The sequence below is a fragment of the Dipodomys spectabilis genome, unplaced genomic scaffold (assembly GCF_019054845.1).
Source record: "Dipodomys spectabilis isolate Male_0828 unplaced genomic scaffold, ASM1905484v1 ptg000069l, whole genome shotgun sequence".
In the NCBI taxonomy this organism is placed as follows: domain Eukaryota; kingdom Metazoa; phylum Chordata; class Mammalia; order Rodentia; family Heteromyidae; genus Dipodomys; species Dipodomys spectabilis.
The window spans coordinates 10,396,102-10,540,280 of NW_024870746.1; the positions used below are offsets into that span (position 1 = coordinate 10,396,102).

Below are 144,179 nucleotides of genomic sequence, written 5' to 3' on the forward strand. Positions count from 1 at the left end.
GTGCTGTGGCTCAAGTAGTAGAGCGCTAGCCTTGAGCTGAAGAGCTGAGGGATAGTGTCCAGGCCCAGAGTTCAGGCCCCACGACCAGACCAAAAAAAAACAAGAAACAAGAGTCTCATGGACTTTCCTGTCTGGGCTGGCTTTGAATGGTGATCCTCAGATCTCAGCCTCCTGAGTAGCTAGGATTACAGGTGTGAGCCACCCACACCCAGCACTATGTTTCAAATGTGTGTGTGTGTGTGTGTGTGTGTGTGTGTGTGTGTGTGTGTGGTGTGTGTGTATGTGTGTGTGTGTTGCCAGTCTTGGAGCCTGAATTCAGGACCTGAGCACCATCCCTGAACTTCTTCTTGCTCAAGGCTAGTACTCTACCCCTTGAGTCACAGAGCCACTTCTGGCTTTTTCTGTATATGTGATGCTGAGGAATCAAACCCAGGGCTTTGTGCATGCTAGGCAAGCCCTCAACCACTGAGCCTGTGCTTCAATTTTTTTTTTTTTTGGGTCTGGTCATGGGCCTGAACTCTGGGCCTGGGCGCTGTCCCTCAGCTCTTCAACTCAAGGCTAGCGCTCTACCACTTGGGCCACAGCGCCACTTCCAGCTTTTTTTTTTTTTTTTAAATTTAATTTTATTTTATTTGAGAACATACTGTACAGAGGGGTTACAATTACATGGGCAGGATAATGCATACATTTCTTACCAAGCATTGTTTTTTTTTTTTTTTGCTTATGTGGTGCTGAGGAATCGAACCCAGGGCCTCAGGCATGCAAGGCAAGTGCTCTACCACTGAGCCACCTTCCCAGCCCCTGCTTCAAATTTTCTTTTTTTTGGGGGGGTCCGGTCGTGGGGCCTGAACTCTGGGCCTGGACGCTGTCCCTCAGCTCTTCAGCTCAAGGCCAGCACTCTACCACTTGAGCCACAGCGCCACTTCTGGCCTTTTTTCTTTTTGCTTATGTGGTGCTGAGGAATCGAACCCAGGGCCTCAGGCATGCAAGGCAAGCACTCTACCACTGAGCCACCTTCCCAGCCCCCTGCTTCAAATTTTTTATCCCTAATTTTCTTAACAGAAAGTAGAAATGAGAAAATTGGAATCTAAATAAATAATATATTTATAAGGCCATATTAACAATGAGAACTGTTGAAAACTGTAAAGGAACATCAAAATATTTGAATGATAGTTGTTTCATTATGTTATTACAATAGAACTAATGATAGGGATGAATGTGGTTAGAGGGATAGGTTCTTAGACAAGACTTTATCCAATCATTCATTACACAAACAATTATTGGATTTATATTGTGTGCAGGCATTTGGGAGGTAACAGGAAAAAAAAGTCAGGACCCTGAGTATATTCTACTCAGGGAGAAAGTTAATAAAAACGCAAATGAGACCTGGGTGCTGTTGGCTCATGCCTGTAATCCTAGCTACTGAGATCTGAGAGGATTGCAGTTCAAAGCCAGCCTGGGCAGGAAAGTCCATGAGATGCTTATCTCCAATAAGCCACCAAAAAACCCCCAAAAACAAAAAACCGTAAGTGGCACCATGGCTCAAGTGGTAGAGCACTAGCCTTGAGCTGAAGAGCTGATAAACAATGCCCAGGCTCAGAGTTAAGCCCCACAACTGACAAATAAATAAATAAATAAAACAGGAGGGTTATAGTCATATGTCAGGTAAAGAGTACATTTCTTTTTTTCTTTACTACTTTTCACTTCTAAATTTTTTGAGACAGAATCTTGTTATGTTTCCCATGCTAGGCTTAATATTCTGGTCTTGAGGGATCCTCCCTCAGCCTCCTGAGTAGCTGGGATAATATGCACACATCAAATGCACTGGCTGACCAACAGAATTGATATTGTTGCAAGTCCATTGGAAGGGGTGCTTCTTGAGATATGGTAGCCAGAGAAAGGGTCTCCGAGAAGCTGATATTCAAAAATTCTTGAGGAGGAGAAAAAAGAATGTTTGAAAGGGTAATGAGTATGAGATGATGAAGTACCTATGTGGCAGCAAAAGGATTTGGGTTTTTATTAAGAGCAATGTCAAGCTTGGATGGTTTTAAGGAGGATCTGGCTCGATTCACTTTACATAAGATATTCCAGCTGCTGACTGGGAGGAGGAGGCAGTGGCAGATGTCAATAGACCAGTTACTAGTTGAGGGCTGGGAGAGATGAGGAAGTGAAATGGTCAGATTCTAAAAATGATTTTAAGGTAGAACCTCAAAAAGCTTGCTAATGGGTTAGATGCTGAGGATAGGGGAAGTAAGAGGTAGAAAGCTCTGCTAGCAGAGTCTCTGGGAAGCAGATACAGAGGCATTAGGACAGAGCTGTATGAAGTAGGCGACACCTATACAGGAAAAGGGGGAGGAAGTAGAGTCAGGCAGCAGGACCTTCAGACTGAAATGTAGACAAAACCTTGGGAGACCCATTGGGGGAACTTCAGTGTAAAGGTGTCTCTTAGAATCTGAGTTTCCTTATTGGACTGAAACGTTGAGTGAGGCCCTAGTAACTACCCTCTTTGCTCAGACATTGGCTGGGAGCTGCCTGGAAGGAATTTGCTTTGTTTAGAAAATCAAGACAGAGCCAGAAGGTGCTAACAGCTAGAGGCTGGCAGCTCACTGTACCCCTTACAGCTGAAGAGCAAGGTCTTTCTTGAAGACAGATCCAAGTGAGGCATCTCCATGGCTACTAGAGTCTTACTTTTGTTCCATATGGGATCTACTTTTCCACACACACATCCGAGGAGGTTCTTTCAGGATTCCAGTGGGCTCTTCTGAAAGACCTGGGCTGTTACAGGTAGCTTAACTCCTTTCTCCATTATCCATTCTTATTTTTTTGGGGGGCGGGGGGGGGGAGGTTGGTACTGGAATTTGAACTCAGGCCTTTGTATTCGCTAAGCCAACATCTCCAGCCCTCTTTTGCAGTGGTTATTTCCCAGCCCTCTTTTGCAGTGGTTATTTCCCAGCCCTCTTTTGCAGTGGTTATTTCTAGATAGGGTCTTGCTTTTTTTTTTTTTTTTTGCCAGGCCCACACCTGGAGTGTAATCCTCATATTTTATGCTTCCTGGAGTAGCTTGGATAACAGATATGCGCCAACATACTTAGCTTCTTACTGTTGAAAAGGTGTTTTTTTTTTTTTTGTTTTTTTTTTTTTAGCCCGGGTTGGCCTAGAACTTGAGATCTTCCTGATTTCAGTCTTCTCAATAGCTGGGCTGACAAGTACACATCACTGTGCCCAGCTATGGGTTGAGATGGGGTCTTATAAACTTTTTACCTGGGCTGACCTAGAATTGCATCCTCGTCATCAAAGCTTCTCAAGTAGCTAGGATCACTTGTATGAGCCACCATGCCCAGCTTCCTTATCCATTCTAATCCTACTCTCATTCCCTGATAAAGATGATAGTAGTAGTATCATCGTTGTGTGGCTTGAAGGCTTACCTGGTGGTGTAACACAAACTCTTGTTCTCTAGGGAGTCAGATTCTCCAATATCCCCACCCTTCACTGGGCTGTGCTTATTGAGCTAGAGTCCGGTGTGAGGAGGGAGTCTAAAGGCAACAACTCTTCCTATTGTGCTGTGTAATAGCAGTTCTGTCTCTCTTTCTGTTCAGGCTCAGTATCCCTGTCCACTCCAAGTCTCTACTTTGCATGGTGGCTTTAGTGTGGCTCAAGTGGGAGAGTGATAGCCTAACAAGTGAAAGTCTCTGAGTTCAAAACCCGAGTACCATCAAAGAGAAAGACAAAAAGAGTCCACACCTCTAAAATAAATAAATAAGCAAGCAGGCTTGATGTGGGTGGCTCAATCTTAGCTATTGAGGAGGCTGAGAGCTGAGGCTTAAGCCAGCCCAGGTAGGAAAGTCCATGAGACTCTTATCTCCAATTAACCACCAAAAAGCCAGAAATAGAGTTGTGGTTAAAGTGGTAAAAAAAAAAAAAAAAGGTCAAGGACAGTTCCCAGGCCCTGAGTTCAAGCCCCAGGACTGACACACATACACAGGCACATAAAACATAAAATAATAAACAAATAAAAGCTTTTTATTATGCTAACTCTAGATACTCCCCAACTTGCCTATTTTTTATTCTTTTTTTTTTTTTTTTTTTTAGCATTTAAACTGTTATTAAGAAGTTGTATGAAGTGGTTACGATTATATAAATCAGGCTATGATACAATGCTTCTTGAGGGCTGGGAAGGTGGCTCAGTAGTAGAGCGCTTGCCTTGCATGCCTGAGGCCCTGGGTTCGATTCCTCAGCACCACATAAGCAAAAAGAAAAAGCCGGAAGTGGCGCTGTGGCTCAAGTGGTAGAGCTCTAGCCTTGAGCTGAAGAGCTGAGGGACAGCGCCCAGGCCCAGAGTTCAGGCCCCACAACCGGACCCCCCCCCAAAAAAAAACCCCACAAAAACATATATCACTTTTCACATGGAATACAATTAATTGCATTTGTTCACCTTTCCTCCCTTCATTCCTGTGTCCCTCCTCTGCCCCTGCCCCAAACAAAACAAAACAAAGCATGTTTCTACTTCCTGGCATTCATTTTGATAAACAGTATTTTAGTTATTTTTTCTTTTCTTTTTTTAAATATGGCAGCGCTCATGTTCACTGCCCATCTATTTCCCCCCTAGGGACATAGTATGTTTGTTAACCAAATTAGTTCTCTGTGTCAAGCCCCCTTCTATATCCTTTTAATTTTATTGCTTAAGAAGATGATTGTGACCCTTTTCCATCTATTTCTGCTACCTGGCCTTTCTTGCTTAGCAGTGGGGCTGGGGTCAAGTCCATCACTATCAAGAATCACAACTCTGTAACTCCCTTCATCCTTGGCCTACAGAGGAAGGTTACAGCCAAGTATAGAGGTGTGAGTGCTCCTCTAATAGCTCCATGCTGACACTGTAGTGAGTAGTGTCTTCTATGAACCAGAATTCCAGAGTGAGTCTTAAATAATAGATGGATTCCAGCATATCCACTTCCCTAAAGCTGGTCCCTTTTTTTTTTCCCCCAGTGCTGGGGATGGAACGCAGAGCTGTGTGCAGGCTAGGAAAGCTCTCTGTCACTGAACTATGCTCCTAACCCTTGCTGAGCTTTAAAACACTTTTCTCCTCTGCTCATGTGACAATTAGAAGTTCTCAACTTTGCTTGGTGTGAGCCATCACTTATTACATTTGTTTTTATTTTTATTTTTTATTTTATTTTTGCCAGTCCTGGGGCTTGAACTCAGGGCCTGGGCACTGTCCCTGAGCTGCTTTTGTTCAAGGCTAGCGCTCTACCACTTGAGCCACAGAATCACTTCTGGCTTTTTCTGTTTATGTGGCATTGAGGAATTGAACCCAGGGCTTCATGCATGCTAGTCAAACACTCTACCACTAAGCTACATTCCCAGCCCTGTTTTTATTTATTTATTAATTGTCTTTAAAGCCAGCCACTGGTGGCTCTCACCTGTGATCCTAGCTATCAGGAGGCTGAATTTTGAGAATCCAAGTTTGAAGCTGGCCTGGGTAGAAAGTCTGTGAGACTCTTATCTCCAATAAACTACTCAGAAAAGACCTAAAATGGCACTGTGTCTCAAGTGATAGAGCGCTATCCTGGAGCAAAAAAAGAAGTTCAGGGACAGTGCCCAGGCTCAGTGTTCAAGTCCCAGGACTGAGAAAAAAAATTGTCTTTAAATAGATATACTTCGGGGCTTCCATCCAACATGTAATTCATGTGTACAGTGCATCTCCTTCCACTATTATCTCCCTAGTCTATCCCAACTTCACCCATCCCCCAAGTTTCCTAGATCTATTTTCACATATGTACATTTGCCCATCATTCCTCTCTCCATCTTCCCCTGACCCCTTAAATTGTATCCCACTCCCCCTCAGACAAGATAGGTCTCAGCTTCCTGGTATTCATTTTGTTAAATTGTTAAATATTCAAAGGGGTTATACCATGTGACTCCACCCCTGCATATACCATACTCAATCAGTTTGCTTGGTATGTGTGTGTCCCTGAATATATGTTTTCATATAGGTTTGTATTTTAGATCTAACTTCCATATGAGAAAAAACATGTACCTTTTGTCTCTCTGAGCCTGACTTATGTCACTCAGCATACTTTTTTCCAGGTCCATCCGTTGGGCTTTCACTTTTTGTGGAGCACCGTGCCCTCTGCGCAGTCAGAGCTGATAAGGATAGAGGAGAGAAGCATCCTGTTTGGAGCTGGCTTTAAGTCTATTCTGCTTCCACTGGCCCTCTTCTTCCCCCACAGAGCTGCTAGTATTAGAGATGGAGGTGAGGACACTGGCAGGCAGGCCAAGGACAGGAAAGGAAGCTAGCCTATTGTGTTGTTTTGCTGCCTAAGGAGCCTGGGGAAGAAGGGTTTGTTTGCGCTCATAGTTTTGCTATCTGGAGGCAGGAGAAGCAAGCATGAGGTTCAGGCTAGTATTTCTGAAGGCAAGGGATGTTTTCTCAGCTATAGCTCTGGCATAGCAGGCAGGACAGGAGTGATAGCTCCAGCTGTCCAAGGCTGGAAGCAAGGAAGGAGGAGGAGATTAGTATTAAGGCCATGATGCAGATCCAGAGTTCCAGTCCTTGCTTTGTTATGAGTTAGTGTTCTTAAGCCTTTAATTTAAAAAAATGTTATTATAAAGGTGATGTACAGAGGGGTTACAATTATATAAGCCTATTAAGTCTTTTTGAAAACCATGTCATGGGCATGGTTCTGTTAGCTGCACCGTTTATGTTGAAGATCATGTAGAAGTTGGTAATCTGTCATTCTCCAACTGCTCTCCACGTTAATGCGCTCCTCCCCTACTTGTTAATCCTCCAAGATCCTAATTTTCAAGTGATTGCTAATTTTTGCATTTTCTCAACCCCAAGGTTGTGGTGAGGTTGGGTTGTGGCATGTACACGACTTTCTGTCTCCATCTCTCATTTCCCGAGTGGAGCTGGACTGCACTAATTGACCTCGAGGGTCTCAGCTGTGCTAAGTTGGGTGTTTGTTAGATCTCGTTAGGCTTGTAATTAGTGCAGGGAATCTAGGTCAGAGGCAAACCATAGGAGCGATGATCTCCTGGGGCATGAATAAAGGTGAAGAATAGCAAACAGGTTCCTCATTCTGGTGATGGGGTGAGCCAGGGACAGGGGAGGATGGAGTGTGGTATACACAGACAGACACAAGGTCACAAGTAGAAAGGCACTCAAACTCTGTGTGTGTGAGTGTGTGTGTGTGTGTGTGTGTGTGTGTGTGTGTGCACACGCCTCCCGTTTTACTCCGGTTTCCTTCCAACCTCTCCATATATGGTGTGGCTCTAGAGCAGGCTGGGGATTGGCTGCTGTTGTTGGGAGACTGGGAGCTAGGAGGAAAGCAGAAAAAGAAATGAACTAAGCTTAGGGGAGGGTGTGAGAATGGGGGTGGGGGGTAGCCAGGCTCTAAGGGTTGCAGAGAGAGTGGGGCTAGGTCTGCTTGCCAGAGAGATTTAGTGGATGGAGGAGGAAATTTCCTGTTGGCAGAGGGGTTGGGAGAGTGGCTGGGGAAGGAGGCATGAGCTATTTCCCAGGGGTCCCAGCTCTAGGCTTAGTGCAGGTTGGTTTAGCAGAGGTGGAGTAGGGGTTAGATAAACCTGTGCCTTTTTTTACTTTCTTCTTTTATTTTCTTGTGTTGTTCCTCCTTTCTCTTCACCCTAGACAACCTACAGCTATGCTGTGAAAATTGCATGCAAATCAGCTCATCAGCTTTCCAGGCCGGCTCCTCAGACATTCTTTCTAATGGAGGAAGATCAGGACTGTATTTTTTTTTTTTTAAATCAGCTCTCCCAACCCCTTCCAAACAATTTAATGGGGGAGAAAAAGAGGAGGAAAATGCCATTGAAATATGAATGAAGCATCTGGTTCTTTATCTGTGTCTACCCCTCACCCATTTCAACCCTGTTCTGGGTTTCCCCCTCCCCATATTAGGACTTTCTCTCTTCCAGTTCAGTTGTGTAAGAAAAAAATGATAGCAAAAGTTGTTGGGAGGGAAGGAGGAAGGAAGGTAGGAATAGAAACATTCTGAAAACTGTCCCTCTGCAGCTGTGCAGGAAGAAAGTTGCCCTGTGTAGGCTCAGAGCTCTTCTCTTCCCTACCCAACCCATCATCCATTTACCACAAAACAGCGACTGGGCAGAAGGAAGGGCAGTTTTGCAGGAAGAGATTAGAATGGTAGAGGGAGGGAGGGAAACACTGGTGGAATGGAAACAAGAGTCTGAGTACCATCCTGTCTCTAGCTCCTAGACTAAAGGCACATATTTTCACTAAAAGAAATTTTGCTGGTTTCCCACCACAACCATGCACTTTAAGCTGCTTTTATAGTGGAAAGCCTGGCTTTGTATTCAGTTCTGAAATTCTTTTTTTTTTTTTTTTTTTGTTCTTTTGGGTTGGTTGTGGGATTGGAACTCTGGGCCTGGGCACTGTTTCTGGGCTCTTCAGCTCAAGGCTAGCACTCTACCATTTGAGCCCCAGCGCCACTTCCGGTTTTCTGGTGGTTAATTGGAGATGAGAGTCTAACAGACTTTTCTACCTGGGCTGGCTTTGAACCATGATCCTCGGATCTCAGCCTCCTGAGTAGCTAGGATTACAGGCCACTGTAATCCACTGGTGCCTGGCTTTTTTTTTGTTTTTGTTTTTTTGTGCTAATCATGGGGCTTGAACTTGGGGTCTAGGCACTGTCCCTGAGCTGCTGCTGCTGCTTCTTTTTTTTTTGCTCAAGGCTAGCCATAGTGCCACTTTTGGCTTTTTCTGTTTATGTAGTGCTGAGGAATTGAACCCAGGGCTTTGTGCATGCTAGGCAAGCACTCTACCACTGAGCATTCTCAGCCAGCTCTGAAATTGTTGAAACCCAGGAATCAGGCCTCTCTCTTTTTCAACAGTCTTTAGCTTTATGCCTGCTAAACTCTCCTTTGACCAGAGGTACGGGCACAGCCTGTGGTGTGATCAAGTGTGTGGGCTAGAACAGTGACCATGATTAACCCTTCTTCACTGTGCTCTGGCCACCTGAGCTGACTGCTTGTTGCTTACTGAGCCAAACTAATAATAGCAACCCCAGCAGCCATTTATTGACAGGCATTTTCCATATGTTGCCTTTGCCTATTCAACAGCAACTGCAATTTGCAGACAAGAAAATTGACACTCGGAGTGTGTTTGCCCAGGGTCAGAACTTGAGTCCAGACCTCCTTTCCAAACTGGGCTCATTTCATCACATTACGGCTTGGTGTTGGAGCAATGGCTGGCAAACTGAAAGTTGTTGGTTTTGGTATCTGAAGATCCCAGCACTGAGTGACCAGCTCTTCTCAGTCCCCTGGGAGTCCCTGATCTTTCTTCTGCTTCTTGTCACTGTCACTCTCCCCAGTGTCTTCCTCACTTTCTGGCTCTCCTTGGTGTCACAGATGATTGGCATGTTGGGACACATATGCCATTCTTGCTTTTGTCTTTTTCTTCATTATGTAGGAGTGAGAAGAAAAAGAAAGGGAAAACACTGGCTTAAAAAAAAATCCTGAGATAGTGATTTATAGAAAGTGTAATTTTAACTCAGACGTGTAGAATTTGTGGCAATGAGTGGCTCTGATAATCATGCTTGTTTTAGAGATTGGAGCTTATTTGAATGACTGAAGCTCTGATTCCTTCAACTCAGCACCCAGGAGAACCTGAGAGGGACAAATGAAATGGCATCCTTGTGCCTTGTGCCTGTTTCCTTGGTTCAAGTAGATAACCAACTACAGGCTAGATGTAGAAGAACGCATGAAATGGAGTGTGGAGCCTTGATATGGTTCAATGTGGGCATTTGACATTGCCTCCATGGCTGTGGGAGTACATCTGAAGAATGGGAAGGACTTTCTCCCAAAGGGGTTTCTTTTCTCTTACTTGCCTCCTTTTCCTGACATTAGAAGACCCTCACTGTTAGAATCTATGAGCAGTTCTTCTCCCCCCCTCCTCCCACCACTGAAGCTCTTGGACTTAGCCACTGGGAGTGAGGTAGATACTTGATTCAGGAGGCATTATGTCCTTTTCTTTCAAAAACATCATCCCTACGTGGCCTGCTCTTCTCTGGACCTTTATCACTGTGGCTGGACCTGACCTTAGAACCTTTAGAGAAAAGCAGCACAATGCGCTGCAAGGAAGCCTGGCAGCACCACAGCAGTCAGGCGGGGGTGGTGGTGTGGGCAGAGCTGTTTTTCTAAAGCTGGGCTGGTCAGTGTTAGGAGAGGTTTAAGGAAGGAGGGGGAGAGGCTACAGGAAACCCTCTCTTAATCGAAAGAGGAACCGGGTCATAGGTTTGGTTTTCCCCTGCATCCTACAAAAACTGCATCACAAGTCAGTTTCACTCTTAGTTCAATTCTTCCATGGAGTCAGCTCTCTCCAGTTCCCATGCTAGTCACCCCTACCCCCCAGTCAGATGACTGAACTAGTCCCATCCATCCCAGTTGGGGTCTTTGAATTTATGCTGGGAAGGGCCTGGAAGAACAAAGGAGGAAGCACCTCAAATAAGAAAGTCTAGATGGTTCAATCCTTTTTTTCCTGTCCCGGGGATTGAACCCAGGGCCTCATGCATGTTACGCAATAGGTTGCTTGAGCTATAAGCCAAGCCCCAGGCAGCTTGATGTCAGTCAGACTGTTATAAGTGAGAAGCCAGGGTTAGAGGCTGGGGAGAGTTTAATTCCACATATGCTCCTCAGAGCTGGAATACATTGCACTTCTCCTATGGCATGGACAGGTGGCCCTGGCCTCCACATCCCTAGAACTAGAATTGCACAGCTGAAATTTCACCCTCAAACTGAAAGCCTGGAATGGGACATACGAGAAAACCTCTTGTTCCCCAGACCTCTCTAAAGCTAGATCCCTGAGCACGTACTTGTCCGCTCCCTACTAGGTCTAGAGGCAGGTGGTGTGTGTAAAGTGAGCAGACTGTGTCGTTATCACCCATTCTGTTTAGGTGAAAGCTCCTTTTTTTTTTTGGGTCCGGTTGTGGGGCCTGAACTCTGTGCCTGGGTGCTGTCCCTCAGCTCTTCAGCTCAAGGCTAGCGCTCTACCACTTGAGCCACAGCGCCACTTCCGGCTTTTTCTGCTTATGTGGTGCTGAGGAATGGAACCCAGGGCCTCATGCATGCAAGGCAAGAGTTCTACTACTGAGCCACCTTCCCAGCCCGAAAGCTCCTTATTATTGCTACAGTGTCACCCCCATCTCAGTAAGGTAGGTAAGGAAAGAAGGGTCATGAGGGCATCACACATCAGCAAAAACAATGAGTTTGATTTTTTTTTTTTGATCGAGGTAAATAAAAAAGCTCATCCTGCAACACTTGGAGATAAGTCTGTTTGTCCCCCATGAGTTCCAGACCCCTCCTTTCACATCAGGCTCTTCCGGTATTGAGTGTGCTGGGTGGTCTGTCTGAGGTGGGTGTCAGGGCTCTGCAGGTCCATCTGTCTGTACAGGTCCCTTAGCTCCCTGACTTCCTGCAGCACCTTTTTTGCCTGGCTCCAGTTCGATGACGCTTCTCCCAGCAGCCGCTCTGTCTCCAGCAGCAGCTGCTCTGACTCAGAATCAGGTGGAGAGTGTGGAGGGTCCTTGGCCTTTCGCTTGCCATCTCCCAGTCCCTGAACCTCTGCCAGCAGCTCTTGAGTCTTCTCCAGTTTCCTTGCTACCAGGTCCTGGATCCGGGACAGCTGTCCTGGGTGGGGTGGGCTAGGAGTTGGGGATTCCTCAGCTTGCAGGTGGAGGGTTCGGGCTGGGCCAGTGTCCCGCTGAGACAGGATCTCCTCAAGGGAGGCACAGCGGCTTTTCTCTGAGGGGGTCAACTTCTTCGGTGCCTGGGGAGTATAGGTGGCCCCCTTGTCTGGCTTTTCCCAAGGTCGAGGAAGGCTACTTGCCCTGTACGAGGAGGGCTGGATCCGGTCCGAGTCAGCTCTCCGCCGACTGCTGGCTAGCTGGGCCACTGTCTTGTCCAGGTCCACCCGAAAGCTCTCAGCACAAGAGGTTGGCTCCTCAGGGGAAGGATCTTCCTCTTGGATCAGGTCCAAGGTCAGCATCCCATCTGAGGTAGAGGTGGAAGCCTGGGGAGGGAGAGGGTGGGAAAAGGAAAAGAAAAGGATAAATCATCTTCAGAAGGGCTTCCAGGAATGATGCCTGAAAGATGGATGGTGTGCTATCATTTCCTTCCTCAAGGAGCCTTCCCTGGATGAGAGACAGCCTTCTGCTCTTTGCCATTTCGTTTGCCTTTGATGGTGATTTGAGCTTTCTTTTACTTTTCTGTGACAATGTAATTTTGCCTGCTCTTTTCCTGCTTTCCACTATGCTGTAAGTTTCCAGAGGCATCTACTCCCTCTGGATTGTAGACCCAAACATTACAGTGGACTTGACACAGACGCTCCAAACAGCACAGGAACTGTTCTTGTCCATCTGCATCTCCTCACACACCTCAGCCTGCTCTGCTATTTGAAAATTATGAACCCTTTATCATGTAATAAAGCTTGCTCTTTTATTTTCAGCATACTGTAATTTAAAAAAGCTGTATTCGTTATTTCATATGTAGTTATACATATTTGTTTTGTTTATTCTTCACTTAACCCTGTAAGGTAGACGTCATCACTGCCCTACTAGACAGACATGAATGGACTGCAAAGCCAGGTTCCAACTCAGGGTCTACTAACACCAAGGCCTCTGTTTCTCCTACTATACCTGACTGCTTCTCTACAAGAAACTGCCACTTTATTTGTTTCACTGGCACTTGCTCCGAGTACATGTAGTACTTAATGTTGTTGCCATTCAGCAGAGCTTGGGACTTGAACTCAGGGCCTCTCAATCTCATTTGGCTTTTTTACTCAAGGTGCCATGGCATTCTACCACTTGAGCTGCAACTCTCCTTCTGGCTTTTTGCTAGTTAACTGAATATATGAGTCTCACAGACTTTTTATTTCCAGGTTGGCTTTGAACCTTGATACTCAGCTCTCAGTCTCCTGAATACTTTGCATTACAGGAGTGAGCCACCAGTGCCTGGTATGACTTGTACCTTCTGCACAGCATTTATCTCTTTGATTTTTTGCTTTAGAAGTATGTATCTTTCTTACTTTCCCCAAAAGACAATAAATTGATTTTTTTTGGGGGGGGGTCCGGTTGTGGGGCCTGAACTCTAGGCTTGGGTGCTGTCCCTCAGCTCTTCAGGTCAAGGCTAGCGCTCTACCACTTGAGCCACAGCGCCACTTCTGGCTTTTTTCTTTTTGCTTATGTGGTGCTGAGAAATCGAACCCAGGGCCTCAGGCATGCAAGGCAAGCGCTCTACCACTGAGCCACCTTCCCAGCCCCAAGACAATAAATTGAGAACAGAAATATTTGAACATATAATAGGTACTGAAGAAATATATATTACATTATTTACATTTTAATTTGTGTATGTGTGCGCATGGTAGTACTAGGGCTTGAACTCATGGCTCATATTCTTGCTTAGCTTTTCTGCTCAATGCTTGGCACTCTACCACTTTAGCCACACTCCACTTCTGGCTTTTTGCTGATTAGAGATAAAAGTCTCATGGATTTGTCTGCCTAGGCTAGTTTTGAATCTTAATCCTTAGATCTTTCAGCCTCCCAAGTAGCTAGAATTATAGGCATAATCCACTGGTGCCTGGCTAAGCAACATTTCTGATTTAGGGAATCACACAGGGACACAAAATGAAGGACCTTGTTGGCCTTTGGTGCTGGTATTGGAGGCCTTTCATGCATGCCTCTGGTGGTATACAGTCCTGAGATGCACTGACACAGAACGAGCCCTTTGGAAATGTTTACTTTCTTATAGTCCTACATACCACAGCCATGAGGTGTCCCCGAGTTGGGGGGCGGCGCGAGTGTTGGATTTTTGCTCGGTCTCGAGTGGGGTGGGCGAGATAGCTGTCCTCCTCAACGGTGACCTGAAGAGATGCACTGTGAGTCTCAGGTGCTCTTCAGGACTCTCTGTCCCAACCCAGAATCCCCCCAAACCTGAATATTCCTGGATTGGGAAATGAGCCTATCCCATTAACTATGTTGAGCAAGTACCAAGGTCAGGAAGGGGCGCCTTAAAGCTGGCCCGAGGCTGGCTCATGCATCATGAATGGGGGAAGAGGAACTGGGAGAAAAGATTCTGAGAAGGTAGAAGAACAAGAAGGCTTCCAAAAGGGAGAGGAAGAAGCTGATGGGGGAACAATTAAATGGGGCCCTAACAATAATCTCACTTTAGTGAGCCACAGCTGCTCCCTCTGCCCCAGTATCCCTCTCCCCATAATAAGCCCCCTGACCTCATCCAAGATGCGGTTCTTAGCTCTTGTGATAGCTGAGTTGAGGGCGTTGATCCATGACTCCTTCTCTTCGGGACTCACAGCCAGGAAGATCAGGTTGGGTGCCTATGAGGGGAAGATTCTTGTTTCAGCCAGGGTTTTAGAGTTGGTGCCTCACCTTGACAGTGAAGAAATAAGAAATTATAATCTCATTCTCTTAGACTCAGCTCCTGGAAGGAGTATGATTCTGCTTCCAGAGTTTTCTATAACTCAGGAAACCCATTCCCCATTCCTGCCAAATAGTATAGTTGGAAGGTGGTTTAGGAAACAACAAAGAGGAGCTAAGAAGAGCACTGGAGCTGGGCGCCGGTGGCTCACGCCTGTAATAATCCTGGCTATTCAGGAAGCTAATATCTGAGGATTGAGGTTCAAAGCCAGTCTGGACCATTTGGGGAACCTTATCCCCAAACAGCAAAACTGGAAGTGGAGCTGTGGCTCAAGCGGTGGAGCCACCAGCTTTGAGTGAAGAAAGCTAAGGGTAAGCGCCCAGGCCCTAAGTTCAAGCCCTAGCACTGACATTGACGAGAAAGAGAGACAAGAGAGAGGGGGAGGAGGGTGCATGCACTGGATATTAATGTGGCACTGGAGATAATTAGATGAGATTTGATAAAAGACAGGTATTAAAGATCTTTGAATGTTTTCAAAAACAGAATATGAAAGAAACACTTTCCTTGGATTTCCTCAACCACTTATCAGGGCACAAAGACCAGTCATTTTCTTTTTCTTTCTTTTTTTTTTTTTGGGGGGGGGGTCCAGTCATGGGGCCTGAACTCTGGGCCTGGGCGCTGTCCCTCAGCTCTTCAGCTCAAGGCTAGCTCTCTACCACTTGAGCCACAGCACCACTTCCGGCTTTTTTCTTTTTGCTTATGTGGTGCTGAGGAATCGAACTCAGGGCCTCAGGCATGCAAGGTAAGCACTCTATCGCTAAGCCACCAGACCAGTCGTTTTCTCTCAAGAGATATGTGCACATGCAGCAGTATGTATGTGAGGTGTGGGAGAGACAGATACGATCTTTGTGGCTAAAGGCTGGCATGCCTGGAGGGAAGGGAATAGCCACAGTATATTGCAAGTGATATAATAAAAGTCAGTAGGAAAGCAATCCAGGGCCTCTGAGGAAGGGGCTGGGAAGGTGGTTCAGTGGTAGAGTGCTTGCTTGCAAGCATGAGGCCCTGGGCTCCATTCCTCAGCACCACATAAGCAGAAAAGACTGGAAGTGGCACTGTGGCTCAAGCGGTAGAGCCCTAGCATTGAGCTGAAGAGCTGAGGGACAGTGCCCAGGCCCAGAGTTCAGGCCCCACGATGGGGAAAAAAAACCAAACCAAACCAAAACAAAAAAGAATGTGAAGAGGAAGGAGCTCTCCCTTTCCCACCTCCCACCTCCTCCAGAGCTCCAGTGGCCACAGTAGCCAGAGAAACCTACCGTGTTACCAGGCTGTTTGGAGTGGGCAAGAGTAAATTTGCTATGATTTTTCTTGCTCCTGCTCTTGGATTTCCGGAGTTCTTCACACTTCTCATAGTCACTCAGGTCAAACACCTCTTGAATATTTTTCTCATCTTTTACCTAGGGGACATTTGGAGGTGAGGTGAGGAGGATAAAATTACTTAGCTGCCTCCCCTGACCCCCTCCCTCCCATTGGTTTAGATCAGTCTGGGGAGTGAGAAGAAGCCTGAGGAGGGGGAAGGATGGCAGGCTAGGAAAAGGCTATCCAGCAAAGGTGTATAAAGGCCTGTTTTTAGGGGATGAGACTGGGGCAGACTCCGAGTCCCGAGTCCTCATAAGGATTTCTGTTGACCTCTCCTCAGCCAACCCCACCATTTCCAAAGCCTTTCTTCACCCACAAGCCCCACCCTGTTCTAGAGGACACAGTTTACAAGACCTAAAGGGCTCATGTCTTTACAGGGACATGGTGTGCAGGCTGCCCAGATATCCCCAAGTAAGGAAGACCCAGTTGGCCTCTGCCAGAGAAAGGAGACAAAGGCAGCACCAGTATCAGGGATAGCTGAGGACTGAAGGTCTGCTTTTGGCCTCCTGGGTCTTATGGTTTACATGGTAGTTCCTGCTCCTTCCTCTAATATATCTACTATAAAGACACTCATCCCAATGAACAACCTTCCACTTGGTTTGGAACACCCAGGAACTGGTCATGATTCCTAGGAGAAAAATGCAAAACTGGCCTGATGTCTCAAGCCCATAATCATAGCTACTAGAGACAGAGATAATGAGGATCATGGTTCTAGGCCAGCCCAGGGCAAAGTAGTTAGCAAGACACCCCATTTCAACCAATAAGCTTGGAATGGTGGTGTACACCTGTATGTCAGCCTCACAAGAAGATATAAATTGAAGAATCACAGACCAGGTTGGCCTAGGCAAAAACATGAGAACTTATCTGAAAAACAACTAAAACCAAAGAGGGCCCAAGTTGTAGAGCATTCACCCTTAGTTAGAACCCCCCAATACCACCACCAAAAGTTAAAACCACTAGTATCCATTTTGATAGAAGTAAAAGTAGGCTCACATCTTCCTTGGAAGGTATTTACTCTCCTCAACTGGAAGTGTTTCCAAAAGAGCTGCCATTTCCCAAGCTCTAGAATAGGAATTGTGTACATGACCAAGTGTATATAACTTTGAGGTGGGAAAAGTGTCTCTATGACATTCCCCACTCCATCTGAGTCTTGTCTCTAACTGCCCTTCTGATTTGCTGCTGGACCTAGAGGGCTGAAGGCAGGAGTACAGACGATGATCACAGAGGAACAGCTCGTCTGTCCCTCTCTTCATTTGCTACCGCATGGCTTGGCTCTGGGGCTCTCCCCCTGTCCAAGCTCCCTGGCTTTGGGCTGGAAAGTGATCAGAAGCCTTGAAGGACTATGGGTGGAGGGTGACAAGGAGCTGCAAAGGGCATTCAAGAACAATTCCCAGAAACATAGGGCCAGGATGCAGGATGATGCATCACCTCTCCTCTCCCCTTCCTTCCCTATAGTGAGACTATCAGCAGAGCCAGAGAACTTGGAGAGGAAGGTGCTGGGCGTGTGTGCACGGCTAGGGGAAGAGAGTCACTTGTTCTGTTTTCCTTGGGGACAGGGAAGAGAAGGTTTCTATTCTGGCTTGGATGAGGCTGATAAGGAGCTCTGGGAACAAGGGACATGGGCAAAGTCAGCCCTTCATAGGGCAGGGCTAGGAGGCAGGGTGAAGTGAGCAAGCATATTCCAGTGCCAAGAAAAGACAAACATTCCTCACCCACCAGCCTTGTTCTCCACTGTGTTGTTTTTTCCCCCCATATCTAATTCTTGAAGCCTCACTTACAATAACTCATCTCCTATATTAGCCCCCCTTCCCTCTGATCCTTTATCTGAGGCTCACAGACATGGATTTTCCGCTACATTTGCCAAGAGTTGCTCCAACACAACCTCCTCTCCCACAAGGTCTTCCTAAGGTCCAGCGTCTGTTCCTACACATTAGTCCACGATCAGAAGGTGCCCTGCTCTCTGTGATAAAGAGTATCCTTTCCTGAGAGCAAGCACAAAGATTCACAGCAGACGCAAGGACTCTATGGCTTGAGGTAGTTATGGGAATCCTTGTCTTTTTGATAAGAAGTTAAAAAAAAGAAGAAAGATTTGTGAAAACTGGGAAAGAGGGTTAGGATTACTGTTTTGCATTACACATAAATTACAAATATCATACTATGATTTTTTATTATTTTATTAATTTATTTTTGGTGCTAGTTCTGGGGTTTGAACTCAGGGCCTGGGCACTGTCCCTGAGGCTCTTGTTTTCAAGGCTCATTCTACCACTTGAACCACAGCACCACTTCTGGCTTTTTCTACACATGTGGCACTGGGGAATGAAACTCAGGGCTTCATGCATGCTAGGCGAGCACTCTACCACTGAGCTACCTTCCCAGCCCATACTATGATTTTTAAAAATCTTGAATCCATTGATTCTGAGAAGTAGTCAGACTAGAGTCTTCTGGTAGTTTCTCCCCTAACCTAGGCCCACTGTAGCATGAAAACTGGCTCTGAAGAAGAGCAGCATCAATATGCTGTTCCCTCTTTTCCAATGCCCTTCTCAGCAGGAACAGTTGGCCCTGGGTTAGTCAGGTGCTCCTGACTCATAGGACGACAAGCAGTCCAGGCTGAGGTCATTCCATCCTTCTCTGGCTCTTTCTACCTTCCTTCACACACAAGGTACCCATTCTTTCACCTCCAGACTGTGCTTTGGACAAAAATTAACAAGAAAACACAATTGTTTTTGTTTCTTCTACATTTAACTGTCCTCTAGCTTCCCGGGAGCTTGGTGGAATGAAGTTCTGTCTGCTTGTTTCAGTGTCTTGCCATTATGAAGTTCAGAGAATACACTTTGACACTTGCTTATCTTTTTTTTTAACCGGAAAGCCAGAAACTTGTGGAGAAAACTTTCAGTAGGATCTGCCTGTCTTCTTTCACTTGGAGTCCTAAGACTCCATCAGCAAATTTCTAGCTTAGTGGCAGCTAGGATGAAATACTTTCCACAGGGTCTTTTCAGTGGCTTAGTCCTTCCCTCAATGTATTAGTAGCCGCTCTTTACAGATGACTACTTGCTCTTGGGCTGCAAGTATATCTATTTCAATACCATAAAAGGATTTATTTACCTAAATACAATCTACTGACTGTGTCGACTTCTGAAAGCAGAAGGGGTTAGAACTCGGGGAGCACTTCCCAGTCAGTTCTGGGTGAGGGAACCCAGAATCAGGGAAAGAAGGGACACCGGAAGGAGAACATGGGACAGTCTACCAGGCTAGGCAAACACAGAGGAGCATTCCAGGAACTATTAAGAGTTACTGATCCCAAGAGTTAGGGACAAAAGGGAAAAGAGTCTGGGTCAGTGATCTGGTCTCAGATTCTGCTCCAATGTGGGCTGTGGCTTTCCTGTTTAACTACAGAGGTAAAGCAATGCAGAGACAGGTTCCCATGTCCATTTCTCTCTCCTTTGATACAAATTAGGCTGGCCAGGAAGGGACGGAAGTGGGATGAGGGACAGCACTATCGGACACTGGCCCCAACAAAAACTAGCTGGCCCTCAGCTATTTTTCTGGGGTCACCAAGATCGACCACGGGTTGTGTGATTTTGATTCAGGGTGGCTGTGCATCTGATAGGACCTGCCTACACCTCTGCTTCAGGCAGGAAAGGAAAGGCCAGTGGGCTGGGGTAGGGGGACAGGAAGGAGTGATCGGCTGGAGTTCAACAACAACAGCAAACCAACCCCCTATTTCATGAGGTCAGGATAGGGTAGGAGATGGGGAGGGGGGTGCACTTAGAACTTCTTCTAGGGCGTGTTGAGAGGGGGCTGTTTTTGCAAGGAAAAAACAAACAAACTCAACTTGGAATTCTTAGGTCTTCTCAGTAAAAGGTGACCTTTCTCTGCAGAAGAGAAGGGTACAGAGTAATGCGACCACTGAACTTGCTTCTGGAACAAATCGAGAGGGGGTAGTGTGTGTGTGGCGGGGTAGGGGTGCTAAAGGCAGCCAAGCCTCATGGGGAGCCAAAGTGGGGACGGGGAGAAAACAGGGATAGTTGGAGGCAAAGGGCACCTACCTCCTTCTCCGAGATGTAGAGCTGGTCCCCTTTCAGCACCACATAGCGGTTTTTCCAAATCTCCCTGAAAATCCCTTTCCCGCAGAATTTCCGGACCCAGCCGACCTTCTCGGGCGGTGCAGATTGATGGTTTCCATCCTGGGGGCCCTGCCCGGGGCAAGAGAAGCCGCGGCCGGTGAACGATCACGGAGCTCGCCCCCGTCCCTCGGGCCTCCTCCACGGCTCCCCGAGCTCCCCGGTCGCCTCCAAAGCTGGAGCCGGGGACCCCTCGAGGTCTGCTCCTCACTGGGGGGAACAGGTTTTCACTCGAGGAACTCTCTTACCCGCCGCCCCCTCCCCCAAATCAGCAGCCGGACTGCGCGGGGAGGGGCCCGGGAGAGAGGGGGCTCCCCGCGGTCCCCGCGTCCGGCCCCCTCCCCCAGCCCCTCGCCACGACTAACGGCATCTTATTTTATTTCTCATTGTCTGTTCGCCGCGCGCGGCTCGAGGCACGCGGCGGCCGGTCAGCGGGGGAGGACGGGGTGCGGGTCGGGCAGGGCACAAACTAAGCCAAGTTAAAGCCCCCCGAGGCAGGTAAACAAAAGCCCCCTCTGGAGCCTCGGCGCGGGGCCGCGGGCGGAGGTCCCGGGGCCCGGCGGGCGGCCGGGGCGGGGCGCGGGCGCGGCCGGGGCTGGGGGCTCGCGCGGGGCGCCCCGCCGCGCGCCGCCCGGACCGGGCCGGGGTCGCGGGAGCACGAAGTCGGCGGCGGCGGCGCGGGCCGCCGGGCGGGCGCACTCACCCTCTTGGTGGAATTGTTCTTCTTCATTATTCCCGGCGGGGCGCGGGGTCGAGGGGCCGAGGGGCGGCCCCGCGTGGGGGTCTCGGCCGCTCCGAGGGGGGCTGCTTCCCAGCGGGAGGGTGGCGAAGGTGCCCGGGCGCCACCACGCTCCTCCCCGGCTCCCGCCCGCCGCCCGCCCGCCCTCCCTCCCGCTCCGGGACTCTCCCCCTCTTTGTAGCTCTGGTTACACTAAAGGCCGGCCTCCCGCGCACTCCCTCGCCCTCGCACACTCACGCACGGCCGCTCCCCGCCCCTCGGCGCCCTCCATCCCGGCGCCCACGCGGCCCGGGCCCCGAGCGCGCCCCCCGCCGCCCACCCGCCCGGCCCGGCCCGCGCCCCGCCGCTCCATCCGCGGGCCCGCTGACGTTGCGAGTTCAGAATAAAGGGCGAATCGCGGAGCCGCAGCCAGTGCGCTCCCCCGCTCCCCCCACCCCCCGTCTTTGTTTCTGACTCATCCGGGGGGAGGCTGGCGGACCTGATCCCCGAGGAGACCCGCTCCCAGATCCCAGCCCAGCCGGAGGTGGGGTGAGATGGGCAAACGCGGACCTGCCCAGTCGCCCAGCCCCGCAGACCCGGTGGATCATAGAGACTTGCGGATTTGGGAAGAGCCTGGATAACCGAGGTGGAGATCATCTGCCTCCCAAACCCAAACAAAAACAGAAGCGCCACCCAGACGCCTTCTGGGTGGTAGAGAATGGTCTGAGCAGGTCAGGTGTTAGAGAAAAGTTTTATGCTTCCGAGGCTATGCTGTTGGAATAGATTGGGAGAAAAGTTGTTGTTATTAATACATATCGCTTCCAGTTTACAAAGCCTTATTTGAGCCTCAGGAGAATAAGTCCCCAGTATAAGGAACATCTTATGACGGTCTCCATGTCATGGGCAGACAAGCGAGGTACAGGAAGGCTGAGAGATCTGCCGATGCGTAAGTGCTGGCAAGAGAACTCTTGTCTTCAGAGCCAGGACCCTTTATACCAGGGATATATATGTATGTACACATACATATGTACACATGTGTACACATAATACGTGTGTACACATAATATGTGTACACAGCATGAGGCTCCAAGTATGGCTCACTTCTTGGCTATCTCCCTGATGCTCTGCCATGACCATTCCCTTCGTCTGTATGTTGGAGTCCAGTGGATGGATGGGCTCCCTATCTAGAGAGGGTACTCTTAACTGGAGACCTCTGTTGACCCTTCCCGCCCAAAACTGCCTCAGAGCCTGCGGGGTGTGGCTTCGTAACTTCATGTTTCAGTACGTGTTTGATGGCAAGACAGGTGGAGGAAAGCCTGTCTGTGTGGCCGTGTCTTTACGCCTCTGGCCTTTGGTCAAGTCATTGAAGATTTTTAAGTCCCTGTTCATCCACTTGTGGATACTGAGAGACAAACATTCTATCAACAAGGGAAGTTAGGTGGCCATGTAAGATGCCCAGGGAAAGACCTTAGAAAACAAAATTATTGTCCTTTAGGGCTAAGTATGATAATAAACTGATACAAACATCATCTTACATGCATACTCTGTGTATGTAGGTACATAATTACTAGAAAATGAGTAAGAATATTTGGTACAGAGCAGGAGAAAGAGGGCAAACATTCTGGAGACATCTCAAGATTTAAAAAGAGTGGTTAAATTTATGATGTGAGAGGTAGAGGGTTCTTTGGCTTTTTCTGGCATCCGTTGAATTAGGCATCCTCTGTGTTCTTAGATCCACCTTTCCTCCTAATCCAGTAATATGCTGTCTCCTTCCCTTAGTCATAGGAATTAATTCTCCTGTTTAAGATGAGTTGTAGAACTTTATCCTTTCAAAATATTTTTCTATGTCATGTAAAGGCTTTAGTGCCACCTTGTGAAGCATATAGAGTGAGTATGAATATTCTCCTGGGAAATGAGGAAACGGTGTAATGAATCCACTGACATGCTCAAATTTATACAAGTTACTGGCTAAATTCAGCCTTTCTGACTCAAGCCTGCAGGGAGACACAGATGCATGTGTATGTGTGCAAAGCACCAACACATACATACAGCACACATTTTCTAAACCGTCCCTTCCCTATCCCAAAAAGCGCTGGGGAGCATGGCTCAAGTAGTAAACTTCTTGTCTAGCAAATTAGAGGTCTTAGGTCCAATCCCCAGTATGGTAAATAAATAAGGTGGGACACATTAAAAAAAGTCCAGGATATTTTATATATGAGGAAGCAGAATAATGTAAGGAAAGTATACTGCATGACTTTTTGAGGGCATGTTGATCAGACAAATAGGCATAACTTGGATCTATAGTTTAATAGGGGTTGGAATTAACTCAGTAGAGGAACACTTGTCTAGCATGCAGGAGGTCCTGGACCCAATTATGAGCACCACAAAGAAAAAAAAAAGTCTACATTATTTAGATGACTTTTGGCTTATGGGGGAAGAAGTGATTCATGACTTCCCCCATCTTCCTTTTTTCCAGTAGGTTTCATTTAGTCAGTAATGCTTGAGGACCTCCTAGATGTAAGGCCCTGTGCTCCTCGCGCTCTCTATCAGATAGGATCTGGGCCCTGTAAACATCAGGCAGAGGGACCCATAAAAAATAACCCTCCAAAGTAATTTTCAGATTCTAGAGCAGATGCATGTGGGCTGAAGAACCTTCTCTGCCTGTCTGCTCCTTAAGATGTTACATAAATCTCTGGCTTTCTCCCTCCTATTAACTGGCAGTACTGCACAGCTCCATCCTCTAGTCCTCTCCCTACCTTCTCTTACCTGCCCCTCTGGCCACTCACCCCTCTTCCCACATGCTATAGTCTTCCTCTGACTGGTTCATCATGCTGACTTCTCTCTTACCAGGTGAACCTTATGGCACATAAATTTGGCTCTATGTAGGACAGTTTTCCAAAGTTCAGTGCTTAAGTGAGAAATGTGAATGAGGCACATCTAGGTTCCTTTACACATTTTTATAACACTGTCTCCTCAGTGAGCTTGACACCACCATACGCACAAATCTCAGAAATAGTTCAAGCCACTTTTCTCTTTGAGGGAGATAAGACACCGGGAGGAATCATGGTAGGGTTACCTCCTAAATACGTTCATGCATAAGACATCCCTGCCAGTGGCTTTGTGCTTCAATTGAGTATTTCATAAGTAACTCCACTTAGGAAAAGGACATGATTACAGGTAAAATCTTGTGAATTGCTGACTACAAGTTTCCTGAGTAGAAACTGTTATTGAAACAGTTGTTTCAAAACATCCTCTTGGCTTTTGTAAACAGGAGTGAGGTTTTGGTCAGGGCATTTCAATCTGTGGGGGAGAGGGGTTATTAAAAACATACAAAACCTTAATTAAAATGTTTTTAGAGGGGAAAAAATAGAGGGCCAGTAATAATGGAATCAGCCTTGTAAATATTAGTGTACTGCCTCATCTCTTGCAATCCCATGAGAAAAGTATTATTACTCCTGTTCTATGGATGAGGAAGCTGAGGCACAAACATTCCCAATGCCGTGTAAATATGACATAAACTTGATCACAGAATGTCCCATGCCAGAGAATATTTGTTAACATTTAAACTCATACACACCTTATAGAGAATTGGAAGAGGATTGAGCTCTGCTATTTTTGCTATGATTATACCATTGCTTTTTACTGCTTTCAAGAGAAGCAAAATTGAGACCAGCATTTATTATCTGCCTTGGTATACTTTAAATATCTTCCAGGTAGAGGCAATGCCTTCATTGCGTTTGGCATACAGCCATCTCAAACCTTACTTCCTGAATTCCCATAAATGAATCCCAAGAAAGAAAATCACTCATATTTCCACAAAATGAAGTTTTATTGTAGTCATTCATAGTTTCTCAGTGCCACAGAAAATTGCAACATGGGGACAAATACCTTTTTCATGGTTCTCTCAAGAAACACGGTGAGGTCTCTGAAATGAGTTATATAGGAATGTGGTGAACAGAAAGAAGAAAGGGCCAAGGAAAGAGAGGAAATTGAAGAGGGAGGTATGTACCTCATCTGGCTCTTTTGCAGGCCTCTCGGCTCTGATAATCCTTTTCCCAAATAGGATCTCAACAAAATCTATCAGACAGGAGCGTGATTGTGCTATCAAATATACAAAGAAACATTTATTTGATAAGGAAACTGAGAGAAAGTGGGTTGGGGTGGGTTTCAACTTCTCAGCTTATCCCCAGTCTTGATGCCCGCCAGCCGTTCAGGAACCAGCAGGCTAGCTGGCCATCAGGGAAGGCCTGTGGAGCAAGCAGGAGGGGAACCTGTGCCATGGTACCCACTCTCTGTCACCATTTCATCTTCTGCTTGCTGACCTCGAGGTGACTTGAGAGCTCTCCCTGCCTCTGCTGTGTAGTCCAGAAGACAGAACTTCCTCTAGGAAACTGACAAGGAGATATGAGATTACTTAAAGGAAAAACAAAACCATCACTAAAAATAGAGTATCTTATTCATGCCACTGAAGTACATAAAAAGAGCCTCATGACTAGCATGCAGGAAGTACTGACTGGTCTGATATTTGGGTCTAGAATGAACTGTCAGCAGCACACTACATCATCCTGAGGAGGAGAGCCCCTGCAGGGATTCCTCAGGTGATCTTTGCTTCACTTTCAACTTTTCTAAAAAGGAGGGGAAAAAAAGAAACAAAACAAAACACCTTTGCTAAAATTATACTTGAAGATCCTCCTCTGTATTTCAATAAGTCTCCATATTCTTGATTGCAGAGGGAAAACATTTTATTTGCCAAACCTAATTTTGTTTCCTAAGGCCATTGTGACTTTTCAAAAAGTATCTATTTAGGTACTTTGATGAGTCATTGCGCAGAATGCTTTAAAAATATGGGCAATGAACATATTGGAAGCTGAACTCTAAATTTAGACTATGTTTAAAAACAAACAAAAAAGTGAATTTTCTTTTTTAGATGTTTTATATAAAGCTTACTTTAAAAAAGAAAACTAAAAAATCCCTGATACTAGAACCCAATTCACTTCAGTTAAATTCACATTTAACAAATGATTACTGAGTGTCCTTGTGAGTCTGCACTGGACTGGGTGTATGGATGAATACCTCTTATGGTTCCCACCTTAAGGCAATCTCAGTGAGAGACCCGTAAATAACTGAGGTATAAATAGAGAAGTATGGGAGACTAATGGTGGATAAACACTATGGCTTCTCTTAGTTTGTACTGTTCTCAGGGGTGCTTTCTCTGTTCTACAAAGAGGAAGTAAAGTGGTTGGAGAAAATCACCCCTAGTTTTACAAAGTAAACCTCAAAGTTCCTCCAGGGCTTACTTAGCAAAGGTACTCAAGAAGGTATGCTGAAATGTACTATACATACATACATATCTATCTATCTATCTATATATCTATATATATCTTATTTTGGTAGTACTGGAGATTGAACTCAGGGACTTGCTAGCTAGGGAAATACTTTAGCCCTTGGGCCAAGCTCCATGCCTTTATCTCCACCTTCCAAGTACATGGAATTACTGGTACGTGTTACCAACTCTTCTTAAAAAAAAAAAGCTAGGGCTGGGAAGGTGGCTCAGTGGTAGAGCGCTTGTCTTGCATGCCTGAGGCCCTGGGTTCGATTCCTCAGCGCCACATAAGCAAAAAGAAAAAAGCTGGAAGTGGCGCTGTGGCTCAAGTGGTAGCGTGCTAGCCTTGAGCTGAAGAGTTGAGGGACAGTGCCCAGGCCCAGAGTTCAGGCCCCACAACCAGACCCCTCCCCCCCCCCCCCCCAAAAAAAGCTAGATGAGCTGGTAGCTCACACCTATAATCCTAGCTACTAGGAAGCCGAAATCTGAGGATTGTAGTTCAAAGCCAGCTTGGCCAAGTGCATACACATACACGTACACACACACACACACACACACACACACACACACACACACACAGGAAAGGATTTTGAATCTTTTTTTTTTTTTTTTTTGTCGGCCTTGGGGCTTGAACTCTGGGCCTGGGCGCTGTCCCTCAGCTCTTCAGCTCAAGGCGAGCGCTCTACCACTTGAGCTACAGCGCCACTTCCGGTTTTCTGGTGGTTTATTGGAGATCGGAGTCTCACGGTCTCTCCTGCCCGGGCTGGCTTTGAACTGCGATCCTCAGATCTCAGCCTCCTGAGTAGCTAGGATTACAGGCGTCAGCCACCAGCGCCTGGCTAGGATTTTGAATCTTTTTACCACTGAGAAATACGAAATGGATGGCTCATACCTATAATCCTAGCTACTCAGGAGGCTGAGATCTGAGGATCTTGGGGTGAAGCCAGACTGGGCAAAAAAGTCTGTGAGACTCTGATCTCCAATAAATTATTCAGAAAAGACTGGAAGTGGCGCAGTGGCTCAAGTGGTAGAGCGCTAGCTTTGAGCACAAAGAGGCTCAGGGACATTGCCCAGGCCCTGAGTTCAAGCCACAGGACTGGCACAAAAAAAGAAAAAAAGAGGGGCTGGGAAGGTGGCTCAGTGGTAGAGCGCTTGCCTTGCATGCATGAAGCCCTGGGTTTGATTCCTCAGCACCACATAAGCAAAAAGAAAAAAGCTGGAAGTGGTGCTGTGGCTCAAGTGGTAGAGCACTCACCTTGAGCTGAAGAGCTGAGGGACAGTGCCCAGGCCCAGAGTTCAAGTCCCACAACCAAAAAAAAAAAAAAAAAGAAGAAAGGAGAAAGAAGGGAGAAGGGAGAAGAAGGAGAAGAGGGGAGAAGAAGATGACGACAATGAAGAAGAAGAAGAAAAATCAGGGCACTCAGGATTGTAATCTTAGCTACTTAGGAGGTTGAGATATGAAGACAAGTTCAGAGCTAGTGTAGGCAGACAAATCTTTGAGACTCTTATTTCTAATTAACCAATAAAAAGCTAGAGGTAGATCTGTGGCTCAAGTGATAGAGCACTAGTCTTGAGTGAAAACAATCAGGGACAGTGCCAGACCCTGAGTTTAAGTCCCCAGGACTGGTATATGCACATACACAGAGAGAGAAAGAGAAGGAAGGAAGGAAGGAAAGGAGGGTGGGAGGGAAGGAGGGAGGGAGGGAGGGAGGGAGGGAGGGAGAAGGAAAGGCAAGGCAAGGCAGGGCAGGCAGGCAAAATTCCATGTGAATTTCTTACATCAAAAACACCAAAGGATGGGCTGGGAAGGTGGCTCAGTGGTAGAGCGCTTGCCTTGCATGCCTGAGGCCCTGGGTTCGATTCCTCAGCACCACATAAGAAAAAAGAAAAAAGCCGGATGTGGCGTTGTGGCTCAAGTGGTAGAGCACTAGCCTTGAGCTGAAGAGCTGAGGGACAGCGCCCAGGCCCAGAGTTTAGGCCCCAAGACCGGACCCCCCCCCCAAAAAAAAAACACCAAAGGAATCCAAAATCTGAATAGAATAATGAAATACATAAGGATTTGGGGAAGTGGAACTGTGGCTCAAAGTGGCCGAGCACTAGCTTTGAGCAAAAGCACTCAGGGACAGTGCCTAGGCCCCACAACCCTCGAAGTAGAGCTCTGACTCAAGTGGTAGAGTGCTAGCCTTGAGCTAACTGAAGAAGCTAAAGGACAGCACTCAGGCCCTGAGTTCAAGCCCCCAAACTGACACACACACACACACACACACACACACACACACACACACACACACACACACACACACACACACACACACACACACTTTCTACCAAGTGTTTGGCTGTAATTAGAAGCTTGTTACGGCTTTAAAGCAAATTCTTTGAGTTCTCAAGAATTCAAATAGAGAATTTTTGCCCAGTTTTGTTGTTTTCCAGTTCTTGGGCTTGAACTCTGGACCTAGGCGCTATTCCTGTGCTTCTTTTGCTCAAGGCAAGCACTCTACCACTTGAGCCACAGCTCTACTTCCAGTTTTTTTTTTTGTAGTTTATTGGGGCTGAGAGTCTCATGGACTTTCTTGCCCAGATCTCAGTCTCCTGAGTAGCTAGAATTACAGGGATAAGCCACCTCACCTGGCTGAACTATGCATCTTTTAAAACCCATTTTTCTTTTTAAAATTTCTGTACTCTATCTTGTATATAAGTTTATCAGATTTGGGGAAAGGGAGGGGGAATCACGGAAACAGTGGGACAAAGTGTGAACCAATTCAACAGTGACATTCACTAGATACTCTGTTGGAAATGAACTTTGCAACATGGGGGGAGGGGAGGTCTGGGGTAACAGGGTGGGGAGAAGTGAGAGAAAATGAAGGAGGGAGCAACACTGTTCAAAAAGAAATGTACTTATTACTTTACTTTTAAAAGTGTAACCCTTCTGTACATCACCTTTACAATAAAACAAAAACAAAATGCATCTCTCACAGAACTGCTCTTCTAAGGAGCTGTCTTCCCCTTAAGCTGCCGACTAGGATCTCAGTATCATACTGTGTTGTAACTTATCTATATGTATATTTTCCATGTAAATCTAGGAAGTTTTTGAGAGCACAAAGTAATACACAATACATCCTCCTTGTAAACAGCATATACAAACCTCAAGTCTCCCTGAACTCTTCTCCCCATTCCTCTTTCCAGAGATAACAACTTGATCAACAAATATTTATTGAGTGCCTACTTTGTGCTAGAAGCTGCAAACAGGGCATTAAGCAAGTAAACAGAGGGCTGGGAATATGGCTTAGTGGTAGGGAGCTTGCCTAGCATGCATGAAGCCCAGGGTTCGATTCCTCAATACTACATCAACAGAAAAAGCCAGAAGTGGTGCTATGGCTCAAGTGGTAGAGCGCTAGCCTTGAGCAATGCCCAGGGTAGCTGGGCATTGGTGGCTCATACCTGTAATCTTAGCTACTCAGGAGGCTGAGATCTGAGGATCGTGGTTCATAGCTAGCCCGGGCAGGAAAAGCATTGAAAGTCTTATCTCCAATAAACAACCAGAAAACCTGCAGTGGTGCTGTGGCTCAAGTGGTAGAGTGCTAGTCTTGAGCTGAAGAACTGAGGGACAGCGCTCAGGCTCAGAGTTCAAGACCATGACTGACAAAAAAAAAAAAAAAAAAAAAAAGCCCAGGGACAGTGCCCAGGCCTTGAGTTCAAGCCCCAGGACTAGCAAAAAAAGAAAAAAGTAAACAGACTCTTATGGAATTTATATTCCAATGGGGAGTGAACAAGATAAAATTAATTAGTAGGTAAGTGTTAATAAGGTAGAAGCTTTTTCACTTTACAAAGAAATTAAAGCACATAGAAGTCTTCCTGTTTGGAAATGATAGTGTTGGGATAAAAGGCCAGGTATCATGTTTTCTTAACTACAATGTTATACTGCCCAGAAAAATAAAACATTTAAAGAACTGGAGATGTTGGTATAAGATTTTTAAATCCAGTTTTCCAGAAAAAGCCTCACTGAGAAATAACATTTGAGATAAGACCTGAATGAGGTATCAGAGTTTTATCTTAGGACAAAGGCACTGAGGACCACAGGGCTCAAGGAATGGAAAAGAGGCAGCTACTGCTGAAGGGAGAAAGGTATTGGCCATAAGAGATAAGATCAGAGAGATGAAACAGAGGACAGTTGAAAATGAAGATGAGATTGTGTGACCTACTAGTCCTTGTAAGGCTTTCAATTTTCACTTTGGGTAAAGATGAGGGGCATCTGTAGAGTTCTGCACAGCTTGTCACATAGCCTGAATTACACATTTTCTTTCTGTTTTGGTGGTACTAAGGTTTGAACTCAGAGTCTTAGATTTCTAGGCGAGCACTCCACCCTTCCAGACACAACCCAAGCCCTTTCTGCTTTAGTTTATTTTTAAGCTAGTCTTCTTCTTTTGCCATAGACTGAGATCCTATCTCTACTTTCCAATTTTCACAAGATTGCTCTACAGAAATACTAAGAGACTACTGGGGGCAGTAATACTAATTATCATTGGAAATAATGGCACTTGGACTTGAGCGGTGGTGGAGACCCGACATTAGATTCCAGAAAGGCTTATAGAATTATAGGAAGTCTGGAGGACAATTATATTTAGGAAGATGTGTATGTATACACACACACACACACACACACACACACTGCCTCCCCCCCCCCCCAGTGCTGGAGATTAAACTCAGGGCCTTGGGCATGCTACACCCCTAACCAAATGTTTGTTTTTGATCATGTTAAGTGTGAACGTTTATTAGACATTCAAGTATAAATGTCAAGTAGACTGTATACAAGTGTGAAGTTTGGGGCAGCAGTTCAGATTAGAAACAGGGTTCTCAGTTGGCAGTTAGTGATTTACTCCTAAGGGATATGTGGCCATGTCTGGGACCAGTTTAGTTATCATAACTGGTGGCTTGCTACTGGCAGCTAGTGGGTAGAAGCCAGCACTTCAGTTGAACATCCTGAATACAAAGGATAGTCTCCCACAGCAAAGATTTTGTGGCCCCAAATACAAGTAATGTTAAGGTTTAAAAAGCTCTGGGCTAGAGTCAGCAGGAGAGTGAGAAAACTGAAAATAGCCAGGAAGCCAGAGAGGATTGCCAAGGGAGTGGGTGTAAAGATAAAGGGAGACAGTCTAATGACCAAGTCTCAGAGATGCTTAAAAAAAAAAAAAAAAAGGAGAAAGCAGAAGAGACAGAGAAATTCTGCCAATGATGGAGAAGGCAGGAAAGTATACTTCCTGGGGCGTATACTCAAGGGAGGGGGTTGGCTGAGGGGTAGAACACTTGCTTAGTACTTGTGAGATTCTGGGGTCTGTTGCCATCACTGTAGAAGAAATGAAAACGTTTCTAAGTGAAGGGACTGATTGGGTTAAATGCTGCTTGCAGGTCAAATAAAATGAGGACTCAAAATTGATTCTGGGATTAGCCAAGCAGAAGTCTCTGGGGATCATACATAACAGGAGCAATGTGAGGAATAATGTGAGTTTAAGAAAGTATTTGAGGGAGGAATAGGAGATGGTAAGTATAAACAACTCAGAGAATTTTGCTATACAAAACAGAGGGACAGAGGGATGGAGGAGTAGTTTAGTATAGTTTAGAAGAGAGAGGGAAGAGAGGAGGAAGGGAGAAGGAGAGGGGGAGAAGAAAGAGAAGGAGAAACAGAAGAAGGAGAGAAAGGAAAGACAAGGAGGAGACAAGGAAGGAGGACAAAAGAAGTGGGAGAGAACCAAATTTTAAGGGTGGGAAAAAGTGTAGCATGAAAGGCAGAGGGAAGAGCATGAAGGAGAATAAAAAACCAAAAACAAACCAAAAAACCAAAGCAAAACACACCAAGAAAACCAATAGGAGTCCTTGGCCCTATTCTTTTTGCTCATGGAGAAGAAACAGGACAAAAAGCCAACAGTGGGATTCTGCATACATCCACTATTGTGCATGAATGCTTTGTTGGAGAGTCCTGTGAAGAGGAAGGAGGAAGTTAAGCCCACAGGACCGCACACAGACTCCTCAGGAAAAGAACTGCCCATACTATCAGTCACACAGAGGTCTAAAAGGAGGTTATCATCTGAGAATAAAAAGACCTATAAATGTGTATTCTTACCACAGAGCATACACAGTCAAGACAACATCAATTTGTCAGAATAACCACAACTACAAGGGTAGAACGTGGCTATTATAAAACAAACAAAAAACACTCAACATGAAACAAGACTCTAAATAACACAGCCATAACAACTGCAGAGCTAAAGACTCTCTGTAAGTCTTTAATTATAGAGGTACTCACTCTGGGGGCTTTAAGGGGAACATTTGAAGTGAGCGCAAATGGAAATGGAACTACTAACAATTTTTCTTCTCACAGAACATAATGGCCATTTGGCATATGGACTACCTTCACAGTACCTTCGCTGCCTTGGTGTATATCCTCTAGAAATTATATGATATCTGCCACTGAATTATGTTAAAGGAAGGAGAAAAGTTCTTAAGACAAGTGATTTGGATGTAAGGGTCATGAAAGAGGTGGCAAGGATGAAGATCCTGTCTTTTTAGCGTTACTTTCTCCAAATCTAATATAGTAATAGCAGCAGCAGCAATAACAAGTGGCCTCTATCGGCTGCTTATCATGGGCCTGATCTCCTCGAAGCAACTTACAAATAGCGTATCGTCCAATCATCACAACAGCGGGATAAAGCTGTTAGTATCTCCATTTTACTGCTGAGAAAGCTGAGGCACAAAAAGGCTAAAAAATTAGCTTAGGGGGGCTGGGAAGGTGGCTCAGTGGTAGAGCGCTTGCCTTGCATGCCTGAGGCCCTGGGTTCAATTCCTCAGCATCACATAAGCAAAAAGAAAAAAGCCGGAAGTGGTGCTGTGACTCAAGTGGTAGAGCGCTAGCCTTGAGCTGAAGAGCTGAGGGACAGCACCCAGGCCCAGAGTTCAGGCCCCACAACCGGACCCAAAAAAAAAAAAAAAAAAAATTAGCTTAGGGTTCTATAAGAGGACATATGTCAAAACTGGAATTTAAAGAAAGTAGTCTGATACTGACCTATTGCTGTAATACACTGCCTTTTACCAGACCAAGTTGACTTATAAATAACAGGTTCCACTTAAGGCCAGAAGCTCTAATGATAATTCCAGTGAAAGGGTCTATGTCCTGAAGGATACTTTGGGGAACAGAGTTTGGGCAGAGGAATGACAGCTCAGGATTGTACTAAGGACAATCAATTAGATAGCTTACTATATAAACAATTCCAGTGCAAAAAAAAAAAAAAAGCCATAGTTGCACATATGCTAGGCAATTGCTCTACCATCTTTATTATTCCTTAAAATTGATAAAACATTTGATATTTTTTCCGGATGATTAAATCATAAATGTAAGGGCTGGGAGCATGCTTATGTGGGAGAAAACTGCCTAGTAAGTGCAGACCCTAGTACTATCTACAACCAAATTAAAGCAAAGCCAAACAAATGTAGATGATACAGGTCATAATGAAGTACATACAGTACTAGAAAATAGTATACATAACTAGAATGTTTGATATTTTCCTTCCATTTTATACTCTGTGTGTGTGTGTGTTGGTTACTGGGGCTTGAAGTTAGGGCCTAGGCTTGGTGTCTCTAAGCTTTTTTTTTTTTTTGGTTCAGAGGTAGGGCTCTACCACTTGAGCCACAGCTCCACTTCCAACTTTTTTGGTTCCTTCCCTCCCTCCCTTTTTCCTTTCTTCCTTTCTTCCTTCCTTCCTTTCCTAGTCCTGGGGCTTGAACCCAGGGCCTAGGCACTCTCTCTGAGCTTCTTTTGCCCAAGGCTAGCACTCTACCACTTGTGCCACAGTGTCACTTCCGGCTTTTTTTGTTTGTGGTACTGAGGAATCAAACCCAGGGCTTCATACATGCAAGGCAAGTGCACTGTACCACGAAGCCACATTCCCAGTCTAGTACATTACTTTTCTATTACATTTTTGTCTTACATTTTGAACTTGGTTCCAGATGCTTTCACTCATTGGCTAGCAATCACCAACTGAGCCACACCTTCAATCTCAACATTACTTATACTAAGAAAACAAATGGATAAGTGCATTAAGACATATATAAAGCAACATTATAAACCGTAAGAGTGAAAACTGCAAAGACTTAATATCAGACAATATTTGCTTTATCATTGGTATGTTCAGTTTCAAGATATCTCCTAAAATATAGTAGGTATGCAATAACTACTTATTGAATGAACCAAAGAACCCCTAAGGATTGCTTAAATAATTTGTAGAACAATCGAATAGTAGAATGTGATTTTGCTATTAAAGCACATGTACAGTTTATTTCCTTTAAATAAAAACAGTTGAGTTTTGTGGTAAGTTCCCATAATTCCAGACTTAAGAGGCTGAGGCAGGCAAACTGAGCCAAGGGTAGCTTGGACTACACAGTAAGACCATCTAAAACAAACCCAAACCAAAAAGACCAAAAAAAGTGTATACACTCATGGGCACATCTAAATGACTGAATCAGGATGCTGACACCATTCCCCGGTAGGGTGGTTACACTATGATAATCTCATTATCTTCTTTTTGCTTTAATCTGCTTAAAATTTCACCCAATGAATAGGTTACAGTTTTGTAATAGCTTCTTTTCCTTTTGCCAGTCCTGGGCTTGAATCAGGGCCTAGGCACTGTCCATGAGCTTCTTTTGTTTGAGGCTAGGGCTCTTGCACTTGAGTCACAGTGCCGATTCTAGCTTTTTCTGAGTAGTTAATTGGAGATAAGAGTCTCACGGACTTTCCTGCTCTGGATGGCTTCAAACTGCAATCCTTAGATCTCAGCCTCCTGAGTAACTAGGATTACAGGTGTGAGCCACACCAGTGGCATAGAAAGCTATTTTTAATTAAAAAATGTTAACAGTGCATGAAGAAATTTGAATCAGATGATACTTAAATTCCTGGTTTAAGTTCAGTTTTAAAAGAAGGATCTTAATAGAATTATTTATGTTTATTTTCTCATAAGACATTAATATCTGACAAGTATAGAACCTATTTCTAGTATCTTCATTTTTTTTTTGGGGGGGGGGTCAGGTCGTGGGGCTTGAACTCTGGGCCTAGGCGCTCTCTCTCAGCTCTTCAGCTCAAGGCTAGCGCTCTACCACTTGAGCCACAGCGCCACTTCTGGCGTTTTTTCTTTTTGCTCATGTGGTGCTGGGGAATCGAACCCAGGGCCTCATGCATGCAAGGCAAGCGCTCTACCACTGAGCCACCTTCCTAGCCCTATTTCTAGTATCTTGAACAGAGCCTCACACATGAAATAAGCTCTAAATAAATGCTCATCAGTGGCAGATAATAGCTCCATCATAGCTTCTACAAGATTATCTAACACTTTGGTCGCAGGAGGGAAATACATTCTCACAGAAAATCTCTACAAAGACAGTGAAGGTTTCAAACTGATCTTAAAATGCCCAATAATGAAGAAGAGTGCTTTCTGTAACCCTTTCTCTTTGAAATGCAAATTCTGTTATAGTATCCTAATTTTTCTGTAAATAATTCAGAGATGGATCCAACTTGTGGTTACAAGAGAAGATCCAAGTTTCTAGTGTTACTTCTTTAGGTAGAAATCTATAATGTACCTGTTGATAACATGAATCAGCCTCTTCCCAGCTTCTAATTTTCTCAACTGTGTTTCAAGCTCTTACTAGCTACCACTAATTAATTAAATCCATCATTTTTATTCAAAAGTAATACTATTCTTAATTATCTTAATAATCTTGGAATGACAAAAATAACTAAATGATTCCTCATTTTTGAATTCGTTTTTCTCCTGCTTTGGTTTGCAATGTTTCTCCATAGGCAGATTCATATTTTGCCTGTCTCCTAAATAACATCTAAAAGCAAGGAATTTTATTAAAAAAATCACAGCTAGGTAAATCTTTCCAAAAAATTATTTCATCAGGGTGTTCATACTAGAAATCAACTGTGTCCAGGGCTGGGAAGGTGGCTCAGTGGTAGAGCGCATGCCTTGCATGCCTGAGGCCCTGGGTTCGATTCCTCAGCACCACATAAGCAAAAAGAAAAAAGCCGGAAGTGGCGCTGTGGCTCAAGTGGTAGAGCGCTAGCCTTGAGCTGAAGAGCTGAGGGACAGCGCCCAGGCCCAGAGTTCAGGCCCCATGACTGGACCGAACTGTGTCCAGTTCTAGCTTAAACACTTATTAGCTTAAACACTTATTATGACTTTAGGAAAGATGTTTAACCTCTTTTTTTTTTTCCATTGGTGGTAATGGTACTGGGGTTTGGATTTGAGCCTCATGCTTACTGGACAGGTGATTACCACTTCAGCCATCTTCTAGCCCTTGTTTAAATTCCTTAATAACTGAATCGAAAAATGAGGCTGATGATAATATTAAAAATATCACTGGGACAGGTACTGGTGGATCATGCATGTAATCCCAGCTACTCAGGAGACTGAGATCTGAGGATCACAGTTCGAAGCCAGTCTGCGCAAGGAAGTCTGTGAAACTCTTATCTCCAATTAACCACCTAAAAGCTGGAAGTTGAACTGTGGCTCAAAGTGTTAGAGTGCTAGCCTTGACAAGCCAAAGAGCTCAGGAAGACCACCTAGGCCCTAAGTTCAAGCCCTATGACTGACAAAAAAAGAAAAAAATCACTGGACTTATGAAATGGTAACCTGTCTGTACAATACCTTAATAATAACACTAAAATTATATTAAAAATATTATTGGGTTGCCATAAAAATTAAAAGTAAATGGATAAAAATGTGAGATTGGTCATTTTTTTTTTTTTTTTTTGTCGGTCATGGGGCTTGAACTCTGGGCCTGGGCGCTGTCCCTTAGCTCTTCAGCTCAAGGCTAGCGCTCTACCACTTGAGCCACAGCGCCACTTCCGGTTTTCTGGTGGTTTATTGGAGATAGGAGTCTCACGGTCTCTCCTGCCCGGGCTGGCTTTGAACCGCGATCCTCAGATCTCAGCCTCCTGAGTAGCTAGGATTACAGGCGTGAGCCACCAGCGCCTGGCTGAGATTGGTCATTTTTAATAGGTTCTAACAGCTATATTTAAATAAGTAGTAACAGCTGGGTGCCAGTGGCTCATGCCTGTTAAGCCTAGCTACTCAAGAGGTTGAGATCTGAGGATTGAGGGCAGAAAAGTCTATGAGTCTCTTATCTCCAATTAGCCACTAAAAAGCCAGAAGTGGGGCTGGGGCTCAAAGTGGTAGAGCTCAGGGACAGCTCCCAGGCCCTGAATTCAAGCCCCATGACCTACAAAATTAAAAAAAGCTCATAGACAGTGCCCAGGCCCTGAGCCCAAGGACTGGCATAGTCACAAAACAAAAAATAAAACAAAACCTGTATGTACAATGTTATCCGAATCATGTTACAAACAAAATATTAACTTATCTCTAGAATTATTATAAATGATTTTATTTTTATACATATTAATTAATTTGATTTTTACAGTGAGCACAAATTAACTAGTTGGGGGGAATGCGTTGTTTGCTTATATTATATGCCTTTGCTAGTTAGGGAAAGTAATTGAAAAATGAGGTCATTAATTATTTTGTAGCTTTATAGCTAATGAGGGCTTAATTGAACCTCTTTTTTTTTTTTTTTTTGGTGATGTGTGTTTGTGTGTGTGTGTGTGTGTGTGTGTGTGTGTGTGTGTTGGGTTTGAACTTGGACTGGGCACTGTCCCTGAGCTTCTTTTGCTCAAAGCTAGCACTCTACCACTTGGGCCACAGCTCCACTTCTAGCTTTTTTCTGAGCTGTTTACTAGAGATAGGAGTCCTGGGACTTTTCTTGCTTGGGTTGGCTTCAAACTGCGATTCTCAGATCTCAACCTTTTGAATAGCTAGGATTACAGGTGTGCAGTAATTGTTACTGACTTGAAAGAAATCTGTCAGTAAGATGACTGTTAATTTGAGTCTTATCTTCTAGCAGGATGCATCCTTCTCTTTGTAAGAGGTCTTAAGAAGTACTGAACTACTGACTGTACTGGAAATTAGATTTGGCATGGTTGGCTAATACATGCACCTATCCTCCTCACCTTTCCCCTCCACTGCAGTCCTGAGTCCTACAAGGATGTGACTTTATTCTATTAGGAGAACAATTTCATCTTATATGGATCAAGTTCTTGTCCTCTCAGTCCACACATTTAACTTCAAGTGTTGATTGCTGCCAGCAAGGACTAGAACTCTTTAATATTGATTGACTTGTGAGGTGCTAAGGCAGCCAGCTGAAAATCCAAATCAAATGTTCATTTATTTGCAAGAAAAGATGATGTGTTCCAGAAACCCAAAGAAATGGTACCATTTATTGTAAGTAAATAATGTCCACAGTTTAACTGCATCTAGAGATTTGCTTCTTTTTTTTTTTTTTCTTTTTTGGTACTGGGGATGAAGCCAGGACATCCCTGCATTTCTGTGTCTCACCTTATACTCCAAAGACATATAAATGAACAAATGGGACAAAAAGAAAAGAAAACAAAAATAGCAATAAAGGAAAAACCTTGTTTCCATTATTATTATTATTTTTTTTTTGTCAGTCATGGGAGTTGAACTCTGGGCTTGGGCGCTGTCCCTCAGCTCTTCAGCTCAAGGCGAGAGCTCTACCACTTGAGCCACAGTGCCACTTCCAGTTTTCTAGTGGTTTATTGGAGACAAGAGTCTCACAGACTTTCTTGCCCGGGTTGGCTTTGAACCGCAAACCTCAGATCTCAGCCTCCTGTGTAGCTAGGATTACAAGCGTGAGCCACCAGCGCCTGGCCGATAAGTATTATTTTGTATGATCAGATGCTCATAGGCATTGTGCCTTTCTATTCTTCTCCTGAGAGTATCTTCCTTTGGTCTCACTGTATGTGTAGAGTCCTGTATAATTTATTATGTCCTAGAGCATTTTAGATCTAGCTTCCACATATGAAAGAACTTGGCTTACCTCACTTAACATGATTTGTTCTAGGTCCATCCATTTCCCTGAAAATGACAAAATATTATGCTTTCTAATGGCTGTGTAAAATTCCATTGTATATAAGTACCACATTTTTTGGATCTACTCATCTACTGTAGGGTATCTGGGATGTTTCCAAAACTTGACTATTGTGAAGAGTGCAGCAATGAACATGGATATTCAAGTGTCTTTATGGTGTCCTGGCTTGTGATGTTCTGGGTAGATATAAGGCAGTATGACTTTTAACTGTTCACACAGATGTTGGTAAAAATATTTGTTGTACTCTAGTGATGACTCATATACAAATCTTAGAAATTAAAAACTGACATTTCCCCATAATTGAGGATACAGTAAGCTAATCTGATTAATGTGACAAATGGAGAGGGAAAAAGAAATGTCATAAGGGCACTATTGAGACAGGAGCTGATAATCTGCATGCTGCAAGTCTACATGGACCCCAGGAATACACTACGCTGACTGCTTGGGGCAGGTACTTGCATATGTTCATGTCATTGATAAACTCATTAGTTATGTAGGTCCTTTTTCAAGAGAGCTCTGTGCCTTCAAAAAAGTAAGTTAAAAGCTAGGTGCTGGTGGCTCATGCCTGTAATCCTAGCTACTCACAAGGGTGAGATCTAAGGATCATGATTCAAAGCCAGCCCAGGTAAGAAAGTCCATGAGGCTCTTATCTTCAATTAACCAACAGAAAACTGAAAGTGGCACTATGACTGGAAGTGGTAGAGTGCTAGCTTTGAGCAAAAGAGCTCAGGGACAGTGCCCAGGCCCCAAGTTTAAGCCCTATGACTGAAGGGTGAAGTAAATTATAGCTGGACACTAGTGATTCATGCATGCAATCCTAGCTACCCAGGAGGTTGAGATCTGAGGATCATGATTCAAAGCCACCTCTGGCAAGAAAGTCCATGAGGCTTTTATCTCCAATTAACCACTGCTACCACATATACACACACAAATGGAACTGTGGCTCAAGTAGTATAGCACAGCCTTCAGTGAAAAAGCCAAAGTACAGAGCCAAGGCCCTGAGTTCAAACCCCACTACTGACATACATACACATAAAAACTAGTTATAGGGGCTGGGAAGGTGGCTCAGTGGTAGAGCGCTTGCCTTGCATGCATGAGGCCCTGGGTTCGATTCCTCAGCACCACATAAGCAAAAAGAAAAAGCCAGAAGTGGTGTTGTGGCTCAAGTGGTAGAGCGCTAGCCTTGAGCTGAAGAGCTGAGGGACAGCACCCAGACCCAGAGTTCAGACCCACGACCGGACCCAAAAAAAAAAAAAAATAGTTATACCTTTAAAGGCATGTTATCAATACTATCTGTATTTCATTATGCACAAAGGAAAAGGGGAAGCAATACAATGTTCATATTAAACTTCATAGTGTAATAGGGAGAGAAAAAATATGAACTGCCTGTCTTTATTCAGAAAGCAATTTTATTAGGAATATTTCTAAGGCAATTATTGTCTTCTGCAAAGCTTCTTGGTATCTTAGCAATTAAGTACAAACCTTCTATTTCAAATGATGTTTAAATCTAAACAAAGGTAATCACAATCACACCTAGTCAGAATGAGTCCTGTAAAAACAAATCATATGCCAGGAACAGATCTGAGGATCAAGGTTGGAAGCCAGCCCAGGACAATTCTGAGAAACTCGTATCTCCAATTAACCAGGAAAAAGCCAAGTGTAAGTGTAGGGTCCTGAGTTCAAGCCTTAGTATCAGCTACAGAAGGCCAGTACGTATAGAACTCTGCTTCATTACAGCCTGGAAAATATCATCAGAAAAGAACTGTCTAAGTAAGAATTAGCCACTTAAATTGTAACTTCGAGTGGCAATTTGAATTGTAGGTTAAACTCATGTTTATTTCCCTTTAAGTCCTAAGGGACATATATCTTGGTGGTACCTGTAATCCCACCACTATGGACAGCAGTCTGGAGGTTCCTAAAAAACTAAATACAGACCTTCCCTACGACCCAGCTATACCATTCCTGGTCATCTATCCTGAACATCATAAGCCAGGACATGATAAGGACACCTGTACATACATGTTCACTGCTATACTACTTTACTCACAATAGCTAAGCTATGGAAACAGCCCAGATGTCCCACAATAGATGACTGGATCCAAAAAATGTGGTACCTATATACAATGGAATTTTATGCACACATTAGAAAGAATAAAATAATGCCATTTGCAAAGAATTGGATGGAACTAGAACAAATCATGTTAAGTGAGGTAAGCCAAGCTCAGAGAGAAAAATGACGCACGTTTTCTTTGATTTGTGGAAATTAGATCTAAAATGCACTGAGATATGATAAATTATACAGGATTCTGGATATTCAGAATTCTGGATACACAGTGAGACCAAAAGAGGATACTCTTAGGGGAGAAACACAAAGGTGCAATACCCAAGTGTCTTTTCATATTTATACAAAGTAATACACATACTGAAATGAACTCCAAGATATGGAAACAAGAGATTCCCCCCCCCTTTTTTTTTCAGATCTGTCTTCTTTACCTTATGCGTGGTAGTCAAAAGTACGTCTTCAGGAGGATTGGGGGGAGGGTACAGACCTTGAAGGAAAAAGGATGAAAAGAATGCAGCAATGGAGCTCACTGGACATTGATGGAAGTCAGCTAATGCAACTCGTGAGTGCAGATGGAGGGAGTGACTAGGACAGAGCGAGGGAACTGCAGAAACTGTACAAACGGAAATGCACTCATGATCTGACTCATGCCACTGAAATCCTTCTCTACATCACCTCTGTAATAACAATAAGGTAAATTAATAAAAAAGAAAAGAGCTGTGTAGGGGTGTCGGCAGAGCCCTCAGCTATGCTGGGCACTTGCCTAGCATGTTCAAGGCCCTATGTTCAATCCTAGAACGGCTAAACAAAGAAAAACAAAGACACAATCAGTGTGCACCCAGGCGTGGTGATGTAGTGCACACTGGTAAGTCAGCTAAGGCCTATGAGGCAGGAGCACTGTTGAACTCAGGAGTTGGGGCCAGCCTGAGAAATACAGTGAGATAATGCCTCAAACAAACAAATAGTAAATTTACTTAATAGGTGAGTAATACCCCAAGTATCCTGCATGCATCATGAAAATTAAGTCTTTCACTAAAAGCTGAAAACTGTGCTGCTTTTAATTATTTAAGCCTTTACAATACCTGGTCTCTGAGATTTAACTAGCATTTTCGTAATGATAAATTTCACTACTTAAAAACCTAATATTGGATCATGTATGTATTGCAGGCATTAATTTTTTCTTGTTTGGTGGTTACCACAGCAACTCTCTCTTTCTAAAAGTTTCATTGGTTAGAAGCCAGTATACAATCCCATCCAAAACTTATTGACTTCTCTATTGTAAGTTATTTACTCAAATGTAAACAGCTTAGCATGCTGTCAGATAACAGAATACCAAAGCTGGCTGTAGTCAGATGATCTGGCAGAAACCTTTTGCAGGGCTGCTTTACCTCTTAATTTTACAGAAGCAATTATTTGCTAAGAACTCGGACACAAATTTAAGGAAAAATGTAGATGTATGATTTTTCCTTTTCTCCTTTATTTAGAAAAGAAAATGAAGTTTTACTAATAGTACTGTTAGTCAAACACATCTGAAAACAAGCATCCTTCAAAAGATAAATTATTACATTAAATGACAAATATATATTAAAATCTTTGTCAATATTTTTGTGCCCAAATTTGGCTTATTTTTGAGATTAATTTTAGATTTCTGATATTCCAAATTAAAGGGAAGATTAGCATCTTAGATACACTGACTATGGGAGCTACAACATTAACTCTCAGAAGATACAAGGATTGTTTAAAGGTCAATGAATCCTTTTGACAACTGCTATTAGAGTCTATTTAAAAACATATGATTATCTATCTAAAAATACTTGAGAGACTCATTTGGATCAAGACGATAAAATCCTATATTGTTACCAACAAGAAATAATAAAACCTTTTGAACTTAATTTATTCACTATTATTTAGAGAACAATACAATAGCAAGCATTTAAATAATACCTTTGTGTGTGTGTGAGAGAGAGAGAGAGAAAGAGAGAGAGAGAGAGAAAGAAAGAAAGAGAGAGTGTGAAGGCCTTACTGTGTATCCCAATTTGGTCTGGAATTTACTATGTATCCCAGATTGGCCTTGAACTTTCCAAGAGGTGAGGTTACTGGCATGTACCATCATGTCTAACTCCAGTAATACATGAAAAGAATTGCATGGTGGGTTCTGGCTTCCAATCCTGCTCTCTTATTAGCCATAGTTACTTGTTAATTAATCTCTGCTCAGTTTCCAAATATAGAGATGAGAGTACATGCCAAGATTAAATAAGTATTTGTAAAATACTTAGTACAGTGCTTAGTACACAGTATATGCCCCAAAAGTATTAACTGGCATGATCAGTAGCTATCAGTAGCAATAGGAAAGAGAGAAATATAACTAAAATGGTTATGATATTTTTTGTCACTTCTATGCTCAAATATATTCAAGTTCACCCCATTGACCCCCAAATTAGGTATAAAACCTTAGTTTTGTCATTTTTTCTTTTTTTTTTTTTTGTCAGTCATGGGGCTTGAACTCTGGGCCCTGAGCACTGTCCCTTAGCTCTTCAGCTCATCTCTAGCGTTCTACTACATGAGCTACAGCACCACTTCCGGTTTTCTGGTGGTTTATTGGAGCTAAGAGTCTCATGGACTTTCCTGCCTGGGCTGACTTTGAACCAAGATCCTCAGATCTCAGCCTCCTGAGTAGCTAGGTTACAGGCGTGAACCACCGGCACCCGGCCGTTTTGTCATTTTCAGATACATGGACACCGTTCCAAATATCATCATCTAATAGTTTTTAAATTGAAGTTCCTATAGTGTCCCTACCATTTCATATTCTCTCAAGATCCTAACCACACTTGACATTTCTATTTCTGGACTTAAAACACATTACATAAGATGAAAATTCTCTTACAACAAAATACAGACATGCAGGACAAAAAAATGACAAATGCCTTTCAAATGAGTATCTTAACTTGTGAAAGAATTACATTTCCAAGGGTTATTACCTAAAGTGAATCAGAACTTAAGATGATAAGTATAAACCAATGTGTGGCTATCTGATAGGTGGTGTGGCAATGTTATTAAATATTGTTTACACTGAGGGTCAGGAAAAAATGTGTAAGCCTCAACAAGAAAAGAAATAAAAAAACAGATTTCTGCATAGTGTAGAAGACTTAACTAAACATTAAAAAATGATTCTAGACTGACAGTGTCCTTAGTTTACATACCTAGCCAAAAGGAAAATTACATAGGAGAGCTACATCTTCAATTTAGGAGCCTCATGTGGCCAAAGATGAAAACCTTGCTTAAGATAACCTGCAGTTCAGAATTAGATTATGTGGAAATGATTTATCATGAGCTAATGTTACCAGATACAACAGCAGATTTAGACTTCCAAGTACTTCAGATTATGGATTTTAACATTTTTCTTTAAAATTATAGGGCTTGAAAGAAAGTGAGGAACTTAAGATGAGAAAAGAGGATATAAAACAAAAATATCCCCCTGTGCACAGCATCTTTATAATAAAATAAAAACAAACAAAAAACATCAGGCAAACTTGAAAAAAGCAAGAAAAAAATTTCAGCTTACAGCTGGTGGTTTAATCACAGCAAAAGCTAGAAGTGGTACAGTGGCTCAAGTGTAGAGTGCTAACCTTGAGCACAAAAATGCCCAGGGCTAGCACCCAGGCTCAGAGTTCAAGCTCAAGGACTGGCCAAAAAAAAAAAAAAAAAAAATTAATTGATTTTATTTTCTTTTGATGATTTAAGAAAAGAAAAACAAATCAAATTCTACCAACAACTTTGAATATATGATTGCACTGCTATCTGCAGAAGGAGCTAAGACAACACTCTTGTTATGGAGCCATTTTGATAAAGGTTAAATAAAGCACAGTAAAGCAACACAGTGCTAATCTGGTGTAATCCTAGCTACTCAGAAGGCTGAGATCTGAGTACTGAGGTTCAAGGCCAGCCTAGGCAATTAACCACCAAAAAGAAGTGGAGCTGTAGCTGAAGTTACAGAACAAAAAATCTCATGTACAGTTCCCAGGCCCTGAGTTCAAACCCAGCACACGCGCGCACACACACACACACACACACACACACACACACACACACACACACACACACACACACACACACACACACTCTTGTGTTTTATGTCCAGGGCTAGCCTGGCCCACAGTTTACCTCCCTGCTATCTTTTATGTGTTTCATGTACAGTTCCCAGGCCCTGAGTTCAAACCCAGCACACGCGCGCACACACACACACACACACACACACACACACACACACACACACACACACACACACACACACACACACACACACACTCTCTTGTGTTTTATGTCCAGGGCTAGCCTGGCCCACAGTTTACCTCCCTGCTATCTTTTATGTGTTTGGGCCAGAGACACATACTAGTGTGTACAGCTTATTTGTTGAGATGGGGGCTTTCAATAACTTATGGCTGGAAGTGGCCCCAAACCTCAATCTTCCCAATCTCCACCTTCCAAGTAGCTGGGATTACAGGTATGAGCCACCATACCCAGCAAGATAGAATCTTCAGTTTATTAATCTTTTGTATTCTTTTAAGGACTTGTTAAATGAATATAGTTAATCAACAAAACAGAAAAATACAGAATACAATAAAATTACCTTTAGCAATTCTTTTATTTTTTTGGTCAGTCATGGGGCTTAAACTCAGGGCCCGGGTGCTGTCCTTGGGCTTTTTTGCCCTAGTATAGCACTCTAACACTTTGAGCCACAGCTCCACTCCCTGTTTTTAGGTGGTTAATTTAAGATAAGAGTCTTAAGGCCTTTCCTGCTTGAGATGGCGATTCTCACATCTTAGCCTCCTGAGTAGCTTAGGATTACAGGCATGAGCTGCCAGTGCCCTGAGTGTTCAGTAATTCTTTTTGAATATATATTTTTATTGTAAAGATACTGTACAGAAGGGTTACAGTTACATGAATAAGGTAATGAGTACATTTCCTATCAAGCATTGTTACCCCCTCCTTTGTTTTTTCCCTACCATCTTAGCTAGTCTGTGGCTATTAAATTTCTCCTTCTCTGAACATAGGAAACAGAAATTGTTAACAGCAGAGGACTGTTCTTATTCTACATGTCTTTGGCATAATGAAATGACTTATGAAATTAATGGATTATAGACTCTTTATCTTACAAATGGAATGGTGCTGCAAACACCAGAGCAGTTTGATTATACTTCAGTTATCACTGACCAATGTTTCCAGAATACAGGAGAGTAAAGCTTTTCTGTCTGAGAAAGGGGCAACTGTTACCTGTTACCTTTTCGTGTTGTGCACTGTTGTTCCTCCCAGGACAATCCTCACTCCGGGTGTGGTCCGGTTCAGGTTATAAACTGTTAGTGCCTCTTCATAGGTGGCTCCTCCAATTACAAACACAATGATATCCTGAGGTCTGTGATGATGAGCGGTGAAAGACAGAAGGTCACAAGATAAGGAACAAAAATGGGCCAAGATTTGTTATTATATACACAGAATTTCAATTTCTAAATCTTTCCTTTTTTGATGGAGAAAGCAGAATTAAAGCAGAATGGAATAAAAGGTTTAAAAAAAGTTTTAATTATCTGAAATTGGCAGGAAACAGAGCAGGAAATGCTGAATAGTGATTTGCTTTCTGTTTATAAGCGGATGTCATATAATTTCTGTGCTGTAGATTTCAGAATAGCATAATAGTGTTTGCTGGAGCCAAATGTAGAAATTATTCTTTATAGTCAAGAGGCTGTAGAGTGCTACACGATGATAAAGATCAATATAACAATCGTCTATGCTTATACTACAGATATCCTTTCATGTATAGTCCTGTGTCAAATACTTCATTATAGTGTTGTTACAATGGCTTCTGTCCAATGGTCTCTAAGCATTAAAAAAAAAATAGTAGGCTGGGAATGTGGCTTAGTGATAGAGGACTTGCCTACCATGCATGAAGCCCTGAGTTCAATTCCTCAGTAACACATAAACAGAAAAAACCAGAAGTGGCCTTGTGGCTCAAGTGGTAGAGTACTATCCTTTAGCAAAAGAAGCTCAGGGATAGTGCCCAGGCCTGAGTTCAAGCCCCAGGACTAGCAAAAAAAAAAAAAAAAAAAAAAGTATGGTTAGATGTCCCCACAACATAGGAACAAGAAAGAATATTTCAAGAGTAAACTATTTCAAGAGTAAACAAAGAATGGGATTGTGGGTGGGGATGGAAGAGAAAAACTGGGAGAGAGTGAGTGAAGGGGTGACATTGTCCAAAACAAAATGTACTCATAGCCAGGCGCTGGTGGCCCACGCCTGTAATCCTAGCTACTCAGGTGGCTGATATCTGAGGATCACAGTTCAAAGCCAGCCCGGACAGGAAAGTCCGTGAAACTCTTATCTCCAATAAACCACCAGAAAACCGGAAGTGGTGCTGTGGCTCAAGTGGCAGAGTGCTAGCCTTGAGCTGAAGAGCTGAAGGACAGCGGCCAGGCCCAACAACCAAAAAAACAACAACAACCCCCCCCCCCCAAAATGTACTCAATATCTGACTTATGTAACTATAAACCCTCCATATATCATCTTTAAAATTATAAGTAAACAGTGGTGTTCTACAAAAAAGGGGGAAGGGGAGGGGGAGGGGGAGGGGGAGGAGGAGGAGGAGGAGGAGGAGGAGGAGGAGGCGGAGGCGGAGGCGGAGGCTAGGAACGTGGCTTAGTGGTAGAGTGCTTGCCTAGCATGCATGAAGCCCTAGGTTCAATTCTTCAGTACCACATAACAGAAAAAGCCGGAAGTGGTGCTGTGGCTCAAGTGGTAGAGTGCTAGCCTTGAGTACAGAGTACAGGCTCAGGGACAGTGCCCAGGCCCTGAGTTCAAGCTCCAGGACTGGGGGAAAAAAAGAAGAATGGGACACATAAAAATTAATAGTGCTCCTAGGAATTCTACCTCTTCTTTGTTTCAGAATCCTTTGATAAACCAAGAAAAACAAACCATGGAAACTAAAAACAAACTAAACAAATGTGGCTGTAGTTTTGACACTGGACATCCAACATATCAGCTCTGTCACTAGCTTTGTTTGGCTCCATTACAAAAGAGAGGTCTTCTTATTAGCTCCTTCTGCAGATATCAATGCAATCAGATATTCAAATTTGTTAGAATTTGATTTGTTTTTCTTCAAAGGAAGATAAAATCATTTAATCCTCTTTTTTTTGCTGGTACTTGAGCTTGAACTCTGGGTCTGGGTGTTGTCCCTGGGCTCCTTTGTGCTCAAGGTTAGCACTACCACTTGAGCCACTGTGCCAAACTTCCAGCTTTTCCTGTGATTTGTTAAAGAGTCTCATGGACTTTCTTGTCTGTGCTGAACTGCAATCCTCAGATCTCAGCCTCTTGAGTAACTAGGATTAGAGGCATGAGGCACCAGCTCCTGGAAAAACTCACTTAATCTTAGTGGCAAATAATGTTAAAATGACTCAATGGAAATGACTCAAACCTGTATCAAGAAGAAGCATCCAAGTTGAGCACCTACTGGTGGCTCATGCCTATAATCCTAGCTATTCAAGAGGCTGAGACCTGGAGGATCAAGATTCAAAGCCAGCGTGGGCAGAAAAGTCAACAAGATTTCATCTCTAAACACCAAAAAAGCTGAACTGGAGATGCAGCTCAAGACAAGCAAGGAAGGTGAATCTTTAGGGCAATGTCTGGTGGTATATACCTGTCATCGCAGGCAGGGATGGGAGGCTAAAGCAGGATTATCACAAGCTCAAGGCCAGCCTGGACTAGAAAGCTAGACCCTGTTTCAATAAACAAACAGAAACATCTGTCATCAGTGTATATACATGCTTGTATGTAAATTATGAAAAACCTCAATTCTACATTTCCTTTCTGTTTGTCTCTCTGTTTCTAAAACATCTTGAAGCAATTAACTTAAGAGTATTTGTTCTTGTGGAACTTCATGGAAACAGAATGAGAAATTGAAGCTACTTAAATATGTCCACATAATCTAAATTGCAGAGATCTCCTAACAAAAGGTATGCAAGTTCCCAATTATAAAGAGGTGTTTTGTGTGTGTGTGTTTATATGTTAGATGTGGGGCTTGAACTCAGGGTCTAGGTACTGTCCCTGAGCTCTTTTTCTTCAAGGCTAGTGCTCTACCACTTTGAGTCACAGCACCACTTCAAGTTTTCTGTTGGTTAATTGGAGATAAGAGTCTCATAGACTTTCCTGCCTGGGCTGGCTTTGGACTGTGATCCTCAGATCTCAGCCTCCTGAGTAGCTAGGACTACAGGTGCGAGCCACCAGTGCCAGTCAGAGATAGTTATTTCATAATTAATTGTTTCTATGTGGACTTGGGACTTAAAATCATGCCTTTGACATGCTGAATTTAAGGAAAAATAAATTTCATTTAAGACTACTCACTGAAACAATATATCTAGCACCACGGTGTTTCAGGAGTTACACACATCATAAAATCATGATAGAATACTGGTGATCAGGTAAGAAGAGGGAGAGAGACCAGCTGATGTATATGTTATAGTCTCAGAAAATGAGTATTCTTTACAGTAAGATTTGATATACAATGCTCCTTATCGTAAGAGATGATCTATTCAAGCTCTAGTATATAATTTTATATTTAAAAATATGGCTAAAGCTAGGTACTGGTAGCTCATGATTGTAATCCTAGACATTAAGGAAGCTGAGATCTGAGGACTGCGGTTCAAAGGAGCCCAAGCAGGAAAGTCCATGAAACTCTTATCTCCAATTAACCACCAGAAAACCGGAAATGGTGCTGTGGTTCAAAGTGATAGAGTACTACTGGCCTTGAGTGAAAAAGATCAGGAACAGTGCCCAGGCCGAGTTGAAGCCCCATGACCAAAAAAAAAAAAATAGTATCTTTGACATTTTTCCTTACCATTCTTTTTCCCAGTGAGTTTTAAAATATATTCTGCCTGGTGTCAGTGGCTCACGCCTATGATCTTAGCTACTCAGAAGGCTGAGTGAGATTTGAGGATCGCGGTTCAAAGCCAGCTCAGGCAGGAAAGTCCATGAGACTCTTACCTCCAACTAACTACCAAAAAGCTGGATATGGAGCTGTGGCTCAAGTGGTATATCAGGATACTCGAGCAAAAAAAAGCGCAGGAACAGCACCCAGGATCTGAGTTTAAGCCCCAGGATGACGATGATGATGATGATGATGATGATGATGATGACGATGATGACTATGACTACCACCACCACCACCACCGCTACTACTACTATTACTACTACTACTATACACACACACACACACACACACACACACACACACAGAGTAGGTATTTTGAGCTGGGCACTGGTAGCTCATGCCTGTTATCCTAGCTACTCAGGAGACTGAAATCTGAGGTTTGCAGTTCAAAGTCAGCAAGGTAGGAAAAACAATGAAACTCTTATCTCCAATTAATCACACACACACACACACACACACACACACACACACACAAAAAGTAGAACTGAAGTAGACTGGGGCTCAAGTGATAGAGCATTAGCTTTAAGCAAAAGAGCTCAGGTACTGCACCAAGGCCCTGAGTTCAAGCTCCGGGTTTGGCACACCAAGATGTGCATGTATGCACATACACACACCACACATTCACACTGTAGGTGTTCTGATGAGGCCAATGCTAACAAAAAAAAGCAACTCTTTTTTTATCTATTGGTCAAAGCTAAAGTGGAATACATAAGTTCAAGTCTTTGTGTGCATCTTTCTTATGCTCTGTAACTCACCATGGCAACCAAAAGCATTAATTAATGCAGACAGCAAACATTAGAAAACAGCAGCCAGTTTATGCTGCACCCTACTATACAAAGATATCCTGAGAACCCAGTCCAACTTGTATTTATTTTGTTAATTTAAAAATTCATATACATTATTTCTAGAAATAATTGTTTCTCTACACAATAAACAAACTTCCCCAAAGCAATTTTTAACCTATTTTGTGGACTATTATGTCTAAAATTCAAAAATTTAAATATAGCCACTGATAGTAAAATACTCAAGGGCATTCAATGCAAGAATAAAAGGTTAATAGAAACAAAAGTAAGCTGTTGCATATTTTCCTATTATTTTGATTCTATTAAATTTTCGTTCATGTGAAAAGCACTTCCGTTTTAATTGCTTGGAACTGGGATTTATGGTCATATTGCCCCAGTTTCTTATCAAGTAAAATGGTTGCTTGTTTTTTTTAATCAGGGATAAGGAGCAATTCTAGAGTAAGAAAAATATAGCCTGATAAATAGCATGATGATCAACCCAATCTGTGCTATGTCATACTGACAAATAGGTTAATTTAATAGCTAAGGCTAAACAATTTCTGTAACTGTTTTGGTTTTACAAAGTTGTATTCTTGCCATATTTCCTTTGATACTTTCTAACATTATAGCAACACTAAAACCAGTATGTTCCAGCATGAGAACTCTGAGGGTTGAAATTATTCAGCTAACTTATTGGCTGGTGCTGTATCACTTGAGTCACACCTCCAGCCATGTTTCTTTGCTGGTTATTTTGGAGACAGTCTTACAGACTTTTCTGCTTGGCTGGCTTTGAATCTTGATCCTCCAGATCTTGTCCTCTGGGGCAGATAAACTTATAGGTGTGAGACACTGGTGTCCAGACCATTTTCATTTCTTACTTGTACTAAGGCAGCAGTTTTGTTCAGTAGTTTCTCTGCTGCTAATTTTACCTTCAATAATCTATTCTGTCCACAAAGTGATCATTTAAAACTAATGTAAATTAGTTTTAAAAGCCTAAAAAAATACCATAATTCATGTTATCACCTGCTTAAAAGCTCTTTAACTGCTTCCTACAATTAAAAAAAAAAACTTTCAAAAAACATTTTCTACCAGGGCCTATAAGAAGGCCTGGTGTGATGCAGCCCTTGCTTTTCTGTTTTGCCTCTTAGTTCATTCTTCTTCATATTTTCTGCCATACAGGACATCTTTCCTTTGTTCCCAATTCTCCTTTGCTTCAAGGCCTTAATTTTGGTATTCCTTTGGCTTCAGATGCTTTTTTCCTCAACATTATGTGATAGGCTTTCTTCTAATTCAAAACTCATTTTAAATATTACCTCCTTATTTCAGTTGTCCCCATCTAAAGGATCCTTCCCCTTCCCACATCTTATTACCCTATTTGTTTCCTTAATAGAACTTTATTAATTTGTCTATTTTCTGTTCCTTGAGGGCAGGTACCTTGTCATTCCTGCCACTTCTATACCCCCAGCATGTACAACGGTTCTTGACAAAAGGAAGGCATTCAATAAGCACATCTGTTGTATAAAAGAATAAAGCAACCAATTATACATATATTTAGATGTTAGTGATATATGGTAACAAATGCCAACAACTAATATGTATTTTTTGAGGAAGGACATCATTTTTAGTTTTGTATGGAAATGAACCATGCACCTGATCTGCTATTGTGCATTACAGTCTGTTATTGTACACTAGTCAAACACAATATATTCTTCTGGTCTAGGATTTCCCTTTAGTAATAAGTGGCTAGTTTTTTTTTTTTTTTGGTCCGGTCGTGGGGCCTGAACTCTGGGCCTGGGCGCTGTCCCTCAGCTCTTCAGCTCAAGGCTAGCGCTCTACCACTTGAGCCACAGCACCACTTCCGGCTTTTTTCTTTTTGCTTATGTGGTGCTGAGGAATCGAACCCATGGCCTCATGCATGCAAGGCAAACGCTCTACCACTGAGCCACCTTCCCAGCCTATGTTCAGTGATTCTTACATGGAATTCATAAAGCAAATTAATGTTTTTATGTTTATCAAGTTAATTAAAAGACTCAAGAATACAGCTTATTTTTTTCAAGCTTCTCAAATAGAAAAACAAGCTGTATTTTTTCCACTTAGTTGACATTTCTGAATCTTGATGTCAAAGTTCTTTTTTTTTATTTTATTTTACTTTTTTTTTTTGGTCGGTCGTGGGGCTTGAACTCTGGGCTTGGGCGCTGTCCCTCAGCTCTTCAGCTGAAGGCGAGCGCTCTACCACTTGAGCTACAGCACCACTTCCGGTTTTCTGGTGGTTTATTGGCGATAGGAGTCTCACAGTCTTTCCTGCCTGGGCTGACTTTGAACTGTGATCCTCAGATCTCAGCCTCCTGAGTAGCTAGGATTACAGGTGTGAGCCACCAGCGCCCGGCAATGTCAAGGTTCTTAACCATTTTATTTAAATGAATGTAGTCTCTGAATTTATCACTACATGTTCAGTCTTTTCAAACTTGGATTTTTTTTTTTTTTTTTTTACTAGTACTGGAGCTTGAACTCAGGGCCTAGAACTAGGCACTGTCCCTGAGCTTCTTTTGCTCAACGCTAGCACTCTACCACTTAAGCCACAGATGGTACCACTTCTGGCTTTTTCTGTTTATGTACTGAAGAACTGAACCCAGGGCCTTATGTATGCAAGACAAGAACTCTATTACCACATAAACAGAAAAAGCTGGAAGTGGTGCTGTGGCTCAAAGTGTCTGTAGAGCCCTTAGCCTTGAGCTGAAGAGCTCAGGGTCAGTGCCCAAGACCAGAGTTCAGGCCCCACGACCAACAAAAAAAAAAAAGAAATTATTATAACAATAGTAAAATTTTCACATTGTGCTCAGCAATATAGTAGGCCCTTTCTAACATGTAATTGAAATTTTAAAAAATGTAAGTTTTTTTTTTTTTTTGGTCATTGGGCCTGAACTCTGGGTCTGGGCACTGTCCCTGAGCACTTCAGCTCAAGGCTAGCACCACTTCCAGTTTTCTGGTGGTTGACTGGAGATAAGAGTCTCATGGACTTTCCTGCCTGAGCTCCTTTGACCTGTGATCCTCAGATCTCAGTCTCCTGAGTAGCAAGGATTACAGGCATGAGCCACTGGTGCCAGCAATGTAATTTTTTAACTAGGAAGAATTTGTATATATTTAAAATTTCAAGTTAGCTTAAGTAAATTCTTCTAGACAAGTTTTGTTTTTTATTAAAATTAACCACTGAAAATTATAACTAAAATAAAGCCAAGTTTTTCCCTTGTGTAACAAATGCCCTTTGTTAATTAGGTCTCAGTTTGTATACTGGCCACATTTGGCAAAGTCCAGTCTTTACCCAAAATAGTAACAACCTGCTCTGGATGGCAATCAAGTAGCAAATCTATTTTTGGCTTTAATGTTTGAAACTCCAAATACCAGATGCCATAGAACTAAACCTTAAATGGCATAAGTTCTGATGGGCTACTTAAAACAGAATACAGGGGTTTGGGCCCTCCAAGACACCTGTTTCTTTATAAACAAGTAAATGTCAAGTTTAGTAGGGCAATTCATATCTAATACTGACATATGTAAAAACTAAAATAATTGGGGTAGAACAAAATGATGTAAATTCAGTGTTCATCTCTAACATCACTCTGAATTTCTGTGTTTCTAGTTTCTCTGTGTGTGTGTGTGTGTGCGCGCGCGCGCGTGTGCGCACGCACACGCATGTGATACTTCCAGGGCTTATGCTAAGGTCTTGCATTTTCGCTTAGCTTTTTCACTCACAACTGGTGCTCTGCTAATTGAGCCATGTCTCCAAGTTTTAGTTTTTGTTTTTTTTTTTTAATTGTTTTTTTGGTCTGGTCGTGGGACCTGACCTCTGGGCCTGGGTGCTGTCCCTCAGCTCTTCAGCTCAAGGCTAGTGCTCCATCACTTGAGCCACAGTGCCACTTCTGGTTTTTTTCTTTTTTGCTTATGTAGTGCTGAGGAATCGAACCCATGGCCTCATGCATGCAAAGCAAGCACTCTACCACTGAGCCACCTTCCCAGTCCCAAGTTTTAGTTTTTAATCTTGTTACCTGTCTCTGAGTGTGCTGGGGCCTAGATAAGGATAGAGGTTTTCCTTAAGTCTTCCTTTGATGAGATGGTCCAAAGTTTCATGTAGGAAGGGCTGATGCTGTGTATACACATTTTCTACTCCCTAAAATGGGGAGATGGTTTTTATGTTATTTTTAGAATCTAGCAACATAACAGTCAATAATACTCATGTTAGGAAAGGACATGCACTCAATAGAGATTTAATGGACTATATTCAAATAGGAATTTTAGAATATTTAAAAATCACTTTAATTACCTAGAATATTCCAAGCCAATCACATAAAATACTGAATTTAAGGCTAGTTATTGAAAAATAATTTAAAAACTGCAATTGCCTAACTCTTAACCTTCACAGTTTCATTCTTCTGTGAAAATGTTCAATATAGGTAAAACAAACCAAAGAAAAGGACTGTATAAAGAAGGAGACTGTAACCACACAAGAAAACAAAACCATCAGGAAATATAAGACAGGTTGGCAGATCAAAATATAATTTTGGCCATTAAAAAAAGTAGTATTCTTAAAAGAGCAACTGGGACTGGGAAGGTGGCTCAGTGGTAGCATGCTTGCCTCGCATGCATGAAGCCCTGAGTTCAATTCCTCAGCACCACATAAGCAGAAAAAGCTGGAAGTGGCACTGTGGCTCAAGTGGTAGAGTGCTAGCCTTGAGCTGAAGAGCTGAGGGACAGTGCCCAGGCCCAGAGTTCAGGTCCCACAACCGGGGGAGGGGGAGGGAGGGAAAAAAAAAAGAAAAAGATCAACAAATGCTTTCTTTCTCTTTTATTTTCCTTGAAAGAGAAACTACCTAGCAAATCTTAAATTATAAACATGGAAAAAATAGCTATGACTAATGGAACTGTTTGGCTTTTTACTCTTGAATACTTTCTGGAAATGTCTAGTTATTTCCTGCTCAGCTATTTGATCCAATGCTGATACAGCTGTAATATAGAAAGCACTAAAAAAGAAAGCTTTCAAGAGCATATCTGCTCTAATTTCATTTAATTGACATAGTACTAAACCAGCAGCAATCCATCCTAAAGATACTTTTAAGATCATATTCCTTTCACTCTCCGCTTTCAAAGACTTCCTCTATTTCTCATTTAAGGATGCATGGAAGAGATATCTTACCTTCAGTCCTTTGAGAAACTGTTTGGTAATAGCTACAGCATCTTTGGGGCTGAAGAGGTCACTTCCTCTAACTCGTTTACCACCGTATTCAACAACTGCAGACACGAGCTATAAAAAGCAAAAAAGAGAGAAATAATCTTTTATTGCTTTGGGGTCAAGAATCTCACTTTATAAAGAAATAAGTTTAAGCTGGGTGCCAGTGGCTCACGCCTGTAATCTTAGCTACTCAGGAGGCTGAGATCTGAGGATCACAGTTCAGAGCCAACCTGGGCAGGAAAGTCCATGAGACTCATATCTCTAATTAACCACCAAAAAAAACAGAGGTAGTACTTGGCTCATGTGGAAAGCGCTTGCCTTTTGCTGAAGAGATGAAGGACAGTGCTCAGGGCCCAGAGTTGAAGCCCCACGACCGACAAAAAAATTTTTAAAAAAAGTTTATTAAAGAAATAAAGATATTAAAGGAGAAAATTATACATTTCTTTTCTATAAATGAAACAAAATCATGCCAGGTACTGGTGGCTCAGTCCTGTAATCCTAGCTACTCAGGAGGCTAAGATTTGAGAATCACAGTTCAAAGTCAGTCTGAACAGGAAAGCCCATGAGATTTTTTTTTTTTTTTTTTTGGGTCCAGTCGTGGGGCCTGAACTCTGGGCCTGGGCGCTGTCCCTCAGCTCTTCAGCTCAAGGCTAGCACTCTACCACTTGAGCCACAGCGCCACTTCCGGCTTTTTTTCTTATGTGGTGCTGAGGAATCGAACCTAGGGCCTCATTCATGCAAGGCAAGCGCTCTACCACTGAGCTACCTTCCCAGCCCCAGCCCATGAGATTTTATCTCCAATTAACTACCCTCAAAAAGCTGTAAATAGAGATGTGGTTCAAGTAATAGAGCACTAGCTTTGAGCACAAAAGCTCAGAGACAGCACCTAAGCCCTGAGTTCAAGCCCTAGGATCAAACAAACCCAGAATTACTTTCCCACCCAACCCCGTTACCTTTCGATACTTCTCAGAAACACCTTTGTTTCTGAGGTCAACTATTAGTCCTGGAAGGCTGTTGCTGCTGTGTCGCTCATAATGTAAAGCATAAAGCATCACCAGACGGGCAGCATCAAACTCTGTCACTTTGGGGTTCTGCAGAAGTCTCTTTACATTCTGAAGAAAGATAGATCTGATAGTTATTCTCCTTTCACTTAAGAGATCTCTTGTATAATCCCTTAGATCTATCTAGTTAACTATTGAATGATAGTGACCAAAATAACTACTATGGCAATGTACAGGTCATACTGCCTCAACATAGAAAATTAACTGCCTTTTTTTGCCCAAGATAAGATCTAAGTAAGAAAATTCATTCCCATTGTTACTTTCTTGCTGAAATCAGAAAAAGATACTACCTTCCGCCGCTTCAATCAATATAATATATAACTGAACTTGCTAGTACTGACAAGATGATTTGCAAACCTCTTAGTGCTATTAATGGATCATTGCAATGGAGACAGGTAGGTAGAATTTCACATAGGACTGGATTAATTTCTAAGAAACATCAGAAGTAACAATGTGCCTCAATACGGTTCCAGAGACATGAGAATGTGACAGCATGTAATCTTTAAAACTGATACCTGTCATCTTAAGGTATAGGAACTGAGAGCAAAGGGAATCAGAAGAAACTATGTCATCCTCACATCAAGGACTTCCTTTTTTATATTTATTTATTTTTTTAAAGTCCCAAACACTTTCTCATCTTCACAATGATAGTCAGCATTATCTTAATCTACATCGCTTATGAACTCTATGACCTTTAACAATAAAACTATTTGTTTTTTACAAATCAGGTGATATGTACATTTCTTTCCTTTTGCTTAGAATCAGCTGTTCCCTTTTTCTCCCTCATGCCCTCCCTCCCATCACTGAAGGGCCTCCTTACATGGTACACATTTTATTGCATAGCAAAGAATTTAACTCAAACCGACATATACATTTTGAGGCTCCACAAGGTGTTGTGTATGCCAAGCACTGCTAGGGAAACACAGATGAGTGAAGCCAATTTCTGTCCCATTTTATTGGTTGAGATGGAGTCTACAGGAATTTTGCCTAGTCTTGTCTTGAACCTTGATCCTTCCTATTTCCTTACCTTCTCAGTGCTAGGATTACATGTATGAGTTGCCATGCATGGTACCACTCCTATTTTTCCTGAGATTTAGTATAGTATTTAGATATACTGACTTGTCTGAGCTCACCCTTGAAGACTTGGCACAGATCTGTGGGATGACTTTGTTTTTTTGTTTTGGGTCCGGTCGTGGGGCCTGAACTCTAGGCTTGGGCGCTGTCCCTCAGCTCTTCTGCTCAAGGCTAGCGCTCTACCACTTGAGCCACAGTGCCACTTCTGGCTTTTTTCTTTTTGCTTATGGGATGCTGAGGAATCGAACCCAGGGTCTCATGCATGCAAGGCAAGCACTCTACCACTGAGCCACCTTCCCAGCCCCTGTGGGATGACTTTGAATAGTCTATTTTGCCCACTTTCGAGCTACCAGGACCTACCTCATGTCTCAAGTCCATGTTCTAGCTAGACTTACCAACAGTAATCTATAGGTATGAGCCAGCACAAACACACACAAAAGTAGATAATGAGCTGGGGCTGTAGCTCAATAGCAGAGCTTTCCTAGCATGAACAGGCCTTGGGTTTGATCATCAGAACTAAAACAGATAATAATGATGATGGTAATAATATAAAAGTAGATACTTAAAAATATGAGCTTTGTGATTCACTTAATATTTTTAGAACTTAATTTTACTGAGGATTTCTTGTTCAGGGTGCTAGGGTTTTACAACAAGCAATACATATGGACTCCCCAAATCATAAAGGATTTCTTTGATAACATGGTTTGAATAGTCCATAAAGGGAACTTTTGTTTAACAGCAAGTGAAGGGGTTATAACCCTTCTATGGGTTATAACATTTCGTGGCTTGACCTTAGATAGTAATACGTCAAAAAGCAATGAATTGAAGTTTGCAGTTGAGATGGAATTTGTTTTATTGATCATGGTAAGTAAAAAATGCACATATTCTGCCACTTCTAACTACTTATTCTGCAGGCTAACAAAAATTTGGTTCCAGAACCAAACATGCACCATTTAAGCATATCCATATCCTCAAAACAGATGAATTTGACTAATAGTGAAGATTTTTCAGATCATGAGGAGAAACATCCTTGGAAAGTTCATATTACAGGTTTTCATTTGGAAGGGGAAAAAAAAAACAAGATAAAATTAAAACCGTGATAAGAAGGTACTTTACATAACTATACAGCAATAGTATCATTGTGATTTTCAACACTGTGATGTTTCCAGAGGAAATTTTGATAAGTATTTAAAAAATTAAAAACAAAAATGGTGCCAGGCATGACAGCACATCACTATAAATCCAGTGTGCAGGAGACTGAAGTAGGAGGCTTGTGAATTTGAGGCCAGCCTGAGCTACATAGAAAGACCCTGTCTCAAAAAAACTGAAGAGGCTCTGGAAGCATGGCTCAAGTTGTAGAGTACTTGCTTGGCAAGCATGAGACCCTGAGTTCAAATCTCAGTATTGCTACAAACAAACACATACACAAGAGGAAAAGAAACCCAAAAAACCTAGCCAAACTAAACTAGTAACAACAAAACCTTGTAAGTCCTAGTAAGGGCCTTGGTATAAGACAGCAGTCACAGGTGGAATACCTTTTTTTTGATTTCACCATGTATATAAAAAAGTTACATTTAGGGAAAGGGAACCAACATTACAAAGCATCTATCATATGTGAGGCATAGCACACTGAATTCTCATAACAACAGCAAAATTTGGAATCATTATTCCTGATACATAGGCAAAGGTGGTAATTTCCCCAAAGAAAGTGGTAAATAGAAACAGGATGTAAGCCGGGGAAATCTGACTCCAAAACCTATGCTGTTTCCAATATACCAGGCTGACATAATTTTATAAAATAAAGTAGAAATGCAGCAGAGAAAGGAAAGAAACTAAATGTTAAAATACCATGGCCTATAATTGTGCTTCTTGTAGGTAACTTAGAAATGAGCTAACTCTCAAAAGATTTATTCCTAAATTACTTGTCAGTGGTACCTCTGACATCATTTTTTTTGTCATTTGACAGAATGATCGTGTCATTTCTCAGGAACCTTGGAATTACCTCTAATTTGTTCTTTCTATCCTTATATCCAATCTGTCATTTAATTCTTTTTTTTCCTCGTTGCTATGTCTCCCAGATTTGTACCTTACTAGACATTTTTATTGCTATCTCTGTAACTCTACAAGGCTCTCTGGCTTCCATTTTTCACCTCTAGCATGTTCTTATTAGAATTTCCCAAAATACATAACAACTTTGTATGTAGACCCTATAATGGATCTCCGTCTATTTTAGCAAATAGGAATTATTCTTACATGCATCTTCATATACTAATTCCTGTTTATGAATTCAATTTTATCTTCTATATCTCTTCTATATCCGTGCTAAAGAAGTCAAACTATTATTTCCTGTGTCCTTTTGCATCTTTGCTTTTATTGTTCTTTTTCGTGTGTGCATATATAGTTCCATGGCTTGAACTCAGGGCCTTGGGCTCTTGCTTGGCTTGCTTACTCACAGCTGGCACTCTATCTCTTGAGCTCCAGAAAGGCTTTTTGCTGGTTAGTGAGGGATCAAGAACTTTTCTGCCTAGGCTGGCTTTGAACCACCAAACTTGATCTCAGCCTCTTGAATAGTATTACAGGAGTGAGACACCAGCACCTGGCTTGTTATTTCTGGATAAAAATTCTCCTTCAAAATCTTATTCATTCAAGGTTGGAAGCATGGCTCAGATGGTAGAGTACTAGCCTGCTGGATGCTGGTGGCTCACTTCTGTAATCCAAGCTACTCAAGAGACTGAGATCTGAGGACTGAGGTTTGAAGCCAGTCTGGGCAGGAAAGCCCATGAGTCTCTTATCTCCAGTTAACTGACTAAAATAGCCATTAGTGGAGCCGTGGATCAAGTGGGTAGAGTGCTAGCCTTTAAGCAAAAAACTAAGAGATAGTGCCCAGGCCTGAGTTCAAGACCCAAGACCAACATCAAAAAAAAAAAAAGAAAAAAATTTTGTTCGCTCTTTATGGTTCCTCTTAATGTTGTCTTTTTAGAGAAACACTGCTAGTACCCTTAAGTCCTATTACAGTCAGCATCACAATTTTGACTTAAACATTATCTTGAAATATTATCCAATGTTTTTGCCTTAGTTTTGTCTCTTCAACGAGACATTAAATTTCCCGAGGTCAAGATCTGTCACTTCTAAAATCCTCCAGTAGCTTTCATCATTTTGGCATTAAAGTCCAACCTCCTTTCAATCTGTTCCAGTCTGTTTTCCTAGATTATCTAAAACCACTCCTTGGGTCATATCTTGAACTATTACCTGTTTACACACACGTACCTCTATGCCTACATTTTCTCTGCTGAGAATATTCCTCCTTTTTTCTCTACTTGATATTTTTACTCATTTATCTGTCCAGATCCAGTTTGTATGTCATGTTCTCTAAGAAACATTAAGAAGCCTCATCATTGGAGAAATCAGCTGTTCTTCCTCTGTATTTGTATATTCTTTTGTAAATCCTTCCATGGAAGTGTTTATTGCATGGTATTATAATTCCTTTTCATTTCTTTCTTTCCTTCTATAGTGCGAACACATTGAAAAAGAGGTATCTTATTCATCTTTTTATCCTAAGTCATCAAAAAAAGTATGTACATGTAGCAGACATTCATATGTTTGTGGAATGAAAAGCAATCTTAAATTAATAAAAAAAGAAAAAAAGCTTATCTGTCATATGTATTATACCTATTTTATAAATGTAAAAACTGGTTCAGAAGTTAAATCAACAACTCCAGGTTATAGAGTCAATAAGTGGTAAACCAAACACTAAAATTCTAGTCTAACACTCTTTCTAGTAAGTAAGGATGCTTTGATAAATACTCAATGAACCCACTGAACCCTTGGGATTAGATGTTAACTTCTGTGATTCTTATACATCCATCTTAAATAGTATTCATTTGTTCTTGCCTCAACTCCTTGTTTAAGCCAAATTGTTAAGCCATGTTGGTGAAGGTTTACTTGCCTTTGCATCTCTTGCTTTGCCTGGTACAGTGTTTTACATATAGTAGGTGCTCATCAAATTAGACTGACCTGAAGAGCACTAGAATGGTCATTTTGACAGGCCAATTCTTGCTCAACCTCTGAAACTTCCAGCAGATTCCGCTCACTGACCAACCGAGACAGTTCTCCAACTACTGTCACATGCTTTGATACAGTCCCAGACATCTTCTTAAACTGTGGATAATTCTCAACAAAGGCCTGCCAAGGGAAAAACATCAGTGAGAGATTGTGTTACTTTTTGAATGAGGATAGGCATGTATGAAGAAGTAATTTTAAAAAGCAAGAGTAATTTTTCTGTCCAGGCAAAGACATCTACTACTCTTAAACACAAGGCATTTTATTATGCTTAAGTCTATGTTAAAGATTGAGTGTTCAAAGAATCATGAAAAACAGAAAAAAAGCACATGGCTGATGATGAATGTTGCACTGTATTATTTACTAAAAGAGGGACATCAAAGAAAATGTCTTAAATGAAACAAAGTGAATCAGGTAGAAATAAGATCCAGAATATCTCAGAAATGTCGTTTACATGTGTAGTTCCAAAGACATATATAAGACCATTGATGTATTTGATTTACCTTCATGTCTGCTATTGATTCTAGTTTTTGTTGTTCTTTTGGTTTCCTCTTCTGGAAGTCTTCCATAAGATTCTTTATATTGCTACCAATCTCTGCAAAGTTTAGGTACATATTCTGTGAAAAAAAAAAGTTGGAAGGGGCTGGGAAGGTGGCTCAGTGGCAGAGTCCTTGCCTTGCATGCATGAGGCCCTGGGTTCGATTCCTCAGCACCACATAAGCAGAAAAAGCTCCAAGTGGTGCTGTGGCTCAAGTGGTAGAGCACTAGCCTTGAGCTGAAGAGCTGAGGGACAGTGCCCAGGCCCAGAGTTCAGGTACCATGACTGGCAAAAAAAAAAAAAAAAAATGTTGGAAGTATAGTTCATCAACTAGTTTGACTATTTAAAATAAGAAATGAAAAAGAATCATGAGCATAGTATTGAAGGGCAAATTCCATTTTAATTACCAAATCTGGACATTATCCAGAATCTAGTGATGAATACCATTATTATTCTCACAAGGAGCTACTGGAAGGAAGGGAAGTAAATAACTATGTGATTTCTATGAAAAAAAAGTTAATAGGTCAGAATTGAAGCCTTTTTGTTGCGCTAAGATGCATCCTGCTCTCGTCCTTTCACATGAAATCCCACATGTGTCCCCACTCTAACAAAACACTGATCTTCTCACATAAAAAGAGCTGGACAACTAGAAACAATAAAAAAAATTAAAGCCACGTACATTAGCATAGAATTCATCATTTTCAGCAGATAGGACCACCTCTCGTAAGTCTTTACTGATCCCCGGCACTCTGGAAAGATCAATCCGATTGTTGTTTATGCCTAGGAGTTCATGAACCATGGCCTGGTATGTCCACTAAACAAAGAATTATAATAAAAATGGTAGTAACTCATAAATGGAAATATTAAATGTTCATGAAAACAAACAGAACTATTAACATTCTCAATAACTAGCCTGTGTTACATGAAGATTCTCTAGTTAGTTTATATTACTCTAATTCTTCATGCCACAATATGTATTAAGATTGTCATTTTTTAATTGGTTAAACACCCAAAAGTCAAAATACTTTTTGATTTCACATTTTAAGAAGAAGGGCAGCAAGATGAATATTCATGATAGAAAGAAAACAAATTAGATCTATCATTAGCTCCAAGTTTTGCCTGTGAATTAAGAGTATATTTTTGGCTTCACAGATAGGGCTATATTGGTACTGCAGTTACAAGCTGTACCATTTCCTGTGCGCTTCTGTGGTTTTCTGCAGCAGGAGAAGTGTGTTCTTGCAGATCTGAGTGGTGCTATATTTACCCTGGAACTACTAATAGTATCAGAAAAAAAAATTGTGAGTTGATGAAAACATTGGCACATTCAGAAACCTGCCTCTGAATTTATTATATTTTATATTTTACCTAGAATGAGTTGTGAAGGATCAGTTTCCATCTTTAAAAATGTAAATGTATTTGGTAAAACCAGCAAAGAGAAACTACAATTTTGCTTTGTCCCTATTTATGAAGAATGGATTACTTTTATTCATAGGCTCATTACAAAAGTAAGTAGAATCCAAATGCTAGAAATATTGTATATTTGTAGCATATACATTTTATCTCAAACTAAATTTATTAAGAAATAATTTAAGAGATAATAAAGAAGGTATTTTATTTCCTAAAAGTATTTGCAAGTTCCTTTAGGGCTTAAATTAAGAACAACAAAGATTTATGTTTCTGTGGACAGCATTCTGTGCTTGGTTCTACAGCACTTACTCTATAATGAAAATGATCATTTTTTTCTTTCTTCATTGGATCATGAGTTCTTTGAGGATTCAGACTATATCTCTAACCTATTATTGCCAATGCTTAGTTCAATACATGGTACAGGTTCTCAGTGAAATTTATTGAATAAATAGTTGCTTTTCTTCGGAACACAGAATTATAGACAATTATATTTCTTTCTACTCTTTTATACTATCAAAAGTTCCTTTAGTGAACAATTTTAGAAATGCAGAGTTCCCTTTACACGATAGAGAAGTTTTTTTCACTCTCCAACCACAGATTGGACACTATCATAAGCTGGGAAGAAACTGAACATAGATTATGCCTTTCTTATAAATCCAGACACTTGGCGCTGGGAAGATGGCTCAGTGGTAGAGCGCTTGCCTTGCAAGTCTGAGGCCCTGGGTTCGATTCCTCAGCACCATATAAGCAAAAAGAAAAAAGCCGGAAGTGGTACTGTGGCTCAAGTGGTAGAGCGCTAGCCTTGAGCTGAAGAGCTGAGGGACAGCGCCCAGGCCGAGTTCAGGCCCCACAACCGGACCCCCCCCCAAAAAAAATAAATCCAGACACTATTAACAGGGCACCTTATTATGTGTAAGGAACTATGTTTTCACGTGTAAGAAAATAAACACTGGTGATATAGTTTCACCAGGATAAAACAACCAAAGTTACAACTTGGTGAAGTATGAGATGTAACAAGAAGTTCTACAGTGAGTTTAGGGAGAAAAGAACATGCCTGACTGAAAGAACACAGTACAATCTCCAAAGAGATTTTATGTGGCTTTTGGGTGGTCCTAAGGACAAGTATTTTGTTTTGTTTTGTTTTTATTGGTCTTGGCGCTTGAACTCGGCCTGGGCGCTGTCCCTGTGCTCTTCAGCTCAAGGCTAGAGTTCTACTGCTTGAGCCACAGCACCAACTCCAGCTTTTTCTGTATATGTGGTACTGAGGAATCTAACCCAGGGTTTCATGCATGCTAGGCAAGCACGCTACCACTAAGCACCTTCTGAGCCCAGGACAAGTATTTTGAAAGGTGAAGATGGGAAGGAAAAGTATTCCAAACATTCCAGAGTCTAGACAATAGTTAAGAGTAAAAGCATGATGGCAAGAAATGATATGGCATCTTTGCATCAGTGAGCTGAAGGTTTTGTGCAAGGTTTGGTACATGCTATGAAAACTCTTTCTAACCCAGTAGGCAAATGGGAACCAACAAAGATTTCTAAGCCAGGATCAATAGGCTTACTATTATTCAGGAAAAGTCAGTTAACAACATTGGGTTTGTAGAATATACTCAAGTGAGAATAAATTAAAAGTGAGGAATCAAAGCCAGGAGCTGGTGGCTTACGCCTGTAATCCTAGCTACTCAGGAGGCTGAAACCTGAGGATTGTGGTTCAGTGCCACCAGGCAGGAAAGTCTGTGGGACTCTTATCACCAACTAACCGCCAGAAAACTAGAAGCGCAGCTGTGACTAAAAATGGGAGAGCATTAGCCTTAAGCAAAATTGCTTAGGGAAAGAGACCAGGCCCTGACTTCAAGCCCTATGACCAGAAATAAGTAAATTAATAAATAAAGAATCAAGTAGATGCTATTCCACAAGAAATGAGGGTCTACAAGGAAATAACAACAAGACTGGGAAAGAAAACAGAGAGAAGGAAATATTGGAAATTAGAAACTACACAGTTTAGCCGGGCGCCGGTGGCTCATGCCTGTAATCCTAGCTACTCAGGAGGCTGAGATCTCCTGAGCAGGAAACTCCGTGAAACTCTTATCTCCAATAAACCACCAGAAAACCGGAAGTGGCGCTGTAGCTCAAGTGGTAGAGCATTAGCTTTTGAGCTGAATTGCTGAGGGACAGCACTCAGGCCCAGAGTTCAAACCCCACGACTGACAAAAAAAAAAAAAAAAAAGAAACTACACAGGAGTTACTTTGATTAGAAGTGGGAGCTTTGTAGAAAGGGATTGGAAAGATAATGCAGAACAAGGAGTTAACAATGTGGCTGGAAAAATGATACTAAACTACAAGGAAATATAAGGCAAAAACCAAGAGTAGCTGACAATAGGAGGCAAATAGAATGGACAATATTACTTATTTCCATATCTGCACTTTGACGAATACCACTTAAAATCATCCTTTTTTTAGGCTAATAGAAGGCTCTGCACCTGGTTGAGTAAAGGAGTGATGGCATCATCGCAGCGATCTAAAATAAGTAGTAGTGGAGGAACCTCTGTCCGCCGGAATTCAAACAGTTCATACTCCTTAGTAATCACTTGCTGGTGATGTAAAAGAGAAAAATTGCCTGGTCAATTAGTTGTCTACAGAGATGATAAAAATAGTAAATAAATAAAAAACATACACAGTTCTTTGCATCTTCATGGGCTTTCATAAAAGAACTCAGAAGTTTCACAAAGTTTTACAGCATACCATTTAAGAGGTTAAAACTTGAAACCCTACTTTACAAGTGGCTTACCTGGACCTCAAAGTGTTAAATAGCTTGTGAATGTGCCTTAGGTTAAACCTAACAGTCTTAGCTATTAATTTGTTACTTTTTTGTTTTGAATTCTATAGACGTGCTTCTTTGCCAGTAAATATAACAAATTGTTAACAAAAAATATTCCTGACAGTTTCTGAAATATGAGACATGACTGGATTTGATGTTTCAGAATCAAGGATAGGTACATATGCATGAACACACATACATACATAGACATATATACATAGATACACAGCATTTATGCATATGAGAGACAGAAAATTAACAGTACAATCTCCAGGTAATGAGATTATACTCATTTCTAATTTCCTTCTTTGTATTTTCTATATTTTCCAACATGAAATAAATGAATACATATTTGTTACTCAACAGATTAATAAATTTACTTAAAAGAAAAAAAAAGAATCCAGGATAGGGAATGCCATACCTTAACACATTCTGCAAGTCTCTTTGCTGCCTCTGATGAAAGCTGATAACGGATCATGGGACACTTCTTCAGAGATAAAAGGAGAGCTGTCAGTCCTTGAGTTGTTCTGGAGAGCTGGGCTGGATCCCAGTTTCGACCCTATTTGTTAAAAAACATTAAATTCAAAGATGTTTTAATTTTTTTACCTGTCCAATTATTATTAACTTCCAATTGATGAATTAATTTAGTTTTAAGTCTTTTTTTCCATACCTGACAACAACCCAAAATATTGAGGGAAAACAAATGTGGATTCACAGCAATATAATCACCATAAAATTCCTGAAATAAAGCACCATGATCAGTCATTCTATGAACTTCAATTATAACAAGCAGAAATATTTTCATATATGATACAAGATATAAAAAGATACGAAAACATTAAAGTAAGTAATAAAAGGGTGAAGAAATTAAAATAATTGTAAAATCTTTTTTTAAAAAAAACTGTAGAGGTACACATATTTCTGGAGGTCTCCAGGCCTTATTTTATTAGTAAAAAATAAAACCCTGTCATGGGATATACAGTGTTACATTATACCTAGATAAAAGAACTTTGCTGTCCTTTTATTTCTTTCCAATATAGTCTCATGAGGGACAATATGATTTAAAAGAAGTTATCTTTTTATTAATTTATCACCTAGGATGTTCTTCTGAAAAATTCAAAACTTTGCTGCTTATGAAGGCACTATTTTTCACTTAGGTGATAAATATATCCAAATGTTTGTGATAAATGTATTGTGAACAGTGTATTAAGTAGTCAAGAAGGAAAAGGTAACATAATATGCCCTAACATATATATGGCATGCTAAATAATGTTTATAGAGTTTCCAAAATTTTACCTAATAACAATAGTTCAGAAAAGAGAAAATTACAAACAGTAACTATAAGAAAGCTCCCTTACAGGGCTGGAAATGTGGCTTGTGGTAGAGTGCTTGCTTAGCATGAATGAAACCCTGGGTTCGATTCTTCAGTAACACATAAACAGAAAAAGCTGCAAGTGGTGCTGTGGCTCAAGTGGTAGGGTGCTCGCCTGGAGCAAAAGAAGCTCAGGAACAGTGCCCAGGTCCTGAGTTCAAGCCCCTGGACTAGCCAAAACTAAAAGAAAGCTCTTACAATATTTACTTCCTACTGGCCCAATCAGGCACAGTCCCATTGATGAATGTACTTGTCTTGACCCTGTGAAGCCCTGCTTACCAACTCATTGCCCATTCTTCTTCTTTCCACTGATTCCTTTCAGATCCAATTTGATACCTCTTTCAACCTTTTACATGTAAATACAGTCTCGTGTAATGCACATTTATTTGTCTGCTCAATTGCCTCTCTTGAGACAGCATCTTACTTTTACACTAAAATCTTTTCAAAGAGCTAATATAAGAGATATGTTACAAAACCAACTTATTTACCTGAACCTCAGCCACAACTTCCTGTTCATCAGCTTCAGCTAATGATTTCACATCACTTTTGCTGATCACATTACTGAAATCTGAAACAGACACAGGAGTTCCATTTGACTGTAAGGAGATTATCTCTGCTGCAACTAGACATAAATGGGCCTGATAGTTAAAACCTAATAAGTAAAGTTTAGTTCAAAATATGGTATATGCCAAAGCCATACGCCTTCAAATTGAAAACAGTTTATAAATGCTTAAATCGATAAATAATACAAAAAAGACCACCATAGGAAATACTAGAGAATCTTCTTAGGCAATCAAGTCATTATATGAAAATAGTAAATCAAGGGAAAAAAGCAATTCTTCCTTTTAATCCTTTCTTTTATGTAAATTATATTAAATAGTAGATGAGGAATTTTTTTCAGTCCTGGGATCCAAACCTATAGCTTTGCCCATATAGGCCAAAAACTCAACCATTGAACTACATTCCCAACCCTTAGAAAAATTTTCTCATTTTTAATTTATTTTTTGTTGTCAGTTGTGGGGCTTGAACTCTGGGCTTGGGTGCTGTCCCTCAGCTCTTCAGTTCAAAGTAAGCACTCTACCACTTGAGCCACTTCTAGTTTTCTGGTGGTTAATTGGAGATAGGAGTCTCATGGACTTGGCTGCCCTGGGCTGGCCTTGAACCACCATCTTCAGATCTCAGTCTCCTGAGTAGCCAGGATTACAGGTGTGAGCCACTGCTGCCCAGCTAGAAAAAAATTCTTTATAAAATATTTCATCTAGCCGGGCGCTAGTGGCTCACGCCTGTAATCCTAGCTACTCAGGAGGCTGAGATCTGAAGATCGCGGTTCAAAGCCAGCCCGGGCAGGAGAGACCGTGAGACTCCTATCTCCAATAAACCACCAGAAAACCGGAAGTGGCGCTGTAGCTCAAGTGGTAGAGCGCTCGCCTTGAGCTAAAGAGCTGAGGGACAGCGCCCAGGCCCAGAGTTCAAGCCCCACGGCCGACAAAAAAAAAAAAAAAAAATATTTCATCTAGCCAAGTGCTGTGACCCAAGCTATTTGGGAGGCAAAGGTTTGAGGGAGCAAGATTTGAGGCCAGTTCATCATAACAGTTCACAAGACTAAGACTCCATCTCAACCAAATGGCTGAGCTTTGGTAGCTGGCACCTGCTATCCCAGCTTTGGGATAATATAATGGGTAGGCCTGGTACTGTGAGCCTGTCACACCAATGACTCCAGAAAGCATAAATAGACAGGCTGCAGCCCATGCCAACCAGAATATAAAACTAGTCCCTACTCTGAAAATAACCAATGCAAAAATGGGCTGACAGTGTGGCTCAAGTTGTTAAATCACTTGCCTGGCAAGCACAGGACCCAGATTTTAAATCCCAGTACTGAAAACAAAACCAAAAACAAACTAAAAATAAAGAAGAAAGCCAGGTGTAGCAGCACATGCTGTCCAGAGTAGTCCCAGCCAGCACTTAGGAGACTACATTAGGAAGGTTGTAAGTTTGAGGCCTGCTTGGATCATACAGTAAACTCAAGGCCAGCTTGAGTTACATAACTCAATCTACAAACAACCTATAAAAATCACTACCAAAGCAAAAATATAGAAGAAATGTTACAATTGAATTAGATGTCCCTAGTGATGGACCCTAAGTACTGAGCATCAACAGTTGTTGGTGTCTCAAGAACAAACAAGTAATGAAATGATGCAATATAACTTATTGAGTATCCTGCCAAAGACAAATGGAAACTTAACCCAATCAAGGCTGTACATCTATCTAGGAATTTACAGGTAGAGGAGTATTTTAAACTGCAAGAAACATGTAAAACTACTTCCATGGTGGTATAATTCAGATGATCCAGACTATGGAAAATTTAGTTTAATATCTTACAATAGGCACTAAATTTTAACACAGGTTTTGGAGGGAACAAACCATATGCAAACCATAGCACATGTAAATCTTCAATTATTTCAAAATTAAAAGTGTAATTAAAAAAGAAAAATGATGACTATTAGCCAAAAACAAATAACTAAAAGAAATGAACAAAAATTGGGATGAAAGACTAACAAAATAGCTCATTCATACCTTTTCATACCTTTTGAGATGTTATAAAGGATCAAAGAAAATAAAATGGATAATTCTTTTAAAATGTAGTGCTGTTACAAATGTTAATGTTTTGTATAATTATTAAATTATACAATATGCGGACTATAGTGTAAACCCTAAAACTCAAAAGCTTTAGAACATCTTAAATGGGACTGAGTGTTGTTTTGTCCTTTGTTTTGGAACCATTGCTAATTCTTCAAAGATCAATAATGACATCTAGAGGAGAACAGATGTAACTTCCATAGCAGAATGTATTAGATCAGAAAAAGCCACCTCAATTGTATAGTAATCATAAACCTACTTTATTTCCAGACTTCCAACCCATAACTACCTGATGATTTGTACATTCATGCATTACATAAAGTAGCAAGAGAAGCTGGATATATGCAAAGTAAATCTTTACTTTTCTAACGCACCAAATATAGCATGTTCCCAAATAAAATCAGCATCTATATATCAATTTGTAAGTGAAATATAGAAATAAGTAAACATGACTTTGGTTTTGCTTCCTTTTTGGTGGAGGTAGAATGTAAAATTTGACAACTTAAAACTTTTTACTTATGAAGCATCTTGAAAGGCAAAATAAAACTAAAAAGGCTTTTACTTTTTAAGAAGACAATGATAAACGGAAGTCATATTTAGCTCTTTTTAAGAGAATTCTGGCTACAATACCTTTACTATTTTGAAAGGCTGTCACATAAGCCAGACTTTTACAGTGAGGGATTCAATGGACTTGATGATACAAAGTGCTCTATGGAACATAAAACCTGGGACACATATACATGACTGAACGAGGAACTAACATACTTACAAATAAAATATATACTGTATTTGGGTCTTCGGAGTTCCTGAATCAGATAATCCACATTCTCCTAGAAAATACAGAACAATTAAACAAAGCAAATATGAAGAAAACTCTTAAATCGAAAAGTAATAAGTATCATCCATTGATTGATTTATTTACTGAATCAATTGTATGCTGAGGACAAGACCATGTGTTAACTAGTGAGGGCTGAAGACAAAAAGGAAATATTAAATATAACAACTAGAATCATACATAGAATTTAATAGTATACATATATTAAAATTAATATACAGTTAATATTAACTACCTTTATTTTTTAATTCAAATTTTATTGTAAGGGTGATGTACAGGGAGGTTAGTTATAATTATATAAGTAAGATAAGGAGTCCATTTCTTTTCTTTTTCTCTTTTTTGTCAGTTGTGGAGCTTGAACTCTGGGCCTGTGTGCTGTCCCTCAGCGAGTTCAGCTCGAGGCTAGAACTCTTATCACTTGAGCTACAGCACTTATTCCAGTTTTTTGGTGATTAATTGGAGATAAGAGTCTTAAGGACTTTCCTGCCCTGGTTGGCTTTGAACCGTGATCCTCAGATCTCATTCTCCTTAGCAGCTAGGATTATAGGCATGAGCCACTGGCATCTGGCTAGTACATTTTTTTAACAGTGTTACCCCTGTGCTCGTTTTCTTATCTTGGCTTTATTAAGATAAAAATATAAAGGATGTAAGTTGGGTGCTGGTGGCTCACGCCTACTAGCTATTCCAGGAGCTGAGATCTGAGATCTGTTTCAAAGCCAACCCAAACAGAAAAGTCCCTAAATTTCCAGTTATCCAGAAAAAGAAGTGGAGCTGTGGCTCTAGTGATAAGAGTGCTAGCTTTAGGAATAGTGCCCAGGCCCAAAGTTCAAGCCCCAGAACTGGCAAAATAAATAAAAATGTTATTATATATATATGATGCAAATAATGTAATATAAAATAATTATGCAAATTTACTTCAAGATGCTTGTCTGTAAATTATATTCATATAATCAAAATCTTTATTTAGAAAATTAAAATGTGTGTAATCCTTTAACTTACTGGGACTGAAGAGTCTACACGACTGTAATGTTTGTGAAGTTTTGCAAACAACATGCTGACATTTTCTTTCATTATTTTAAAATATGATTGTTAGAAGCAAAACAACAGTTTTTATATGACCTTTCTAACTATGACAATTTCAACTATGAAAAGTCATGACATATATTTTATCTATATTTGAGACTATAACACATGGGTAAAGTTTTATATAAACTGGCTCCAAAACTAAACATTCTATGGTCTTTTAAAATTTAATATTCATTTTTCTTTACACTATGAAAAACAGCTTAAGGCATATTATTTACTAAATGGAGAAAAGTAAAATTATCATCTAGACTTAAATGCATTAAAAATTAAATGACAAAACCTTAAGGGCAAATATTTTTATGGCAGTCACGTAGGCTTCGTAGGTCTGCTATGTGGATCTTGAGCTCTCTATTTTCTTGCTTCAGTATCCAAGTGCTAAGAATTGCAGGAGTGTATCAATACATCTGGAAAAAATTATTTTTTGGTGATACTGAGTTTTGAATTCAGTCTTGTACTTGCTAGGCAGACACTCTACCACTTGAGTCACTCTATCTGCCACTTTTTGAAGTTTTTGGTGTTTTTTTTTTTTAATGATGCCAGTCCTGGGGCTCAAATTCAGGGCCTAGGCCCTGTTCCTAAGTTTTTGTACTCAAGGATAACACTTTACCACTTGAGCCATAGCTCCACTTCTGGCTTGAATTGGTTATTTTTGAAATAGGGACTCATTTTTTGCCCAGGCTGGCCTGGACATTGATCCCATTTGTGCTTTTTCCATAGCTGGAATAACTTGTACACACCACCATATCCAGCTGCTGGTTGATATGGAGTTTCCAGACCTTATTTTGTCTGGGCTGGCCTTGAACCTTAATCTCCTGCCTGTCTCCAAGGTAGCTAGGATTACAGGCTTCAAATAAAAATATTTTAAATCTATGATTACTTTCTCATAATATGCTAGGTAAAAAAGACGAAGCCTAAGCGAGTTTGAGAGTGCATATTGCTGTGAAAGAGGTTCTCTCACAGTTGGGGGAATAATGAATTAAATGATCTATTAAAACCTGTCTTGGGGGCTGGGAAGGTGGCTCAGTGGTAGAGCGCTTGCCTTGCATGCATGAGGCCCTGGGTTCGATTCCTCAGCACCACATAAGCAAAAAGAAAAAAATCCGGAAGTGGAGCTGTGGCTCAAGTGGTAGCGCTAGCCTGGAGCTGAAGAGCTGAGGGACAGCGCCCAGGCCCAGAGTTCAGGCCCCACGACCGGACCCAAAAAAAAAAAAAACCTGTCTTGAAACAAAATTTTATGAGTCAGAACAACAAATATGAAACAATTTATATTCATCAAGTTATATGAAGCAAATATTAAGTGTTCTCTGTAGCAAATACAGAAGACACATTAATGAGAGAAAATAAATATAACTTCTGCTCTCATAGAGCTTACTGCTGACAGGAAAGACAAATATTAATCACAAACCATATAACTTTACCATGACAAGTGACTGGGAAGGGAAAAGATAGTGCTGCGTTTAATCAAAGGAGTTTGACCTGGTCAGTAAGCCCCGGGAGGGTTTCCTTGAGGACTTGAGAAGTTCTAGACAAAAGGAGGAGCCCATGCGAAGTCCTGTGGCATGCTGGAATAAGAGGAAATGGAGTGGACTAAAAGACTATTGGTGTAGGTGTAGAGTACAAAATGGAAAAGTTTGAAATGAGGCTAAAGAAATAGTAGAAACTAGACCACAATGGGCCACAGAAAAGAGTTCTATGTAACAAAAGCAATGAGAAGTCATCTTAGGATTTCAAGCAACAGTGAAATAGTCAGATTTTTATTTTGAGAAGTACACAATGTACAAGCATGGTGAAAGTGCAATAGAGTTGAAGAACATGGATATGAAACAAGAGAATATACAAAATAAGATAGAAATAGCAAAGAATTTATGTGCCAGTCCTGGGGCTTGAACTCAGGGCCTGGGCACTGTCCCTGAGCTTCTGCTCAAGGTTAGCACTCTACCACTTGAGCCACAATGCCACTTCTAGCTTTTTCTGTTTATGTGGTACTGAGGAATTGAACTCAGGGTTCCATGCATGTTAGACAAGCACTTTACCACTAAGCCACATTCCCAGCCCTAGCAAAAGATTTTTAAAGGAGATGCTCAAATTTAGAAAGTGATGGACAAAAACTGAAAAACGAGTTGGGCACTGGTGGCTCATACACATGTAATCCTAGCTACTCAGGAGGCTGATATCTGAGGGTCATAGTTTGAAGACAGCCCAGGCAGGAAAATGAGTCTTTTATCTCTAAAAAGCTGAAGTGTAGCTGTGGCTTAAATGGCAGAACGCTAACTTTGAGCAAAAGAAGTCCAGTTGGAAATTGGAAAAGCAAAATTGAGTTACAGGAAGGTAGGATACATAACGGAAGGCCAATCTAGCAATCTAGTGACTATTGGGTCACTAACTATAGATGTAATCATGAAGGTAAAATTAAACTACTATTTGTTTCTAGGTATAGATGTGAATAAAATGGAAAAGGTTTAAAAATACTAACAACTATATATATAAGATTAAGTAAGTACCAGTGGTGTTAACTGAAAAGTATGGAAGTTAATCCAGGAATAAAGTGATATGAGTCTCTATCAGAGTAGTTAGTAACTTTGGGAAGTGCCATGAACCTCAATAGCATCTTAAAGGAAAAACTGGTTGAAAGGTGTACACCGATCTATGATAAAGAAAAGAATGAAAGTTATAACGGACAAACTAGGATAATTATGATACACAAATGATGATAATATAAATTTATTTTGCCTTCATAATGCTTTCAGGTCAGAATGCTCTACATTTGTCTGGGAAGACGGCGGTAGATCAAGTTTGTTTAGTACCTTTGTAGGTCGAAGAAAACAAATTGCCTTCAGGTGTTTCATGATCTCTCGATTTTGAGAATCAATGCGTTCAAAGAGATATACTTCCTTCTGAAGAATCTCTGATTGTGTATATACCATACTCACGATACCAGTCTGGAAAGGAAAAGAATTAACCAGGTGATGCTAGTTCAGAAAGAAAACCTTTAAAAAAAATTTAAGAAAGCACTAAGATCTAACTTGATAAGCTCTAAAATACAGAATAACATTCACTGAACATCCAAAACAGGAAGTAACGTGTCAGAATGAAAAACATGCTCTGTCGGAACAGGAACAATCCATAAATTGAACAAGAAAGATTTCCCATCTCACTCAAGTGTTTCCCTTTCTTTATGTCTGTGGCCAACAACCTGTCATTCCAGTTTGAGCTGTAACAGCTTTTCTTGGAAAACACCAGCCTGAGTGAAAACAGCAGGAGTGTCCTGAAGCTTCCACGTATTCTCACACAGGAGCTGATTTCTTAGTGGAGACACTGTGTCGGGTACAAGAAGTCTCCAGGCACCGATTCAGAGCCATTTAGATGGAAAACCCCCTGGGAAAGCCTCACACAACTTTCCAGTGCGACACAGGATTGACCCTCATTACCCCGAATTAAATGGCATTCGGACGGGCTACACACCCAGGGAGGGAGGACCCGTCCGCCCACCCACGCCGAGCCAAAGCCCACTCACCGTCTCTTTGTCCATGAGCAGCACTTTCATCCCAGGCCCGCTGTCCTCTATCATTTTGGAAATGTACTGCTTCACAGCAAAAACCACGTTCATGGTGGCGAAGTGTCAGGTGCCCCCCACGACTCTCCCCGCCCCCTTCCTCCGGCTGAATTAAATCCCCCCGCCCCCGGCTCAGTTGACCCGGTCTCAGCTGCTTCCGGCCAGGCGGGAGCTGAGTTCCGGAAGTTCGGGAAGCCACGGAGCTGGGAGTTGTAGTTCCGCTCGGAGTCCCGGGAGCCGGGCCTCTCCGCGGGAGGAAACCCCAGACCCGCGCCCTTCCCCGTCCGCCCTAGCCGGCCGGGGGGGTGGGGGGGTCTGCGAGCCCCAAACTTCCAGACCGCCCCCCCCTCCTGGCCTTCAGTCCCATAGGCCTGGCCGTGGCCTGAAGCCTCTCCTGCGTTGGCAGGGAGGATGGCGCCGCGTAGTCTGAGGCCGGCTGTGAGGCCGAAACGGGGCCGCGGGTGGCCGTGAGGGATGCGGGGAAGAAGCCGCAGGCTCCGGGCGCCGGGGACGGCGCGTGGTAAATCACACGCAGCGATGAGGAGGCCGTGGCCCACGCCGATTGACAGGCAGGGAGAGCGCCTGTGTGTCGTGGCTGAAAGCGAGGCCCGAGTTGGTTTTCCGCAGAGAAACACACTGCTGCAGTTCAACAGGAATTCGTTGAATGAGAGGACCAAAGGGACTATCTTTTAGGAATGTTGGGGGGCTTCAGACTGCCCCGGGGGGCCTGTACCTGGGCAATTGGGGGATGGTAGCTGGGTACCAGGTACAAGTCTGTTAGTTGGGTTAATGCAAATTGGTGTGGGTATATAAAAGGGAAAACGCACACATTTTTATTTAAGGAACTACGAAAGTTTAGCAACAAAATGGATATTTAAGATTATTGGCTGAGCATAGTGGTTTACCCTGCTTGTAATTCCAGCTAACTCAGGAGGCAAGACATTGGGAGGGTTGGGGTTCAAGGCCAACCCAGGTATAAGATTTGCAAGATCTGATCTCAGCCAATAAGATCAATATAGTGTGAATACATCTGCAGTCTCAGTTACGTGGGCAAGGTAGATCATGATCTGAGTGAGACCAGTCTGGGGAAAATATGAGGTCTTATCTGAAAAAAACAAACAGAACAAACACTAAAGAAAGAAAAGGTAGCGGTGGGGAAGTGGCTCAAGTGGAGCCGTGCTCTCCTGCCAAAGCCCTGAGTAAGTCCTCAGTACTACCAAAAGGTAAAGAAAAGGAGAACGAGATAAAGGAGGGGGGGAGAGGGAAGAGGAATAATATAGGAAGATTGTTTTTTAAGTGTCAGGAAGACTATAAGGTAGAGGTTAAGATTTCAGACTGTGGAATGGAATCAGCCAGAATTTAATTCTAATAATAATCAGAATTTAATTCTATGTTCTAGCTATGTGAATTTAGTAAGTTACATAACCTCTCTATGCCTCAGAATCTTTGCAAATGGAGAAAGTAACAGCGAACTCTGGCTAGTAGGAAAATTAAATGAGATAGTACAGTCTTTAGCCTACCTTAATTTTTGTTAGCAAATTATACCATGCTAATTTCACTATTTCTTAACAATATAAATGTATCTGGCATATTCTCTCCAGGGAATTTTTTTTCCAAGTCCTGGGGCTTGAACTCAGGCCCTCGGCACTGTCCCTGTGTTTCTTTTTGCTCAAGGCTAGCACTCTACCACTTGAGCCACAGTGCCACTTCTGGCTTTTTCTGTTTATGTGGTACTGAGGAATCAAACCCAGGGCTTCGTGTATGCTAGGCAAGCACTCTACCACTAAGCTACATTCCCAGTCCAGAAATTAATAAAATTTATAAGGTGAACTTTCAAATAGCATTGTTTATAAGTACTTATCATAAAAACCAATCAGAATAGATTATTACTGAGATTCCTTTTATGATCTCGATTCTGTTCTTGAGCTTTCATGTTATTACATATGTAGATAGCCATAAATATGACAAAATTGTTGACATGTTTCAAAGGAACAAACAAGCCATCTGAAGTACCCACAAATACATATTCTTGTATCTCCTTAAATCTCATTAAGAGTAAAGGAATCTGAAGTATAATAATTTTTTTTTGGTCGGTTGTGGAGCTTGAACTCTAGGCCTGGGCGCTGTCCCTGAGCCGTTCAGCTCAAGGCTAGCACTCTACCAATGAGCCACAGTGCCACTTCTGGCCTTTTCTCTTTATGTGATGCTGACGAATTGAACCCAGGGCCTCATACATGGGAGGCAAGCACTCTTCCACTGAGCCACCTCCCCAGCCTCAGTATAATAATTTTTTTTTTTTTGCGGTCCGGTCGTGGGGCCTGAACTCTGGGCCTGGGCGCTGTCCCTCAGCTCTTTAGCTCAAGGCTAGCGCTCTACCACTTGAGCCACAGTGCCACTTCCGGCTTTTTTCGTTTTGCTTATGTGGTGCTGAGGAATCGAACCCAGGGCCTCAGGCATGCAAGGCAAGCGCTCTACCACTAAGCCACCTTCCCAGCCCGAGTATAATAATTTTTATATTTAGTTTTCTTTAGAAATCTTTTATTATCTGGCTGGAGGCATGGCTCAAGTAGTTGAGCACTTGCTCATCAAGCATGAGACCATGAATTCAAACCCCAGGACTATAAAAAAGCCAGACTAAAGGTATGGCTCAAGTGATAGAGTGTCACTCATGAACAAAGCAAGTCAGATGAGTGCAAGGCCCTGAAAGCAATACTAATACTGTCCCCCCCCAAAAAAATATAGCATATCAAGCAAATATTTTACTTAAACATATTTCCGCTAGAAGAAGATGAAATCTCTTAGTATGCTATTACTCAAGAATCTTCATTTAAAAAAGAATCTTTTCATAATAATAGTAATAAAAACAGCTACCTTTTGTTGGTGTCCAACAAAATACTAATAGCACCTAGGCCTGTGCTGAGGCCTTCATAAATGTCTCTGCTAAGCTTTGCAACTTTTTTTATTGGTCATAGGGCTTGAACTCAGGGCCTGGGTGCTGTCAGTGAACTCTTTTGCCCAAAGCTAATGCTCTACCACTTTGAGCCACAACACCACTTTTTTCTGGCAGTTAATTGGAAGTAAGAGTCTTATGGACTTTCCTGCTCAGGCTGACTTTGAATTGTGATTCTCAGATCTTAGCTTCCTGAATAGCTAGGATTATAGGGATGAGCCACCAGTGCCCGGCTACAACTTTCTTTTGAAGTAGACATTATCTCCATATTACAGAAACACTGAACTTAAGAGAAGTTCAGTAACTTCCCTAAGATTCTACAAAGCAGCAAATTGAGAGAAGCATATTTTTCAATGAGCTTTTTATCATATTTCTTTGTATACATCCTTTATAAACACCTGAATTAGAACCTATATTATTTCTCCAGTAGAGAGTTCCCTTCTCTTCTGTTCTCTCTGTCCTTTCTGCAAGTATAGTGTCCTGCACTTAAAAGAGACCCAATAAATATTTAATGTTGGCGAAACTCATTACTGGGCACACTGCTACAATGGCATGTTAAAGTATAGTTTTACATGGGCAGAACAAACAAAGAGATCAATATACTTATATAGGTGATTCATGCCAAAAATCTTAGTGCATGATATGAGATAAATACTGAGAAAAATAAGAAACCTTTCTCCACATTTCCAGGTCAGTTACAGAGTCATAGATTTAATTATTCTGGTGGTCTTGTAACAAATGACATGACATTTGTTTTTTTCTGAGCACTTTCCAGCAGTAATTAAAGAGAGAATCAGTTCCATAGATCTACGGATTAAGAATTTACTTGAGAAATTATCAGCTTTGTTAAGTGTTAATTTGCCTCTGGATTTTTTTCAGCACTCAGATAGAGGGCACCCTCGGACTACCAAGAAGAAACTAATACCTTGTGCCTGGCTGAGTAAGTAATGGTTACAAGAACAGCCGGAAATCATTTAAACATTGTTTGAGCTGAAATGGATTCCAAAATGTTTCTTAAATCCGTGTATAGCAGAGCCCTGGTAGCTCACAACCTATCATCCTAGCTACTCAGGAGGCTGAAATCTGAGAATAGTGGTTCAAAGCCAGCAGGGGTAGGAAAGTCTATGAGACTCTTATCTCCAATAAACCACCAGAAAACCAGAAGTGGCACTGTGGCTCAAGTAGAAGAGCGCTAGCCTTGAGCTGAAGAACTGAGGGACAACGCCCAGGCCCAGTGTTCAAGCCCCATGACTGACAAGAAAAAAAAAAAAACTGTATATGGTTTGTGTGTGTGTGTGTGTGTGTGTGTGTGTTTTCATGTAGCTGTTTTGTGTGTGTGTGTGTGTGAAAATACCATACAGAGGGGTTACAGTTACATGGGCAAGGTAATGAGGACATTTCTTATCAAGCATTGTTGCCTCCTCCTTTGTTTCCCCTTCCCATCCCTTTCCATCCCCCCTCCCTTGTTTGTATTTTTTGAAACAGGGTCTTACTATGTTGCCCAACCAGGACTTAAACTCCTAGGCTCAAATGATCCTGTCTCAGCTCCTGTGCGCCCTAATATTTTAGACTATCGCATCTACTATGTTACGTGTTCATTTATGTAACTATAAATTTTTATCAATTTGTTGCATAAATTACTTCTATATAATTTTTTTAATTTTTTTGTTTTTGTTTGTTTTGTGGCCCTCGGAATTGAACTCAGAGCCTCATAGGCAAGCACTCTCACTTGAGTACTGTCCCTAGTCCTTTTGCTTCTAGTTTCATTTTCAGTTAGGATCTCATACTAACTTTGGGCTGGCCTAAAATCATGATCCTCTTACCTTTGCCTCCGGAGTAGCTGGGACCACAATCTGCTTGATTGTGTGTTACTTGTGTGTGTTACTTGTGAGTGGTTTTTTTTTGTTTTGTTTTCTTCTGTTTTATTTTCAGCACTAGTGTTTGAGCTCAGAGCTTTATGCTTGAGTCAAGGTACTCCTCTATTGCTTATATCATGCCCCTATATCATTCACAGTACTGGTTACTAGATTTGTACTGATATTCATTCAGCCAATAAGCATTTGTTGTATACAAAGTATATACTAGCTATAGAAATACAGCACTAGGGCTGGGAAGGTGGCTCAGTGGTAGAGCACTTGCCTTGCATGCTTGCGGCCCTGGGTTCGATTTCTCAGCACCATATAACCAAAAAAAAAAGCTGGAAGTGGCACTGTGACTCAAGTGGTAGAGTGCTAGCCTTGAGCTGAAGAGCTGAGGGACAGCACCCAGGCCCAGAGTTCAGGCCCCACGACCGGACCCCCCTCCCCCCCCAAAAAAAAAGAAAGAAAAAAGAAAGAAAGAAATACAGTACTTAAAGCCAGGTGCTATTGGCTTATACCTGTAATCCTAGCTACTCAGGAGGCTGAGATCTCAGGATCACAGTTTAAAGCCAGGTTGGGCAGCAAAGGTTGTGAGACTCTTAATTACACCAATTAACTGCTCAAAAACCAGAAGTGGCACTGTGGCTCAAAGTAGTAGAGCACTAGCCTTGAGCAAAAGAGCTCAGGGATAGCACCCAGGCCCTGAGTTCAAGCCCCACAACTGATGAAAGAAAGAAAGAAAAAGAAGGAGAGAAGGAAAGAAGGAAGGAAGGAAGGAAGGAGGGAAGAAAGGAAGGAAAGAAGGAAAGAAAGAAGGAAAAGGAAAGGAAAGGAAAGAAGAGAATTTGGGTGTTGGTGGCTCATGCTGGTAATTCTAGCTACTAAGGAAGCTGAGATCTGAGGATCACGGTTCAAACCCAGCCTGCACAGGAAAGTCTGTGAAACTCTTATCTCCAATAAACCACCAGAAAATCAGAAGTGGTGCTGTGGCTCAAGTAGTAGAGAGCTAGCCTTGAACAGCTGAGAGATAGCACCCAGGCTCAGAGTTCAAGCCTCACGACCGACCAAAAAGAAAAGAAAAAGAAAAAAGGAAAGAAAGAAATACAGCACTGAATAAAACACAGAAATCTCTAATCTCATAGAAGTTGTAAACCAATGAGGACAATCTGACAACAAACAAAGCAAGTAAATATATGTAGTAATTATGTGGTTGTTAGTTTTATGGGAAAAAAAAAAACTAGCCTAAAGAAGGAACAAGGGGGAGGTTTGCAGTGATAATAATGTAATGATATATACATATCTATATCTATATCTATACATATATATATATACTGTAAGGTTTGCAGTTATAAATAGGGTATTCACTGATGCTATGAGGCTGTAGTCACAGTATTCATGAGGCTGAGGCAGGAGGATGTTGTGAGCCCATGAATTCTAAGCCAGCCTGGGAAACATAATGCCACCCTATTTTAAAAACTCAATTAGCTGGGTGCTAGTGGCTCTCACCTATAATCCTGGCTACTCCGGAGGCTGAATCTGAGGATCTCTATTCAAAGACAAACCTAGGCAAACAAACCTAAGAGACTCTTACCTCCAATAAAGCAGCAAAAAGCTAGAACTGGAGGCATGACTTAAGTGATAGAGTGCCAGCTATGAGTGAGAAGTTCTGAATTCAAGTCTTAGCACTCAATAACTGGGAGCTACTGGTTTCCAAGAATCATTTGCAGAATGAGCAAAAATCCTGAAGGAAGTGAAAGGAATATGCTATGAGGATTCCAGATAAAAACTTTGTGGGTATGGGGCTGGGAAGGTGGCTCAGTGGTAGAGCGCTTGCCTTGCATACATGAGGCCCTGGGTTCAATTCCTCAGCACCACATAAGCTAAAAAGAAAAAAGCCAGAAGTGGCGCTGTAGCTCAAGTGGTGGAGTGCTAGCCTTGAGCTGAAGAGCTGAGGGACAGTGCCCGGGCCCAGAGTTCAGGCCCCACGACCGACCCCCCCCCCAAAAAAAAAAACAAACAAAAACTTTGTGGGTAGAGCTATGGATGATTCAAATGGTAGAGTGTGAGACTGGCAAACCAAAATCTTGAGTTCAGTATTGCAATAAATAAATAAATAAAATTAAAATGAATTTAAAAAAATAAAAACTTGGGTAAAGGGAAGAGCAGCCACAAAGTACCTGAGGTGAGAATGGTCTGTTCCTAAGCCAGCAAAGTTGCCAGAGTAGTGGAACTGAATCACTGAGGGGAGAGGACAAGATGGGGAATAGTTTGGATAGGGCTTGTTGTCTTTAAATAAAGTAAGAGAGGTTGTCTCTGGAGAACTGTAAGCGCATCAGTCTGGTTGCTGGGATGAGAACAAATTGCAGGGACAAAGGCAAAAGAAGAGAGATCAATTAGGAGCTTTTAAAGTTATCCAGGGAAGAGTGGGAGGTTTTACCTGGGGAAATGGAGTTGGTGAAGAGGATCTGGAGGCTGTAACAGTAGATTCAGAAAAGCAAGTTGTATAGGGGAAGATCATTTCCCTCTTCAATTCCAAGGTTACTATTACCTATACTATACGCCACACAACTAGAACTCTCAAACATGTGTTTGTTTCTTCCTTTTCTAATTCTTGCTGTCTGCCATAGGAACTAATACTAGGTTGTTTGGTTGGGGGAAAGTGAATGCTAGAGTATTTTATTGTTTTTGAAACAGTTTTTAATGGCTCAACAGACTCCAAATTGAACAACAAGGAATCTAGTTATTTCTCTGCTTTATTAGAAATGCTTTGTAATAATTACTTTTAACTAAGAATTGTCTCTTTCTTATAAATTGATATCTATATCCTAAAATAAATAGAAAGCCTCTTTTCACATTTTTTTTTGCACTTGAGCACTAGCTTAAGATTGTAGAGAATTTAAAATATTGGCAGTCTAGTGCTATGTTTGTATTACTAGTCAGAGCTTAATGTTATATTATGCAAAATATATAACTTGTTTTAGTTATTGAACATATGTAGAACTCTAACAATTCAGAATAGTGAAGATGACACATGTTAAAAAAAAACAGGTAAAGGGCTGGGAAGGTGGCTCGGTGGTAGAGTGCTTGCCTTGTATGCATCAGGCCCTGGGTTCGATCCTCAGCATCACATAAGCAGAAAAATCTGGAAGTGGTGCTGTGGCTCAAGTGGTAGAGCGCTAGCCTTGAACTGAAGTGCTGAGAGACAGCACCCAGGCCTGGAGTTCAAGCCCTACAATATCTAATTAAAACATTTACTTTGAATACTGTATTATCAAAGTTCTTTCTAAAAAACAAGTTAGATGCAGTACTTCCCCCCCCCCCCAGCTCCATTTTCCAACAGTTTCCCTCATATACTATAAATCTGCTAAATAATATTTATTTCTTATTTGTTTTCAATATTAGGAAGTGAAGTTAGGGCTTTACACATGTTAGGTAAACACTGTACCACTGAGATACATCTCCAATCCCCCTCCAATCCCCCAAACTTTTAGTTTAAGAACAGATAAAATGTTGTGCCTTATCATATTGGATTTGAAATCTGAGTCTAGTAATTCTTGGCATGTTTTTTTTTTTGTTAGTCAGCTTTCCATTACTATAACAAAATACCTGAGATAACTAACTTAAAAAGAACAAAAGACATTTAAGTTTACGGTTCTAGAAGTTTCAGTTCATGATTGGTTGGTTCCATTGCTTTTGGTCCTATAGTGAGGCAGACCACCAAGATAGGAGCATGTGGATCTGCTCAATTCATGGCAGAAGAGAAAAGAGAAAGGAAGAGGAGGGATAGGGGCTCTAATATCCCTTCCTAAGGCATGTGTCCAGTAGTCTAATTTTCCCCCCACTAGGTTCTACCTAATAAAGATAGACTACTCTCAATAGTGCCAATCCCTTAATACATGGGGCTTTGGGGAACATAACTTATCTGAACGATAGCAGTATTACTGCTAATTTTTAACACCACTGGAAAATTTACTCTGAAGGACTACAGCTACTATTTAAACATAGTGAATTTTTTCTGTTTTAAAACTGTCAATATAAAGGTATACAATTGAAGAGTTACTTTCACAAAGCTAGTACATCTTTGTTTTGCTTCTTTTTTTATTTCATTTTGTTTATTTTGAGATAGGGTCTCACTGTGTAGCCCAGTTGGTCTTAAACGGGAATCCTCCTGCTTAGCTTCCTAGGTTCTGGGATTATAGATCTGTACCCCCACACCTGGCCTATCTCTGCTTTCCACTTTAAACTCATACATTTCATCTTGTGAAGTTAGAAGAGTTATAATACAGGCATTATAATATTGGGTTGTCATAAATAATTTTCCTTGCCACATATCATTGAACTTCAAATGATCAATGGATAAGTTTATTTGCATTTCATACCTGATGTTACACTTTATGGTTTTAGATTTGATTAAGCCATTATGTATCTGTGCAGAAGTGATTTAAACTAAACTTTAGACAGTTCTTAAATTTGAAAAAAATATAATTGTGTGAGATCTTATTTATTCAAGCCAATCATGATATATCATTTTCATCACTAGATGGGTCTGAATCCTTGATTATGAGGAAATGGGCTTATATTATCAATATTCATAACATTTATTGAGCACAGGTTCCTACAATTAAGAGCTTCTTGAGGGTCCTATGTTCACCTAAGTCTCAGGCCTTGGGCTGCCTTTTCTTTGCTGCTTGTATGCCCACTCCTTCTGTTCAGTCTGTCCCTAAGCTGACTCTGAATTGAAATACTATATCCCCAATGTATCACTCATTAGAAAAAAAAATCTTTAAATTTTGGCTCTGTTAAGTGCTGATCTTTATGAAGAAAGCCGCCAAAATTAATTATACAATGAATCTTACTAGTATAAAGCATATTGACATTTTAATGACTGATATTTTTTTTTAAAGCCCAAAATTAAATATAAAGCAATTTCAATGCCTCCCCAAATCTACACATAGATTTATACTTTTGGCTTAATCTAATAAAATAAAACGTCCCCCCCTCCACCAAAAAAAAAGCCCTTAAAACACAGGCACTTCTATTTTAGCATTGAAAAATAGATTTCTCGATTGTTCTGCAGAGTTCTAGTCTGCCAAAAGCCAGAGGGATGAGTTGCTTCAAATGGTTTTGCAGAAATGATTTCTTTTTTTAAAGTAGCACTGTCAGCTGAGAGCAGACATAGAAAAAGAAAACTTGCTGAATGAGGATGGACTGGAGTAGGCTAGAACTCCTGTCATAATTCTGTAATTGGCATTCCTGCTGCAGCTAGGAGAAGCCTGAGTGGAAAATCTATAGGGCTGTCATCTACATCTAACTCAAAGTGCTTATGAGAGTAATTTTTAAGTTCTAACTACAATATAATCTTGGTTATGACCTTAATGGAAAGCAATGGACTTGTGAGGTTTTGAGTTTGTTACTACTATATATTGCTGCAGGCTTTGTAGTTACCTAATCTATGAATTAGTTGTACCTGTTCTTGGTATTGTCAGAATAGGTAATGTTGAAAAACTAAAAGTCCTACACAAAGGAAGTTTATTAGCTATAATAATAGGAGGCCTACAGACATTATAGTATTGTGGTTTTAGATTTAAACTAATCTGGGCTTAAATTATAGTCTTTCCACTTATTGTTATAAGCTTTCTTTTCCTCTTTTTATCCTTCCTTTCTTCCTCTCTTCTACCCTCTCTCCTTCTATTCCTGTCCCTTTTTTTTGTTTGTTTTTTGATTTTTGGATAGGGTCTTGTTGTATATCTCAGATTGGCCTCAAGCTCATACTTGTTTTCTCTCAGCTTCCTTAAGTGCTGAGATTACTGATATGAACCACCGTGGCTGGTGTATCTTACAAAAGTTTTTCTAACTGGTGTGATGCTCAGTGTGTTAAGTGTAATACTTATAATAATCCTGATCTTAATGGGTTATTGTGAAGATTAATGAAGGTAAAATTCTTGAGCAGTAGATGATCACTATTGTTAATAGCTACATTCGTAATCACATTAATGTTAATTTTACACTTAATAACAGAGGTTAGTGTAGATGACAGATTTCTATATCTTACTTCTGTTACCCACCACTGACAAATTCTTGGAGGCCTGGAGACACTGGGGTAACCTTGGATGTCATTTAAGGAACAGCTAAAAATCTCACCTTAGTTGTCTGGACAGCAGGGAAAAGAATGAGTTTAAAAAGCTGGAAAGAAAGTGGCGCTGTAGCTCAAGTGGTAGAGCGCTCGCCTTGAGTTGAAGAGCTAAGGGACAATGCCCAGGCCCAGAGTTCAAGCCCCATGACCGACAAAAAAAAAAAAAAAAGCTGGAAAGAGGTGCATTTTGTTTGCAATCATATTTAACAGATGGATATTATTGCATTAATAGGAAATGGGTTGGAGAGAATGTAAAACAGTATTTTTGTGTGTGGCTATCCTGGGATTTAAACTCAAGGCCTGAGTGCTGGCCCTGAGCTTTTTAGCTGAAGGCTAGCACTCGAACACTTGAGTCACAGCTCCACTTCCAGCTTTTTGGGATTAGTTGGAGATAAGAGTCTTGCCCAGCTGGCTTTGAACCTTGTTCATCAGATCTTAGCCTCCTAAGTAAAAAATACTATAAATTTTTAAAAGAGGTGAAGTATGGAGTTCTTTTTTTATTGTAAAGGTGATATACAGAGGGATTGTAGTTACCTAAGTCAGGTAATGAGTATGTTTCTTTTTGAACACTTCCAACAGTATAATTTTTATAAGATGGGTGATATGTTTTAAAAATCTTTAAATTCTTCAAAAACTTTGACCTAGCATTTCTGTTTTTAGAAAGTTTTTCTAAGACAAATAGATGCCTGAAAAGATATCTAAAGAAGATGTGTTATGATTATTCTCAGCATTATTTGTAGTGAGTTAGAGAAGTTGAATATCAAACAATAACTGGTTATGAGTAAGGGCTAGGGATAGAATTTGGTGGTAGAACACTTGTTGGAGGCCCTAGATCTGATCCTCAAAAACACATACAGACATATAAGAATGGTACAGTCATAGAATGAAGTAGCATGCAATTTCTAAAATGTATGTTCGAGGATTTAAGAACCCTCAAATGCCTTCATATGTCTAGCAAGTAAACTGTTTGAAGATGCTGTGAGGTGAAGAGGTCTGTGGGACTCTAGCTTAGTAGAGTGCTGGCCGGACACGTATGAAGCCCTGGTTCTGTCCCCAGTACTATAAAAAGAAAAAAAAAAGACTAATTTTACTTTTTAAAGGACTGGAATATTTTATAGATACATTCCTTTGCCACCTGCTGGTTAATCTGTTTTATCCATCTTGAAAGGTATTTGCTAAAACTATAATGACAAACACTTAACATAGACCTTACTATGGTCCAGGAATTTTGTTTTGTTTTGTTTTTGGTGATGGTGTGGTGATGAGGATAGAACTCAGGGCCTTGGTGCTGTCCTTAAGCTCAAGGCTAGCAGTCTACCATTTTGAGTCACAGAGCCAATTCTGGTGTTTTCGTGGTTAATTGGAGATAAGAGTCTCATAGACTTTCCTGCTCTGGCTGACTTTGAACCATATCCTGAGATCTTAGCCTCCTCAGTAACTAGGATTACAGGCTTGAGCCACCGGCACCTGTTAGTCTAGGAATTATTTCAAACTCTATATATTAATCATAAATAATCCTCATAATAATAGTAATAAATACTAGTGTTATCCCTATTTAACAGATAATAAAACTGAGTCATAGAATTTGAGTGACTTACCCATAGTCAAACAGCTACATAGTGGTGGAGGTAGGATTCAGGTTTAGGCAGTGGAGTCTGGGCTGTTAACTGCTATATTATAGTAAAATCAAAACATAATAATGTATTTGAGATCTGTTCTTTGTGTTTTTTCTTATAATTAGCAGGCATTTTATAAATGTATATTCAAAATACACATATTCTTGCCTAGATATGTGCTGCTTTTGGCTTTTCCAATTACTGTTCCCTATTAATAAAAATTAGTTTGTGTGATTTTTCTGGCTGAAAGTTTAGGCCCTGAGGAAATAAAAAATAGGACAGGTAAATTGTATGGAGGTAGAAAGGAGAAACACAGGCAGAACAGACGCTTTGGGACAGCAGGAGAGCATTGAGCCAGAAGAAAACCAGCAAGAGTAGGTTAATGAGTAGTGCAGTCGGGGGTGAAATGCAGATGGCTGTCCCGGGAGAAAAGGTTTGTTTAGGTTTGCCCCACTCCCCACATCCTTCCATTTGAAAATATGGTGGCTTATGGCTTTTTCAAGTCACTTAAAGTTTAATTATTTTCATAAATGTTCTTCATATTTTTCTTGCAAGCCACAATCAAGCACACAACAAAAAACCATAGAAGGGGACAGTAATTTTGTAAGGAAGATAAGGAAATATTAATAATACTAATATAAGATACTATGTGTCCCAAAGGTCAAAGTAGGGAGAGCTCTGCTTACACCTATTTCTTGACCCCCTGCCAAGTGTTATACACTGTTATAGGTGGTGGGGAGATTAGCAAATGATGAGATAAACACAGCTCCTGCCTTTACATTCCAATATTGAAGACAGAAATAACTGTAGCATAAAGATGCAGAAAGGGGTGGGAATCTGGGTTAGTGGTAGAGTGCTTGCCTAGAGTGCATGAAGCTCTGGTTCAATTCCTCAGTACCATATAAACAGAAAAAGCCAGAAATGGCTCTGTGGCTCAAGTGGTAGAGTGTTAGCCTTGAATAAAAAAGGTCAGGGATAGTGTCCAGGCTCTGAGTTTAAGTCCCAGTACCAACACATGTGCATATGCACACACACACACACACACACACACACACACACACACACATAAAGTACCTAGATGCTTGAGATACTAAAGGGAGAAAGATACATGATAATTTCAACAGATGAATGAAAAGAATTTGATAAAATTTGGTATCCATACCTGAATAAATAATGAAAATAATAAGAAATTACATAGAAAAAACTGTTCAACTTTTCAATATTAGTATATATATATACATATATATATATACAGAAGTGTATATACTGATATAATAAGTATTCATAATATGTATATTCTTAGTGATACAACTTTAGAAGAATTTGTAAACAAGGGGATTTATCATTACTATACAACATTTATTGAAAGTTGAGCCAGTGTGGTGATATAAGAACAGTAAGAGGCATACATACTGGAAACAAAATTATCTTTATTTCAAGATGACATAATCTACATAAAAGAAAAATAAATGCATTGTTGAGAACGGTCACAGTAGCCTGATGTATACAATTAATGTGTTTTATGCCAGTAGCAACCACTTTGAAAATGATCATGGAAATAATTTTCTTTCGTACAGAAATCTAAGAAAGATATAATAACCTAACTTAATTATCTCAATTTATATGATTAGAAAAAATAAAATGTATGGACAAAATTTTAAACCAAGAAACTAATGCAGATATCAATAAAACTAATAAAGAGGTAACATATTCATTATAGCAGTATCAGTGAACAGGTGGAAATTGACGTCTAGCTAAAGAGGTTGGAAGAGCAAATAGAATCTGAGGAAGTAAAAATTAGAGAGATATTTGGTATAAAAGTCTAAAAGCTGGTCTGTGAGGGAGATCAGTAATTTGAAGGAGATTCAGGGTCCAGTAAATGTTTTATGAGGCTGGTTTTTGTTTTGTTTTAAAATAAGGATTAGTTGGGCTACAGGGAGATATATAGCAAAGAGAAGGAAATTGAAATATAGGTCATAAATGGAACTTTAATGGCATAAACTCCCTGAGGAAACAAAAGGAGATGGCTCTTTCACAATAACTGGCAGAATTGACCTTGAGTAATAAGGAGCATTTCTCTATGCTGGAGGGAAAGGTTTTATCAGAAACTTGTGTAAGGATGGCTTTAGCAGAACCTAGGTTTGTAAATATAGGGCCCGATCTTTAAAGAAATCCCTTCCAATACACACACAAAGGGCTCAATTTTTTTTGGTAGAGTTCTCTCTCTCTCTCCCTCCTTTCCTCCTTCCCTCCCCTCCCTCCCTCCCTCCCTCCCTCCCTCCTCCCCTCCCCTCCCTTCCTTCCTTCCTTCCTTCCTTCCTTCCTTCCTTCCTTCCTTCCTTCCTTCCTTCCTTCCTTCCTTCCCTTTCTCTCTTTCTCCTTCTCTCTTTCCCTCCCTCCCTTTTTCTTTGTATTTCTCTCTTTCTTTTGTTTCAGTATTGGAGCTTGAGCTTAAAGACTTGCACTCTTTCTTAACTTTTTCAACCAAGGCTGATGCTTTGCCATTTAAGCCATACCGCCAACATATGGCTTTTTGCTAGTTAAAAGGAGGTAAGAGTCTCAGTTTTTTTCTGCTCAGGCCAGCTTCAAACTACAGTCCTCACATTTCAGCCTCCTGAGTAGCGAGGCTTACAAGTGTGAGCCTTCAGTGCTTGGCTAGTTTTATCTTTTGAGAAAGAGCAGTGTGATGGTTATAAAGGGAAGATGATGGTGAAGGTTGGGAATAGTGACCGAAGGATTTATGGTATTTGAGTTTAGTTTGATATTTAAAAGTCTGACATATGCTACAACATAGATGAACCTGGAGGCTTATAAATAAAATAGGCTAGGCATGGGGCTGGGAAGGTGGCTCAGTGGTAGAGCACTTGCCTTGCATGCATGAGGCCCTTGGTTCAATTCCTCAGCAGAAAAAGCCAGAAGTGGGTCTGAGGCTCAAGTGGTAGAGTGCTAGCCTTCAGCTGTGAAGAGCTGAGGGATAGTGCCCAGGCCCAGAGTTCAGGCCCTACGACTGACCGGCCCCCCCCCCCCAAAATAATAATAAGCTAGGCACAAAAAAAGACAAATACGTATGGTTTCATTTATATGAGGTACCTAATCCGAACACTATGAAACAGAGACTAAAAATAAAATACCAGAGGTAAGCAAGAATAGCAAATGGGGAGTTATTATTTAATTGGTGGAGTGTTTACATTTTTCAAGCTGAGAGGATTCTGGAGTTGGATAGTGGTGATGGTTACACAGCAATAAAACAGAACTTTAAACTTAAAATTATTACAAAGGTGAATTTTATGCTATATTTTTTTTACTACAGTGTGCACGCTTGCATACACACACACACACACACACACACACACACACACACACACACACACACAATATGAAACCACTGTGGCACAGTACTTAATTTCTCTTTCCCCTTGCTCTTTTTCTTTTTTTAATAAGTTTTTTATTGTGAAAATACTGTACAGAGAGGTTACAATCACATGGGCAAGGTAATGAGTACATTTCTTATCAAGCATTGTTGCCTCCTCCTTTGTTTTTGCCTTACCACCCCTTGCCTCCCACCTCCACAACTACATCCCCCTCCCACAATTGTAAAGTTCGTTTTTCCACATAGCGTCTTGTACATCTCATTGTTGCAATGGGTCAATATGTATCCCTATTTAAGCAATTTGTTTTTTCCCTTCCGCTCCCCAAATTATACCAACAGCAAATACAGTGAAAACAGGGGTTATACCATGAGGGAGGGACATACAAAGCAACAAAAAAATCACGTGGTACCTTATAAATATGTTAGAAACAATAGCAAGAAAGAAAAAAACGACTTGTGTCCTTATCTTGGGGTTAATTTCACTTAACATCATCTTACCTGACCTTTTCTGTTTGTCTCAGTCTTTTTCTTCTAATTTGATTTTGCCTGTGTTCTCTCAAGAATTACAGAATCTTTCATTAGGCCAAATGATTTTGATGAGATTTACTATAGCTTGAGCAGGTTCTGTTACAGAGCTTAACACTTGGTTGGCTCTCGATGCTTAATTTTGGAGCATCAGTTATATTAAAGAGTAGTACTGACAACTGTTTGGTGTAAACAAATAACTTTTTTCTTTCCTTCTTTCCCTCCCTTCCTTCCTCCCTCCCTCCCTCCCTTCTTCCTTCCTTCCTTCCTTCCTTCCTTCTTTTCTTCCTTCCTTCTTTTGCTTTTTTGTCAGTCATGGGGCTTGAACTCTGGGACTGGGTGCTGTCCCTGAGCTCTTCAGCTCAAGGCTAGCTCTCTACCACTTGAGCCACAGCGCCACTTCTGGTTTTCTGGTGGATAATTGGAGATAAGAGTCTCACAGACTTTCCTGCCCCTGCTGGCTTTGAACCAGGATCCTCAGATCTCAGCCTCCTGAGTAGCTAGGATTACAGACATGAGCCCTTGGCACCCGGCTTGGGAAAATAGCTTTACAGACTATTCTTTAAAATGTTATATTTGAAGCAGGAGAGTTATAGAGGACCCAATGAAAACATGAATATTGTTGAAAAATTACCCAATGTCTAACATTATTTTTCTAACTAATAGAATTCATAGTTTTATAATTTGGATATTAATATATCATTTTGGCCACTTCATAAATATTTCTCTTTTATTTTTTTTCTATAAATAACCAGTGGGCTAGAGTGTGGCTCAAGTAGTTAAGTGCCTGGGCAAGGCCCTGAATTCAAACCCCAGTACTACCAAAAACCCCCAATAACAAACAAAACCAACAAAATCAACAAATGCCTAAGAAATACATCTGGTTCTGGCTAAGTAATGATCTCAGTAATTTAAACTCACAAATTAGTTGGATTTTTTTGATCTTCTCCTTGAGATATAATAAAATAGACTGAAATCTGATTATCTCATACAGAAATAAGAAAGAAAAGAAATATTTTCATTTTGGAATTTTAAGAAAATTCACCTTTTTCTGGCATTTATCCTTTTTACCACTAGAGGATGTTAGTCAATTCATTACTATAAGGAATCTTATTTAGTAAATAATGTGTGGTAAATATAGAGTTGATCACTCTTTTTTTTAATGCCATTGCTCATCTGTTAGCAGTACTGAATTACTTGAACACTTCTCTCCCTCTCCTACAGTGAATAAGCACTGTGGAGTTAGGGATAATGCTATATTTAGCCTCGTAGCCCCAGAACCTAGTAAACTAGGTGCCTATTTTATACAGAATACATGCAATGCATTTGATTTACGCTATCTGAATCGTAATGTGCATACAGGTCCCGAAGCATATTATATGAGCAGAAGCATATGAATATGATTAATGGTATCTCATGATTACACATATAACACAGCTTTAAAAAATATTCAGAAAATTAAAATTTTATGTTTAATTTAAATATAAACATATTCTGATTGCAAATTGCTGAAATCTAGATGGAATGCATTTAAGAAAGAAATGAGTTGTATTAGTTCATTTGACCATCCTTCAGAAAGGACATCAGTGAGCCAGGTGCTGGTGGCTCACGCCTGTAATCCTAGCTACTCAGGAGGCTGAGATCTGAGGATCGCGGTTCATAGCCAGCCCGGGCAGGAGAGACCATGAGACTCCTATCTCCAATAAACCACTAGAAAACCAGAAGTGGCTCTGTAGCTCAAGTGGTAGAGCACTCACCTTGAGTTGAAGAGCTGAGGGACAGTGCCCAGGCCCAGAGTTCAAGCCCCAGGACTGACCAAAAAAAAAAAAGGATATCAATGTTTTCTTCACAAGTGAATGACTTTGGATATCATCCAAAAAGGCTTTCTTTATTACCTCTGCTTCTCTTTCTGTGTTGGTATTAGTCTTTGAAGTTGCTATCACCATACTTCAACCATCAACATAAGTAGCCTTAGAATTATAGCCTTACAACCTAAAAAAAAATTTCAACTGGAAAGTCCCAGAGAGATGTAGGTACGGCTGGGTTATGCCTTAATCACTGAGGTCAAACAAACAGGGCTGTTATGCTTGAAACCACCTGGGTTAGAAGCTTCTTTGAATAGAGATGTGGGATATTGTTATTGTTATACCCCTTCAAGAATTATTTGGTTGTAGTAGGAGAATAACTTCCTCAAAGAAAAGAAGTAGGGGCTGGGACGGTGGCTCAGTGGTAGAGTGTTTGTCTTGCATGCATGAGGCCCTGGGTTCGATTCCTCAGCACCACATAAGCAGAAAAAGCCGGAAGTGGTGCTGTGGCTCAAGTGATAGGGTGCTAGCCTTAAGTTGAATTGCTGAGGGACAGTGCCCAGGCTGAGATCAGGCCCCACAACCGGCAAAAAAAAAAAAGAAGAAGAAGAAGGGGCTGGGAAGGTGGCTCAGTGGTAGAGCACTTGCCTTGCATGCATGAGGCCCTGGGTTCGATTCCTCAGCACCACATATGCAGAAAAAAAAAAAGCCGGAAGTGGCACTGTGGCTCAAGTGGTAGCGCTCTAGCCTTGAGCTGAAGAGCTGAAGGACAGCGCCCAGGCCGAGTTCAGGTCCCACGACCGGATTCCCCTCCCCCCCCCCCAAAAAAGAAGTATATGTTATGCTTACTCAACATAAATATTCATTATATGATGACCCGTAACATGTTGCTAGTATTTTTTCTTCATGTGTACTTGGTCTTCTCCTTAAGTAAAATATTCTCTAATTTTAATTTGGCAAATAGTCACCTAGAATAAATAATGTATTTATTCACTTCCTTGGCATTTGAATTTAGTTTTGAATCAGGTTCTGGCCACTGAATGTAAGCAGAAATGTGTATAATTTCTAGGGAGGTGTTCATTTCTTTTTTTTCCTCCTTGCAGTGCTGGAAATTGAACCCAAGACCTATATACAGGTTAGGCAAGCACTCTACCACTGAACTACATCCCTGCCCTTGTTGTTGCTGTTGATGTTATGATAATGACAAGATGAACTCAGAGCTTTGAGCTTGGTAGACAGCCTTTCTATCTTATGCCCCACCCCCACATCCTTATTGTTCTGGTTATTTTTTAGGTAGGTTCTTGCTTTTCCCCCAGCTGGGTCTGGAAGATGATCTTCCTATTTTATGTTTCCCAAAGTAACTGGGATGACAGATGCTTACCACCATGTTCAGTTTTTATTTTCCTGTTGGAATTTCTTTTGCGCATGATGTCTTTGAACTGAGTTCCTTCTGATTCGTGCCTACTGAGATGCTAGGATTAGAGGTGTGAGCCACAGGCTCCCAGGTTCAGCCCTTGTTTTTCTTGCTATGTAGTTCAGGTTGGCCTTGAGCTCTAGGTCTTTCTTTTCCATATGGTTGGTTTTTTGTTTTATATAATTTATTTCCTTTACATAATAATTGTCTAGGAGCAGATCACCTGACCAAAAATATTTTTCATCATCCCTTTTACTAAGCATAATTTATTGGTATAGAGTGGGCATTTGTCTTAATATGGTCCAGAATCCTTTTTTGGAACTTGCAGAGAGAAATCTGGTCTCGCATCCTGTCTGAGAGGTGAGAACCCTGAGGTATGAAGGTCTGGAGTTTTTATTCCCTCTTTCATGGAAACAGTCAGTTTGTAGATGGAAAGAATAAAGCTCAATTGCACAAAGAAGTTCAGATGAAAGCTGTAGAAAATGCTAGAAACATTGAAATCCCTGCTTTTAGTCTTTCAGAGATCTGTCCTATATTTTACCTTTTTAAATTTAGCTAAGACTAGGTTATGGTTTTATGAAACCACTAATAACGTAGGTTGAAAAAGAATTACTGAGAAGATTGAAAAAACCTTCATCAATTCTTTAGTTTTATGTGTGCCTAGCATACAACTTGCTCTAAAATGGTAGCTGTTGTCTCTATATATTGGGGTATTTTTCTCAAACATCTATATTTATATCTTTACAGTTCTTATCAAGTTATCTTAGACTAAATTTTTAAGAGCTCAAGTATAATTTCTGTCCTTTTTTTTTTTCTTTAAAGAAGAACCACTAAAAGTAGCAGAGAGATCAATACCTTTTACCCTTCTTTAACATTCTTCGTGAAGCCATCTGTTCCTAGGCTTTATCACCTTGTACTCAAATCCTTTATCCTCTTTATTGTTCCCTTCCTATTTAAGATAATGTCCTCTTATAAGCCCATGAGAGCCTTTATTCCTCTGAGCAGAGGCAATAATCATGGATACACTCCTGTCAGAAAAATGGTTGCTATGGCATTATTTGCCCTGGTCCCAGTCTTAACAAGAAAAAAAACAAAATTTGAAGAGACTTTTAGTTTGATATTAAAAAAAGATCATAGGCTCTTAGAAAAAAAGCTAAGTAAACAGTAGGTTTAACTTACGGCATGAAATACTTATTCCATTTCTTTGTAGGGAAAATATGTTTTATTAGTATGCTAAGAAGTGGTGGTCTACTGAGAAATAATTGCCATTTATATTCCTAGCACTATTTGATATGTCAAAATGAGGGAGGAAATAATATTGCTGTCTGCTAGAGCTAAATCTTGTCACTGTGCCTTTTGCATACCTGTCTCATAACTGCTGTCACTTGGGGCCAAACCTCTGGTAAGTTCACAGCTGACTTTATCCACAGTCCTCATACCTTCAGTTGTCACAGCCTGCTACGACCTGGGACAAGGCAACACTTCCCACTATTCTATTCTTTTTTTTTTTTTTTGTAGGTCGTGGGGCCTGAACTCTGGGCCTGGGCGCTATCCCTCAGCTCTTCAGCTCAAGGCTAGCGCTCTACCACTTGAGCCACAGCGCCACTTCCAGCTTTTTTCTTTTTGCTTATGTGGTGCTGAGGAATCGAATCCAGGGCCTCAGGCATGCAAGGCAAGCGCTCTACCACTGAGCCGCCTTCCCAGCCCCCCCCACTATTCTATTCTTTATTCTCTATTCTCTATGAATTTGACTTCTTTAGATTTTACATGTAGTTTTTATCTTTCTGTTTTTCATTTATTTCACTGAGCATAATATCCTCCAGCTTTATTCACATTGTAATGAATTGCAATTTTATTCTTTCAAAGGGCTGTGTTATAGGGCTAGGGATATAATTCAGTGTTCGATAAAGGTTTGCTTAGCAGGATCTTGCAAAACACATACACACACATTCCATTGTATAGAATTCTATTGTGAGAATATGCCATTTTTTCTAATCCATTCATTCACTAGCAGTCACTTAGATTGTGTGTGTGTGTGTGTGTGTGTGTGTGGGCATGCACATGTGTGCACCATTTCTAGGGTTTGAACTTGGGGCCTGAGCACTGTCCCTGAGCTTTTTTGCTTGAGGCTAGTGCTCTACCATTTGAACCACAGCTCCACTTCTGGCTTTTTTGGTAGTTAGTTCGAAGTAAGAGTCACAGACTTTCCTGTCTGGGCTGGCTTTGAACCATGATTCTCAGTTCTCAGCCTCCAGAGTAGCTAGGATTAGACTTGAGCCACCAGTGCTTGGCTGTTTTTATATCTTGGAGTTGTGGAGAGTGCTGAAATAAATATGGGCTATCTCTTTGACATACTAGTTTTATTTCCTTTGGAATTATACTCACTAGTGGGATTATTGATTGGATAGCAATTCTATTTTTTTGAGAGTCTTTCATATTGTTTTCAAAAGTGGTCACACTTATTCCTACTGACAATGGACCAGGTTTCCCTTTTCTCTATATTTCTAGTTTTTTTTTTTTTTGTTTTTGTTTTTGTCATGGGACCTGAACTCTGGGCCTGGGTGCTGTCCCTCAGCTCTTCAGCTCAAGGCTAGCACTCTACCACTTGAGCCAAACACCACTTCCAGCTTTTTCTGTTTATGTGGTAGTGAGGAATCGAGCCCAGGGCTTCATGCATGCAAGGCAGGCACTCTACCACTGAGCCACCTTCCCAGCCCCTTTTATCTTTTTTTGTGCCAGTACTGGGGCTTGAACTCAGAGCCTCATGCTCTAGGTTAGTTTGCTTTCTCATAGCTTACACTGTGCCTCTGGAGCTATGACTTTAGCCTGACATTTTGCTGGTTAATGGAGATGGAGTCTTACAGACTTTTCTGCTCATGCTAGCTTTGAACTTCAATTATTCGGGTCTCAGCCTCGCAGATAGTTAGGATTACAGATGTGAGCCATCTCATACATCATTTCTTGGATAATAGCCATTCTGGGTGGTCATGGGAATAAGACTCCATACTTCTGTCTTTGTGTATTTGAAGCCAACATGTCTTGATTCTATTCTTAGAACATACTCAGAACATACTCTGCTCTTAGAACCCTTAGAACATACCCTAATGTTTCTACCCAGTTCTCTATTACCAGCCCAATGTCGGTGAAAAATAGGACCTTAGTGGATGCTAATGCTGTTGGCTTCTGGAGCTGCTGTTGAGCAAAGAGACTGACTGGACTTTTGGGCCTTGCTTATACTCAGGAATCTCATGCCAGCTGGGGCAACATAGTGATACTCATTTGGGAGAGGAGGAGAAGGAGAAGGATGGGGAAGAAGAAAAGAAAGAGGAGGAGGAAGAAGAAGAGAAAAGAGAAGGAAGAAGTGGAGGGAGAAGAAGAGGTGGAGTAAGAAGAGGAGGAGGAGCAAAGGAAAAGGAAGGAAAGGAAGAAAGGGAAGGAAGGAAGAAAAAGAAAGAAAGGAAGGAAGGAAGGAAGGAAGAAAGGAAGGAAGAAAGAAGAAAAACTTCTTAAACAATGGGACATAAAATGAATCTGGTGAAATACTTCAGAGCTGGTCAAAACTGAAGATTCATAGAAAATGGCTTCTAACCAATTTGCCACGGATAGATTCACATTTGTAGTTAATGGAAGCCTTTTTTTTTTTTTTTTTGTCAGTCTTGGGGCTTGAACTCAGGTCCGGGGAGCTATCTCTGAGCTTTTTTGCTCAAGGCTAGTGCTCTACTACTTTGAGCCACAGCTCCACTTCCAGTTTTGAGTGGTTAATTGGAGATGAGTCTTGCAGACTTTCCTGCCTGGGCTGTCATTGGACTGCAATCCTCAAATCTCAGCTTCCTGAGTAGCTAGGATTACAGATGTGAGCCACAGGCACCTGAAGTGGAAGCCTGTTTTAGAGATAAGGTAATGAGATATTAAATGGCTTATGGTGTCTATGCCCACAAGTCAGTTGTCTGTACTTCCAGTGAGTTCCCAGGTGATATACTGTCATTGGGATGGGCACTATACCCTGAAGCTATGTGCTCTGAACATGTGATCACCCATGAAGATGGCTCATTTTAGAGTGCCTTCAGCCAGGTCAGCTGCTTCAGCTGTTGAGCAAGAAATTGTATGGTGTTTGTCCCAGGTAATGATTGGAACTAACTCTGACTTATTTATTACTATTGCCTCCACCATGAGTTTCAGACTCAGGTTGGGAGCAAGGAGAGACAGAGGGGGAGGGGAGGGAAAAGAAGAGAGAAAATTTATTTAGGGATAAGAAATTTTCTGTTTCTAAATGACTCCTGGGTTAGATGTTATATTTGGCAAGAGAATATCTAAAATAACCACTGTGTATGTAATTTTAGTAAAATTTAAATGTCACATTCACATCTTTTTCTCCCTTTTGCTTCTCTTTAGGAAAGCTACTGGATTTGCCAGCCATAGGCATATTTTAATAAGTCTTATGTGTTCTTCACAAGTATTGTTGATTAATGAATAAACCCATTTCATCATGTCAAAGGTACTGGTGGTGCTGGTGGTTCATGCCTGTCATCTTGGCAACTGGGAGGCCAAGAACTGAATATCTCAGTTGGAAGCCAGCCAGGGCAGGAAAGCCAGTGAACTCTTAATCTCCAATTAACCACCAAAAAGCCAGAATTTGAGCTGTGGTTCAAGTGGTAGAGCACTAGCCTTAAGCAAAAGAAGCTTAGGGACAGTGTTCAGGCCCTGACTTCAAGCTCCATGACTGGTGCATGTGCACACACAAAAGTATTCATTGAGCACTAAAATGTAAGTTCTACTGGAAAGGTGCTTCCTTGTTTTCTCACTATATCTAACCTGGTTTTGCCAGAGTTTGCTGGGACTCCGCCTACTTTACTCCCTGGCACTGGTCCCTTTCACCTCCCACCTGCTTTAACCATTGGACTAAAGCTTACTGAGTTCCTGTTCTCTGACTTCACCTCCTATTTTTGGCTCTAAATTGACCCTTAGACTTGATGAGATGAGAAGATCTTGCTTCTCCAGATTATTACTTGAGCCCTGCCACACCTCCCCAAATATAGTTTTGTATTTACCCTCTGGCTTCATTTCCTCCCAGCTTCTATAGATAAATAGCTCACTCAAGTTCTCCCAACCCCTAAGACCCTGCACATACCTGGCATGCCTTCTTCCTCATCCCCAATAGGAAAAAAAGAAGAGACATCAAAACCTTCAACAATATATTTATCTGATATAGATCTTGTTTCCTACCAAAGGTATATGACCTCCCAAGGAGAAAAAAATTGAGTCAGTTAAAATAGTTGTTTTGTTTGCAAGAAAGGAATGTAAATGCGTTAATTTATTTGATTTTCTTTTTTAAATTAAGCTGTGCTTCAATCCTCGCTACTAAAGAGGAAGAGATAAGGAAGGGCATAGTTAAGGCCAGCCCAGGTGAGTAAAAAGTTCCTAAGACTTGGTTTTCAGGGAAGCTGAGCATAGTAATCTGCATCTGTCATCCAAACTAGCAGGAAGTGCAAAATAGGAGGATTGAAGTCCAGGCTCAGACAGGTCAAAGAGCTAGACTCTAACTAAAAATAATCAGTGCAAAAAAAAAAAAAAAAGAACTGGAGGTGTGTCTCAGTGATAAAGTGCCTGCCTAGCAAGCACAAAGTACTGTTCTAGTACTGGAGCAACAACAATAAGTTAACAGAAAATCTTTGAAAGTATGAACTTAAAAGAACATATTGCTTTTGTTTTAGTAGAAGTCTGGCTAAAAGAAGTGGGAGAAGACTGAAGTCAAGCAGAAGAAAAGAGATGGAAGGTGCTTCCCCAACAGAGATTGGAGTAGAGCCAGAAAAAGCCCATTAGAGATGAAGAGCCACAATCTTTTTTGGGAACTAAGAAATCAACAGGTGCTAATAACTTAGTTACACCAAACATTTGGGAGGCATATGTAATTTTATACACAGATATGATAAAGGGCCATCTGACTTGAGAGAAAAATTTCAAGGTAAATTGGTAACTTTAAATAAATATCTTAAGTTTTAGTAGGCTTAAATTTTTATTATAAAAGTGATGTACAAAGGGATTATAGTTATATACATCCGGGAAAGAGTACATTTCTTTTTTGACAATGTCACCCCTTCTTTAATAGGCTTTTACTAAATAATAAAAATATCTTCTTAAATATATAATTCTCTAGTCTGAAGCACTTACCTTTAACTTTTTAAGTTTTTAAGTTAAAGGCTTACCTTTAACTTTTGTAGGTTCTGGGACAAGAATAGAGGCCCACACCTCATGTGCCTAAATAGGTAAAAATTATACACAAGCTAGTAAGTTTTGTTAAATAAAAAATGTTGCATTTTCTTACCTGGACAAATATATCTTCACAGCTTGGAATGCTGTGATGTCCCTGGTAATGGCTCAGCTATTTGGGGTGGAAACTTCATAGGGTGGTCTTAGTCTCCAAATGTGTATGTCTCCTGATTCTATAGATTCCTCATCTAATGGGTAAGGATGTACCCAGAGGAAGGTCAGAATGAGATAGTTTCAAGTTCTTGACTATGGGCAGAGAGACTACTTACACCACAGAGGTGATACTGATTCATCATCTGGAAATTATCTTTTATTCCTAACTCTACTACTAAATCCCTGTCCTTGTCTTTTTTCCTTGTCTACTATTTTCCCTCAGACCACAGGGAGGCTACCTATTGTTCTGCTCAGATACTAGTTTTATTAAATAGGACACTATGGTGATGTCTTCCATTATTTCTCTCTTTGATTCCAATTCCCTGTACTAATTATCTGGAATCTCTCTTAATAGCAAAACTTACCCGTGGGAGGCCTGTCAGGGAAGAAAAAAATGTGGGTGGCAATAAGTCTAGGGAAGAGACTGATGTTTTCACTAAGGAAAAGGCCACCAGAATACCACTGTTCAAAGGGTTCTACCCAATTCCACAACTTGGGTAAAGGGCAGCTGCCCCAAGAATCAGTTCTACTGTGAAGGAGGAAACACTGTTTGCTGACCAGAGCTAGAAAGGAATAGAAAACATACAATGGCCCAGGCCTCTGAATGAAAGGAAAATGGAACGTGGATGTCAACATCATCACCATGCAAGTATTTTCTGTTCAGAAGGTAGGAAATGGCTGTCACACGGAGTAAAGTGAGTGAAAAGTAAAGTACACACCTCTTATCAATTTATAACCCATTTTTTGCGATTCAAATGTAATTGCCTTAAGTTTATTCATTCCCGTGTGCAGATTCTGAAGGTGAGGGTGAACCTTGTGCCTTCTCTGGTTACTAGCTAGCTCAATGGATGGGTTGTTTTATTGTTGCTAATATGCTGCTGCTAGTTGTACTACATTGTATTAAGATGCAAATCATCTACTTAATTTTCACCAGAAAATACATTTCATATTTTATCTTTGCTGAAGATTTGAGGACAATGGTGAGGTCCCATATTGTCATATTACTTGGGCCTTTCTCTTCCTTTAAAGACTCCTTATTTTTCTGTGAGGTTCTTTTTCTTATGATTCAATCTTCAACTTATTTCCAAGGATTCTTTAACATATCTCTCAGTTCCCATCCTGAGTCTCAGAAGTAGAGACTTGTAGAGACCATCTTTCCTTTTCTCCAGTTCTGTTGGAGGAAGAAGGCAGTGTGACAATTAAAGAATTGTTTCTCTGCTATATGAATTATGTCACCTCCCTTAAGGGTCAGTAACTATTGTTATTTTTGGTTTAAAATAACACTATTTTCCAGTTACACAATGATCCCAACCAAAACAATGCAGCAGCTCTCCAAATAGTTTTAGTCTTTCAGGGATGGGTAATGCTATTTAATGATGATAATGAAGATAATGATGTTATTATTGGTGGTAGCTACATTTCCCTTTGAATACAACTAAAGGTTTTTAAATAGGGAGAGTATATGACTTGATCTTTGCTTACAACATGGCATAAAATATAGGTGGCAGAGGTTAAAGGCAAGAGACCAGTTACAGAGTACTTTGATAAAGGTTTAAATCACAAGTAATGAGGTAGGAGTGTGTCAGGGAGTATTGAGAGAAAGGAATTGAGAGAATGATCCAATACAGAGGTATTGACAATGGGTTCAGACATTTAAAAAACTCTAACATTTAAGCAGGGCCACTGGTACAAACTATGTCCTATGTTATCTCATTGTAGATATGTCTGTAACTAGCGTCCCACATTCCACAGGAATAGGCCAGAGCAAAGAAGTGGGTTGTGCATCACTTAACAGTAGCTTCAGCTACGCACAACACTTTCTTGCTGAGTGTTAGAAGCTGTTTATGGCATAAGGCTCTGCAGATACTGTTAATACAGGGAAAGAGGGGAGGAGGAAACCAAAGATCAAATGGAATGTCTCATGGGAAGCAGGAAATAAAAGACAATACACTGTGTGGCAGCAAGAGTAGCACTTACATCTCCTTTCAGGAGTGAATACCAATAGTCCTTTGACTATACTTACCACCCATAGCACCTTCCATCTATTTATAAAATCATGTTTATTAACTTGAAGTAGTTATGCAGAGGAGTTATCATTCAACAAATCAGTTTAGAGGTACATCGCATCTTGCTCCATGTCACTCCTTTCATCATTCTAAGGTGTAGCCCTCCTGATTCTCCTGAACGCACGATCCTCCTGCCTCATCCCCTTGGTGATTAGAGGTATGCAGAAACACAGTCAACTTTCCATCTTTTTTTTTTTCTAGATAAGATAAAGAACAAGTGTCAAGCACAGAAGGATTTGGACTTCTTTAAGGGCACTGGCTGCATCTTTTGCATGTCTTGTGCCTGGTGGGAATTTAAAATATCAGCAGAGGGCTGGGATGTAGCTCAGTGGCAAAGCACTTGCCTAGCAAGTGCAACGTCCTGGGTTCGATCCCCAGTACCAAAAAAAAAAAAAAAGACAAAAAAAATACAGTTAATAAAAACCCAAACAAAAAAAAATTAAAATATCAGCAGAATTTACATAATATATTAACTCCCATTTTTCTGAGCTCTTGTTCCTGCAGAAGGTCTCGATAAGGAGGCAGACAGTATGGTGTTTGATTCAGCATCACTTACTAGTAAATACTGGAGCTACCACTTGAGTGTGATCTGTGCCGAAGGGAAAAAGAGGAAGGACACTAGTTGTGGGCACTAACCTATTTAAAAAGTGTTTCAAGGCTAGTACCCCGTTAGCACACAGGGCCTCCTATTCTTATTCAGTCTTTCAGTTTTGTCTTACTGGTCCTCTCTCTCCCATAGTCATTCATTTCTTTTTAAATTGCCCTCTGTTTTTATGCTTTTCCCTGGGTGATCTTAGAGAACTTACCCATGGATCCTCTAAGTACTTGGTCTTATTCTCTTAATTTTAATTTTCTCTGACCTCAGAATTTTATTTCTTTGTTGTTGTTGTTTTTGTTTGTTTTGTTTTGTGGGTCGTGGGGCTTGAACTATGGAGCTGGGCCCTGTCCCTCAGCTCTTCAGCTCAAGGCTAACATTCTACCACTTGAGCCACAGAGCCACTTAGGATTTTATCTCTTTATATAAAAGCAAAGTTACCTAAATAGTAGTCACAATTTTCAAGTCCAGATTTTATTTTCCCAGGTAAAAAACAGCTTTCATTTGCTTCTCTGAGTTGTTGCAGTTGTCTGCAGGCTTGTCCACAGACCATAAGCAACATGGGAACAGCCACATAATGGTTCAGAGTTCAGCAATCTGGAAGGCAACAGTGGAGAGCACATGACTGAGACATTCATGAGCTGCAGGGAAAGGAGCATGCATGTATAATTTAGGAAGATACTCTTAGTGTGTAGTAACTATAGAGGTTAATAGAGACCATTGGTTAAATAAAAAATGGGAGTTCACAGTAGGGCTCAAATGAATGCCCTGAAATAATAATCAGAGCTTCATGTAGTCTTACATCTTCTATTCTTTGAATGTGCGGTCAGTTTCTAGTAGCCTAAATTTGGCCTGCTTCCCGGTGCTGCTAGTCAGGGGGAAGAGTGACTTAGTCATTACATTCCTGGGTTTTCCCTCTTTGCCCTGGTCATTGTGTTGGCAGACTTAATTATTTGTCTCCTTCAAGCCTGAGGGTGTGTCACATGTAAGGTGGAGATGAAGCTGACCCACCTGGCTGGCATTCCAATTAGGTCAGATAGAATTTGCTCTCCTCGCTGTCTTAAGGAATGGGCTCTTTACCTGCCAGTTAGTCTCTTGTGGTCTTACAAGCCTGTTCATATATCCTCAGGGGATTTGTCAAGACTAGAATAGGAACACACCCAGTCTTGCCAAGAGCTCTTTAGTTAATGTCCTAACTCAGCTCTCCCTGGGACTGGTACTTGTAATAATTGTGAGCTGATAAGTCCTATTTATAATAAGGTACACCAGTGATCTGGAGTGCTCCTAAGGCCTGAAGACAAAGATTTTCTTCTTAAGAGTTCCCCTAATGCTTAATCCTAGGAAGCCTTAGAAAGTACAGGAAGGTAATTTAGTGTCACAGAACCTTTCTGTTTTCTGAAATATTTGTTATTCCTCTGTTTTTCATTAATTATGTAGTAGTTGACTATGAACAAATAATTATGAAAGTAAGTTCCGCCAATCAATCATTAAGTTCCAGTTAATTGGTAAGACCTTATAGTTTAGAACTTTACGTAAAACTTTATAAAGGGAAGTGATACAGATTGGGCCTTGAACTCTACCTAAGGAGGCAACAGATGGGAAAATGTTGATAAACAGGGCATGCTGAGGTCAGCTCCAACTGTCTCTTACTATCTCTCTTCCCAACTTCTTGTTCAGTTCCCTTATGTCGGGAAATCATCAGTGGTGGGAATATTCGCATTGTGGACAAGTAAATGCTATAAATAAGAGCTTTTTCCTCCCTGGAGAGCTAGTTGTTAATATTTACTAGCACACTATTGTTGGTAAAGAAAGTAGAATTCAAGTGTAAAGGTGAAAATTACAAGTTACTCTATTCTGGGATTAGGACCAGATTGGGGTTAGGGTGCATAGGATCTTGCAAGGTAAGTTATGGATTTTTTTTTATTATTGTGAAAATACCGTACAGGGGTTACAAATACATTGGCAAGATAGTGAGTACATTTCTTATCAAGCATTTTGCCTCCTTCTTTGTTTCCCCAAACTATCCCTTTGGAATTTTTATTGTATCCTGTAGAAACTGAGGAGTTGGGGTTGATGACATTTTATTAGTTGAGATACTTTTGGTTATATAAGTAACAGAAATTTAATTCAAAATGGCTTAAGTGCTAAGAAAGATAGTACTTATAAAAAGAATTTAAAGTATGCCTACCATAGTATTTATTTATTTAGTCATTCCTTAAAGACTCAGATTCTCTTTATTTTTTAAACTGTGCTATCCTTAGTATATTAGCTAGTCTTCTAACCAGCACATTAGTCCAAAATTCAATGAATTTCAACAACAGAAGAAAAAAAAGTTATTCTTTCTTTCTTTCTTTTTTTCTTTTTGGTCATGGGCTTGAACTCAGGGCCTGAGTACTGTCCCTGAGCACTTTTGCTCTACCACTTTGAGCCACAGCACCACTTTGTTTTCTGGTGGTTAATTGGAGATAAGAGTCTTAAGGACTTTCCTGTCCAGGTTGACTTCGAACTGCAATCCTCAGATCTCACTCTCCCGAGTAACTAGGATTACGTGTGAGCCACTAGAGCTCAGCTCTTTTATTTATTTTTGTCCTCTTGTAAGAACAAAGAAGTCATTTCCAAAAAGCCTTCAGCAGATTTTCTTACAGCAGAACTTCATCACCTGTTTAAACCAAGCACTGGCAGGGGACGAGAACCTCACCCGTCATCGTTTCACCACTCTCTCTCCTACTTGGTCTTCCTTCTCCCAATCTCCTTTAACGTTTAGATGGCTTTGTATGCAAGAAGGAAGAGAGGTGAACTTTTTTTTTTTTTTTTGGTGCTGGTATTAGGGCTTGAACTCAGGACCTGGGCTCTCTCCTAGGTCCTTTCAGCCCTTTTTGCTCAAGGCTAGTGCTCTGCCAATTGAGTCACAGCTTTACCTCTGGCTTTTTGATGGTTAATTAGAGATAGGAGTCTCACAGACTTTACTGCCCAGGCTAGCTTCAAACCACAATCCTCAGATCTCAGTCTTTTGAGAAGCTAGGATTTTAGCTATGAGTCACAAATGCCTGACTAATTGTGAAATTTTTATTTTTATTTTTTGTCGGTCATGGGGCTTGAACGCTGGGCCTGGGCTCTGTCCCTCAGCTCTTCTGCTCAAGGCTAGAGCTCTTCCACTTGAGCCACAGTGCCACTTCCATTTTTTTTCTGGTGGTTTATTGGAGATAAGAGTCTCATGGACTTTTCTGCTGGGGCTGGCTTTGAACCATGATCCTCAGATCTTAGCCTCCTGAGTAGCTAGGATTACAGGCGTGAGCCACCGGCACCTGGCTTGAACATTTTTTTTTAAAATAACTAATATGCCCTAGCTTTGGAAAAGAGAGAAGTGATCAATGGTAAAATTCAGGAAGCTTGATCTAACAATGGCATATAAGCAGACGGAGAACAGAGAAACCCAGTCAGCTCGTTTTCTTTTCTTTTTTCTTTTTTGGACAGGGTCTCTTTATGTAACTCAAGCTGGCTTCAGACTTACTCTGAATCCTCCCATCTCTGCCTCCCTAGTGTTGGGATTATAAGCAAACACCACTATACCCAGCTCGAGTTGCCCAGTTGTATTTTTAATTTTTTAAATTTTTAAATTTTTTTTTTTTTTTTTATCATTCATGGGGGCTGAACTCTGGGCCTGGGCACTGTCCCTGGGCCTGTCCCTCAGCTCTTCAGCTCAAGGCTAGCGACCTAACACTTGAGCCACAGTGCCACTTCCAGCTTTTCTGCTTATGTGGTGCTGAGGAATCGAACCCAGGGCCTCATGCATGTGAGGCAAGCACTCTACCACTGAGCCACCTTCCCAGCCCCCCAGTTGTATTTTTATAAGACTATGAATGTAAAATGATAAGCTACTAAAGCAATGGCTATCAACTTCTAGTTGTCTATCAATTTATTCATGCATTCACTAGTGAATGAACGAATTTCATAGGTCAACTACTATGCTAGTTTTTATATATATATAGAGAGAGAGTTTATATATATAAACTCTCTATATATAAAATAGTGAATTTACCTCTTGGAGCTTCATACTCCAATGGGTAAAGCAAATATCAATCAGATGATCCACAAATAATTATAAATTTACAGCTTGTTTAGGTGTTAACAAACCCTTGGATATCTTTTTTTATTTTTGAGTTGAAGTAAAATTTACATATAGCAATCTTAAGTATACAACTTGACACATGTGTAACAGCCACTCATCAAGAGTCACATTTCCACCAGGCGCTAGTGGCTCACGCCTGTAATCCTAGCAACTCAGGAGCCTGAGATCTGAGGATCACAGTTCAAAGCCAGCCTGGGCAGGAAACTTCGCGAGACTCTTAACTCCAATAAAATACCAGAAAACCAGAAGTGGCATTATGGCTCAAGTGGTAGAGCGTTAGCCTTGAGCTGAAGAACTGAGGGACAGCACCCAGGCCCAGAGTTCAAGCCCCATGACTTACGAAAATAAAAATAATTAACATTTCCATCACCTCAGAAAGTTCCTTTGTATTCCTTTCTGTTCTGCACTTCTCTCCCAATAGATAACCAGGACTAATTTATATGTACAAGATTGTTTTGCCTGTTCATGAGCTTGAATTTTATATAAATAGTTAGTTTTGCCCCACAAATCACTTTGTTGTTGCTGTTGTTGTTTTTGCAGCGCTAAAGATCAAACTCAGGGCTCCACACATATTAGACAAGTCCTCTACAACTGAGCTCTACCACCAATAAATATGCTATAGCTTTGGAAAACAGAAGAGATAAATGAAAATATAGAATCAATAAATGATTTTGAGATTCATCTATATTGTTGTTTAAAAGTAGTTCATTTAGGGGCTGGGGATTTAGCCCAGCAAAAGGGCGCCTGCCCGGCGCGCGCAAGGCCCTGGGTTCGGTCCTCAGTCCTGGGGGAAAAAAAAAGTTCATTTAAAGCCAGGAGCCAGTAGCTCACAAGCTGTATCCTAGTTACTCAGGAGGCTAACATCTGAGGATCATGGTTTGAAGCCAGCCCGGGTAGGAAAGTCGGTGAGGCCCTTATCTCTAATAAACTACTCAGAAATAGCCAGACATGGTGCTGTGGCTCAGGTGGCTCAGGCATTAACCTTGAGCACAAAGAAGCTCAGAGACAGTATTCAGCCCTGAGTTCAAGTCCCAGGACCAGCAAATAAATAAATAATAATTCATGAAAAATTACAAGGACAATATAGTTGTTTGTTTTTTCTGTTTGTGATCATATGAGCTATTTTCAGTTTGGGGCTATTATGAATAAAGCTGTTATAACATTTATATGTAAATTTCTTGTGAATATATATTTCCTCCCTCCCTTCCTTCCTTTCTTCCTTTTTGCAGTACTAGGATTGAACCCAGGGTTGTAAGTATGCTAGGCAAGGACTTTATCACTTGATCCATGCCACTAGCCCTTAGCATATATTTTCATTTCTAGGAATATGTTTAACTTTAAAAGAACCCTTGGAGGCCGAGCATTGGTGGCTCACATCTGTAATCCTAGCTACTCAGGAGGCTGAGCTCTGAGGATCCAGGTTCAAAGCCAGCCCCGGCAGGAAAGGCCCTCTGAGACTCTTATCTCCAATCATCCACCAGAAAACCAGAAGTGGCACTGTGGCTCAAGTGGTAGAGTGCTAACCTTGAGCTGAAGAGCTGAAGGACAGTGCCCAGGTCCAGAGTTCAAGCCCCACAACTGACCAAAAATAAAACAAAAAAACCAAAGAAAGAAAAAAAAAAAACCCTTGGGATGTATGTGTGTATATATAATATATAATATATATGTATAATACATATATATTCATGGTCTTCAGTCCTAAGAATTCTGATGTGAGGTTCCTAGGGATGCATTGTACATAGTTTTAGGAACCACCCCCCACCCCCTGTACCCGTTGGTTTAAATTATAGTGGTGGTGGTGGAAAGGAAGTTATTTTAGTTTGGTTTTCTTTTCTACCGCAAAAGCATACAAATGTAAATAATTTTCCTCCTTCCTGGTTAACTGCAAAATAGCGTTCTCTGAACATTTTCCCCTACTCTATCCATTAGCCTCTATATTAAGATTCTCCTTTAAGTTTCTCTGGAAATACAAAGCGCTGGTTTTTCTGCTTGTGTTTAAGTGAAGTAAAAGCTCTGGGAGTTCATAGAAAAGCCCTTAGGATTGCTAAAATGGGTAAACAAAAACAGGTCATTAGGTTGGAAAATAATTCTGAATCAAATAGCAGTTGAGGGTGTATGGCCTATGTACACTAGTAAAGATATTTCTGCTGCTTCTCTTTTCTTTCCTTACTGTTTTACCTGGCAGCAAGAAATAATCAACTGTGTTCAGATTGCTGTAACCACCTATATCAGACAGATGTTTCTGAGCGTCTAACCTAGTGACAACCCAAATGTCTGCACATCACAAGAGTAGGGGCAGAAAAACCAACATATGGGGATGGGAAAGGAGTAACTTAATGGATCTGGTGCTGGGTGAGCTGGAACTAGAACCCAGGTGGCCTGGCCTCTAGCCCAGCTGACCACACAGCTACCCACACAGGCTGAGCTGACCAAAGACAAGCAGCTCATTGAGCAATTACACAAATAACAATGAGTGATAGATGGTCAGTGTAAGAAACAGGCACAAAGCAACTGCAACCCTATCACTTCCTGGTCCCTAAATTTCCAAGCAGGCCTATAATGTGTGGTCACTTAAATGACTTTGACCAGCAACTTGGCCCAGATCTTGAATCTGGAAACTCTTTGTGGTCATTGCCAAAAGAAGTCTGCCTGGTACTGAGGATGGAAGGTGCTTTTTAACCCCATACCTGATGCAATAGTCTGTGGTAGTGTGTTAAGACTAGAAAGACAATTAACTGATGAATATAACATTGTGGGAGGGCCTTGGTGAGGAGAGCTTTTTTTTGTTTTTTAAAATTTATTATTAAGCAGTTGTACAAAGAGGTTACAATAAGTCAGGTTATGAGTACCATGTATCTTGATCTATGTTACCCCTTATATTGTTCCCCCCCATTTTCCCTCCACACATCTCTACTCTCAAGCTATGTTCTGTAGTTCAATTTTTACATAATGTACATTTGATATAATGACTGCATTTGCTCACTCTTCCACTCTCCATTTGTGTGCCTCCAGTTGTTCCTCCCCCAAACATGTTTCCACTTCCTGGTAATCATTCTGATAAACAATTCATTAGTTGTCCATAGTCCTCCCCTAAGTATACCATCCTTTAGTCAGTTTGTGTGTATATGCATAAAACTCTGTATATATTATCATGTAGGTTTGTATTTTAGATCTAGCTTTCACGTATGAGAGAAAACATGTACCATTTGTCTCTTTGAGCCTGACTTATTTCACTTAACATCATTTTTTTCTAGGTCCATCCATTTCCCTGGAAATGACATTATATTCTTCAAACAGATGAGTAAAATTTCATTGTATATATATACCACATTTTCTTGATCCAATCATTTGTTGTAGGGCATCTGGGCTGTTTTTATAACTAATCTATCATGAACTCTGGGCCTGGGTGCTGTCCTTCAGCTCTTCAGCTCAAGGCTAGAGCTCTACCACTTGAGCCACAGTGCCACTTCCAGCTTTTTTCTTTTTGCTTACATGGTGCTGAGGAATCTAACCCAGGGCCTCAGGCATGCAAGGCAAGTGCTCTACCACTGAGCCACCTTCCCAGCCCATCTGCCTCCAGATTTTTGAGGCTCTTTATCTCTGGATCTGTCTTCCCACCTCAGCTTCAGCTAGCAAGGGGTGGGTATGATCTATGAAGTTCAGTTGAATCATCCTACTCTTCAAGTTTGCCAGTGAACAGGGGTCAAAAATTGTGCCTAAATGGTCTGTTAACCTGTATTGTAGGACACTGGTATGGACACTCCCTGTACAAGGGACTCTGACCTGCTCAGACGAGGTATGTATGTATAGCTTTAGGCCCAGCCCCAAATGTTCAACTCTAAACCCAAGAGCATCCCCATGAGATATAGCTGTCTAGAAGTTTCCTATTTCAAGTATCAGTTTCCTAGTTTGAGCTTGGTAAGTTTAAATAGCTGTGCTCCATCTCTCGCCTTCAGAAACCAAGAGCTTCAGGAAGTAGTTCGCAAAAATAAATTGATCGTACTATTTGTTTTTGTGTAGTCCTAATGAACATAAGCAACACTATTTTGAATATACAGACCAGAGGTACAATGTTAGGAACTTGAATTAGAATGTAGCATTTTTTTTTATTGAAGAATAAGAGAGGCTAGCTCTGTTTTGTATTTGTCATAGGTACTTACTACAGTGGTTCGTATTTGATAAAGTTCTTATTCTAATATTCACTTAACAAGTCTGGTAAGTTTACTAAATGTTAAAGATGGCTTGTGTGCTTATAGCTGTAGCTCACTATAACTCACATGGTGTGAATTCTGCCTTCTATAAAATAGCTTTATGAATTTTACTAAATTGTAAGATCTTTGATTTTGGAGCGACATCAACAAGATGTAGTGCCCTGCACATAGTAGGGGCTCAATAAATATTTGAATTACAGCTGAATTGCTATAAAAAGGCATTGCACACAAAAGTGGCCCATGTTTCTGGATCCTGCTAACAGTCTAAGGCTGATGTGTCAATGGGGAGGCCTTGTTATGCAGGTGTTAAGTGTTTACAGAGAAGGGTACGAACACTTTACAGAGTGACAGGTCAGGGTGGAGACTGCTTGGGAAGCAGCCGGAAAGACGGGAGATTAACTAGAATTTTCATTCCTCTCACCTTTCCAGAACTTGCCCACCGCTTTCTGTTTCTTCCCGAAGGGCAGGAGTCGACGGATTCGACCTCAGGAGTTAAGAGTTCACCCCGACCCTTCCAGCCCAGGTGGAAGCTCGCGGGCGGCGCCGGGGCTTCAGGGACGCAGGCCAAAGAAGCCCTGGGTCACGCATGGGGTAAGCGCCGCAGCCGCCCGCCAGGGAGCGGCGCTGAAGGCGGGGCTGCTGTGGGGCGGGGCGGGGCGGGGCGGGGCAGGACAGGCGGGAGGAGGGAAGAGGGAGGAGGGCGGGAGGGAGAGTGGAGGCCCGGGGGCGGCTTGGGTGTCACCACCAACCCGCTCCGGCCGGAAACTGGCGCTTGTTTCCGGCCGGACGGCTGAAAGCCAGCGATCCTGAACCAGCCGCCGGAGTCGGAGTGGGCGACCGGGTTCCGTGGAGCAGGCAAAAAGACAAAAAAAAAAAAAAAGAGAGAGAGAGAGAGAGAAAAGATCCACGGGGAGGCCAGTCCCGATCAGTCCCGCCTAGCTCCGGCTCAGATCCTGTGTGGAGCGCCTGCCGCGGTCTCAGTGTCCGCCACCACCTCCACCTCCATCGTCGTCGGGGGAGGGGCCGGCCGGACCCCTGGGTCACTGCCGCGGAATGAGGAGAGGCGGCCGGGCCCCGCTCTCCGCCCTGGCCTAGGGCCTGGCCCCGAGAGTCGCGAGGGTAACGGAGCCCCCAGCCCTGACACCCTCCCCGGTCTGCTCCCGCCCCTCCCACCTCTGCAGAGTCCAGGCTCTGCCCCTCTGATCTCCACTGACCCCCTTTCTCTGTTCTGATATTCCACCTGAAGCCCCCTCCCCTCAGCACCCCTGGTCGCCTGACTGCCCCTTGCTTTATCCTCACCTTCTCCCCCCCCCCCCCCCCCCCCCCCCCGTCTTCCACCTGCATCCCGCGCTCCTAGCCCCGGGCTTTCCTGGACTCCTTGAGCTGCGCTGGGCTGTTTGGACGGTCCTTTCTCGTCAGCGTAGACTTTTGGGGAGGGACAGAAGAGTTGTAGAATGGTTAAGATGCAGGATCCAGTCCCCATAGTAGGATAAAGTTCATTTTAAAGTGTAAAGGTAAAAATGAAAAGAAGACAAACTTGTTCCTTATCGATAGCCCAACTGAGGTGCGTCCAAAGTAATGGAGGAAAGGAGCGGAAAAAGATGTGTGTGTGTGTGTGTGTGAGAGAGAGAGAGAGAGAGAGAGAGAGAGCGCGAGCGAGCGAGAGAGCGCTCCTAGGATAGGCTTATGAACTTTAGAAAACAGAAAAGTTGCCATAGCCGATGGAAACTTTAGAAGCTGATGATGAGTAAGCCGGGGGCTGCGTGATCTCACTCTTCTCATAATTACTAGGTTAACGGTGTAGCTCCGGTCGGGATGGAGTGGGATTTGTTTACTGGGCCGGCGTATTTTTAGCTTGTCGGCTCACTAGGACCAGCTCCGACCCCCCCCCCCCCCCCCCCGCCCTTGGTGGTGTGGCTGTCTACCCTAGGTGGCTTCTCAGGAAGCAATATGGGTGTAAAAATTGGAAAGTTGAAAGAAGCTGACTGGTGGCATTTTATGTAAGATGTTCCCCCTAACTTTTTAGTCAGTTTTCTTTTCATGAATTAGCCAGACTTTTCCTTTTCTTTCTTTAAAAAGAATAAGTACTACATAAAATGCTTTATTTAGAAAACCGGAGGCTGGTAATTTTTCAGTCTTTGGCTTCTGTATATTTAGGAGCCCTTTGAGGAGGCTGGTTTCTCTTTGTTTTTCTGAACCTGTGTCAAAAGTGGAAAAGCAAAGTGTAGAGAGAGAAGAGGTGGTGGTGTTAAGAATAGACCCTGCTCTTTTAAATAATTTCTAAGTGTTTTAAAAAACGTTTTCTGAATTATATAACTTCTAAAAATATATAGAAAATTTCCTTCTGAGTAAATGAGATTACATTCCTGATGAGGTGGAGAAATCTGCTGGGACTTAGGCTGAGTGGCCCTGGAGGCTCTTGTTCAATGTTTGTGGTACATAATTTGCAAACAATGAAGAATTATGTTCGTTGGCCTTATTGTTTCTCAAGCAGGTCTTTTAAAGTCTAGTAAATCAGTCTGCTGTGCTAGTCTATTGATATTTTGGAGGCTAAACAGAACTGTAAAATAACTGAAATGGATGTTGCTCCTGTACAGGCTGAATAGCAGTCTGTTCTAGTTTCCACTAGTGAACTGGCATGCCTCAGAGCAATCCCCACCCCCTACTAAGTGGCCAGTTACTATGTACTTAGAGATTGCAAATGAACACAAATATTAGCTCATGCTGGGAATAATTGAGAAGATAAATATGCTGAAAACATATATTCCAAAACCAAAATAGATTTTTTTTCAATTTCCCCTCTCATTTTGGATTATCAGCACCTTTCTGCCAATAATTATCCATTAACATGAATAATTTAGAATTGAACAGATATCTGCTTTGGGTATTATCCATTCAAGCAGGAAGGGAAATGGGAAATAGTTTACAAACTAAAACTAATAATTTTGGTTGTTGCTTGGTTTGACTTGTCCTTTCATTCAGTGCCAAAGACTCTCACAGGAAACAAACAACAAAAAAGATGTCTGATGTCATATGTAAGCAGGATGAGCAGTAATGAATACTAATTGTTAGTTGGACATTGATATATTACCAACTTAAGTATTCCTGAAGTAGTACATTAATTGCTTAATTTCTTTTTTTCCCCCCTCTTTCCCCCCTCCCCCGAAGTCCTTTATTCAGGAAAGTTTTAATTTGGAGACTAAAATTTGATTTTAAAAAATCACACATACCCACACAGAGTCTTTACTATCTATAGTTGTTTTAATCAGTATAAGTTGTTTAGTGCCAATAGCACTTAGGCTATATGGGTAAATTCTATTTATATCTATATCTAGCAAGTTCCCTTTGTGGAGCTGCATATATTCCACAGGGTGGGGATTAAAGGGTTTGAGGAAACCTAGGAATAAGGGGAGACCAGCCCTGTAGCCCACTGCCTCACAGTTCTCAGAAGGCTTTGTTTGGAATTTTGATTCATTCTATGTAACCAGAGTTATGATAGAAAAATTCAACCTTAAATATAAGATCTCACACAAATGACACTGAGCACCACTTGTTGAAGTTTTGGAACTTCTGGAGAGCACAAGTGTGCTAAACATGCTGGCAGAACCATCATAGTGTTTTATGTGTGTATATGTGTGTGAACGTGTGTGTGTGTGTGTGTGTGTGTGTACATGCACATTTCTGTTAGAGTTACTCTGCTTCTTACCTCAAACATTTATCTCACCAAAGGGAAAAATCCTCAAACAATGCTTTGAAATGTGACCTCAGCAGTAGCTTTCCTGTGGAACTTAAGATCTGTGAAATATTAGAATGGAACCTTCTGAATTGCTCCTGATAAGTTCAGATAATTAATATGTTGTGTAACTGAAAGGTAGAGGCAGGACAGTTCTGTCAATTTTTTTTTAATATGAAAGGCCTTTTTTGGTAAAAACAAAAAACAAAAAAAACTTTGTGCTGAATACTGATTGAGCATTCCTGTAGACAAAGAAATCTCTTTAAGTTGTAGTGACAAGTTGAAGATATGAAAGATGTAAAACAGGTGCCCTTTTCCTTGGAACAGGACATAAAGTCACGTGTGAGGAGTCAGACTATTGGAAGCTTTAACTTGTAGGAAACAATGTCTAAATAAAACCAAACTTTGTGTGCTGCAAGCTTTATGATCTGAGAGATCTTGAAGTAACAATCATTGAGATATAGTAGAGGAGTTTTCTGAGTCAGTAAATTTTGAAATGGACTTGGGCAGTTATGGTTTAATCAGAAAGTAATATGGGCTATGGAATTAGATTGACCTTGGTCCTTTATAATTTATAACTATGGACAAGTTATTTCTCAATCAGTTCTAAAATAAGTATGAACATTCAAGGAAATGAAATGTTTTTCTGGGTTAGGAAAAAAAGAAAAGCTCTTTTAGAATATGCAGTGTGCAATGATGGTATGAATGACTAAGTGTGTGTGTGTGTGTGTGTGTGTGTGTGTGTGTGTGTAATACATGAGTGACTGGAGAGAATGTGGGTTGGTCAAGTCATGGGTAGCAAGAGGGTGGAGGGGACTCAGAGGCCAGACTTGTGGATGTTGATAGAAGGGTCAATAGAGTCATTGTAGGTCCTTGAACAAAGGGTGGATTTAATGAGAAGTATTGAGCTCTTTGGCTTAGGAACTCAGGGAAAGGAGTCAGGCAGGCACCGGTACATTGTGACTCTTATGCTTCTCCTCTGAAAGGAAACAGCCAGGAGACATAAACTTCTTCCTGGAAGTTTATGTATTTACAAAACTGAGTTCTGTTTATACCTGTCTCACACTGTACGAACCTGTGGGGAAATTGCAAGACTATGGCTAGGTTCTCCTCAAGTGCTTGTGGTAAGCGAAGGATGGAATTATGTTTCAAGGGCATTCAACTCTGTTACCTCTGCTAATGTAGGGGGCACTGACATAGGAATTTAGAACTTAATGAAATGTCTTTATTTAAAAATGCATTTTAAAAAATTAGGTTTATTTTAGTATTTAGGGGATCATACTGATCTTAATTTATACTTCTAAGTCAGTATTACCTGCTGGTGAGGAGAATTCACTGATGTCAAAGAGCAATCCATTTTAAAGATTTGGTCTCAGAAATCCACAAAATAATCCATTTGTGAATATTATGACTAGACTAAATTGAGTATATTAATTTAGACTAATTTCAAAGTCTGTAATGGCCTGTCAGGCTGTCTTCCCTATGCCTAAAAATCACTGGCAGATGATGTCTATGTTCAAACCAGAATGAATCTTCACTCTGAAGGGATCTCACTGCCTTACACCGCTGAGCTGAAGATGAAGCTGGCTTTCTCAAATCTTGGGTTCTGCAGAGGTTCTTCTGTCTGTCACCGTAAAAAATCTGTCAGATTTTTCCTCTTAAAGGAAACTTCTTTGAAAATATGGCCAATTAAAAAATATGGATGGGAAATGCTCTCATATAAGAAGTAAACATAATCACAAAGCTATCTTCATCTATGCCAACCCACCCCTGCCTCCTTGTAATCATTACAAAACTGTGTTTGTGATGTCATGAGCACAGGTTGTTACCTCTTGAGTCAGACTCCATATTATTTTTGAGTTGGAGTTCAGTCATGGAATAGACAGGAATCTTAGGCTGCTAGATTGAGATTATTTTCAACTGAATTAAAAAATTGTTTTATCCCTTTATTGCCTCTAAGAAATTATTTTACCTAGGAGAAATTACTAACTTCTTTTCAGTGAGTTCAGTTCTATGCTAACTTTGTGCCCTTGATGAGTTGACAGTTCAGTGGCAAATAAGAGAATTGGAAAGAATGGATATCTACTGAGTGTTAGTATGCCAAAAAAAAGTTTAGAATATGTTGGACTGGGAATGTGGCTCAGTGGTAGAATGCTTGCCTAGCAGGCAGGAAGCCCTGGATTCCATTCCTCAGTACCACATAAAAAGAAAAAGTTGGAAGTGGCCCTGTGGCTCAAGTGGTATAAAGCAAAAGAAGCTCAAGAACAGTGCCCAGGCCCTGAATTCAAGTCCCAGAACTGGCCAAAAAAAAAAAAAAAAGTTTAGAAAGTGAAAGTATGTTATTAATTACATAGTATAGACTTCATGTTAAAGATATTTTGAGAGAACACTCAGGTAGTTACAAATGATGGATGTCACAGATGTAATTCATTTTAATCTTAAAAAAATAGAGTTGGATGTGAGTACCATCTATAATCAGTATTGTGGAAGCTAAGATAGGAGATTAATGAGTTCTAGGCTAGCCTGAGCTACATAGTAAGATCCTGTTGCAAACGGTAAACAACAGAAAATATTAATAGGAACTAGAGATAAGTCAGATAACAAAGTTATCTGGGAGCTGAAAGGTATCAAGCAAAATCCTCGAAATAAGACTGTATCTGAGCAGTTAGTGACTTGACTGACCTGAGTAGCAGTGAAAAGTGAAATTAGGGGGGTTGGTTGGTTTGAGGCTATGTTTATAGAGGAGACTTGAGAATTCAGGCTTGTAAGTTTATATTTTATAGTATAGGAGAAAGGGAACCCAGAAGGATTTTTTAAAAGTAGGATGAGCAATATCATGGCTATTAGACTCTGCTTAGAAGGAAGGGAGATTAACACCAGAAACGTGTGATGAGGCCTGAGTTGAGTTGTGGAGGGTAAGATAAGGAGTAAAAAAAGTAGAAATGAGATTGTGAAGAAAAGTTAAAGTTAGGACTAGATATAAGACATGGAGGTGCTAAATGAAGTGTGGTTATAATATATCAACTGTGAGTGTTGAAGACATTCACTAAAGAAGTTAGGAAGGCTTCCTTATTTTTAAGGAGATTATGAGTTCAATTTAGGATGTATTGGATTTAAAGTGACAATGAAATGTCCAAATGGCTCACAAGCCCAAGCTGAGTATTGTTGGCTCACTCTTGTAATTGTAGCTACTTGGAAGATTGAGAATGGGAGGATCATGGTTCCAGGTCAGTCTTGGCAGAAAAGTCCAAGAGGATCCCTTCTCAAACAAGAGTTGGGCTCAGTGGTGTTGCTGAAGTTGGGAAGATAGTGGTTCCAGACCTAGCCTGGGGAAGAAAAGTCCTTGAAACTCCATCTCAACATAAAGAAACTGATTGTGGTTGTTCATTCTTGCCATCTTAGCTATGATGAAAAGCATAAAATGGTTATAGGCATGTACCCTGGCAGGAATTGAGATCCTATCTCAAAAATAATCAGTGTAAAAAAGGGTTGGAGACATAGCCTGGTGGTAGTTCCATTTAGCAAGTGCAAAGCCCTGAGTTCCCAACTGCAGTACTGCCAAGATACAAAACAAGAAACAAACCCATTAATGCAGTTTTACAGCTTATTGGCATAAATATAGCAGCTATAGTCAAGAAAATTATTCAGTTCTATAAGGGTAGAGTTTAAAGAGAAGGGCAAAGATAGTAGGACTGATAAACCCAAACCATTTGTCTGTTCTCCAGGGACATCTTAATTGGCTCTTCTTTTTTCCTATTTCTCTACTTCATACAATAGCTGTTGAATGTTGCTCTCCTATTGTGTAAACTCTTTCCTATGCACTAATGAGATAGAAGTGGATCTAAGTCCCTACTGTTTCTCTAAGGGTCTATGAGAGGAAATGTATAAATCTGCAGATGGAGTGCAATGTGATGGGAGCTGTAATAGAAGTATTTAGAGAGCCAAAGGTCAGTTCCACCTTGGGCATGCAGAGATTAGACAGAGCTTCCTGGAAGAGATGACACTTAGATGACACTTACAGCTGAAAGTTGAAAGATGGATACCTTCCACTGGCCTGCCTGAGTTGTGTTTCCTTTTTCTTTTTTTCTGAGTTTTGTCAACATCTTCCCCAGAAAAGGGCTTTGGTTTGGAAGTCCTCCACTTTAGCAGAGCTGCCAATTCTTAATTCTTTCTCAAGTGGGCAAGGGTACATTTTGTTATTGTTTGTGAGTGTTTGGGGGAGGAGAGGGGAAAGAGGAGGCACAGACTAGCTACTTACAGTGAGTCCTTGTCTGAATTCCTGTGTAGCTGGAAGTTTCCTTGGCTTTGTTTGGGGGAAGATGACTTGGTTACACCGGCATTTAAGTTATGTGGGAAGGTGATTCTCTCTTCTCAGTTATCTGATTTGAGATGGCAATAAATTCTTCCTTCTCATCCAATATCCAGTCCCAGTGCCCCCTGTTCTAAGAGCTTTTTGTACCATTGTGTTGAGGATATGAAGGCTCTTGTTTAATCTAAAACTACACTAGTCAAGTGTTTCCGTAAACTTTAGGGCGACTGTCTTCTCCTGACTTGTTTTTATGTTACTCTCCTCAGTTCTTCCATGAGAAGAGTTTTTTTTGCATGAGATGTTTTAAATAATCTAATTTTAGGAAAAAAAGTCATAAAAATTTTAGCTCATAACCCAAATTTAAGGAATATACTTGGAATAAAACATAAAATGTTACAGATATAGTTGAAGTCCCACCCTGCATCTTTCTCAGGAAGTAACTACTAGCCTGAATTGGTATGCATCATTCCATAGTTGGTATTTTTTCTGCCTATTTATAAACAATAGAATGATACTCCAGTTAATTTGTGACTTTTTTTCTCAATGTCTTTCAGATGTGTCTGTCTGTAGAGCTAGTTCATTTAATCTTGAAGGCTATTTTCTTTATTGCCCTGTTAAATTTTTTTTTGGTTTTTTTTTTTGTTTTTTTTGGGTCCGGTCATGGGGCCTGAACTCTGGGCCTGGGCACTGTCCCTCAGCTCTTCAGCTCAAGGCTAGCGCTCTACCACTTGAGCCAGAGCGCCACTTCTGGTCTTTTGCTTTTTGCTTATGTGGTGCTGAGGAATCGAACCCAGGGCCTCATGCATGCAAGGCAAGCGCTCTACCACTGAGCCACCTTCCCAGCCCTGCCCTGTTAAATTTTTGTCCCTATCCATAAAGTCTGTGTTTTGTCTTCCACAAAATTTGTTTTTCCTCCAAAAGAATATGATCTTTTTTATTGTTTAGTTCTGTCATTTTGTTGGTAGTTGTTGTATGGTATTTGGATATTCTTTTATTTTGACTTATTTATGCCAGTGGTATGCCTCTTCTGACCACTTTGTAAGCTCCTTAAAAGCAGATTAGTCTCTTTTATCTTTGTATCCCTGTGGGCCTTGCCATAGTAATTTCCATATATATTTAGTCACATTTACTGACTACATGCTCAGATTAATAAATATAGCTATACTTGCCTTTATACTGGTGAGTCCCCCTCACTCCAGAAGGTAAAAGCTTATAAAGAAACATTCAGCACCGAAAATTACAGTAAAATGTCTATAAAGGATGAGAGCATCAAGACTAGCTTCTTGACTGGAAGATGAAAGGAGAATTGATAGGTGATATCATCCTGATGGGGAAACTTGTGGGAATTGATCCAGTGGCTTTTGAAGCAGTGTGCTCCTGTGGCCATTTCACTAGCTATCAAATTCTGCTTTTGTCATCAGCGTCTTGATACCTTCACAGAGTTTGGTATTTTATTTTATATTATTTTTTTGTCAGTCATGGGGCTTGAATTCTGGGCCTGGGCGCTATCCCTCAGCTCTTCAGCTCAAAGCTGAAGAGCTCAAAGCCACAGCTCCACTTCCGGTTTTCTGAGTGGTTTATTGGAGATAAGAGTCTCTTGGACTTTCCTTCCCCAGGCAGGCTTTGAACCGAGATCCTCAGATTTCAGCTTCAGCTAGGATTACAGGCTTGAGCCACAGATGCCAGGCTGGAGTTTGATACTTTTAAAAAGTAGTCTGTTTGGGGCTGGGAAGTTGGCTCAGTGGTAGAGTACTTGTCTTGTATGCCTGAGGCCCTGGGTTCGATTCCTCAGCACCACATAAGCAAAAAGAAAATAGCCGGAAGTGGCGCTGTGGCTCAAGTGGTAGAGCGCTAGCCTTGAGCTGAAGAGCTGAGGGACAGCGCCCAGGCCCAGAGTTTAGGCCCCATGACCGGACCCCCCAAAAAAAAAAAAAAAAAAAAAAAGAAGTAGTCTGTTTGTTCATTTACTCAGTACTGCTGAGGACCAGAAATTGTGAGGAAGAAAGCCTGTACACACATTGATGCATATGTATATGTACTCTCCCTCCCCTCACCCCCTCCCCAGTTCTAGGGCATGAATTCAGGGCCTGAGCACTGTCCCCGATCTGCTTCTGCTCAAGGTTACCTCTCTACCACTTGAGCTACAGTACCACTTCCAGCCTTTTCTGAGTATTTTATTGGAGTCTTGTGGATTTTTCTGCCTGGGCTGGCTTTGAACTGTGATCCTCAGATCTTAGCCTCCTGAGTATATAGGATTATAAGCATGGGCCACTGGTGCTAGGTTGCATATGTATTTTTTTGTTGCTGTTTTCAATTGTGGGGCTTGAACTCAAGACCTGGGCACTATCCCTGAGCTGCTGCTTATGCTCAAGGTTACCACTCTACCACTGAGCCACAGTACCATTTCTGGTTTTCTGGTGGTTAATTGGAGATAAGAGTCTTACAGATTTTTCCACCCAGGCTAGCTTTGATCTGTGATCCTCAGATCTCAGTCTCCTGAGTAGCTAGGATTACAGGTATGAGCCACAGGCACTCAGCAATATATGTACTTTAAACTTCTTTTTTTTTTTTTTTTTGAGACAAAGTCTGATTAGCACAGGCTGATCTAAACCTCACAATCTTCCTGCTTCAGCCTGTAAGTGTTGGGATTACAGGTATGTGCCACAACACTTCTGTTTTTTAATTGATGAGACTAGGTTATTTGAAAAGCTTCACAAGCATTTGCTCACATCTTAGCTACTCAGGAGGCTGAAATCTGAGAATCACGGTTCAAAGCCAGCCTGGGTAGAAAAGTCCCCTTGAGACTCTTATCTCCAAATAACCACTCAAAAACCAGAAGTGGTACTGTGGTTCATAGTGGTAGAGCTCAGGAACAGTACTCAGGTACTGAATTCAAACCTTATGATCAAAACAAAACAAAACAAAAAACACTCCCCCCAAAACCCTCTTCAAATCATAATTCTATAGTATATAGTTCCCAATATAACATTATTTTGGCTTCATAATAATAGCTCTCCTTACCCCCAAGTAGGAAATTAGATATTAAAATGAACTATATGAAATTGCCATTTTGTAGGTAAGGAGCTATGAAGTATTGGTAATTTTATATGTTTAAAGCCAGAAAATTAAGTCTTAATTTCTTCTTGGGGTTCTGAAGATTGATATCATGGGTGTTTTCTAAGTAGGTAATTGTAAATCTGTTTATACTTCTAAACTGCATTTCTGAACTTTAATCAATTTTCTTTTACAGTTATGGCTCCTTTTTTTTTTTTTTTTTTTTTGGTGGTATTGAGGATGGAACCAAGCCTTGTGTTTGCTACGCAAGTGTTCTAGCTCAAATTTTTGATGGACTGTTTTTATTTTTTATTTATTTTTTGTAGTTGTGGGGCTTGAACTCTGTGCCTGGGTGCTGTTGAGCCACAGTGCCACTTCCGGTTTTCTGGTGGTTTATTGGTGATAAGAGTCTCATGGACTTTCCTGCCAAGGCTGGCTTTGAACCGTGATCCTCAGATCTCAGCCTTCCAAGTAGCTAGATTACAGGCGTGAGCCACTGAGGTTCGTGGACTGTTTTTATTTTGGAGCACACATTTGGTGTATTTGAGAAGCTTGGACGGGAATGTGTAAGAGTGGTAGACCAGAGAAGGCACTGGAAAATAAACCTGATAGAAAAATTTTTACTCTGAATATCTACAGTTCTCTACTATTTCTCTAATAACTATTGAAAGGGAGATTTGAGAGATTTAAAGAGAAATAGAATTTGCTTATTGATTATCATGATTATAATGATTATCATGTAGTTGGTTGAGTTGGTTTTAATGAACTTACATTCCCAGTAAGTAAATAACTTTTTCTTCCTCTTCCTGATCATCCCCATATCCTCTTCTACACTTGGTAAGAGAGATATGATAGGGAAAGCTATAAGAGAGAATATTGTCTCTGGCCCTTTGCTTGTTTTCAGCTATTTTTGCTGTTGTGGTTTTCAGAAGTGTTCTTAGGGTGAGGGAAGGATACTGAAATCAGGGGAAAGAGCAAAGAAACAATAGCAGGAGTTAGTACATACTATAGAACAACAGGATTGTGGAACAGGATCAGACAAAAAGAGATAGGTATAAACATATAAACATTTAAAGAGGCTGTATTCCCTCTCATCCTTCAGAAGCTAGTTTAGGTTTCTTTGTAAGCCTTGCATTTTATTTCAAAGGAATATCAAGGCTACTTGGGTTTTACACACACACGCGCGCACACACACACACACACACACACACACACACACACACACACACACACAGAATGTAGCTTTGCAAGTATCAGTTTTCTTTCTTTCTTTTTTTTGTTGGTCATGGGTTTGAACTCTGGGCCTGGACCCTGTCCCTGAGCTCTTCAGGTCAAGGCTAGCGCTCTACCACTTGAGCCACAGTGCCACTTACTTCCGGTTTTCTGTTGGTTAATTGGAGATAAAAAGAGTCTCATGGACTTTACTGCCTGGCCTGGCTTTGAACCTCGATCCTCAGATCTCAGCCTTCTGAGTAGCTAGGATTGCAGGTGTGAGCCACTGGCACCCAGCAAAAGTATCAGTTCTATGTTCTAAAATAGTTCTTTGAAAAGTCACCATTATTTCAAATTGGTCTATTCAGACCTTTTGATTCAATAGATGACATCAAAGAAAAAGGAGATTTTTCTCTGAGGCTTTGGTGTTAATAAATCTTGATATTTGTATGAAAATAGTCTAATGTGAAGAACTGAATCATGCCAATGGGAAAGTATGATACACTAGCAAAAATATATTTTAGGTAGCAAGTTCTCACTCATTTTAAAAACTTACCTGTTTTTATGTGTTTCTTTTGTGAGCATTTCTTTTATCTCTGAATTGAAGACTTCTGTCTGAGTGTTAGATTTTATTTCCTTAAATTTTCCATCAGTTCTAAGGGGCAAGATCTTTTGGCATGAATAATACTTGGTTGCTGCTGTTTACTGATCAGAGATAGAGACTTCCCATACCTCTTGTCAGAACTCTGCAAATAGAATTTGAGAGTTAGACTTAAGAGTTGCTACATCCCAGCTTCTTTGGCTGCCTAAAATAAGTTCCTGGCTATTTGGCATAAGGCACCTCTCATTTCAACAATTAAGTTCCTTCTCGTATCACCTTTGTAATTTTCTTGTCATGTTCTTGATGAAAAGTAAGATTGCAAGTTCCCCCTGATGTTTGCTGCCTAGTTAAGATCCCCTTCTACCAAACACTTGTGTCCTGGAATCTGAGCAAGATGCACAGGAGATGCTAAGTATAGTAAAAATTTTAGTCCTTTGGATATCTTCCTTTAGATTACTTATGACATAGTTACATATATATAAGTGCACATCTAGCAAAAAATATAAAAGACAAATCAGGTTATGTAGCACATAGATACAGCATTTTAGAATTATAAGGAAGTTTACATGTTATCATTTTCTAGGTAAGGAAAAGAAGGACCAGAAAATTTAAATTACTTGTTCAAGATAGTAGTTACCAGCATTTATATATTCATTCATTCATTCCTTCTTTTTAAGATTTGCTCTTTGAAAAGTTAGGCCTCAGATATTGAGTTACAAGTCATCGAGAACTTAATAAATAATTAGTTGCGGGCACTGAATATTTGCTATCAGAGATAAATAGTAATTCTGAGTCATAGGCACTAAATACTACGTGCTTATATAGCATTATATACAAGTTTAGAAGGTATCGGTAAGCTATTTTGCTAATAACTAATGGGGGGGGAGATTTGAGAGATTTAAGGAGAAATAGAATTTGCTAATTGATTATCATGAGATGGGGATATGTTAAAATAATGTGGACATTTTCAAATGGATTATAGCAATGAAGGAGCTGAGTTTGGGTGGTTGGTGGGATCCTTAGACAAGCACTAAGTGTAGCTGAATACTTTCTGCTAGTACTTCATTCTGACTGTTTAAGTGACTAAAGTTTGTTTGCATGTGTAGTGAGTAGAGAACTTGGTGTAGAGCCCATTCTTTTGACTTTCCTTCAGGGCTTTTTTTTTTTTTTTTTTTTAAAGCATATCATATTGCTTAGGAGGAGGTGGGTCAATGGGTCAAGTGGTTAAAACAAAACAGATGCCTGGGAAATGGAATGGGAAGTTGAAGACCACATTATGATGAGGTTTAACCACAAGCCCTTTCAGTTCTGCCTAGATTTTCCTTTTTAGACACTAAATATGTATTCTTGTATCTATCAACAAGTAGGCCCAAGTTTCTTAGAGCTATTTTCTGAGTCAGATCTATGAATTCAAGGGAAGTGTTTCTGGATTTTGGATTTAAATTAATATTCTCACAGATTCTCAATTTTGAAAATGAAATAGTTTGTCTCTGTGCCAGTAGTCAGAATGGTTGGGTTAATAAGCCATGTGCAGAGTCTTTTGGAGTAAAGAGAGGAGAGTTTTGTATCCAAAATTTTCAGGCTTATTTTACCCTGTCAGCAGTTTAGAACAACTTACAGTCATTGTTACCTAAAAAGGTAACAATGTGTAGTTTTACTACTAAGAGATATCTGGGGGATTGAGTAATCTTCTAAAAGTCCTTGGTGGAAGATGGTGGCCAAGACAGGGGTCCTGTGAGTCTGGTTTGCAACGGACCACTGGAGCATGATGCTACTGGAGGTATATTGTGCCTTCCACATGACCAGAGATGTCCTGCCCTGGTCCTACCCTAAGATTGCAGAAGAATGGGCCATTGCCACGCCCAAAAGTATAATATACATGTAGAAAATTTACTGGGATGGTGTCTGGGTGAACAGACATACTGGGACATAGATATATATATCAGGAACTGAATGGTCACGTCTCCATATGTACTTCTTGAAATCTCATGTGTACACAGCTCTTCAGCTTTGTGACTCATGGTTTTCATCTTCTGGGTGGGGAGACATTCCTCAGCTACCAGCCTGCAGGGCTGATCTGTACCTAGAACTTGGTGATGATCACACTAAACAACCTTTGGTCAGTGATTCACTATGAGCTCTGAGGAAGCTCCATGGACTTTTGTGCCCTCTAACTAAGACATCTTCATTGCTAGAGATGTAACCTTAATGAAACCCCAAGTGTAATTAAAAAAAATCCCTAAACAACAAACCAAAAAAAAAAAAAAACCCTCCTCCTTTGTGTTTTAAAATATCTAGTCAAGTATGTTTAGGATATAGCTTATTTTCACCCTTCCTTTCTTTTTGGGCAAGCTTTTATCTATGGGGTAACAGATAACTCACTAAAATACTAATAGCATTTTCTGAATCAGCTAACATTATGCTCCTACTAAAAGAACCTGTTACTGTTAAGACTAACTATTGCTGGATCCTATAACTAGCAGTAATCATCTTCCAATCCTTATTTTGTCTTGTTCTTTGCTTTGGCTCTTCTCTCCTGATTTTACACATGACTGGGGAGTGAAGTGGAGAAAACTTTACTATTGAATTATAAGATCCTAAGTGCTCTACATAGCTTTTCATTTAACATGCATAACAATTCCATCTTGTGGAATTAATTCCACTTATGAATTAATTCAACTAAAATATTTATCACTGTTTAGGCAGTATTTAAGGGTGCTAAGGATACTCTAATGAATATTAGATGAAGTCTATGTGGCCAAGGCATAGATAAGTTTAAAAAACACTTTGCCCGAGGTTATAAGCAAAAATGTGATCGAAGCAAGGCACGGGTGGCTCATGCCTTTAATCCTAACTACTTGGGACACTGAGATCTGAGGATCACGGTTTGAAGCCAGCCCAGGCAAAAAAAGTCCATTAACCAGTTAACCACCAAAAAAGCCAGAAGTGGAGCTGTGGCTCAAGTGGTAGAGTACTAGCCTTGAGCATGAAAGTTCAGGGACTGTGCCTAGGCCCTGAGTTCAAACCCCAGGAGCAGCACACACACAAGAAGTGATTGAGCCAGCCCTTAGACATAGTTCTGATGATTCCAAAGGGGATGCTTGCAACTACTAGTACAATAATGCTTCCATTTGTATATATTGCATATTCTCTGTGAGCATCTAAATAAGTCATAAAATAGGTAGAACTCTCAATAATTCTCTGCTGAAAAAAAACCCTTGATTCATCCAATAAAAAAATATCTTGGGGTCGAGGAATGTGGCTTAGTGGTAGAGTGCGTATCTAGCATACATGAAGCCTTGGGTTTGGTTCCTCCATACCACATAAACAGAAAAACCCAGAAGTGGCTCTGTGGCTCAAAGTGGTAGAGTGCTAGCCTTGAGGGAAAGAGCTCAGAGACAATGCCCAGGCCCTAAGTTCAAGCCCCAGGACTGCTGGGGGGTGGGGGGGAGTCTTAGTGCTGACAAGCCACACCTACTTTTTCTCTCTTTCTACTTCCTCCCTACTTATATCTGGGTACAAACTAGACAGTGTGACCTGCTTTGGCATTTGGATATGTTTGTGTTTGGGGACTGGGAGAATTTTGTTTCCTTGGCTTCCTGAAAGTTCCTTGCCTATTTGCAAGTTCTTTCTTACAGCACAATGAGTAATGTGTTGTTAACACTGTAATATAGTCATGCTTGTAGGCATATTTATTTCTTTTTCCCTAGTTCTCTCTGATGTGTATGTGGTTGGGGTCGAGCTTTCTTTCTGCAGTTTATTCAACTAGAAAATGCTGTTTTTACAGTGGTAGTTTTAGGGTTTGAACTCAGGGTCTTGTACTTGCGAGGCTGGCATCTTACCACTTAAGCCTTACTCCCAGCTCTTTTTGTTTTAGTGACTTTTTTCTCAGATAAGGTTTTGTGTTATTTTTTTTTTCCCAGTATACCTGGACCATGATCTTCCTAATTATGCCTCCCAAATAGCTGAATTATAGCCATTCACCATTATGCACTATCTTTGTTGAGATAAAGTCTTGCTAACTTTTTAGCTGGGTCTTAACCCAAACCTTGATCCCTGATCTTTACCTTCCAAGTGATTGGGATTACAGGCCTGAACCATCATGCCTGGCTAGAAAATGCTTTCTGCATTTAGAGTTATAGGAAAGAGCTTTGAAGTTGGGAGAGAGATAACAATTCATTGTCTTTTGCCTAACTGAAATCAGTTTGTTAGCATTGTAACTTTACTCTTTTGTTTTCAGAGTGTACTTAGGTATTTTAGGTTATGGCCATTATCACTATGTATGGTACGTAGGATGAGTGGTATTTATTCTGGAGTTAGCTGCTTAAAAAGAGGCAGGAGGGTTTCTTTTGAGCATTACTTAGTAGAAAGTATGAGATTGAGAGCAAGGAACAGAGTTCTAATGGGAACTGAATTCCAGTTGAGTTCTAGAAATTAATTAGGTAGGATCAAAGTTGTTTTAGAAGTACTAGTTATTAAGCTTCTAGTCAACTTAACATTGGAGTTTAGGAGTCTTCTGGCTTATGGAGATTAATTTATAAGATTAATGAGATTATTTATGTGGATTTGTTCAATTTATAAGCAGTATGTTATATTTGATAGGTACATAATAAATGTTAAATCTTCCCTCCCTTCTTTCTTTCTTCCTTCCCTCCTTTCCTTCCCTTCAACAGATCTGGCTATGTGGCCCAGACTGGCCTTGAACTCAGAATCTTTCTATCTTAGGTGCCATAGCACTGGGATTATAGGCTTGCCCTTAAGAGCCACAACTGTGCTCTTAGTTAGGACCTGGGTGCTGTCCTTGAGCTTTTTTACTCAAGACTAGTGCTCTACCACTTGAGCCACTTCTGGTGGTTAATTGCAGATAGAGTCTCAAGGACTTTTCTTGCACAGTCTGGCTTCAAACTTCTCAGCCTTCTGAGTAGCTAGGATTATAGGCATAAACCCTGGCAACTCTTAGTTAAATCTTAAAGAGGTATTTGAATGTTCAGTGCTGTCAGTTTGTCTTCCTAGGACAGCTTCTTCATAATTAAGTATTCTTTCCTTAGAAAAGTATTTACTAAGCATTAAACTGTGGGCAAAGCATTTGGTGAAGGAATTGGGGTAAAAAAATTCTGAGATTATGATCTTAACATTTAGATATTGAATCAATTGAGCCTATCATTTAAGGACATAATTTAAAGGGAAATATGTTATTTTGATTTGCTGCAGTCCTATGTTATTTTAAGTAACTTCTTGACTCCAGTAGAATTGAAAGTACTTTCTTTTCAATTCCAGTTAAACTGGATTTGCCTTTCAGTGATTGATATAGTTGCCCATGGTATTTCCTTTTATCTCCTCTCCATTTTTTCAGTGAATGTTTAATTTATTTGAAAGTATTTTGTGAATTGCAAAACTAGATAGCTATTGCTATCACTGTTACTAGTACTAAAGATAATAATGGGGTACAACTAATTATTAGAAGGGCTAGTTTGGATATTTGGATTAATTTTGAGGAGAAAGATTCAGAGGACAATGAGGCATTTGCCAAATGACATGTACTAATAGATACTTTGACACTTTGTGCGGAAGGAAGAGAGAAAAGCAGAAACCTTTCATTCTGAATACTTGGCCTCATTTGTTGTGAAGGGGCAGCTCTACTGCTTTGACCTACTTCTTGTATGGTTTACCAGAATTTGTCATATGTTTGACCTAAGAGGTCTTGGAAGCAGCATCCCAATTTTGGGGTAAGGTTAACCACATTCCTATAGTATGGATATTTCATAATAGAAAGTGAAAAGCTATTAGCTCAGATCAGTATCGGCTTGGCATCCTATGTAGCAAGAATAAGGAAATAGTACCTTTGATCAAAATATTTCGAAGGTAACTGGTTTTTCAAACAACTTTACAGTAATCTTCTAATGACTGGCATTGTTAATAGAGGAATATATTTTAAAATCCAAATGAGTAAGTTGCTTAGTAAATTTTGAAGACTGCCCATCCTTTTTTTCTTTTTTCTTTTTTTGTTGGTCATGGGCTTGAACTCTGGGCCTGGGCACTGTCCCTCAGCTCTTCAGCTCAAGGCAAGTGCTCTACACTTGAGCCAGAGCACCAGTTTCGGTTTTCTGGTGGTTTATTGGAGATAATAATCTCACAGACATTCCTGTCCGGGCTGGCTTTGAACTGTGATCCTCAGATCTCAGCCTCCCTAGTAGCTAGGATTACAAATGGGAGCCACCAGTGCCCAGCTGCCCATCCTTTTATAACTTCATCTTTTTTTTTTATGTCTATAGTTCCAAGTAGTTAGTTCCCCCTTCTCTCTCCCCACCTCACTTCCCCTGCCCTATACCAATACTGGGGCTAGAACTCAGGACCTGGGTTCCATAACTCAACTTTTTTTGCTCAAGACTACACTTTACCTCTTGAGCCACAGCTCCAATTCTGGCTTTTTTGGTGTTTAATTGGGTGCTAGTGGCTCATGCCTGTAATCCTAGCTACTCTGGAGGCTGAGATCTGAGGATCATGGTTCAAAGCCAGCCTGGGGGCAGGAAAGTCCATGAAACTCTAAACCATCAGAAAACCGGAAGTGGTGCTGTGGTTCAAGTGATAGAGAGCTATCCTTGAGCTGAAGAGCTCAGGGACAGCAAACAGGCCCAGAGTTCAAGCCCCACAGCTTGTGGGGGTGGGGGAGGGAGGCGATGAGGGGGAAGGAGGCTGAGATCAGAGGATCGCATGTGGTTCAAAGGCAGCCCAGGAAGGAAAGTTCCAGAGACTCATCTCCAATTAACCCCTCAAAGTGGTAGAGCCCTAGCTTTGAGCAAAAGCAGCTCAGGAACAGTGCCCAGTCCTGGAGTCAACCTCCACAACTGACAAAAAAAAAAAAAAAGTCTTACAGACTTTCTTTCCTGGGTTGGCTTTGAACCACGATCCTTTGATTGTGGGTTGGCATGAACCACCACATCCAGGTTATAAGTCTTTCTTGAATAAAGGCAGTTAGCTGATACCTGTTGGGACATTTGGCACTAAACAATTGAACATGTAGAAAGCAGGAGTAAAGACTTGTTGCCTGACACATCCTTGTCATGTGGCAGCCCAGCTTAGCATTAAGAGAGGGGCCTTAATAAGTACTTATTGAATAAGAAGTTGATTTAATTGGGAATTGTAGTGTTCTGGGTGCCACTGTGCTTGCTGGCGGTGGCCCTTCTAGAGGAGAGGAGCATTGCTCCTCTTGAATAAATAAACTTGAATAAATATGAATGTGGGGACTGTTGATGCTTTCAGGCTTTACCTTTTTTGGCAAAGAGAAATAATATGTTAAAAGCAGATGCTTTATTTCTCCCAGTTTTAGGTTTTACCCTTTTCAAACTTTAACTATGGCTATGATTTTCAAATGGTGTATGCAAAATATAGATTCAACTGTCAGGAGAAAAGAAAAAGAAAATCTTGTATGATACATAATTTTGTCCTATTATCTACTATAAAGTTTCAGATTTTAGATTTCCAAATCTGGCGGTGGTTTGATTTTTGACATGCCTTTATGATATTCCTTATAAATGATTTTCTCCCATGATTGTGGCTTGCTCAAATGATTTAATTTAGTAAAAGCACACCTTTTTTCTGTGTTCACATCTATAGAAGTAAGAGATTTTTTTGTGAGTACATTTACATAGTTGATCATGTAGGAAATGGAGAATTAGTAATATGTGTGCAGTCACAGACTACTAAAATGGGAACCACCAAATTGTGTGTGTGTGTGTGTGTGTGTGTGTGTGTGTGTGTGTGTGAATGTATGTTTGTATTTTGGGGTTTGAACTCAGAGTATTGGGGTTTGAACTCAGAGCCTTGAGTTTGCTTGGCTTCCTCTGTTGTTTGGCATTCTACCACGGGAGCCACGCCTCTGGACCTGCTTTTTGCTGGTTATTTTGGAGATGCTCTAGACTTTTCTACACAATATGGCTTTGAACCATGATCCTCCAGTTTCTTGAGTAGTAACATTACAGGTGTGCCACCAGTGGTTGACATGGATAGAATTTTAAGAATTATTCAGCCCATGGAGTTTTCATGACCAGAATGATCAGATTTTGCTATAGATCCATAGAGAACTGGTAGGAAACTTGTACTCAGAGTCAGAATATATAGTTCTTTGCTGTCTATGTATCCTTTAGGTTTTATAAACATCTCTGTGTATATTTCTGTCAGAAAAAAATTAAAACCTTAAAGAGCAGTTTAGGTGTTTTTTGATCGGGTGTGTGTAGTTCAGGCTAGTCTTAATCTTGTAATTCTGCTTTATTTTCCCAAGTGCTGGGATTATAGGTATATACCACCATAGTTTAAATTTTTTTTTATTATGAGGCTATTATTTGTCAAAGCGCTTTAAAAACAAAAAGTACAGCAAAAGAAAAACTACTTAATGAACTGGCTATTGTATAACTTTTTAAATGAACCTTTTTTTTTTTTTTTTGGTCAGTCATAGGGCATGAACTCTAGGCCTGGGTGCTGTCCCTCAGCTCTTCAGCTCAAAGCTAGCTCTATTACTTGGCAACAGTGCCACTTCCAGCTTTTTCTATTTATGTGGTGCTGAGAAATTGAACCCAGGGCCTCATGCATACAAGGCAAGCACTCTACCACTGAGCAACCTTCCCAGCCCCTGAACCTTTATATAAATACACAAACTTTATGTAGTTATAGTTGCATATTATATATTTGTATTTATATGTTTTGAATTGATATAAACATAAAGGTTCATACAGACCTTTTTATCATATAGAGAGAGCAAATTGGAAACAGTAAATACTTGACACTAGTAAATAATTCATAAGCCTGTTTGGGGTATAAATAGCTCTCAGTTATCTATACACATGAACTAGTATGAATAATTTAGAAACACAAATATTTGATACGTAATACATGCTAAACAGTGTTAAGCCTATTAATAATGTTTTGTTTTGTTTTTTGGTTTGGTTTTTTTTGCTGGTTGTGGGGCTTGAACTCAGGGCTTGGGTGCTGTCCCTGCACCTCTTTGTGCTCAAGGCAAGTGCTTTACCACTTAAGCCACAGCATCATCTCCGGCTTTTTTCCAAGTAGTTTATCGGCAATAAGAATCTCATGGATTTTCCTGCCAGGCTGACTTCAAACTTCGATTCTCAGATCTCAGCCTCCTGAGTAGCTAGGATTTGCAGACATGAGTCATTGGTGCCTGGCTCTGTTTATAATGTTTTAATGTATAAAAGGATCAACCAACATCAAAAATCTTAATTTTACTGTGATTGTAGTCTTGTCCTCTAGTGTGGTGAGTTTCTATATTATTTAAAAATTCAGCTGAAAGCTGAGTGCCAGTGGCTCATGCCTGTAATCGTAGCTGCTCAGGAGGCTGAGATCTGAGGATCACGGTTCAAAGCCAGCCTGGGTAGGAAAGTCCTTGAGACTTTTATCTCCAAGTAACCACCAGAAAACTGGAAGTGGCACTGTGGCTCAAGTGGTAGAACATTCGCTTTGAGCTGAAGAGCTGAGGGACAGTGACCAGGCCCAGAGTTCAAGCTCCATGACTGACCCCCCCCCCCCCCCCCCCCCACAAATTCAGTTGAAAGCCTGAGAAGCCTCCTAACCCAATGAGGTATACTGGTCGCTTATACCTCTTCCTGCCCCACTGGATACTAACAACACATTTATATTTCTCCCACTAGATACAGTGCCTTAAAAAGTAGGGCTGTGGCTTATTTGTTTATATTCTCAGACCTTTGGGTAGTGCCTGTTGGGGGTTGACTACTTTGGCAAATTTTGAGTAGATGATTTACTGGGCCTTTAGGAGGTTTGGCCAGAAAAGATGGCACTGGGAAACTTAAAAATGGAAAATTTAGAAAATAATAATAATACAAATATTTCTTTAAGAAGCAAACTTTTTTTTTCCAATTGAGGCTTTTAAAAATTAGTAATTATATGTTGTGGGAAAAATTGGATTTTGATTTTTTTCCCAGCACCCAGCTTGGAAAAATAGTTTTTACAGACTGATCTTTTAAACATTACATTTGAAGCTGGGCATAGGTGGCTCATCCCTGTAATCCTGGTTAGTTAGGAGGCTGAGATAGAAGATTGTGGTACAAAGCTTGCCCTGGCAGGAAAGTCCACGAGACTCTGATCCAATTAAGCCAGAAGTGGAACTATGTCTCTTGTGGTAGAGCACCAGCCTTGAGCAGAAAAACTAAAGGGTAATGCCCAGGCCCTGAGGTCAAGCCCCATGACCTGCATGCATGCGTGTCCCCACGCACACAAACACACACACACAAACACACACACACACACACACACACACACACACACATACACACACACAGTTGAGTTTATTAAGAACCCAACTCTTATCTCTAACTAAAACGAAAAAGAAAAAAATTTAATGTGTGTGGAAAATAGGCATTCTGGTTCAGATCTAAAAAAATAAACATGAACGTGATTTCTGTTTCTATTCAGGCTATTATTATACTATAATAATAGACTATAATAACAGACTTGCCTGCACCCATTTTCCCAAAGTTAACTGTTATTATACTAGCTTCCCAATTTATTAAATTTCCCAAGTAAATGCAGTGCAAACAGCAAAGAATAAATGCCAAATAATAAATTCTGTTTTTTATTTTATTTTGGTCCAGTCATGGGGCCTGAACTCTGGGCCTGGGCGCTGTCCCTCAGCTCTTCAGCTCAAGGCTAGCACTCTACCACTTGAGCCACAGCGCCACTTCTGGCTTTTTTCTTTTTGCTTATGTGGTGCTGAGGAATCGAACCCAGGGCCTCATGCATGCAAGGCAAGCGCTCTACCACTGAGCCACTTTCCCAGCCCCCAAATCATAAACTCTGAACCCATCCCTAATCTTTATATTAATACTTGGGTATTAATGGGATGTATTTCTTTTAGATTTGAGTCATTTTACTGTTTATTTTCCTGATACTAAAAACTAGAACATCTTGAAAAAATAGTTAAGTTTTATTCTGAGGTACACACACATATGCATGCATGCACACACACAAAGCCCCCAAAGTCATACTGATAATACCATGGGATCTGCTCTTAAGAACTGATATATATCTGCGATAGAATATGATAAATTGTTTTGGGAATAGTTACTTCTATGAGTGGGTTGAGTGTTTGTTTGTTTTTTCTCTTAAGGTTGATTTAGAGGGAAAAGTAGACATTCCCTGAGTATGTGCTACACCAGAGGTAGAACATAATCCAGGAATATAATATATAGGATGAGTAGAAGGAGATGATTGCATCAAAAAGCTGAATAATATATATGAAATTAAGAGAATATTATAAAATATTTGAGCCAGGTGCTTACAGCTCACATTGTAATCCTATCTACTTAGGAGGCTGAGGGCTAAGGATCATGGTTCAAAGCCAGCCCCAGCAGGAAAGTCCATAAGACTCGTATTTCCAGTTAACAACTAGAGAACTAGAAGTGGAGCTATGGCTCAAAATGATAGAGCACTAGCCTTTAGCAAAAGTGTGCAGAGACGGAGCCCTGGCCCTTAATTCAAGCCTCATGACTGACCCCCTTATCCCCCCAAAATAATTTTGGCCTGGGATGAGTAGAATAATAGGTAAAGGTAGGAGGGTAAGACTGGTAAATTCAAACATGAGAACTTTGAATAAATATGTGTGAAGTTGTTCCTAGGGATTTGGGAATGAATGAAGTGTTTAGTTGTATGTATTCATTTAGGAAAGGACCAGGTATCTTTCCTTCACGGTTATTTTTGAGAGAAGATAAAACAAAAGGTGGTTTTTAAAGATGTATTCTTGAACGTTTAAATTGAAGACACTGGGATGGGAATAATATCAAATATTGTATATAGGTGTTAAGACTGTGTTTTGAAAATGGATTGTAGAGTGTGGTTGATTAGAATACATTTGCACACATGTGTGAATGTCACAATGATTCTTCCTCCATGTACAAGCCATGAATACTAATGAGAAAGATAAATGCTAAAAGAAAAGAAAATGGGTGTGTGACTTAAGAATTTGGAGAGTTAGGAATAGAGAAAACTTATGAGTAAGAATGTAAGAAGTTCTTCTTGGCACTGGGAGAGTGAACAAGAGTATATGGGAGGGAATTGGACAAAAAGAAGGCAATTGGGATCTTGTAATGATAGATTGTGTGTCAGGCACTAACACCTAATGACCTTATGTATCTTATATTACTTAACCCTAAAAAAAGTTTGTAATGCAGTTATTTCTTGTTTTAGACATGAAGAAATGGAGAATGTAAAATAGTTACATTGTCCATGGTTAGCCAGCCCTTACATAGTAGATGAGGGATTTGAGCCAATGTCTGTCTAAATCCAGAGTGTCTTCTTTCTTTCAGAGTAGAATTGAGAGAGTTGGAGCATTGAGAGTAGACTTCTCCTGTGACCAGATGTGCTGTAGTATAAGCATATGATCTTTGGAATCAGGCATGCTGGTCCATAAAAGTCCTAGTTCAGCTCCTTTTTACCTGGGCAATCTTGAATATATTACCTACCATCTGTGAGCTTTATTTGTCATCTCATGGATGATACATCCAGACATAAACCGCGTATACTGTTTGGAAGTTTAAATGAAATATGTCTAAAGCCTTAACATATAGTATTTTCTTTCACTTTTCTCCTTTTTAAGTTGTATCATTGTTACATGAGTCCTTTTAGTATGGAATTTGTCATATCCTCTTTCTTTTTAAGATTATATTTTCTTATATTGGAAGGTCCTATGTTAATCGAAGCAATCTGCCAAAGTAACCATTCACTCTCCCTCCCACCTGATCAAGAATTGTGTGAAATTTCTAAGTATTTCTGTCCCTCCTTTCTCTCCTGTCTGGATTCCTTGGGACTGACATCATAGACTTGGAGGAGTCTCTGACCTTTGAAAATTCTTGACAGGCTTAAATGTGATTTTCCAGTGAGTTTTTAGAGGAGTTGGGGAGGACTCGGGCAGCTCTAATGCACTGGTAGAGCCAGGAGAGTTCTGCTTGAGTGTGGAAGCTTTGAGGGATATTGTAAGGTCACCAGTCTCTCAGGCATTTTAACAGAGATCTGTTACCTGCCGTCAGTAGTTTTGGTTCATTTTCTCTGTTACCAAATAGTTAGCACTTGGTACATGCAGACTGATTTTTAGCACAGTATTAGTCTAAGGTAAACAATGTGTCCAAAGGGAAAGTTGTAGATAAAATCATGTAACAATCTTCAGCAGATGTCTTTGAGATGAACCACTGTTATAGATTTGCCTATATGTAACACTGATGGTATCTGTATAATTAGGTATTCTACAAATACACTTAACGTTTATATGAATAAAAATTGAGTGCCTACTAGCTAGTTGAATGCTACAGGATGAACAAGACACAGTTTTTGCTCTTAAATTGCTCCTGACTTATAATAGCAAATAAACACATATTTTCCAGGTTCCAGTGCCTAGCTACTTAGGAGGGTGATATTTGGAGAACCAGGCCAGCCTGGGATGAGGGGAGTGGGGGCAGAGATCATGAGAGCCCACCTAAACCAACAGCTGAATGTATTGATAAATGCCTATCCTCCCAGCTACGCGGGAGGCTGAGATTGGGAGGATTGTAGTTCCAGGCTAGCCTGGACAACAACATTCATGAGACTCCCATCTCAACAGAAGAATCTTTGCATGGTACAGTGCACCTGTCATCCCAGGTGCATGGAAACATAAATAGGGAATTGTCTTCCAGGCCTGCAAAGTCAAAATATGAGACCCTATCTCAAAAGTAATCAGAGCAGCCAGGCGCCAGTGGCTCATGACTGTAATCCTAGCTACGCAAGAGGCTGCGATCTGAGGATTGAAGTTCAAAGCCAGCCCAGGCAGGAAAGTCCTTGAAACTCATCTCCAATTAACCACCAGAAAACCAGAAGTGGTGCTGTGGCTCAAATGGTAGAGCATGAGCCTTGAGCTGAAGAACTGAGGGAGAGTGCCTTTGTCCAGAGTTAAAGCCCCATGACAGACAGAAAAAAAAGAAAAAGCAACCAGAGCAGAAAGGACTGCAGGTGTGGCTAAAGTGGTAGCGCACCCACCTAGTCAAGTACAGTGCTCTGAGTTCAAACCCCAGTACTGACAACACAAACAGAAAACCCAAAAATCAACACCTCCCTCATAAGTTCCATGCACTATGATAAAATTATGATTGCGGTAGAGTGCAGAGTGCAGTGGGTATCCCAAGGAAGAAGTAGGCAGTTTAGCTTAGAAGCCAGAGTTCTTTAAATAAGGCAGCACAAAGGAGCAAGGAGAACTCTTACTTAGATCAGGTTTCATTTCAGGACCAATATGTACAAAGAGACTGAAATTTGAAGTGTCTAGTATAGTTAGGGAGTAATGGGAATACAGCCAGGCCATGTAGGGCTTATTCCAATGTTAAGCTTTCATCACTGAAGAATTTAAAGCACTGGAATATGGTGCTATCATATTCTCTTTTTGTTGTTGTTGTTGGTTGTGGGGCTTGAACTCAGGACCTGGGCACTGTCCCTGACCCTCTTTGTGCTCAAGGCTAGTGCCTTGAGCCATAGCACCACTTCCATATTTTGAGTGATTATTGTAGATAAGAGTCTCACAGAAACTTTTCTGCCACATATTCATTTTATTTATTTATTTATTTTATTTATGCCAGTCCTGGAGCTTGAACTCTGGGCCTAGGGACTGTCCCTGAGCTGCTTTTTGCTTAAGGCTAGCATTCTACTACTTGACCCACAGTGCCATATCCAGCTTTTTCTGTTTATGTGGTACTGAGGAATCAAACCCAGAGCTTCATGCATGCTAGGCAAGCACTCTACCACTAAGTCACATTCCAAGCCTAAGCATTTGGGTGCTAATGAACTTTCTTATGGAGATGATATACAATGAAGAAATGAAATGCCTAAGGCTAGAACTGAGTGTGCTAACCTTTAGTGTAGGCACAGAAAGTTGAGATGGTCTTATCTGTAAACCAGTGTTCTACAGAAGCCCATTATAATATGTTAAGGACATAACAGAGGTTGAATCAGTGAATTAGACTATTTTAAGGAGTTTTCCGAGGAGCAGAGAATAATGAGCCAGCAGAGCAAGGCTGGAGTACTTCTTGCTTTGTTTTTGTAGTTTTTCTGGTGAAACAACCAAAGCCACTTGCCAGGAGTAAGTAGGATGGTATGAATTGGCTAGGAGACTCCAGGAAAATGCTGAAGGTGTGGGGTAGTAGCTGAGAAGATCGGTTGGGATAATAAAGTCTAGCAAGACAGCAGTACTTTGGTAAAAAGAGGGAAACAGTACCATATATTATTAGTTGTTTTGCTGTGCAAGACTATGTGATCTTGTTTTGCTCTCATACAGTAATAGGTAAGTTGAATAAAGGATCTATCCAACTTGGGTAGATAGAATAGAAGGGTAAAATAACTAGGCTTTTTCCATGAAGTAAATCAAATGATCAGTCATAGTTAGGAAAGCAGTCACAGAGTAGAATCTCAGTTTTCTTTGTCTTTCTTTTTTTGTGATACAGAGGTTTAAACTTGGGGCTTCACACTTGCCAGGCAAATGGTGTGCTAAGCCTCATCTCCAACTTTTTTTTTGGGTCCAGTTGTGGGGCCTGAACTCTGGGCCTGGGCGCTGTCCCTCAGCTCTTCAACTCAAGGCTAGCACTCTACTACTTGAGTCACAGCGCCACTTCGGGCTTTTTTTCTTTTTGCTTATGTGGTGCTGAGGAATTGAACCCAGGGCCTCATGCATGCAAGGCAAGAGCTCTACCACTGAGCCACCTCCCCAGCCCCATCTCCAACTTTTTTGCTCTGTTAATTTTACTGGTTTTGTGCTTTGCAAAGCAGGTATTCTTACTGCCAACCTACATCTCCATCCCTATATTTTGTTTGTTATTTTGAGGTAGGGTCTCATTTCCTGCCTAGGCATGCACCTGGGCATAGTACAGTGGTACTGTAGAAAGCTCAGGAATTCAGGCTCTCTGGATCCAGAGTTAGAGCCACCTATCTGGCTTCAAACCTCTTTTTTTTTTTAAGGGCTTATTTTTATTAAGTAGTTGTATAAAGGGCTTTCAGTTCCAGAAGTCTAGTTAGGAACATAATGCATCTTGATTAGTGTTACCCCTTTTATCATTCTCCCCTATCTTTTCTCATCCCATCCTTACCCTCAAGTTACATAGTTCAATATACATAGTTAATGTATTAAATGTAGTAACTGCATGTGCCCCCCCTTCTTATTGCACTTGCCATCCCCCCCCCCCAAAAAAAAAACACGTTCTAGCCTTCTGGTATCCATTTTGTTCAACAGTTCATTAGTTGTTTGAAGGAGTTACTCTGTCAAACCTTTTTTGGTTTTTGATTTTTTTTTTCAAGACAAGGGTCAGCCCAAGATGACCTGGAACATGCAATATAATCCAGACTGGCTTCAAAATGGCAATTTTGCCTGTGCCCACTCTGAGTCCAGGGATTACTGACCTGAGCCAATGCACACAGCCCTATTTGTTTCTCTATTTGTAAGTTGGAATTAATGAGACAAGCTTCAGGAAGTTCATTGTTGAATATGATAGTGTTTTTTGAAACCATTTAACTAATATTAACTTGTCAATATTCACTGGTGATTGCTGCCAGCACTTTAAGCAGACATAAAAGTAGAAGTGTTGGCAAGAGGCAAAGATGGCAAAAGTAAATTTTGAACAAGTTTCTTCATTCAGCATGTTGAATTTATACTCTTAGGTAATACAAATATTCGTGAATGAGTGCAGGTATGAGCAAGTACCGATGTAAGAAAGGGTTTTGTGAAATAAAACTCACTGGCTAGCTCCTGATAACATGACAACATTGATTTACAAAAAATGACTTACATAATTTCCTGTAAAGAAGTCATCATGCATAGAACTCATTTTATTGATTTGGAGAACAAAATGAGGGCTATCACATCAAAACTATAGGAGAAGGAACTCCATTGGTAGCTCTGGCTTTTGCTTAGAAAAGTGATTTTAACAGTTGGAGCCATCCAATAATAATGGCCAAGTAATGAGTTCCCTGTCAGAGCTTGTATTAAAATGGAAACTGGATGATTTATCTGTTGGAGATATAATAGAATTCTTGCATGGAAGCAATCATTGGGCTACATTCACTCAACAAATGTTTGAATGCTACCTCTCTTATTTGAAAGGTTTGAAAGCCAGTGTTTTGTTGTGTTCTTTGGAGTTTTTCCTTGCTGTGTACTGAAACAAAGCCAAAGGCTGTGAGTCTTAGTCATTGGCTTCTATGTCTCCATTTGGAATTTGAGAAGCTAAAGCCAGGTGTTGGTGGTGATGTAACAAAAGGTCCTGTTTTTACCTGTTGTATGGGGATAGGGTGGAGTCCATGGCATGTACCTGGAGACATCAAATATAAATATGGTTTAGTGCTTTAAATTTTTGTTGATGAGCAAGTCTTCTAGATCCTGTGAAACCATTGAGTTATTTTAAAAATATTTTTTAAAGGATGCTCTGCCTACTGTTAATATGTGGTATCTTATGATGCCACTGTGCTGGTGGTTTAAATTTACTCATACTCAGGAGCCTGGGTCTGGCTGGAAATGGTTCACAATCCCTTGGCTTAGTCTTTTCCTTCATTCCACACACTTTTTTTTGCTATTCATGTGTCTTTCCCATATTCTTTTACAAAATTATGACAGTGGCTTTACTGTTACTTCGCTCTGTTGATTTGTTGAAAGTTGAAATTGATTTTGTGTCTTCATTGTTGGTTTTGGATTATTTTTGTGTTCTATTTGAG

At 40.9% G+C, this 144,179-nt stretch overlaps 3 protein-coding genes and 1 long non-coding RNA gene across 8 annotated transcripts in view; 1 reads left to right on the forward strand and 3 right to left on the reverse strand.

Moving 5' to 3' along the window:
* Window positions 1-11,233: 11,233 nt before the first annotated feature.
* Window positions 11,234-20,907, reverse strand: Plekho1 (pleckstrin homology domain containing O1). The gene is made up of 6 exons (XM_042681546.1): window positions 20,641-20,907; window positions 19,863-20,009; window positions 15,714-15,854; window positions 14,255-14,359; window positions 13,787-13,888; window positions 11,234-12,040 (listed from the first exon to the last, which is right to left on the reverse strand). Exons 1-6 carry the CDS (start codon window positions 20,665-20,667, stop codon window positions 11,336-11,338), a joined length of 1,227 nt encoding a protein of 408 aa, XP_042537480.1. The 5' UTR covers window positions 20,668-20,907; the 3' UTR covers window positions 11,234-11,335.
* A 3,558-nt stretch (window positions 20,908-24,465) lies between these two features.
* Window positions 24,466-76,586, reverse strand: Vps45 (vacuolar protein sorting 45 homolog). 2 transcript variants are annotated; one of them, XM_042681543.1, is made up of 15 exons: window positions 76,400-76,586; window positions 75,690-75,824; window positions 71,734-71,794; window positions 68,816-68,895; window positions 67,626-67,694; window positions 67,377-67,514; window positions 66,618-66,728; window positions 63,413-63,547; window positions 62,699-62,812; window positions 62,151-62,318; window positions 56,955-57,113; window positions 55,966-56,073; window positions 54,821-54,942; window positions 46,303-46,434; window positions 24,466-25,046 (listed from the first exon to the last, which is right to left on the reverse strand). In XM_042681543.1, exons 1-15 carry the CDS (start codon window positions 76,490-76,492, stop codon window positions 24,959-24,961), a joined length of 1,713 nt encoding a protein of 570 aa, XP_042537477.1. In that variant the 5' UTR covers window positions 76,493-76,586; the 3' UTR covers window positions 24,466-24,958. The 2 variants fall into 2 exon arrangements, with proteins under 2 accessions (XP_042537477.1, XP_042537478.1); XM_042681544.1 differs by having other exon boundaries at window positions 24,964-25,046; window positions 46,296-46,434.
* Window positions 76,587-102,426: 25,840 nt separating this feature from the next.
* On the reverse strand, window positions 102,427-114,162 carry LOC122109308. 2 transcript variants are annotated; one of them, XR_006147691.1, is made up of 4 exons: window positions 113,953-114,162; window positions 105,633-105,788; window positions 104,554-104,793; window positions 102,427-103,701 (listed from the first exon to the last, which is right to left on the reverse strand). It is a non-coding gene; the product is annotated as an uncharacterized LOC122109308 (long non-coding RNA). The 2 variants fall into 2 exon arrangements; XR_006147692.1 differs by lacking the exon at window positions 104,554-104,793.
* Window positions 114,163-114,215: 53 nt separating this feature from the next.
* Otud7b (OTU deubiquitinase 7B) overlaps window positions 114,216-144,179 on the forward strand; it is a 57,983-nt gene continuing 28,019 nt past the window's right edge. The window contains exons 1-2 of one of the 3 annotated variants that reach the window (XM_042681538.1): window positions 114,900-115,039; window positions 120,913-120,922. The gene's annotated coding sequence lies outside the window, so the exon portion shown is untranslated. Of the gene's footprint in view, window positions 114,651-114,899; window positions 115,040-115,224; window positions 115,279-120,912; window positions 120,923-144,179 lie in introns of those variants that run through there. The other 2 variants (XM_042681537.1, XM_042681539.1) reach the window with 2 other exon arrangements.

What these genes read in the sequence shown, in the direction of transcription:
- Plekho1 (XM_042681546.1), bottom strand. Translation starts at nt 20,667, where the DNA reads ATGAAGAAGAACAATTCCACCAAGAGG. An exon ending in TCTACATCTCGGAGAAGGAG is followed by an intron (nt 15,855 to 19,862) that starts GTAGGTGCCCTT and finishes AATGTCCCCTAG; the next exon opens with GTAAAAGATGAGAAAAATAT. An exon ending in CCAAACAGCCTGGTAACACG is followed by an intron (nt 14,360 to 15,713) that starts GTAGGTTTCTCT and finishes TTCCCCTCATAG; the next exon opens with GCACCCAACCTGATCTTCCT.
- Vps45 (XM_042681543.1), bottom strand. Translation starts at nt 76,492, where the DNA reads ATGAACGTGGTTTTTGCTGTGAAGCAGTACATTTCCAAAATGATAGAG. An exon ending in TGCTCATGGACAAAGAGACG is followed by an intron (nt 75,825 to 76,399) that starts GTGAGTGGGCTT and finishes TTTCCTTTCCAG; the next exon opens with ACTGGTATCGTGAGTATGGT. An exon ending in AGTTTCTCAAAGGACTGAAG is followed by an intron (nt 54,943 to 55,965) that starts GTAAGATATCTC and finishes TCCCCATTTTAG; the next exon opens with GGAGTAGAAAATGTGTATAC.